The 136948-nt window shown below is 38.0% G+C and overlaps 12 protein-coding genes across 16 annotated transcripts; 7 read left to right on the top strand and 5 right to left on the bottom strand.

Annotated features, from left to right (window-relative positions):
* Nucleotides 1-17358: 17358 nt before the first annotated feature.
* Nucleotides 17359-20026, bottom strand: gpr185a (G protein-coupled receptor 185 a). 2 transcript variants are annotated; one of them, XM_059542122.1, is made up of 3 exons: nt 19905-20026; nt 19700-19789; nt 17359-19046 (listed from the first exon to the last, which is right to left on the bottom strand). In XM_059542122.1, the coding sequence occupies exon 3, from the start codon at nt 19018-19020 to the stop codon at nt 18040-18042; it is 981 nt and encodes a 326-aa protein (XP_059398105.1). In that variant the 5' UTR covers nt 19021-19046; nt 19700-19789; nt 19905-20026; the 3' UTR covers nt 17359-18039. The 2 variants fall into 2 exon arrangements, with proteins under 2 accessions (XP_059398105.1, XP_059398104.1); XM_059542121.1 differs by having other exon boundaries at nt 19700-19960.
* A 7967-nt stretch (nt 20027-27993) lies between these two features.
* Nucleotides 27994-32904, top strand: si:ch73-362m14.2 (NHS-like protein 2). Of its 2 annotated transcripts, XM_059542539.1 has the most exons (5): nt 27994-28161; nt 28587-28735; nt 30269-32149; nt 32264-32402; nt 32488-32904. In XM_059542539.1, the coding sequence occupies exons 3-5, from the start codon at nt 30340-30342 to the stop codon at nt 32753-32755; spliced, it is 2217 nt and encodes a 738-aa protein (XP_059398522.1). In that variant the 5' UTR covers nt 27994-28161; nt 28587-28735; nt 30269-30339; the 3' UTR covers nt 32756-32904. The 2 variants fall into 2 exon arrangements, with proteins under 2 accessions (XP_059398522.1, XP_059398523.1); XM_059542540.1 differs by lacking the exon at nt 27994-28161 and having other exon boundaries at nt 28734-28826.
* A 5952-nt stretch (nt 32905-38856) lies between these two features.
* LOC132130995 (insulin receptor substrate 2-B-like) lies at nt 38857-43805 on the top strand. Its single transcript, XM_059542937.1, has 2 exons — nt 38857-42314; nt 43496-43805. Exons 1-2 carry the CDS (start codon nt 39152-39154, stop codon nt 43498-43500), a joined length of 3168 nt encoding a protein of 1055 aa, XP_059398920.1. The 5' UTR covers nt 38857-39151; the 3' UTR covers nt 43501-43805.
* A 3660-nt stretch (nt 43806-47465) lies between these two features.
* On the bottom strand, nt 47466-56215 carry LOC132130039 (cysteine protease ATG4A-like). Its single transcript, XM_059541634.1, has 13 exons — nt 56127-56215; nt 55477-55587; nt 55290-55361; nt 55105-55203; nt 54283-54384; nt 54046-54118; nt 53683-53762; nt 51363-51568; nt 51187-51265; nt 50907-51052; nt 49289-49345; nt 49075-49186; nt 47466-48129 (listed from the first exon to the last, which is right to left on the bottom strand). The coding sequence occupies exons 1-13, from the start codon at nt 56134-56136 to the stop codon at nt 48065-48067; spliced, it is 1212 nt and encodes a 403-aa protein (XP_059397617.1). The 5' UTR covers nt 56137-56215; the 3' UTR covers nt 47466-48064.
* A 660-nt stretch (nt 56216-56875) lies between these two features.
* On the top strand, nt 56876-60804 carry LOC132130038 (ankyrin repeat domain-containing protein 46-like). The gene is made up of 3 exons (XM_059541633.1): nt 56876-57226; nt 59941-60099; nt 60204-60804. Exons 1-3 carry the CDS (start codon nt 56886-56888, stop codon nt 60418-60420), a joined length of 717 nt encoding a protein of 238 aa, XP_059397616.1. The 5' UTR covers nt 56876-56885; the 3' UTR covers nt 60421-60804.
* A 1009-nt stretch (nt 60805-61813) lies between these two features.
* Nucleotides 61814-71663, top strand: tmem185 (transmembrane protein 185). Of its 2 annotated transcripts, XM_059541926.1 has the most exons (8): nt 61874-61973; nt 62107-62188; nt 62258-62430; nt 63981-64188; nt 66496-66579; nt 66695-66871; nt 68948-69071; nt 70335-71663. In XM_059541926.1, the coding sequence occupies exons 3-8, from the start codon at nt 62372-62374 to the stop codon at nt 70577-70579; spliced, it is 897 nt and encodes a 298-aa protein (XP_059397909.1). In that variant the 5' UTR covers nt 61874-61973; nt 62107-62188; nt 62258-62371; the 3' UTR covers nt 70580-71663. The 2 variants fall into 2 exon arrangements, with proteins under 2 accessions (XP_059397908.1, XP_059397909.1); XM_059541925.1 differs by lacking the exon at nt 62107-62188 and having other exon boundaries at nt 61814-61973; nt 62254-62430.
* A 1674-nt stretch (nt 71664-73337) lies between these two features.
* Nucleotides 73338-96838, top strand: stk26 (serine/threonine protein kinase 26). The gene is made up of 11 exons (XM_059542228.1): nt 73338-73769; nt 82337-82567; nt 87010-87066; nt 87161-87269; nt 90986-91143; nt 93192-93377; nt 93787-93932; nt 94942-95035; nt 95121-95183; nt 95330-95466; nt 96646-96838. The coding sequence occupies exons 1-11, from the start codon at nt 73728-73730 to the stop codon at nt 96659-96661; spliced, it is 1239 nt and encodes a 412-aa protein (XP_059398211.1). The 5' UTR covers nt 73338-73727; the 3' UTR covers nt 96662-96838.
* Nucleotides 96839-98523: 1685 nt separating this feature from the next.
* Nucleotides 98524-102649, bottom strand: LOC132130378 (FERM domain-containing protein 7-like). The gene is made up of 5 exons (XM_059542079.1): nt 102554-102649; nt 102263-102426; nt 100350-100418; nt 100184-100259; nt 98524-99558 (listed from the first exon to the last, which is right to left on the bottom strand). Exons 2-5 carry the CDS (start codon nt 102394-102396, stop codon nt 98611-98613), a joined length of 1227 nt encoding a protein of 408 aa, XP_059398062.1. The 5' UTR covers nt 102397-102426; nt 102554-102649; the 3' UTR covers nt 98524-98610.
* On the bottom strand, nt 102612-106344 carry LOC132130379 (FERM domain-containing protein 7-like). Its single transcript, XM_059542080.1, has 8 exons — nt 106064-106344; nt 105463-105616; nt 104941-105045; nt 104798-104840; nt 104053-104131; nt 103869-103966; nt 103681-103795; nt 102612-102879 (listed from the first exon to the last, which is right to left on the bottom strand). The coding sequence occupies exons 2-8, from the start codon at nt 105592-105594 to the stop codon at nt 102696-102698; spliced, it is 756 nt and encodes a 251-aa protein (XP_059398063.1). The 5' UTR covers nt 105595-105616; nt 106064-106344; the 3' UTR covers nt 102612-102695.
* A 1561-nt stretch (nt 106345-107905) lies between these two features.
* Nucleotides 107906-108520, top strand: ccni2 (cyclin I family, member 2). The gene is made up of 3 exons (XM_059542822.1): nt 107906-108068; nt 108187-108321; nt 108399-108520. Exons 1-3 carry the CDS (start codon nt 107955-107957, stop codon nt 108492-108494), a joined length of 345 nt encoding a protein of 114 aa, XP_059398805.1. The 5' UTR covers nt 107906-107954; the 3' UTR covers nt 108495-108520.
* A 1739-nt stretch (nt 108521-110259) lies between these two features.
* On the bottom strand, nt 110260-133202 carry LOC132130939 (septin-8-A-like). 2 transcript variants are annotated; one of them, XM_059542820.1, is made up of 10 exons: nt 132950-133202; nt 125875-125989; nt 125597-125792; nt 124077-124263; nt 122508-122669; nt 118365-118461; nt 117050-117218; nt 116575-116707; nt 115968-116137; nt 110260-110707 (listed from the first exon to the last, which is right to left on the bottom strand). In XM_059542820.1, the coding sequence occupies exons 1-10, from the start codon at nt 132977-132979 to the stop codon at nt 110542-110544; spliced, it is 1425 nt and encodes a 474-aa protein (XP_059398803.1). In that variant the 5' UTR covers nt 132980-133202; the 3' UTR covers nt 110260-110541. The 2 variants fall into 2 exon arrangements, with proteins under 2 accessions (XP_059398803.1, XP_059398804.1); XM_059542821.1 differs by lacking the exon at nt 110260-110707 and adding an exon at nt 114417-114883 and having other exon boundaries at nt 132950-133194.
* Nucleotides 133203-133821: 619 nt separating this feature from the next.
* On the top strand, nt 133822-136099 carry LOC132130945 (ankyrin repeat domain-containing protein SOWAHA-like). The gene has a single exon (XM_059542826.1). The coding sequence runs from the start codon at nt 133897-133899 to the stop codon at nt 135238-135240; it is 1344 nt and encodes a 447-aa protein (XP_059398809.1). The 5' UTR covers nt 133822-133896; the 3' UTR covers nt 135241-136099.
* Nucleotides 136100-136948: the final 849 nt, after the last annotated feature.

Below are 136948 nucleotides of genomic sequence, written 5' to 3' on the forward strand. Positions count from 1 at the left end.
CCTGATATGCATGTATGAATAATAAATTAAATTAAAATAAATCTACTTAAATTTTTCATTTATTGAATTTTGCATTTTGCAACCATTTTTTATGATTTTTGATGCATTCAGTCAGAATTTGCTAAATTTGTCTTTACTCTTGTTGACAAAAATTCTGGTCAAAATTCTGTTGTCCCTCTCAATCCTTAAGCTCTACAAAAAAAATATTTTTTTCACCATTTTAAATTTTCTGGAAAACCTGCTTGTTCAAACTTCTCTTAAAAGGTTAGTTCATTTCACACAAAACTTGGTATCTGGAGACAAAAAAATAGCAAAATAATTTTCATACATCAAAACATTTGCAAAGATGTAAACCTATTAATTGGTCAAATTGACCTAAAGTATATCTGCCAAACACAATATTCAAACTTAAAGGATTAGTTCACTTCCAGAATAAAAATGTCCTGATTATTTATTCACAAATAAAAAATATAAAAATGGGACCAAAAATTATTTGACCTGACAATGTTTTGCCTAAATGTTTCTTATTTAATTGCTAATGCAACCTTTGGTAACACTTTAGAATAGGTAACACCTATTAGTTGCTTACTAGCATGCATATCACTAGATTATTAGCTATGTATTAGAAAAAACATATTAAAAACATATTAATGCATTACTCTACTTGACCTTATTCTACATCCCTAATCTTACCCAATACCTAAACCTAACTACTACCTTACTATTAATAAGCAGCAAATTAAGAATTTATTGAAAAAAATTTGTTAACAAGTGTTACCTATTCTAAAGTGTTACCCAACCTTTTTATACCACAGACTGAACAAAATGAAGCATTGCTTGGTAATTGTTCAACACAGTATTGAGAGTTGTATAAATATTGTCATACTAAAAGTCATCTGAATTTTTTTGTGTCTGAATACATTTTGTTTTGACTATATATCCTAACCTTTTCCATATTTGGAGTTTTTCCCATTAGTGTATTCCCATTTTTTCAGGGTTCTTTGATTCGGAAATCAACAATATACACTAAAGTTCAAAAGTTTTGGGTCAGTATATTACTTTAATGCGTTTATTCAACAAGGAGGTGTTAAACTAAAAATAAAAAGTGATAATAAAGACTTTTACTGTTAGAAAAGAGTTCTATTTTAAATAAACACTATTTAAATAAATACCACTATGCCCCAAGTGGTATTTAAACCAATGTCAATCCTAAAGATTTTGATTTAAACTGTGCAGGAGTTTGAGGGCCAGAATTCTCCACTGATGATTTGTATGCACCTCAGCATGTGTATGGACCATATAAAGACTTAATCAATAGTTTTACAGTTTGATCTATATCTGACAGCTGCATATGCCTGTTGTGATCTATGTTAGGAAAAGGATCTTTAATGTCAAGAGAACACAAAAGAAAACACTCTTCTCTCTGCTAAAAATGCTTGCTTCTTTAAACACACGGTGAGCAGAAATCTGAATTGTTTTTCTAAAGTAATATTTTGCTCCCATGGTAGCCAAGACACCACAGCTATGCAGCCATCTGGTGCCTCACAGCATGATGTCAGCTGTGCTTTAATAAAGCTAATTTTCATGTGATGAATCATTCCCTCTTTAATCAAGCCGCTCCTATAACACATGTTTAGGCAAATTTATAGATTGCACAACTACTAGCATTTGGTCTGACAGGTCTTGACATCATGAAATCTTCCACTTACATCATGCCACGGATCGTCCCAGATGTGCATAACTTTGCTTTCAGGACAGACAACGTTGAATGCCTTGTCTTTGAAGTGACCCCATGTATTCAGCAGTATGCAATCAGATTGGGTGGGACAGGTAGGGTTTTGTTTATATCTACAGCTTCCCTCCTAGGCTATGACGTCACTGTGTCTTTCCATCAGCGAGGCTCCATCTGTCCCTTATATCTCCGCCAGCTCTCCAGTGACTCACTGCGCAGCAGAGTGGATGCTGAGAGGAGACCCCTAACAAACAACAGATGCACTCTACCTGTTTACCCCACATCAGTGAGTCACATAGGGCCCATTCACTCTCTGGCGCATTTATATGTACCTTTTGTACAGCACTGATGTTTCCATTTAGGTACAGTATCTGTGCTGAAGCTAGAAAAATAACTTCCACAATAATTTTTTATGTGACTAATGAAATGGAAGCAGTATCCAATTTGACTCAGTTTGTGATTGGACAAACATACAGTGTAACAAGATAATGTGATCCTTGTAGCATACAAGTGTTGTATAATGTGTACTGTTTTTATATACTTAAAAAAAAAGAAAAAGTAAACAGTATCCCAGATAGCACATGTACGTCTGCAAGCTCCATCTGGAAAGCATCTGCTGTGAACAAACATCTGATCTTTAAGATGTCAGTTTTACAGAAATTCTACAGTATGTAAACTCTATGTCTGGTCACCTTTATTTGTATAGCTGTAGCGTATCAGACCCGAACCAGACAAATTAAAGAGTCGATCAGGTCCGTGGTTCCCAATTCCTCAGAAAGGCAACAGGATGTTGTAAATCAGTGCCACAAGTCAGAAGCAAGATAACCGACCAACCAACTCTTTCACAGAACAGCTTTCAACATTAACACCATTAGAACAATTATTGACAATTTCAATTCGGAGAAGAGATTGTCAAATTTGGGGCAAGTAATCAAAGAGATGGACAGTCTGACCATCACATGTAAACCATGAGAGTAAACAAGATCCTTGGATTGACCCCCCCCCCTCCACCTAGCAGAACCAGACTGAGATTCCTAAGGGGGCCTTTTAACCTCTGGTCCCTACAGAACATCTTTATGTCAGATAATGGCACAGGAACTGTCTTTTCTAGATGTAGATGCCTCAAAATGACTTATAAATCAATATAAGTCCATCGCTTCACTCCATATTCATTTATATGTAACCCACACATTTGACTATCATGTTATAATCACTTATTGTGTATGTCTTTTAATAACTATTGGATAGCTTAAGGATTCATATCCATGTTTAGTATGTTTGTGCTTCAATCTGCTTGCTTGAAACAGTCATGACCATCAGTGATTTGTCAAATGTATCATATTCTTGTTATAGGAATCATGTCCAAAGTTATACCCTGCAAGAGCGGGAAAATTCGGACCACGTGCTTGATAAGATTACATATGATTTATGATACCCTGAGCAAAGACGATATCTATTTCATTTTATTGGTCAAGACAACATTTGAGGTGTGGCCAAAAGGCCAGTTTAAATACTCAGGACACCATCAAAATTGGATTTTAGCGTTTGCTTTTCAGCTGCTGCTTTTAGTCATGACTTTTAGCATTTTTTGAGCGCGGTTCCAGCTTGCTTCGGCTTGCACGCCTGCTGCTACTTAAACACGATGAGAAGAAACACCACCTAGTCTCGTCAAACTTTACTTCTGTTCTTTTACTTTCTTTTCTTTTCCGTTTGAGAGTTTCGTGTTCTGAGTTAAGTTTTGTCTCCGATTCTGACCTCGAGTGCACATTTAACTTCAGCCAGTCCACACAACTCCGCATCGTCAGCCAACGCCCAACCAGGGCTTCCCAAGACGTCACTTCAGCGACTACTGAACTTCCAGCCAATCAGCGACATCGGGAAACCCCCTTTCAAGGACAACAAAGGGAACCCTATGGAGTGAATTTAACGCCGTATATATACACAAAAAAAATACGTTTTGCAAAAGAAAATAAAGTTTCGCAAATGAAAATTAAAGTATTGAGGAAAATAAATTTGCTTTTTGCAAACAAAAATTAAGAATTGTAAAACATAAATGAAACAGTGCGAAAGCAATGATTTTGCAATACATATTTTCCATGGTCATATCTATTAATTTATTTGCAACGCTGCTTTTATTTTGGTGTCAGTCTAGTTTGAGCTTGCGATACCATTTTTCCTTTGCGCTGCACTTTTCTACACGTCTCTCTTTGTGGCACTGTTTTGACGTGGGGGCGGAGTCAAGGGACGGGGGCGTGTACAACATGCCTCCCTGGAAGTGACATCATCGGCCCGAGATGCAGCTCACTGATCCAGGTTCTGTCATGATGAGCAGAGACTCTCGAGTGGATCATTTCTTTTTATTCAATAATATAGCATTAAAACATGTTTTCATTTTATTTACTTTATTAACAAATGTATATGTGTATTAGCAGCGTTTGCTCAAGTTAAAGAAGTTGTTAACATGAACATCTGCTGTTTAATTCTCTCAATGTGCATTTGGTTAACTGCAAGTGTTTTTTTTTTAATCTCTTAACTTGTGGGAGGACACCAGCGCACAGAAGCGTTCTTTGCTCACATTAGTTCAGAGTTATTTCTAGTTTTAATGTAAAATAATGCAATTCACTTCATAAACTATAACTTACATCATTAAAGAGGTCTACGACTCAAGTTTCATATCGATCGCAAATTCATTTTTCATTTACATAACTAGTGGCATAAATTAATAAATGATATTCATTGTAAGATAAAAAAAATTTTTTTAACTCGAGTCTTTTTGGTTTAGTTTTGTCGTGGCCACAAGATATATTTTTTTATCCATCCCACAGTCCGTTGATCGTGTCTTTTTATGTAATATATGTTCATATAAGGCTATTATTATTTTTATCATTACCGTATTTTTCGGACTATAAGTCGCACCTGAGTATAAGGCGCATCAGTCCAAAAATATGTCATGATGAGGAAAAAAACATAAGTCGCACTGGACTAGAAGTCACATTTATTTAGAACCAAGAACCAAGAGAAAACATTACCGTCTACAGCCGCGAGAGGGCGCTCTGTTTTCAGTAGTAGACTACAGGAGAACTGAGCAGCATAGAGCACCCTCTCGTGGCTGTAGACGGTAATGTTTTCTGTTAGTTCATTTCTCTTGATTCATGTCAATTTAATTTTGACAAATAAGTCGCACCTGACTGTGACGAGTGGGGCGGGGCCGAGGGACATGGGAGCGAGGCCGGTGGAGTGATTGGAGATGAGCTACACCTGTTCGACCCGCCGGTCTCGAGGCCCATGGAGGAGATGGAAGGATATAAAACTGGAGCGACGACAGTGAAGGACGAGAGAGGACCAGGCCTGGGCTTTTAGTTGTGTTTTGGTTTTTATTTGCGCGCACCAGTCGTCCGTGAGGGGCTGGTGCGCTGTTTTGTGTTTATTTTGTTATTAAAGTTTTATTGTGATTGTCCGCCGGTTCCCGCCTCCTTCTTCCCGATGATTAGCAAGGTTTTTATCGTTACAGTGGTGCTGAAACCCGGGAGAAGGAGGGACGCGCTGCTGAAGATCCCTCGCCGCTGTGGTGAATCTGCGGTGCCAACGAACAGGCGAGGAGTGTGCCGCCATGGACGCTCGAGGCGGTGGGCTGGAGCGAGTTGCCGGGGACGGGCGAGCTTGCTGCCGGCCGCCCGCGATATGGAGGGACGGCTGCCGTCCGTGAGGGAGTGGAGTCGGCGCCGTTCGCCAGGGGGCCGGAGCCTGCTGCCTCCGTGAAGGAATCCGGAGGAGCAGGGAACGGGGGACTCCTGCCGGCTGCCCAAAACCGGAGGAGCTGTCGCCGTCCACCAGGCGGCGGAGGAGTGTCGTGCCGTCGTCTCGAGGCCCACGGAGGAGATGGAAGGATATAAAACTGGAGCGACGACAGTGAAGGACGAGAGAGGACCAGGCCTGGGCTTTTAGTTGTGTTTTGGTTTTTATTTCACGGACGACTGGTGCGCTGTTTTGTGTTTATTTTGTATTATTAAAATGTTATTTGAGTGTCAACCGGTTCCCGCCTCCTTCTTGCCGATGACTAGGAAGTTTTAAATCATTACACTCACTAATCAGGCAAGAAACATGCCTTTAACATGGTTTTAAAGTGGTTTTGGCCACTGTCATGCTTGCCTTATGTGGTCTTAGCTGGTTTTCTTTACTGAATAAACTGGTTTTAGCTGGTTTAGTACAGAAAAATGTTAATAACATGCTAGTTACTTGTTAATCAGACTAGAAACATACTTCTAACATGGTTTAAAGTGGTTTTGGCCACTGTCACGCTGGCCTTATGTGGTCTTAGCTGGTTTTCTTTACTGAATCAACTGGTTTTAGCTGGTTTAGTATAGAAAAATGAAAACAACATGCTAGTTACTCACTAATCAGGCTAGAAACATGCTTTTAACATGGTTTTAATGTGGTTTTGGCCACTGTCACCCTGGCCTTAGGTGGTCTTAGCTGGTTTTAGCTGGTTTTCTTTACTGAATCAACTGGTTTTAGCTGGATTTGAATAGAAAAATTTTAACAACATGCTAGTAACTGGCTAATCAGACTATAAACATATTTCTAACATGGTTTAAAGTGGTTTTGGCCACTGTCACGCTGGCCTTAGCTGGTCTTAGCTGGTATTCTTTACTGAATCAACTGGTTTTAGCTAGATTATCATAGAAACATGTTAACAACATGTTAGTAACTTGATAATCAGGTTAGAAACATGCTTTAAACATGGTTTTAAAGTAGTTTTGGCCACTGTCACGCTGGTCTTAGCTGGTTTCTAACTGAATCAACTGTTTTTACCTGGATTAGCATTGAAACATGCTAGTCACTTGCTAGTCATGCTAGCAACATGCTAGTCACTTGCTAGTCATGCTAGAAACATGCTAGTCACTTCCTAATCATGCTAACAAAATACTAGTCACTTTGCTAATCATGCTAACAAAATGCTAGTCACTTTGTTAATCATGCTAAAAACATGCTAGAAACATGCTACAGACATGCTAGTCATGCTAGCAACATGCTAGCGACACGCTAGTCATGCTAACAGCATGCTAATCACTTGCTATTTATGCTAGCTACATGCTACAGACATGCTAATCATGCTAGAAACATGTTAGCAATATGCTTATCATGCTAGCAACATGCTAGTGACAATGCTAGCAACATGCTAATCATGCTAGAAACATGCTAGCAACATGCTAATCATGCTAGGAACATGCTAGCAACATACTAATCATGCTAGAAACATGCTATCAACATGTTAATCATGCTAGGAACATGCTAGTAATATGCTAGCGACAATGCTAATCATGCTACAAACATGCTAGCGACCAGTGTTGGGGGTAACGAGTTACAAAGTAACGGATTACAGTAACTATATTACTTTTTGGGGTAACGAAGTAAAGTAACACATTACACTAATAATATTGGTAACTACACTACTTTACTAGACTATAGGAACGCGCTTTCCTGCGTTACACATGCTGTGTTTGCCTGTGTGTAAAGTTCTGGCTGGGGTTTCCCGATAACGATTGATCTTAGCGCTTAACCCTTAAAGACTCATTATGGATATTCAGAGGCGCCGTAGTGTATGTGATTACGTCATCGCATTTTGACAACATTGATTCGTCAGAAGAAACCAATGCTTTCGTTCCTCTGAGCCAAACAGAAATGATTGTTGATGCTTAGTCCCACCCCCGTGCGCAGATTGGTTCAAACTCTCCCATATTAAACCAATAAGTAGTCTTTTGAACTACTACTTAACATAGCCTATTGCTTTGGAAAATGAACGAAAACAAAGTGAAAGTAAAGTCTGTCGTGAGTGCATGAATACAAACACACAATAACACATTTGCATGAGAAAACTCTCAGAAAAAGCACAAAAAACACTTGACAGAGTACTTTGACATAAAACAAAACAAAAACAAGGATGAAACACATCTGATAAAGCACTGGGATTTATGTCTTGGGTCGTTAGGCGATGTCCCAGTAAAATCGATTCTGACACAGATTACAGCAAACGAATCGATCGTATACTAAGTAAATCATTATATAATTATACAGTTCAGAAAGATAGTTGCACTATTTTTTTCTGTTGCACTCTGAATATTTCTCACTCATTTTGTGTGTAGTTTGTGAATCATTTGCACTGTTATTGCACTGTATTGTTGAAGACAATTTGTGCAATTGTTTTTACTATATGCTGCATAGTTTGTGTTTATTGTTCATACTCAGATTGAAAAAATATTTCTCAGAAGAAGAAAAAAGAAATGCAATTTATCTTTCAAATAAAATCTAAATTTGTTTTGTTTTATGCCTTCATTTGATAACCAGAAAAATGTAAATACACAACAGAATTTCTGAGGGGAAAAAAACATTTCATAAGGATATTTTTATGCTTTTAAATAATTACACATGCTAAAAAAAATAAAAAAAAACATATGGTGAAGAAAAAATAAAACATTTCATAGGGCCCTGAACATTTATTATTATTTTTGTTAAACTTTTAATAAATTGCTGTGAAAATGTATGTGTTATGAATTAAATGAATTAGACATGCTTTTTGATGAATACAATTAAATGTAATCATTAAAAAGGAGTTGAAAAAAATAAAAGGTAAAGTAATAAGTAGTGAAGTTACTTTTCAAATGCAGTAACTATTTATATCTCATTACAATTTACAGAAGTAACTAGTAACTAGTAACTAATTAAATTTTTTGAGTAACTAGAGACATGTTTTGTGCTTACATATTTACAACTAATTAATTTTTTTGAGTAACTACCCCAACACTGCTAGCGACATGCTAGTAACTTGCTAATCATGCTAGAAAAATGCTAGAAACATGCTAGCAACATGCTAATCATGATGCGCTAAACATGCTAAGAACATGCTAGTAAAATGATAACGACATGCTAGTCACTTGCTAATCATGCTACAAACATGCTAGCGACATGCTAGTCACTTGCTAATAATGCTAAAAAAATGCTAGAAACATGCTAGCAACATGCTAATCATGCTAGAGGCATGCTAGCCACATGCTAATCATGATAGAAACATGCTAGCAACATGTTTATCATGCTAGGAACATGCTAGTAACATGTTAGCAACATACTAGAAACATGCTAGCAACTTGCTAATCATGCTAGAGACATGCTAGCCGTATGCTAATCATTATAGAAACATGGTAGTGACATGCTAATCATGCTAGAAACATGTTAGCAAAATGCTAATCATGCTAGCGACATGTTAGTCACTTGCTAATCATGCTACAAACATGCTAGTAACATACTAGTCACTTGCTAATAATGCTAGCAACATGCTAGCAACTTTGCTAATCATGCTAATGACATGGTAGTCACTTGCTTTTAATGCTAGCAATATGTTAATCACTTTCTTTTTTAAACTTCTTAACTTTTCAAACTTTTAAATCTTTTTAAACTTTTCAAACTTTCTGGCCAGGCTTTTCAAGCCAACTTAAAGTTTGACCACAAACTTTACTATCTAGTTGATAATAATATTAAATTAATTAGGGCTATATTTCTATATTTATTGTTATGCTTATTTTCCCCTTTCAATTCGTGTATTGCTTACCTAATTAACCATTTAGAAATAAACAGCAGATGTTCATTTTAAATTCTTTAATTTGAGCAAACGCTGCTAATACACATTTGTTAATAAAGTAAATAAAACGAAAACATGAATGTTTTAATGCTATTGAATAAAAAGTTACAATCCACTCGAAAGTCTCTGCTCATCATGACAGAAGGTGTTTCTCAATGTCAAGGAAGGATCCTCGGAAGCCAGTATTCCGAGGATGCTACATCATCGACATCCGTCGAAGGACTGTTCCAATGTCAAGGATCCTCGGAATTTCAACCAAGGACTGAGTCCTTCGTTCGAAGAATATCCCATACACAGGAAAGGATGCATATGTGTATCCTTCGTGCTCTTCGCGCTCTCAAATCACCCACAATCCTATGCGCGCAGCTTTGCTATCTTGTTCAAAAATTTAAAAATTCATTAACGCTTTTTATTTACGTTACCAAACATTTGTTATAACTGTAGTAAATATAAGTAAAGTTTAACGTTTAAATGCCAGTACAAATTACTACCATATTTATATTGTAAATTATACAAATACAAATGGTTAACTGAACCGGACCTGTCATTTAACAATTGGTTGCGTCATCGGCATTTCTTTTATAAATAACTAGTTAAGTTGTCCAAAGTAATTTAACGATACAGCGTTATTCAAACGGATCTTTTCACTGACCTAATGACGCAATTACGTGCACTTGCTCGCCTGTTCCATTTATGTGTTCTCCGAATGCTTAAGAGGAGTCTCGCCTAGCCTCTGAAGGAAGTGACTTGGAAGGACACGTCCTGCCAAGGAAGGATCCTTGACATTGAGAAACACCTAGAACCTGGCTCAGTGAGCTGCTTCTCGGGCCGATGACGTCACGTCCTGGGTGGCATGTTGTACACGCCCCCGTCCCTTGACTCCGCCCCCATGTCAAAACAGTGCCACAAAGAGAGACGTCCAGAAAAATGAAGCGCAAAAGAAAAATGGTATCGCAAGCTCAAACTAGACTGACACGCAAAATAAAAGCAGCGTTGCAAATAAATGAATAGATATGACCATGGAAAATATGTATTGCAAAATCATTGTTTCATTTATGTTTTGCAATTCTTAATTTTTGTTTGCAAAAAGCTAATTTATTTTCCTCAATACTTTAATTTTCGTTTGCAAAACTTTATTTTCTTTTGCAAAACGTAATTTTTTTGAGTATATATACGCCGTTAAATTGACTCCATAGAACCCCTTTACACAGGAGACTCAAGTAACTCCTCCAGACATTTGTGCTGGTGTATCTAAAATAATTTTAACCTCACTGAGGAACTCAATGCAAAGGTTAATTAAGTGATTGATGGTTGTTCATGTTTATGCAATTTCACGTATTGCTGTAAACTTGGGATTCCACATTTTCATTCTCTTAAACTCATTCTTCCCTAACTTTCTATCTTCCTGCAACTTCTATTAATGTGTGAGTGTGTGTGCTTATGTGTTAGATTAGTTTATATGTCTTAGATTTATCTAATAAAGCCTTATTCATATTAAAAAGAGGAGTATCTTGTGTTTTGTGCTTACAAGTTAATGTCTTAAACTGCCGATCTTGTTACTGTGCTAAATGATAGTGTTTTCACTATAGTTTGGATATTAATATCCAGTGCAGATTTGATGTTAAACGGCTCGTTCAGTGAATCGCAGGGCGTCTCAGTGATCAGCCGTGAAACAGTGATTCTGTTCAAATTTCCTTTAAAATCTTAAATGATTCCCTTTTGAGCTAAATTTACTTGTTACTTTATAAAATACTGGTTGTGTCAAAGCATCTTTACGGAGTCAGATAGGAAAATAGTTTGTCAATGATGCAATAGGACAATAACAGACTTATTTTTTAGTTGATGTCAGTTTATTGATGATTCAGTGATGTCATCATCCAGTTCAGTTTTCTTCCAATAGTGTCTGTGCAATCTGTCAAGCGTACACAATCAAGCAAGCCAAAGGAAGCAAACCTCCATCGGTGACAGAAATGGAGAAAAAAACGCTTTAGGAGAAACCAGGCTCACTCGGGGGTCCAGTTCTCCTCTGGACAGGTGAAACCAGCATGGCGTGGTTTAACTCCAGGCTGCAGCACTGGTCAGCACTGGTCAGAACTCGTCTGGTTCTGATGGTCATCGAGGTGATGAGGTCTTAACAAGGGATCTGTCTCTGGGGCGCATCTAGCTGTCCTGGTCTCCGCTGACATTCGGGGATGTAGAGGTCTTCCCTTGGTGCTGATCCTCCATCTGGACTGGATACATTCTGGATCCGTATGGCTGCATTGACCTCGAAATAAGATTGAAAGAAACTAATATTAGCGTAGATGAAATTCTTTACATGATATAACGAGTGCATCTGGTGTTATGGGAAGTGTTCCCAGTTCCAGTTGACCTAATAAATGCGGCCTAACAATCCTTTAACGGATTTGAATTATAGAAATGTGTAACTATGTTGTGTAAACCAGGTTAAAGAGATGGGTCTTTAATCTAGATTTAAACTGACAGAGTGTGTCTGCCTCCCGTACAACGCTAGGTAGATTGTTCCAGTTAATGTCCAGTAAGGGAGCACAGTGAGTATCAGTGCTTAGGAAAGAAACATTCACCTTATTAGAAGTCAGTGTATCATCAACATAATTTTGAAACTGATATTTCAAGTTGCTTTACTTAAAATTCTAAAACACATACAACATTACACTGATATTTGTTTTTATATAAAGATTTATTTTTGCCATTTTATGCCTTTATTTAGATAGGACAGGAAGTGGACAGGAAGCAAAGGTCTGCAAGCCACACTGACATCATTTTTAAATGCATTTATTATCATTTCAACTGAAGTATTAGAGATACACATCAGCTTAGTTAAAAGGGCCTTTGAACAATCTCTTGGACAAAAAGGTTCTCTTGAAGTCAAAAAGGTTGAGAACCACTAGAACATTGTGCAGTACGCAGAAGGCTTCCAAACATGAAAAATACAGCCATGTTTCTGGAGTGAATGCTGACAGAGATCAGTGACACTGGGCCCCGTCTCAACACACTGCTCAACACACAAGGAGTGCAACTTTCTAAGCAAGTACAAAAATATACTTCTATATAAATGTTACACAGAAAATAATTGTAATGTGACATTGGCATGTAAAAAGACCAACATTTTAAGGTTAAATTGTTTTACAAAATTAAAGTCTGACACAATCACAGCTGCTCAAATAAAACTTTTCTAAACACACAGTACATTCAGACATGTAGACATTTTAGACTGGCTGTAATATTTCAAATAATACAGTAGTTTCATTCAAGTTCAGTAAATACAACGTGTCAAATTTGGTTCTTTGGCTGCCTCTACTAGCAGATTTTGTCTCAGGTGAACTGATGAAATTGAACAGACATCCCATCAAACCCAGAACTACAGAGTATGAAACATTTTTATTAGATGATACTGGTGTTTTCATAACGGGCCCCACATCCAGCTGAAGACGACTGTGAAGACAAACACAACTCTTCCCTATTTTCTGTTGCATTTACAAATATAAAATGATAGTGAAACAGTTTGCAACACATTAAAGCAAGTGCAGATAAGGCATACTGAATCACACAACACCGTTAAGGTCGATTAAATTCGATTGATGTCAGCATCAATGAAATTCAAAAGCAATCAATAGTGTATACTACAGATAACGATTAGTCTGTTCATACAGTAGGTAAGTAGTGTTGTGACAATACACTTGGAAGTTCACATCAACATATATCAGCATATTAGTGTAACGATCGTGCACCAGAGAGACACAGGGAGAGAGAGAGATCCAATCGCAGATGTTTATTGGGGTAATCCAAATTGAGGTCAAAAACAGCCAAGGTCAAAACCAAACAATCAGTACAAAACAAATAAACAAATAAACAAAAGAGAGAACAGGAAAGGGAACGGAAAGAGAACTCGGAGGACGAGAAGACAAGGAAGAATCTAGGGAGACGAGAAGGCTGGATACACGAAGGGTAAGGACTCCATACAAACAACAGGAAAAGACTGGTATTTAAAGGGAGGCTAATGACAATAAAGTGACTGCACCTGGTGCAATTAACAGGAGTGCAATTACTGTGATGACAGGACAAGACTAGAGGAATTCTAGTGCCTACGGTGAAGTGAGCCCACTAGTGGACACCCAGGGAAACAGAGACTAGGCAGTGTTACATTACCCCCTCCTCCACGGAGCAGCTGCCAGATGCTCCACCCAAACCCAAGGGAAGACCAAAAACACAAAGAGACCAGGAGGGAGGTGGAGCGGCGGAGGACCAGGGGGAGGGACGGAGGGCCAGGTAAAATGGGGAAACAGAGACAAGACGACCAGGTAATATGGGAAAACAGAGACAAGAGAAGTGCAACACAAAACAAGTCCAGGAGTCCAGGAGGGTGGTGGACCAGCGGAGGATCAGGGGGAGGGACGGAGGGCCAGGTCCTTGGAGGCAAACAGAACAAAAGACACAGACAAGAAACCCAGGAGGGAGGTGGACCGGCGGAGGATCAGGGGGAGGGACAGAGGGACAGGTCCATAGGAGGAAAACAGACAGAAGAACAAAAAAATAAATAAACACAAGTCCAAGAAGGACATCACGTGATGCCCACCAGGGCGGAGCAGCAGACCACCACATCCGTGCGGCCGAAGCAGACGCCCCCCCCCCAGGGCGGAGCAGAAGACCACCACATCCGTGCAGTCGAGGTAGAAGGCCCCCAGGGCAGAGCAGAAGACCACCACATCCGTGTGGTCGAGACCGGAGTCCCCCAGGGCGAAGCAGAACACCACCACAACCGTGTGGTCGGGACGGAAGACCCCCAGGGCGGTGCAGAAGACCACCACATCCGTGCGGCCGGACAAACAGGAGGACAATCTGATTGGGCAAGTCTGAAACAAAAAACATGTACAAGTTAAGGGTAGCCTCCGTGGCCACAGCAGGATCAGTCGGGTGCTCAGAGAGTTCAACTGAGACGTGACGAGGGTCTGGAAGTTCCGCAGAAGCGAGGAGAGACTGGTAGATCATCAGATACGTGGAGAGACTCTGGTAGTTCCACAGGGAAATGATGAGGCTCTGGTACTCTCATGGTGTTTCCTTGTTCATGAAGATCAATGGTGACTTGCCTTTGTTCATGACGATCACTGGTGACTTGACTCAGTCCTTGAAGATCACCGGTGACTGAGCACCTGACTCGACTCTGGAGGGTCCACGAGCATCTGACTCGACTCTGGAGGGTCAACTGGAAACTGACTCAACTCTGGAAATTCAACGGGCACCTGACTCGACTCTGGAAGGTCAACAGGAACTAGCCCTGACTCTGGAAGGTCAACGGTGACTAACCCTGACTCTGGAAGGTCAACGGTGACTAACCCTGACTCTGGAGGGTCTATGAGCACCTGACTCGACTCTGGAGGGTCCATGAGCACCTGACTCGACTCTGGAGGGTCCACGAGCACCTGACTTGACTTCGGAGGGTCAACCGGAACCTGACTCAACTCTGCAAAGTCAACGGGCACCTGACTCGACTCTGGAGGGTCAACTTGAACCTGACTCAACTCTGGAGGGTCAACGGGAACATGACTCGACTCTGGAGGGTCAACCGGAACCTGACTCAGCTCTGGAGGGTCAACGGGAACCTGACTCAACTCTGGAGGGTCAACGGGAATATGACTAGACTCTGGAAGGTCAACCGGAACCTGACTCAACTCTGGAGAGTCAACGGGAACTTGACTCAACTCAAGAAAGCCCACTGTAGCTGCCATCCTCTGCAGTGGCTCCAGGCTGGCGGTCACCTTGTGCAGTGGCGCTGGGTTGGTGGCCATTTTGTACTGTGGTGCTGGCTCAGCAGACGTGACGTGAACAGTCTCTGGATCAGCAGACGTGACGTGAACACTCCTGGGAATCTCTAGGATCTTTGACAGCATGGAGAAATAATCCAAAAAGTCTCAGCGGCCATCTAGGGCGTTGGCGCTGAGCTGGCGGCCATCTTGCACCGTGGCGCTGGGCTGGTGACCACTTTGTGCTGTGGCGCTGTGCTGGTGTCCATCTTGCCTCGTGGCACTGGGCTGACGGCCATCTTGTGCAGTATCGCTGGGCCTGCGGCCATCATGGGCAGTGGTGCTGGGCCGTCGACCATTCTGCGCAGTGGCTCTAGGCTGGCAGCCATCTTGTGCTGTTGCGCTGGGCTGGCGTCCATCTTGCCTCGTGGCGCTGAGCTGGTGGCCACCTTGTGCTGTGGTGTTGGGCTGGCTTCCATCTTGCCTCGTGGTGCTGGATTGGCGGCCATCCTGTGCAATGGTGCTGGAGAGGTGCCAAGATGGCCGCCAGCCTAGCGCCGCTGCGCAGAATGGCCGTCGACCATCTTGGGCAGCGGCACTGGGCTGGCGGCCATCTTGTGCATGGGCACTGTCTCGGCAGACTTGCGCCTCCTTTCCCCTCACCGTCCACAATGGTGAGACGGCGGCTCCCATCCGTTTCTACCGAACCCAGGGTCGACGGGGGGCCATAGTGGAGAGTGATGCCAGACCTCCTCTCGACCACTCACTCCTGAGCGACCTCCCCAGGTCCCACGAAAAACGACGAGGCGAGTACCCTCGAAACCATTCCTCTTCCGCTCGGTGACTGGGGAGGAAATATGAACAGACATACCGCTGGATCTCTTGGATGGATTCCTTCTGTGACGATCGTGCACCAGAGAGACACAGGGAGAGAGAGAGATCCAATCGCAGATGTTTTTTGGGGTAATCCAAATCGAGGTCAAAAACAGCCAAGGTCAAAACCAAACAATCAGTCCAAAACAAATAAACAAAAGAGAGAACAGGAAAAGGGAACGGAACGGAACGGAACAGGAACTCGGAGGAAGAGAAGACAAGGAAGAATCTCGGGATACGAGAAGGCTGGATACACGAAGGGTAAGGACTCCATACAAACAACAGGAAAAGACTGGTATTTAAAGGGAGGCTAATGACAATAAAGTGACTGCACCTGGTGCAATTAACAGGAGTGCAATTACTGTGATGACAGGACAAGACTAGAGGAATTCTAGTGCCTATGGTGAAGTGCCTAAGGGGAAGTGAGCCCACTAGTGGACACCCAGGGAAACAGAGACTAGGCAGCGTGACAATTAGAAAGTTAGTTTGATGGCAAAAAATGTGTATTGACCAGATGTGGAAATATTCAATTAAATTCAAGTTTTTTTCATAAATAAATACAGTTTTTGGAATAACTGAGAAACCTGTCAACATTTTAAGGGAAACATTTAAAGAATACAAGCAAACCACAGTGCTTACATACATCAGTTCAATGTGTATGCTACATTTGGATAATTATAGGTCTATATATACTCTTTTGATGATGATGTTATTTGTTTTTGGACACTAAATCACTATTTGATTATTTGTGTTGAAATGCTGTCTAAATGCATACAGAAACATCCATTTATATCAATTCCTCCAAACATCACTGCAGAAATTGCAGGTCAATCTTTAGATTACAGGGTTCGTGTTAACTGTGTGCTCACATTCTGAGTGCAATGGTGTTTTTCTGTGGAAATGGGTTGGAAATGGAAATTTGTGTGGCTTTTCTGTGAATTAATAAGGTATTTCAGTAGTTTGACTGGATATCATTGTTTTGGAAATCACTTTTGTTTCCTGGATGTTATTATAATATTTAGCTGAAAATATTGTATTATTTATCCAAAATATTTAATAATTATTATTATTATTAACCAGCAGCAGATTGTAGTTATGTTGTGGCTATGCTTACTGTGGTTCATTTTACAATGCTGTAGGCATCCTGTATATCTGCCACACAAGCAACAATCAATTAATTGTACATTCATCCTTCCATTTCTGTTTTTGCTTTATTCTATGTATGGTCACAAGGAAGTGCTGGAACATATGCCACATCTCGACTCAGTTAGGAAACAGCAAGGACAGCTGTTAATTATTTGCCTAGTACAGTAAGCCATTGTACAGTATGTATTAAACCATTAGATAGTTTTTTACAGTACAATTGTACAATGAAGCAACTTGCAGGTTATTTGTTGCCAGTCAGTAAGGAACCCCTAAAGGGAAAAATATGAGATTGGAGGAAATATTATATTTGATCCTTTTGTGTACAATTTTGTGTAAACCATCGCTTTCCACCCGAGAAATCTTGCATTCTCACATTTGCATTCTCTCGTGAAACTATTTCATTTCCGTGAGAAACTTCTCATTCACTCTCAAGAGCACCGAAATGCAGTTTTTCCTTCCAAATCATATTGTTTCTAACATAATCATTTCACGAGGGAAAGCAACACAAAAGTTTTGAGTGAATGCAAAATTTCAAATATATTCAAATATAGCTTTTCCTCCGACCTTATATTATTCCTGATAGAAAAGTTTTGCGAGCAAACAAAGTTGAGTGAATGCAAAAGCACCAAAATCTCTCTCTCTTTTTTTTTTTACTCATCACCAACTATGTCTTTTACCATAAGGAAGTTAAAGTATTATTCTGATTACCTGTTAATTATAGTAATGTGTCTAACTGTCTGTGTAACATGGACACAATGATATGAAGTGCTAGGCTATTATATCTGCCAAAAAAAATAAAAATAAAAAAAATCCCTCACTCCACTGGATTACAATATGTGGATTATATGTGCTTTACAGACAGGCCACTGCCAACATTGTGCTTTAAACTGAAGATGCTACACATCGCTGGGGGTCCTGGGTCGCATGATGAAACTGTAAGGCATGCACCAGCAACAAGCAATCCTCAAAGATCGGAGAATTTCAGGGTTCCTGAACGCATATATCATGGGGTTAATGATGGAGTGGCAGATGGCTGGAAGAGCCGTGGCGTAGGTGTAGATCACAGGGGTTCGAGTGTCGGCCACCAGCGAGTACATGGCGAGGGGGACCCAACAGAAGGCGAAAGTGCCCAGGATGGTGGTGAGGGTGGAGACCCCTTTCGTGGTGGAAGATGAGTGCGAGGTAGTCATAAACTGCCGCTGAACGGCGATTTGCTGAGCGTGCCGGAGAGCGATTTTACAGATCTGGAGGTACAGCTGCAGAATGAGAGCGAAGACCAGGAGGAAGGACACGGCGAGAGCTGCGGCGTTGTTTTTGTTCACCGGTCGACAGATGCTACAGGTGCTCTCGTCCTCCAAGCAGTTCCAGCCCAGGATGGGGAGCGAACCGAGCGTGGTGCTGATGACCCACATCAGGATGAGTGTGATGTAAGTGAACATCACCGCGCCCTCGGTGTGGTACGTCAACGCGTTGTACAGCGACAGGTAACGGTCTACAGTTATCGCAAAAATGTTGAGCACAGACGCCGAGAAGGCTGTGATGACGAGCCCCGTCGACAGCAGCGTGACAAATCCCGAATCGATTATGTAAGTTACGATGAAATTGAGGATCAGGCCCAGGCCAGCCAGGAGGTCGGCGAACGCTAGACTCCCAATGAGGACGAACATAGGTGCTCTCAATGTGGGCGTGTAGGCGATGAGAGCGATCACCACTGCGTTCTCGCAGGACATGAGCGTTCCCGTCACGCACAGCAGCACGTCCCACGGGTTAACGATCACGGGCAACAGCTCCAGCTCCCAGGACGGTGCAGACGACGTGTTTCTTCCCTCTAATGCATCCCAATTCAAGAGAGAAGTGTTTGGGAGCAAGTTACTCATCGCTTCTGCAGCAGGAGGGTGAATCACTGGAAATGAGTCAAACAGGAGAGTCAGAGACACAAGAGTGCGTGCATAGACAGACTAGAACAAATGATTGATTCATTGTCACAACTGATTCCCTCAGGTGGGGTTTAAAAGACACTTAATATTCAGTAATGTTATCCATTTAACTGCACTGTCATATAAGACTCTGAACAAAAATGCATTTGAATTTAGATTAATAACACTAACTTTGCAACTGAATCAAATCAACATTGAACTGACTTGCTGAATATTAACACTATTGTCCGCTGTTTAATAGCTGAAATCGAATTAGTTTCATAATCGATTAATTTCACAACCCTAACACTGCTATTTATCTGTTTGTTAATGTGAAAAAAATCGATATTGTATAAAGTGCTACAAATAAATTCGACTTCAATATCTCCAGGAATATGTCAGGCTACACAACAAATGCAAAGAGGATTTCATCATCCTTCACAGATATCTGTTAACATATATCAAACCATATTCAAAAAAAGAAGAGGGAGCTATTTTTAGACAAATGCCATTTTTAGCCTCTGTTGCTTTGGGGCTATACTTATATATCAGACATTTCAACTACTTATGAGGTGATAATCAAGCCTCTTAACTAAAGTAAAACAAATCTCACTGCTGTGAATCAAAGAGCAGTACGAACCACAGAACGAGCTCGGTTCTCCATCCCTCTTCCATCAAGTGAAGCTGAAGAATAGATGAGGCTCTGGAAAGCATGCCATGCCAAGCGCATCTTTTTAGGATGAAAATTAAAACGTGGGTGGAAAAGAATATATCGACTTGCGTCTGTTGTTGTTTTTATTTATTTGCCCTTTTTTTCTCCGTTTATTGGCATCAAGGTTTCCTACCTGGGCAGCGTTCAGCCTTGGCTTGTCTTTCCGCTCATAACGCGTTGGCAGTTCACAGACAGCGGCGCCTGCTTGCTCGCATCTGATTGGTTCTTGAAATGACTCGCGCAGTTGACGTCAAGAGCCCGGTCTGCGCCGGTACAACCTACACTGGAGCAAAAAAATAAATAAAAATAAAATAAATAAATAAAAAAAAAAAAAAAAAAACCTGCACTGGAGCAAAAATAAATAAATAAATGAATAAAACCCTGCACTGGAGCCCCGCGAACCCCAGCCACTGCCCTTGTTATTACATTGCTTTTACACTGAGGACGTTTTTATGTCAACCATACGACTAACTAGTTTTCATAGGGACTCTCTCTTGACACATGCATTTGCGGCTCAAATAACATCAGTATTTGCTTCAAATATATAGCTATATACACTAAAAGTTTGGGATCAGAACGATTTTTTATGTTTTTACAGGAGTTTCTTATGCTCATCAAAGCTGCATTTATTTAATCAAAAATATAGGGGGAAAATAATATTGTGAAATATTTTTATGATGTAAAATAACTTTTTTCTGTTTTAATATACATTATAATGTAATTTATTCCTGTGATGTGCAGCTGTATTTTCAGCATCATTACTCCAGTCTTCAGTGTCACATGATTCCTCAGAAATCATATAATATGATGATTATTATCAGTGCTGGAAACTGTTGTGCCGATTCATAAATATATATATGGAACCTGTCTTACTTTTTACAGAAGTTCAAAAGAAGAGCATTTATTTAAAATATAAATATTTTCTAACAGTATACACTACTTTTCAAAAGTGTGGGGTTAGTCAATTTTTATTCTATCTTTTTGAAAGATATTAAAACTTTTATTCAACAAGGATGTGTAAAATTGTTAAAAAGTGATAACAAATATTTATATTGTAAGAAAATATTTATATTTTGAATAATTGAGGTTCTTTTTTTTTACTTATTATTCACCAGAGAATCATGAAAATAATTTCAGTTTCCAAAAAATATATATATATTCTAATAATAATCAGTATATTGGAATGATTTCAGAAGGATCATGTGACACTTCATACTGGAGTAATTGCTGAGGGAAATTCAGCTGTACATCACAGAAATAAATTATATTTTAAAAGTATCTTAAAATAGAAACCATTATTTCATATTGTTTTAACATTTAGCAAGATTTCTGTTTTTTGTCTGTATTTATGATCAAATAAATGCAGCCCTGATGAGCAGAAGAGACTTCTTTAAAACATTACCTCGGATTACCTCGACTATTTCAACGACAATCAGAGACCACCACCAAGACCAGAAAGAAGGTTGCTGAAAGACAGGAGCAACCCACTAAATGATTTTGATGATTTACATTTTCTTGACCGTTTCCGTATGTCAAAGGAAAGTGCAACAGAAATAATTGGTTTGCTGCAGCCCAAGCTTTCAGGTGACTTAGTCTGGGGCACCCCTATTTCTCCTTCCTTACAAATATTAATTACCTTAAGGTTTTTGGCATGTGGAACCTTCCATCGTGAAACTGGGGATTTGTGTGGTGTAAGTGAATCAACAGTGTGCAAAATAGTACACAAAGTCTGCAGTGCTATATGTGAACTGAAAAAGGATTTCATCAAATTCCCAAAAGCTGCTGAACCTACAAGGTAGATTTCTATGAATATGGGAACTTCCCTGGAGTCATTGGTTGTATCCATGGCTGCCACATTCCCATCAAGTGTCCCTCTACAGCAGATGCTGAGGAATTCAGAAATCGTAAAAACTGGTTTTGAGTAAATGTACAAGGAGTGTGCACTCCCACTATGCAGTTCTCCAATATTGTTGCACCGAAAGTGTCTCCGAATTACACTGCGGTTTGAACCCAGGAGGTGCTTCATTGTTATTATTGCAACAGCAGTGCTTCATAATTTTCCTAAACAGTGTGGCTGCCCAGACCCTGATATTGAAGATGATGACCAACATGTCCCTATCGCTGAGCTAGCCAATGACAGAAATGGACTTGCTTACAGAGATGCTTTTTTTTTTTAAATTCAGGAAATTATTTATTTAACTGAGATTTTGTTCCAAAGACAATTGACACTGCTGTTGCTTCTTGTCTCTCCCTTTCATAGACAACTCAAGATAAGGAATTTTCATTTTGACTTCATGTTCTTCTTTTAAATATTGTAATTTACGTTCATGGAACTCTTTGGCAAGTTTCTCATGAATGGTCAGCCTTTTCCCTCTTGACCTGCTGCCTGGATTAGAGACTGCTGGATGCTGACTAATGCTACTGCAGGAGACTGGATGCTGCTGCATGTTGGTGCTGGCTGCTGCTGGATTCATTTGAGCATCTTGACTGTTCCCTGCGCCCACCAAGTCCTGTGTCAAGATCCGGTCATCTTTGTATGGAAAAAAAAATGTAGCATTACATTTGACTTCAACAATGTCAATGTCAATGTCAATGTATATAATATTGTTTTCTTTTTACATTTAATTAATGAAAACATTTATAATTGACTGATTTGTAAGAATGGGGCAACAATAAATCTTACCTGAACTTGTTGGAGTGTCCGTTTGGTTACTTTTTCATTTTGAGTTGAATTCATTCAATATGGAATCCATGCCTTCTTCTTCTTGTTTTCTGTACCTGAATGCTGTTTGTTTTCAATTACAGGATAGTTTGATACAATTTGTTTTAAAACGGTCTTCTCAAATTCACTGAAGTTTTTTGAGAGTTTTCTTCGGCTTTTATCCATTTTTTGGTTAAGTGTAGTGACTCCTGTTCCACACACTCCTTAAGACTAATGAATTACAAGTATTCCATACCAGGTTTTTATAGCAACCTCTCCTTAGCCACATGACAGGGGCGGATCTACCGGGGTGGCCACCCTAAAAGAAAGTCTTGCCACCCCAGTTGGCAGCAACAAATTAAAAGTTATGGCCAATTTGAAAATTTACGAGCGCGAATCTCCTATGTCCGACTGCAGTGAACGCATCAGCACGAGAAGACGCCAGCGGCAAGAGACAGTATGCAAGAGACTGATTTGTTTGGAAAACTTTCTCAGTGCGCGCGAAGCGAGGGAACCATGAGACACAGGAGGAAAGAAGTAAAAATGGATGATCTACACTTCAAGTTTTCGGCTGAATGTTCATAATTGACGGATGAACATCTATGTCCGGGTAAAGGACATTAGCAATCCGGCGCAGAGAAAAGAAAACCACAGAAAGTAAAAAAAATAAATAAAACCGGCATAAAGTTGGCTTGACGTTGGACGTTCGAGAGTCTCAAATTTAGGGACCGTCTCTAAAGTTACATGCGATATTGGTATACATTTTCTAACGTCAGTAGCATTTGAAGAGAATGACTTACAGTCATAAAAACAACAGTAATTGTTCATTTGGGTGTCAGCTATAATGCCCAATTGAATTGAATGTTTGATATTTATTAAAATAAACTGTAAATCATATGTAAATTATGTTACTTTCTCACATGGGCTCAAACGCAAATTTGAAGCTCAATAGCATTTGAGGAGAAAGACTTGCAGTCATAAAAACAACTGTAATGTGTTCATTTAGGTGTCAGCTACAATGCACACCTTATACATTTTTAATATATATTAAAATAAATTATAAATCATTTAGGTAAAAACAAGGTCCGTTTATCACTTTCAGGCACATTCCTGTGAAAGTTTTTATTTTTCAGGTTCCCTTATGAAAATTACCGATGGTTTTAACAATAACACCACAAATCATCCTTAATATTTTTTTGTTGTTGTTGTTGCTATAAAAACAGACCTAAGCCATCAATAGCTTTTAAAATGACTTAAAATGCATTATATAAAAAATAAACCATGGTTTTATCATAGTAAAACTGCTTAATTTCCTTTTGCATGATTTCTTTATGCTTGAGACTGTCAAATAAATTAGAGTCATAATAAAGTTATAGCCATAGGTAAATGTCGAGAGCTACAATTGTAATTTGTAAATAATATTCAAAATAAAATTCAAACAGAAATATAGTACTATTGCACAGAAGAGTATGACATACTTCAAGTAGGCCTAATAGCTAATAATAATAATAGTTTATTAAAAAACACAAACTCTGTCTACAACCCACCAAAATAAAAGTTTGGTCTAACTCAAAGAAATTATGTAAGAAATTGCACAGTAAAATATATTTAAAAAAAGATATACTAAAACGTTATTTTAAAGGAATATCACACAAGTTTTCATAGATGTTTTAATTTAAACTTGCCAAAATAATGACACCACATTTTTCAAAAACAATTTCTAAAAGTACATTTGTATTTGTGCCTATAATGTTTATTTGTTATATTGTCAGCTAATAAAACCTATGCTTCAGGGACCATATTACATCTAAGGCTAAATGTAGCTCTTGACTGGTTGAGTTAGATGGTGATTAACACTAAACAGTAGAAAATCAGTTGAGTCTCCCCAGCTGTAAATGTCATTGGCTGTTAAAGTCTTGTGTTTCTTAAAATAAATTGACATATTGATAACACTGAATCTTATATAATGCTCTTAATTACATGTTGATGCATACTGCATGCATTAGTGAGTGTGGTGGTGCTTATGGGGAATGGTCACTTATTCCTTATATGAACTGTTTCAAATGCAATACATTGATTGCATGAGATTAAGTTTGTAAATGATAGCCTGTGCCCTTTTGTAGTGTGCACACATACTATTTATCATCAAACTGTGATAACTGTGACTAAATTCAGTATATATACGTCTGCCGTATGTTGCCACCCCTCACAAATTCCTGCCCCCTTCTCGCCACCCCATCAATATTTTTCTAGATCCGCACATGTGCATGCCATTAATCTAATCGGGTTTCCAAAAGATGATCTTACTGGTCCTTGATTACCTTAATCTGAGACTCTGTAGTCTAGAACTAGTTAATCCAAATTTAAGCAACATCTCAGAAAGTCAGTTGTTTAGTGTGGATTAATTTAAGTAGAATTAGCCTAGTACTGGTTTATTTTAAGCCCTTAACGGGAAACTGGGCCCTTCAAGTCTTACTGATCCCAAACTTTTGAACATATATATATATATATAAATGGACAACAATTTACAACCTGCTCAGCATAAAGCAGGACGATAAGTAATATTTATTAATCCTGAAATTATATTTAAAATAATAGATGTTTTATCAAAAGCGTTCAGGTGCTGGTGCTGGCCATGGTGCTGATTGTAGTTGATGGAGTTGATACTAGATGGCAGCAAACTCACTTTCAACAATAACAAGACCTCCCTGATGATGCAAATGTGATCCTAGTGGCTTCTTTTTATTTTTCAGCGACATTTAGAATAAATTCATCTACTCTAATTTATAATATATCGGCAAGATCAATTAATTACAATACGAAAGAGTTCCTGCAGACCAAACAGTAGATAATGGCACAATCAACACACTTTTTGAAGAAGATATGACTTTGATTACCATGGAAGGCATGAACATGTACACCTTCAAGGCAAAGGCGCTTCACACTTTAAACATTAGAAAGAAGGCACTTCTTCTGCTACAAAGGGTTAAAAAGCCATTTTGGCTGGTCACATATAAGACATTAAAATTGTTTAAAAATATATCAGACCAGCCAGGATGTAGCAGTGGATGGGTGCCGTCAGAATGAGAGTCCAAAAAGCTGATAAAAACATCACAATAATCCACAAGTGATCAACACCACCAAACCAAAAGTTGTGTTTGTAAGAAACAAATCCGTCATAAAGTTGTTTTTAACTTTAAACTGTTACTTCCAATCCAATATATCTAACATTGCTTTCTCCGAAAAGTCATCTTGTCTGAATCAGGAGAGGAATGTGCATAGAACAAACACTATTTACAAGTGAAAACAGTCCAAAAACATATATGTGGGTGGATTTTGATGTGAGAGGACAACAGTTTAAATTTACAATGGTGGATTTGTTTCTTACAAACACACAGCTTTTGTCTTCTCCAGATGTTAACTGACGGACTGGAGAGCTGTGGCTTATTGTGATGTTTTTATCAGCTGTTTGGACTCTCATTCTGACGGCACCCATTCACTGCAGAGCATCGTAATGCTACATTTCTCCAAATCTGTTCCCATGAAGAAACAAAACTACATTTTTGATGGCCTAAGGGTCAGGAAATTTTCAGCACATATTAATTTTTGTGTGAAAATATTCCTTTTAGTTTGGTTACATTAAATAATGACCGTCTGAAAGCAGGCTCATCCGTGACCGGCTATCTGTTCCAGATTTATCACAAAACAAGTAGATACCAAATGTGTCCCAGTTACAGTTTCACATCTAAAGCTGGAATTTTAATGAATATTACAATTAAAACAGACTTGTGAAGTGTTTATAAGCAAACAACTACAACTACAAAAACTTGCGATCAAAACCATCATCAAGTGTGTCCTAGCGTAGGAGAACAGAATGTCTCGGAGGCTGACATTTGACTTTGACTAGTAAGCAAACACTTCTAACATCATAACAAACACATTAATAACACTTTGGTGTCATGGCCACAAATAAATAAAGGAACAAAAACACTGTAAAGATGTAGAAAAGTAATTCAGTTTAGGGCACGTCACATCCCTGGATGATGATTATATATTTTCTAACAATCTTCTTCAGAAATATCATGTTTTATACATTAAGGGACAGCATATTATAATCTCATACAAATTGTTACTTTTCTTCAGTTTCCTTAAAGTTGCTCTGATGTCCCTTTGAAGTGAATTGGTCTTGAGACCAAAATAATAATATTATCTATATTAAATTAAATTTTTAATTAAAAATGTGTCAGAAATTATTGTTACTATGTAATTTAAGAAAATATTTTATTTTGCTCACATCCACAAAAGTTCTGTCAACTATGTTACTGTCCAAACAAATAGAAAATAGTTTTCTCACAACATCATGCACCATTTTATCTGCAATAACCCATTGTCATGATCTTCAGCTATGTTGGGTAAATACTTATGGTTTACGATATTTTTATGATTTTAATTGAATTCCTTTAGTGTAAGCTAAAAAATCTAATTCTGAATAATGGAGTTGCTTGCTGTTTTTGTGTGTAGTGCTTGTATTGTGTGGTTTCACATCCTCCCCGGGTGCTTTCTTGACTTTGGTCATTAGTTTAACTCAATCTTGCGCAATCTAGAAACCAAGCTTTGTGTTTCCAGTCACCGTCTGCTTAAGCATATGTGCTTCCTCTATGTGAAGGGAGTGTCTCTTGTTTTGTTTGTGGCTTTGGTGACAGTTTTTAGAAAAGTGATGTCAACTATAGGACATCACCCATGACTGAGGACATGTACTGAAACTGAACCGCTGGGAAAAACAAAACAAACAAACAAAAACAATTCTTTCAGCCTGAAGCGCGTTCATTTCACTTTTTGATGTGAAAGGGCGTTTACACACACATGTATGCCACAAATATAACTTTTTTATATTATAAACGAACAAGCCCAGCCCAGATGAGAAAATGGAGTTATGCATTACTTCCCATTAACAATAAATGTTTCCGTGATGGACTTCACTAACTGCTGCCTCTTCCAGCCAGACAGCTATAGAGACGCCTACACCTCAGCCTTATGACGGACTTCTCCATCAGCCACAAACCGGCTTCATCTCAGTCTTAGGATGGACTGCACAGAGAAGAAACAGTATTTGGCTACAGCATTCGCAAGAATTGAAACAAAACACACTGGATATTACGTGCACCACATCACTTAAGAACTAACCTTGCAGTTCAATCGGCTGCATCTGAATTATTTTCTAGGATCTCCTTGCATAATTATATAAATCAAAACTGGATGAGGCATCTGTTATTACAGCTATGGTTACCCTCTATGATTCTCCATCACCCCGTTTGACCCTCCGTACTAATAGTAAAACATCCTCAAGACTCGTGGTCTGAGTTCGCTCATGCTGTAAAGTGCAAAGCTACACTGAGTTTTACCACATGAAGGTTTACGATCAAACGGGCTTGTTATGCAACTGAGTTGTGTAATACAGAATCATTATATGTTTCACACCTCTTCAAACATGCTCTCACACCACCTCTGTTGTTGAAATGTGGAATATGCAGAACAATGGTAAATGCCTGTTTGGCATTGGGTGGATCTGACTTCAAATCTCACTCGACTCAGCTGTGAGAACTACTCCTGCAGTGATATGCATTAGAAGCTTCATTGTGACTGCAATCTTTTTTAGTTGTTTTCATACCATACTGCAATGCTGCACAAAGTAAGGACAATCTGTTTTATTGAAACAATTGGTGCACTGATCCTATTCATCTGCTTAGACTCAATGTTTCATAACATTATTCTTAATATCAACTATGAGATCACTGTTTCTATGTTAATGCACCCCATCTATAGTAATTGCTTATCCATACTGGCATTGCTAACATACAGTGTGATCAGTGATATATGGGTTACAGGTTTATTGTAATTTCATTTTGGATGAGAATCTGCTTGCATTGTGGATTCTGACTTATGGCTGGGTATATAGCTGTTTTTTGACAAGAAGCACAGTGAATTTTCCAGAGTCTCTGAGGATTTGGTGTTTATATAATATGTCTCTCTCTCTCTCTCTCTCTCTCTCTCTCTCTCTCTCTCTCTCTCTCTCTCTCTCTCTCTCTCTCCCTCTCTCTCTCGCTCCTCACTCAGCATTCAACGAACTTGAACTCGGAGAGGAAGCAAGCAGCCCACTTCCTGTCGTCATGGTAACAGCATGTGAATTTGTGAGCTAGAGAGAGACAGCAATAGAGTGGGAACATCATCACACAGCACGGCTCGGTCTCCAGAGCGAATCAAAGGTAAGACAAAGGGGACAAAATGGGATATTTTAAGTACGATTGGGTTTGACATCTTCAGATCACTGGGAAATGTCCTTTACTGCATTTACAGGTTTGTTGATTTGATGCCTTTGTCTGTGACGTTTGTCCTTTGCAGCAATATTGAGTATTTTGGCAAAGTGACCTCTGACTTTGGCTGTGGCAAGTTTTTAAAACGGGTTGATTTGGCCTCGTATTTTGCATATTCATTCTAACCTGTCATGGGTGTCATGCACCTCAATATGGTTACAAAACATAGATATTTCTGTCCGTAAGCAGCAACGTCACAACGCACACGCAGGAGCATGTGAGTAGCAAGATGTGTGCATCTTCAGTGTTTTGTTGATCTGAAAGATTCCTTTGGTAATAGCACTCATGACAACTTAGATGTCGACCGCTAGTCAGTGATACGGCTTATTATAAACATTGAGCGACAGGTTGTCGAGGTCTGAGCAACAGAAAAGCAGGTGTAAACATTTTGGTATCATTTTCAGAGCGAGCATCATTTAGGATGATGGTGTCCTTCTCAGCTAGAAGCTTGGGACACTCTACAGGTCTCATTTAATTGCAAAACCATCATAAATATAGGGTGGAATAGCAATATTCTTCAATTTTAGAATTTCCTATTTCTTACAGATACTTCTCTTAGATATACTGTACCTGAGATTTTAAAGTCCTTGCATGTTTAAATATAGTTATTATTATCCTGCCACTGTTTAAAGTGAATATAACGATTGCATTCACATAATACTTGCATGTTGGTTTATGGTGCGTTTGGCTATCTGTGACACAATCTAAGGATTTTTTACATAGATAAATGGGCTTCGGTTTTGAATAATCATGTCATTTTATTTTGAAAGGTATGAGCAGAGTGCAAATATTCTGTGTGATCATTCTGTTTTAGTTTTTTCTCCATCAAAGAGGTGTAGCTTGACATCATCTCTTAATTCATATTATATTAATAATGAGTACGTTCTTTTTGTCCAAGGCTCTTGGGCTGCACAAGATTGAGGGGAAGATATAAAACAAATGGATTTCACAAAATCACATAACTTCAAATGCCCATTTTTTTTCAGCCTGTTTCTGATCACTCTAAAGACGTTTTGGCCTTGTAACCCTCCTCTGAGCATGAATGGTCCCTACTGTTCAATAAAATAACATGGTGTATCCCTATAAGTTTGCAGTATATAGTAACTTCATCAAAGCAATCATGCTTCTCATTTTGAATAGCGTTCTGTTGCCCATTGTCACTTGTGATAAACGCATGTGGAAATACAGTTGAGAGTCTGTTTCTGTCTCTATATGGATTAACAGGTAACTGTTGCCATGGCAAACACCCACTCATGTGCCAAACAAAGACCAAGATGGGCAGATTTTCTACTCCACAATTTTTAGTCCACTCTTTTTAAAGCATTTGGCTGGTGATGTCACCCACGAGTGGAAAAGATATTGAGTATTTGCCTTTATGTTGTAACATCACAGCCCTGCAATGAATTATTCTTTCTGTTGCCACAGGAACAGCTTGAAGGAGCTAATGGAATATCACTGCAACAGATTCATGGGAAAGGGCTGAACTAAAATCAGTGATGGAAAACACAACCTTGGTTTGTTCTGCCCAAGGCTGGTGTGGCCCGAATGTTTCCACGTTTTCATCTGAGTGGGACGATAACGTCAACTCCTTTCTGATAGCACCTGACGTGATAAAACCCCCTCCACAGTTCCAGGATCCAGAGGAGACGAGCCAGGCATCACCCACTAACTCTGCTGCCATGATAAGACGAGATAGAGATTGCGTGAGCTCCATGAAGAAAGAGCGTAGGAGTAGACCAACCAGTAACATAGAGCTCCACAGACGCTCCTTGTCACTTTCCACCACTGTCAATACCAACCCAGGTGTGGCCCGGCGCCGGTGCGAAAGCTATGCGCTTTCATATCCCAGCAGCAGCTCCGAGGACAGCGGCAGCGACAGCACGTCCGCCAGGAGGGGAGATCAACTCCCGGATGCCGTGCCGCGATCTAGATCTCGAAGCATCATCCTCAAGAAGGCCAAAAGGAAACCGGCTCCACCCGTGCGAACAGTGTCACTGCAAAGGCTCGCGGCGGAGAAGTATCCAGAACACAAATTACAGGGGCTTCATCTGAAAAAAGACACCCAAAGCATCATGATACTGCCAGATCTCATTCCGTCCTCGAAGCAAGAAGTTGCTAAGTGCAAGAAACCAACTCCCACAGCTGAAGCACCTGGCAAGACGTCTGTCTCTAGTCACCGAGCACTAAATGAGCTTCGATCCAGCGAACCGTGCAAGTCGGGCTTGGGCACCTCAGTGGCAACTCCGATAAACGAAGGTAGTTCTGAAATAAACACATCCCCGTCTTCTTCCCACTCCTCACCCTGCCAACCTTCCATCTCTTCTCCTTCCAAACGCTTTGGGACAAACTCTCCATCGAGTGGCTATGCAAGCCAATGCGAAACATCCACTCAATCAGGATCTTCTCAACTGGGCGGCAGAATGCGCCATAAGCCTTCCAGTGTTATTCCTGGCCAAAGGGCAAGAAACCGCAATGCAAGGCTATCTCTTCAGCTTCCTGAACTTCAGCAGCACACTCCTGATCCAGAACCGGTTCAGCCGAAAGCAAACCGCCGCTACTCGGACAGCACCGAAGCCACCAGACCCAAGCAAAGGATGAGTAACAGTTTGTTGGTCATGCCCGTGGTTACTCAGGAGGATCTGAACAACGTGCATTTGCGCTCGGTCAGCAACTCCGATCTTGAAAATGCACAGGAAATTACAACGGACGTTATTGAGGAGGAGTGCCCTACTAACAACCAAAAAGTCAAACCTCCAGTGGCTCCCAAGCCCCAGAGAAATAAATGGCCACCCAATGCCATTGTTCAGCCACGTTTTGGAATGGCTTCTGATCCAGAACCGCCAACGGTCACAGCCAGTGAGAGACCAGAAGACATTTACGCAATGATTAACAAATCAAAACCAACAGGGACCGTACCATCACATCTGAAGCAGCAGAAGGACTGCTACTTTTTGGAAGGACATTCTCCACAGTTGATGACCGAGACCCGTCAGCCACAACCCCCATGCACTTTTGAAGCGCAGAATCCAAATGCGTTCCCCTTCAACACGACCACCTGTTCAAACCAATATGAACTTCATAAGAAGAGAAGAACCCCACCACCGCCTCTGACAAAGACACCAGCTGTGGACAATTCAATTTATTATAACTCCGCAGCTCAGAAAAGCCCAGACGATGCCCAGTCTCCAGACAAACTCTGCAAGTCTCCGAAGTCTCCAATCTCTGCAAGTCAATATCATGTTACCCTTTATGGTGTCATTCCATCTTACCCTATGGTCATTGAGCAACAGCACTCAAATGCACCAAGTAAGAGAACTGTAATAGGCTGAATTTTATCTTTTGGTCTGTGAAACTGCTATAGACCATAACCAATGGCTGCTTTCTCCAAGGCTCATAATATCCCATTCTTAATGTCAACAGATCATTCAACTTATGATGTAGAGAAGAGGGACCGAACGCCCGACCTTGGACCTCTACAACTGGTAGGAGAGGAAGATGATGTGTTTCTTTACAAGTCCAAATCTCAAACGACAGAGGACCTATTCACCATAATTCACAGGTAAATACTGTACTTTCCAGTCCAGCTCCAGTCTTGTTTTAGAGTTGGCTTCTGTTCTTTCTCATATTCCTTCCCTATTTTGCAGGTCTAAAAGAAAGCTCCTGGGTCGTAAAGACTCCTTCGAAAATAAGCAGGGTGACCCTGGCACTCAGGCGCTCGGCAGTGGAGCTTCCCAAATCAGTTCTCAAAATGACAACTTCATGGCTTTTCTGAGAAGGACGAGAAGTGCCAAGGCTAGTTGCAGTGAACGAATCTCAGCCACAGAGCTCCTCAGAAGCTCCAAGCCCACGGCTAACATCGCAGAAAACATGACTCACTGCAAAAACAGCTGTGAAAAGACACACAGTCCATAAAGCATCTTTATGTTCAAAGTCACGTTTTATATCTAAACTACTTTGTGACAAATGCCATGTTAAAGTTCTGAAATAATATCAATGTATCAAGAAACTGGCTTGTAAATATTCGCTTTCTTGTTTTGAATGAGATCTAAAGTAGAGCTTTAAGAAGTACGTTTGTTGTTTTGAAATATAACAGAATGATTCACATTTGTAAATTCAAATATAGCTTTATATGTTAATGTAAATATAAATGTTTTAAGAGTTGAGATGCTATCCTGAGAAAATATCACAGTTGTAGTCACAATGTTCCTAAATATTAAAACATAAATAACTGGTTGTGTTTGGACTTCCTGCCTTCGATAAAAATAGCAGACTATTGTATTTCAATGACTGTTTTAAAGATGTTCTGCTGTAGATTTGCACATGTTCAGTATATTAAATTACTTTTCGGAAGTGACTCTTGATAATTTTGTGTTTCTCAGATTATTCTACAGTATATTCACCCTTTGCATGCATTTCATTTGTTTTATTGTCACAGAAAGGCATTTTTTATTGTTTATGCATATAGTTTATCATGTCTCTCTTTATATCAAAATATCATTAGGTACGTTGGATGTGTGAGGAAGAGCTAGCAGACAAAACAATGAATTTGTGAGAAAAAAAAACATGAACTTTCTCTTGTTATTATCATAAATAGATTGCTGCTTGAAAATTTGACTTTTTCTGCATTTTGGAGAAGCAATGCAGTTTAAACATTTCTCCAATCAAAACATTCACATTCGATATATGGTAAGTTTACTAAACTAGTAATAATATATAGCATGCAAACATTTGATATTGCATTATGAAGTTCTTCTCAAGCAATCAGTTCTGTTTTAACTCATAACGACGTTGTGTTGATTAATAGCATCCAAAATAAAAGTCTTTACATAATATATATATGTGTACTGTATATTTATATGTATTTATAAATACACAAACATACATGAAATATATACAATATATATATATGTATAACATAAATCATATATAAAATGAATATATAAATAGCCTACATGTAAATATGCTTGAGAAGAGCTTCATAATGCAATATCAAATGCTTGCATAACAATGTCACAAAATTAACCTCAGTATATAGACAGAAAGCTGAATGTATCAACTACATTAGTTAACATAAACTAAAGATATTAATTCTTCTAATCCATTTCTTAATGATGATTTCAACATTTACTATTGCATTATTATCGAAATGAAATGTAATCAAAAGTTTAAAGTATTAAATGGACCTAAGCTAAAATGAACTAACAATGAACAGTTGCATTTTAATTAACTAACATGAACAAACACAAAATAACATAAACAAAGAATAAAAGAATAAGGCACTGTTTTCCTGGGCTTGCATAAACCTTGTGCTAAAAAACACATGGCACATAGAAAAGTGTTCTAGAGCCTCCTCTGTTTTAGGGTTTATTTAGTAAAGCTCTGCTAATAGCAATAGTTGTAGGAGCAAGTTCCCTTGTGCTTAAGCAAAGTCAGTGTGTTTTGTTGTTGTTTTGTTTAAATGGGCAATTTCTTAGAGGGCAGTTAACATAAAAATTCACAAAAATAGTTTTTTTTTTGTTTAATTTTTTCCAGTGAAGAATATCATGATGTAAGAATTTAAACTTTTGGTTGTTGGTTATTTTCTGCAATAAAAAGCAGAGGGAACCAGAGTGATGCTAACTTCCAGATTGGTCTAAAAAAGCCTCATCCCTGTTAGTATGTGGGGTGTAGTTGCGTCATTTCTTCATAAACTTCATAATTAGTCCAAAGCAGACATGTTTTGACCATTGTTCATGCACATACCAGTGTTGTGCCAGATCCCCCCCCCCCTAGTTTTGGTGGGTTTAGGAGTCTGTGTGGGGTCAGGTTAGGATTGGGCAATCGGGTAGAGATTTGAATGAAGGAGGTAGTCATTTGGCAGGGGGTTAAATTTGTGCACAACAGTAATTTAGCGATAATGATAAACTTTTCAACCTGGCATATTGCCAAAAAACTCCCATGATATACCAATATTTTCTAAACTGATTCACACTGTAATTACAGTATGCGGCAAAAACAAAACAGGAAAACACCCATAATACCTGAGCAGCTGTTTTTTATATTTAAAATCTAAAATATTGCACATCATATTTGTGTCTATTTCTTCTTAACTGTTATGAAAATACCAATATTAAAATAGCTAAACTGCTGACAATTGTCAAACTAAAACCAACTTCTCAAACAGGTGTCTCCGCTTTTTTTGGCACCATCTACACGTCCATCATATTTATGGCAAGCGCTCTGCTGAATGTTCGAGAGTCTGCAGCCCGACTCTCAACACTGAAAATATGATATTCCAAGGATTCGGTCAGAGGATCCACACTAATGATTCTGGAGACAGCTTAACAGATTTTAATGTTCTGGTAACAGACAGTCACTCCTTGGAGATGTATTCTACTTATACTATGGATTTACATTGGACTAACATGGTCCAATACTTAGGCAGGCCGGTCCATTTCGCCGGGGAAATTTCATATGGTAGATATTAATTTCTCAAATTATGCATTGGTCATTGCATAGCATATAATTCCCATATTACAATACATTTAAAAAAAAATAAAGTGCTTTCAGCTGGTCAGACAGAGCTGGACTGAGAAGACAGATAAATGACACGATTTTGATGAAATCATTGAATAGGTTGAAATTAATTTTATTACTCTTTAGTCTGTCATGTGTTTTAATTGGCAGTAGCTGATTTATTTTTGTTTTGTATTCTGTGGTAATCATTTTTGTAATAAATGGAATAGCACTAATAAAAGTTATTTCTGTGTATATATTATTAAAAGTAGGGTGGGTGATTTCCAAGAGAATAGTACTTGCACGCTAGCTTTGAAATCATAAGATTTCACCCTCCCTGCAAATCACCCTCCAAAGCCACGCCTCCTCCAAAACACAGGCAGCAACACGGTGAGAGACGGCGTTGGTGGAGGGTTGAATGCTAAACTTTTCAGATTACCTCATGTTGCAAAACATTACTGTATAAAGTGCATAGTATTACAATAATAACGCCCTTCATTCTCGCTCGGTCTGCAATAGAGTAATGGAACCTGCTGATGACATATAAAAATACATACTGACAGGCATGTTGGAAAGCCGTTCATAGCCCTCAGACCGAAGAATATGTTTGGATGAACATTTTATGGTCCTACTGTAATGAAAAGGGCGTGACGAAGGGGAGAGGATCCAAGTGCAGGCTTTATTTAAAAGAGTGGTCAAAAAAGGCAGGGTCAATCAACAACAAACAGGTATAATCCAGAAAGAGACAAATCAGGCAAAGATCAGGGCAGGCAGCAAACAATCAGGAAACCAAATAAACAGTCCAGGGTCAAAAACCACAAAGGCACCACAAGGAAATAACAGATGACTAACAATATGAGCAATGAGTATGAGTAAAACCAGGCTTTAAATAGGGTGAGACTGATGAGGAAACAAGATACAAGTGAATGCATTCAGCAAAGGATTATGGGAAATGTAGTCTGAGGTAGAATAGCAAGAGTCAGAGGTGGAGTGACCTCAAGTGGAGTTCATGAGCACAGATGACATAAGATGACATAAATATATATAAATACATTTAGTGTTTGCTATCGGGATGTGAAGAGACTTTTGACCAGCACAACAAAAATGTACTTGAATCAAATCACCTTCCCTGCTTTTAATTTGTAGTCAAATGTCTCAGTATTAACATTTTCTTTTAAATATTTCAGATTAGGCTTAAATCTTAATTATTTTAATGTATTTAATATATCTATAGGCATAATAATTAAGGCCTAATTGATTCAATTCCAATGAAACCTAAATCTAAATTCTAAATATACTCTAACATTCATTAAGATTTTTTAAATGTTTTTGAAAGATGTTTCTTCTACTCACCATGGCTGCATTTATACAATACAAACTGTGAAATATTATGTTTTCTATGGTAATATATTTTAAATTGTAATTTTGTTATTTTTAGAAAAAGCTGAATTTTCAGCATCATTACTCGTCACATGTTTCAAGGTTTGTTATTTGTAGCTAGCGCCATATGTGCAGACAAAAAGAGGAATCGAAATACCATTTCTCTTCTCTCTCATCAAGTGTTTACAATGTCAATGCACTATATAAAAGTTTGTATAAAAATACAAATATCCACAGTCAGTGCAATATAAAGCAGATTTTTGTATGAAGGTAGCAGCAGTGTACTTGTACTGAATACACACACACACACATATATATATATATATATATACATATATATATGTGTGTGTGTGTGTGTGTGTGTGTGTGTGTGTTTGTGTGTGTGTGTGTGTGTGTGTGTGTGTGTGTGTGTGTGTGTGTGTGTGTGTGTGTGTGTGTGTGTGTGTGTGTGTGTGTGTAGAGAGAGAGAGAGAGAGATTTATAGATATTTATAGATTTATAGAATTTATAGATATCTTAGCTGTCACTTTGAAAAATTTAATGCATCCTTGCTGAATAGAAGTATTTTTTTTTATCTTCCCCCTAAAGTTTGCTGACATGCTAATTGTAAGACCCCTTTCTGGTGACAGCCACTGATGCATGAAGTGAACGCTGATCCTGAAAATACATTTGTAATGTTAATGCATTGTCAAATTTTGTCCAGCAGATACAATATCTCTTATAATATGTTAAAGCTTCATAATCGATTAAACCTAATCTGTTACATTACACATTTTTTTATTCCTTTTGAGGTTACTTCTGACCTAACTCGTTTATCACAGTGATTTGAACAGGGCAGCTCTGTACCATACTGATATAAAAATTCAAAGAAAAAGAAAATGTATTCCATTCTTTGTTATCAACAACATGAAGTGCATAAAACATGATCACATTACATCAGGGTTTGTGAAGGAACTTTCCTTTCATTAAAATTTTTCATTGAAAACTAAGACAGTGGCCCCCTTTTTCTTGTAAACAATCCATTCCTTAAAAATTTTATATTACTGTTTTTTGTTTGTTTGTTTGTTTGTTTTTTCAGGAGATTAAGAAATTAGACATTTTAGTAAGAGGATCACTGGATGTATTTGGCTCTGATGAAATCATTAGTCAATGCCCTTCCTTTTATTATATGCTTGATGTAGAGGTTGCATTTAGTTTAGTTTTGCATTATGAAACACATTTTCAGTACATTTGCTTATGCAGTGTGATACCCAATCTGAATGTGTAAACAGCATGAAAAACCATATTTATACAAATACTAAAAAATTATATCCTGCTAAGACATGCAAACTGAAGGACTTCGTATGTCTTTTTTATTTCTTTCCTAATGATATATACTCATGTAATTTGTGATTTATTTTTCTATTACTGTTTAATCTTATCTCTTGTGTGCTGTGTTGAGATAAGATAATGTCTCCATCTCAAGGTAAGTTTGTTGAAGCAGCAGTTCTCCAATCTTTTTGCTTTGTTATAATAACATATGATGCATTTATGCAGTGTTGATAAGAATGCAAATAAGATTATTCAATAAACCCAGCACATTTTTACACATTAATTCATCTCCTGCATCTTCCCCTGCTTCTAGGGGTGATAAAAGAATTATATTTTACAGTATTTTACACTATACACTATTTTGATTTGTTGATTGATATGCTCTAAAAGTGTGAAGCCATGTTTTATATTTATATTTTTTGTTTATCATGGCCACTACACGGTTTCTGTACTTCTATGCTATTTTCATACACTTTGCTTTCATTATAAAATTATTTGAATTGTGTTATAATAAGATAAACTATAAAAGAGTAGGAGTCACCAAATTTCTTACTGATAGATTATTGCGAGACACTATCATTAAAAGCCATTTCAATATTAAAAAGATGTAACACTATATTTTTATGTAAAATTAAGCATCCTTATTCTCGTTACAAAGATATTTACTACAGCACCAGAGTCTGCACACAGAGGCAGCAGACGGCAGATCTCCCCTCCAATCGACAGACGCCGTTGCTGGATTGACGGCTCTGATTGGTTTAGAGGACTGTCCATCACAGCTTTTTTTCGCAAGCGGACCAATGAGAGGCGTCTGGTGACCCCGTTCACACCGCGCAGTGCGCTGACGTGCTCGACACGTGATGTTTTCGCTGGGCTGTAGTGATGTGTAGCCACCATGAGTGAAGCGGGCAAATAAAGATTTATCATGGCAGCGAGCGATGATGGAGGCTCTGCGAAGATGCAATGTTTCGTTGCGCTGAATAATCACCAGGGGGATACGTCGGAAAGCAGCACGGATTACTCGAACGTGTAATTGTATCTGAGCTAGGAACGCGCAGCCAACAGAATGGGCCGTGCATCAGTGTAAAGCGGAGGTAGAGTGACCTTTCATCGCATTGTCCCATGGAAGATCGGCCGCGTTTACCGAATCACGGCGTCATGTTGACACTAGAGGCACAACCGCGTCGCGCTGTCATGAAAACATCCGACATCTCTTGTGCTGCTGGGGAGCCTCCATCCTCCTCCTCCTCCACCTCAATCAATAACAACGGCTCCCGTTTGCCCATGCACTTAACAGCCTCCTCTCATTCTCAGCCTCAGAGGAGGTACCATCTGCCTTACCACTTTAAAGTGCACCATCTGTTCCCGGATGAGAGCCCTCAGGATGCTGTATTGAGGAAGCACTTGCCACCGCTCCAGTATAAAGTGCACGACTCTGCCTTCTGCCGCGTCCTGAGCGCCGACACCACTGCTGCTGCCCTGGCCGCCGCCGCCGTCTGCTCCGCCAGTGTGGACCGGGACATATGGAAATGTGGCTATCTTCGAAAACAGAAGCACGGCCACAAGAGGTTCTTCGTCTTGAGGGGCCCCAGCAACCTCGGCCCCAGTCGGCTGGAGTATTATGACAGCGAGAAGAAATTTCGAAATGCCCTTAAAGCTGCTGCCTCTGGTGTTGCGTGCCCTGCCAAGAGGGTGATTTATCTGTCCCAGTGTTTTACGGTGAACAAGAGGGCTGATGCTAAGAACAAATACCTCATTGCCCTTTATACTAAAGATGAGTATTTCGCCGTGGTGGCGGAGAGTGAGCAGGAGCAAGAGGAGTGGTACCTAGCCCTCACCGAACTTATGACGGAGGGGAAAAAGGGGCAGCTAGACAACGACGAACTCGACGACGGTTATGGTACGATTTCGCCAGGTACTATTTTCAAGGAGGTGTGGCAGGTGAACGTCAAACCTAAAGGCTTGGGTCAGACTAGGAATCTAATGGGCGTGTACCGTCTGTGCCTTTCCACCAAGACCATTCACCTGGTGAAGCTGAACTCGGAGACGCCTGCCGTCAACCTGCCGCTAAAGAGCATCCGCCGCTGCGGCCACTCCGAGAGCTTCTTCTTCATTGAGGTGGGCCGCTCTTCTTCCATCGGTCCCGGTGAAATCTGGGTGCAAGTCGAGGACTCGGTGGTGGCGCAGAACATGCACGAGACCATTCTCGACACAATGAAGGCTTTAAAGGCCTTTCCTGACTTCAGGCCACGAAGCAAAAGCCAGTCCTCCGGCTCAAACCCCATGCCGTTCATCACTACTCGCCGACATCTCGGCAACCTTCCCCAGAGCCAAACCGGGCTGCAGTGCCCCTCCAGGACAGATTCAGTGATGGGCACGCCACCTACAGGGAAAAACAGAGGGCGGGGCCAGCGCTACCGGACCTCCAGTGAGGGTGAAGGCACTCAGGACCGCCCCCTCAGCTCTGGAACAGGCAGCCTGGTGCACCTAAATACTCCCGTTCTCAGCGTGGGCAGGGAAGAAAGCGGCAGCTGCTGTGCCCACGCCTCACCAGGTTCCAGCCAGCACACTCGGTCTGCTTCACTTCCTGTGTCTCACTTCCTGTCTGCCACCAGCCCCATTAGTGTGTCCAGCAGCAGTGGGCACGGCTCGGCCTCAGATACGCACACTCGCCCCTCAAGCTCCTCCATTTGTGGCTCCCCTAGTGATGGAGGCTTCAACTCGTCCGATGAGTTTTGCCCCAGCCCGTGTGACTTCAGGTACTTTCACACAACTTGCACCACGCCCGAATCCCACGGCAGCACTCCGCCCGTTAGGGAGGACTATCGGCTGACTGAATACATGACCATGGATTGGCACAGAGATGGGGCGAGGACTTTCGAAGAGGAGAGCAGTTACATGGAGAGGACTTTCCTCAAGCTAGCACATTCATCCAAGCCAAAGCTTGGCGGGGGATTGAGTATCACACAGCAGAAAGCTACACAAACCTCATCTTCTTTAGACGAATCAAGCCCGGTGGAGTCGAAACGACACCAGGTTTGCTCATGCCTGCTGAAGTCAGCCCATAAGTCTTACTCTGAATTACATCACCCAAACAAACCTGCCTTGCTCAGCTCTGAGTGTCAAAAGAAACTGCCAAAAAATTATGGCTACATGCCCATGATCTACAGCATTGCTCCGTCTCCAAATGCAGGTTACATCCCTATGCAACCCCGAGCAAACCACCCCGGCACCCTGGACATTCAACCCTGTTCCTCGCAGCAAGCAGACCGATACGGCTACATGATGATGCTCCCAGGCGACAGCCTCTCTGGTAGAGAGCAGGTGGAGTATGATGATTACATGGACATGTCAGAACTTAGCGTGGCCGAAGGCTTTTTGCAGGCCTCGCCTGAAGGTCCAAAGACCTCGTACTTCTCACTCCCACGCTCCTACAAAGCCCCGTCACGAGAAAAGTGTGAAAAGATGGAATACATTCCCATGTCCCCAGCTGAGCCCTTAAGCCCACCTAGTCCTGGAGAGTACATTCACATGGACTTTGGGTCCTGTCCCACTCACATCGCTGCTGCTTCTCCATCCTCCGTAAATTCGCCCTCCACTCCGCCGCCTTCTCAGCCCTGCTATCAACACTGTTGCTCCTCACCAGACCATGACTGTTTGGGCCTAAACATGGACAGCCTCCTGAAGGACCACCCTCCTCGACACTCGCTCGTAGCACCGTGGAACCCGCCCAACTACGCCCGTCCCTTAGGGTGCTCTTATGGGCAGGCATTGACTAATTTAGATCCTGAAAAGACGCACGTCGAATGCGGAGATGGTTTGTTGAGAACAATGCAGCACCTTTGTATCTCCGAGCGTCTGCCATTTGGTCATACGGAGCTTAAGGTCATCAGGGCGGACCCGCAGGGAAGAAGACGACACAGTTCAGAGACGTTCATCCCCTCGCCTGCTTCTTTTATTGGTGGTTGCGGAATCAGGCCCTCAGCCAATCAGAATCTACCCGAAGATAGCAGATGGCAAAACTCCAGCTCCTTCGATAGCATGTGTTCACACTCGGATGCTTCTCGTGACACGGCAGCCCTAGCGACGAGCTCTGCTAGCGGAGGGACGCCTCAGAACACCTCATCCAGCTACCTCAACTACATCGCTCTGGACCTGAGAGAAGTGCCCAGGGTCACACGTGACACACCCCCTCCACACCCAGATCAAAGTAACCTCCAAGAGAGCGATGCTTATGCTGGTATAGACTTCTCCGTTTCGGGAGGACGTGCCACTGCCTCAAAAGGTTGGTTGCATCTCTGTCTCCCCTTATGCAACAAAATCAGTGACAGCTAGTAGCCCTCTAAAAGCTGCATGCTGCATCAACATTAATTTCTCTGTTTGTCGTGTAAAAATGCAAATAGCTGAGACAGTTATTGAACCAATTATGTGATGTGATGTAAAGTAACCTAAACAGTCTATTTGTTAAGATGCAATTGTGAATTGCACCAGTTTTTTTTTTTTTTTTTTAAATCAAATGAGTCTTTCCCACGGTCCTGAGGAGAGACAACGGAGCAGAATTGTCCTGTCAACTTGATACCGGCATGTTGTTGATATAGTGAGAAGAGAAACTATGAAAAATTTTTCACACTGATTTTTTGAACTGATTGAACATGATTTGAAATTTGGTTTTGCACTTTGAATAGCACTGGGAAAAGAGCACTTCATGTGCACAGAGCAACTGTACTAACACAGAGATGTGATGTGCAAATATGATATTAAAGGAATCCACTTGCATGCTGCCTAAGAAACTTTGCTTTCACAGTTTTAACAGTCAAGTAAAACCTTTCACCAAGAAGATTTAAAATGCTTTTTCTTTTTCTGGTTTATCACAGATTCATTTTTGCTTTCGATGTCCTACATAAGTTTTTTTTTTTTTTGCAGTGACTAATAAAAGGTTAAAGGTTTTTTTCTCTTAAGATAATAGTTAAGAGATTATATATCATAAGAGATGAGTGGTATATATTTGCTGGAATCAAATAACTTACAAAAATCAATAATTTAAGAATTTAGGAACACTAATTTGTGAAGCAAAAAATCATATTACAATTTTCATAAAGAACATACTTTAAAAACAAAACACACACAAAAAATTGTCTGCACATTTCTAATTGATGGTTATATTTATTTTATAAAATCAGCATCTGCTGTAACAACCTCTAATGGGTTAAATATATATCTGGATCCACCATAAAGTGTTTTATCTTTTGGAACCATTTAATACTACTATAGTAAACTGCAACAAACTACTGATTTGTGTGGTTTCAATCTATAAATGAGCTCTCATTCATAAAGATAATGAAGTTGATTGATGTCCAAAGTGACTTCTATTCAAACCCATGACCTCTACTGTCTGAGATACAAGAATGCTAACATCGAACACATTAAGCGTTTCATAACATACACTCTATCTCTTCGCCCTTGCAGATTGAGTGACTCAAAAGCTGGTGCCCGGAGGGGAATCAGGATACGGAGAATCCACTGAACTCTGGAACGCCGAAAAGCAAGCCGCCTCCTCCTCCACCTCCTCCTCAGAACTCCAACAACAAAGACTGAGAAACTGCACAACCTCTTATGCTCTGTATTTTCCACATAACTGCCTCAACAACTGGTTTCATTTGTCTGTTTTTAAGGTGGTCCTCACTGCAGAACAAAAGATCCAGGGGGCGTGGTTAGATCTAGATCCAACTCCTCCCACCTTACATATACCTTAACTCCACCCCCTGATCCCTAAACCCAACCATCACCACCCCTAAATCCACCCATCTCCACCCCTAAACCCCACCTATCTCCACCCCTAAACCTACCAATCTCCACCCCTAAACCCACTTATCTCCACCCCTAAACCCCACCTATCTCCACCCCTAAACCCACCTATCACCACCTAAATCCACCCATCTCCACCCCTAAACCCCACCCATCTCCACCCCTAAACCCACCAATCTCCACCCCTAAACCCACCAATCTCCACCCCTAAACCCCACCCATCTCCACCCCTAAACCCACCAATCTCCACCCCTAAACCCCACCCATCTCCACCCCTAAACCCCACCTATCTCCACCCCTAAACCCACCTATCACCACCTAAATCCACCCATCTCCACCCCTAAACCCCACCCATCTCCACCCCTAAACCCACCAATCTCCACCCCTAAACCCCACCCATCTCCACCCCTAAACCCACCCATCTCCACCCCTAAACCCACCAATCTCCACCCCTAAACCCACCAATCTCCACCCCTAAACCCACCAATCTCCACCCCTAAACCCCACCCATCTCCACCCCTAAACCCACCCATCTCCACCCCTAAACCCCACCAATCTCCACCCTTAAACCCCACCCATCTCCACCCCTAAACCCATCAATCTCCACCCCTAAACTCCACCCATCTCCACCCCTAAACCCCACCCATCTCCACCCTTAAACCTACCAATCTTCATCCCCCTGGATCTTGTGTTCTGCAGTGAGGGGCTACTGCGTTTTTGTCTGAATGATGATGTTTGGTTTATTTATTTCTTGTCTTCGATCTTAGAGTGCGTTTGCTAAATTAGAACTGTGAGCTTCAGATATTTAGCATTTCTTTTTTTGTGTGCATGATATGAAACACATCATAGCTTTTTGGTTACAGGTTTATGTTTCTCCACGCAAAATCGGATGTAAATAGGAGAAGGTTGTATATCATTTTGTAAAAGCCGTGCTCATTACCCTGACACTGGAGATGGTCCTCATTGCAGAACACAAGATCCAGGGGGTGGGGTTAGCTCCAGAGCCAACTCCTCCCTCCTTACATATACCTAAACCTACTAGTCTCCACCCCCTTGATGTGGATCCAACCACGCCTCATGGATCTTGTGTTCTGCAGACACTCGCCGTACTTAGTTCCGCCCATTTTTATTTGTATAAAGAGTATTTTTTTTAGGGGTAACATTATAAAAGGGTTCAAGCTTATCATATGGACCACTAGTGTACAGTCGTGAAATCATCTCACCCCCTGCGAGAGTGTCTGAGAAATGAGACAAGATTGGGCGAATTCAAAAATACGACATGCTTCAAAACGAGAATGAGAGCACCTTTTAGCAGAGACAGTGTTTCTGAGTCAACTGGATTCTACCTCCTGTTCACACCGTTAGGAAAACACTCACAAAATCCTTTCAGCCTTGCCTGTATTAGTGTGATATCAAGTATTGCCGACTCGAGATGCAAAACACTATCATTTTTTCTGTCCTCGTTTAAAATAGCCTTGTTTACATTGACTGGGAGTGATTTTGAGCCTGGATGTAGCCACTGGTCACCAAACAACGATGTTTACTACTTCTTGTGGTTATGTGTGTGCATTTCACTACTAGTCTTACAAACTGCCACAGTACTGAAGGATAACGTCGTGCTACTTTGCATTCCCCATGTGGTACATCCTTGTTTGTTGTTTTTGTTAATTTATTGATTATTTATTGATCGTCTGTGTTTATTTATTGAATCCAGTGTAGTGACGTTCACCGTTTGCTGGTGAGCGCATTCGTACGAATATAGTATTACCTGCTGAGAGGCGGAGTTCAGTGTATATACAACTTCACACAACCTGTTTTCCCCTCATCTCTCAAGCCTTTTTTAACGAAGAGTTACTAGAGCCTCTTTTTTTGCCTGTACCTGGAAGCTTTATATGAAGAGATTTTGGGTTGAGGTTGTGGTTGTGGTTGAAAGCTGTGTAGTAAGATGTGTACGCTTTACAGTAGTAGTCCAGATTATGTTGGGACGAAACCATACGTCGGTGACTTTTTCCCATTGGTTTTGGTAGCGGCCCGCTTGCGTCCGCTCTCTTCTTTGACTAGCTTCTGTCATGCTATTGTGTCATGATATTGCGTTGCTTTAGTGTAAAATGTGAAATGAAAAAACAGTAGTATACCGTTTCTTGGGGATTTTTCTACACAATAACTACAGTGACAGACTGGAAAAATAATCTGACTTGTGTTTCTTTTTATACTAGGGGCTCTACTGAGGTTATATTTTGTTGATACTGATATTGTTTGGAATTGTGTCGAGTTGGTTGCCTTTTAAAATGACTGAAAGGAAGCTGGACTAAAAAAATATCTGAGATGGGCAAAGTCTGTGTCAACTCACTGTTCATTTGGTCTTTACTCACTTACGCTGAAAGCTTGTGATTGGGTTGAAACATCATGTTGATAATAACGACTGAAGCAGACCATTATCAGCGCCGTCTTCCTTTTGTACATATTGTAATTTTTGATATCCCTTCTCTCGCCAACACGCTACACAGCACCTCGCTTGGTTTCAAGGATGAGGGTGTTTGAGATTTTATTTGGTCACTTCTGCATTTTTATATATTTTTTTTTTTTTTTTTTGTGTATATTTATTAGATTGGGTTTTGCTTGTAATAGAGCTATTGCAATAAAAAAGTGCCAAGGTATCCCTGACTGAGTCATGTGCTTGTGATTTCTCATGTCTAGTGTGATGCAACATTGCTGTGGACATGTCAAGACCCCAGTTTTTCCCACGTACATGTCCTGTACCTCTGTTGATAGCTGCTCCACTCTTCTGGCCTAAAAGACTATATTTACAGTTAAGCTACAATTATCCACTGATGGGATATATACATCCCACCTATTCAAAAACTATGTCCATAAAAAATGAAGAGGGGAATTTTATAGATACATATTATATATAATCTATTAGTAAATCAAGTTACATTTCCTGAATTAGAAAAAAATAAAAAACCACAAAGATGCACTACCGTTCAAATGTTTGGGGTTGGTACGTTTTTTTTTATTTTTATGTTTCTTATGCTCATCAAAGCTTTTATTTAATCCAAAATACAGTATCTTTTTTTGTGAAATATTATTACAAAATAAAACAACTGTTTTATATTTGAAGATCTGTTAAAATATAATTTATTTCCGTGATCAAATCTGTATTTTCAGCAGCATTACTCCAGTCTTCAGTGTTACATGATCTTCAGAAATCATTCTGATATATTGAAAACATTTCTGATCATTTTCAATGTTGAAAATATTTTTGTGGAAACTGATACAATTTCATCAGGATTTTTCATTAAATAGAAACAGAATTTATAAGAAATTGACATTTTTTTGTTACCCAAATTATATATTTTTGTTCAAATTTAAAGCATACATGCTGAATAAATTGAAAAAAAATCTAAAGTCATACTGACACAAAAGTTATGTGTATAACAGTTTATAGGCAGTGTATATATATTTGTATTTCTTTGAATAAGTTACATATTAATATTACATTACATAATTTCAATTCACACATAAACCAAAGGAGAGTCGTGGTTAGATTTGTCATCTTTTATAACCATACCAAGACAGTGTGGACATGAAAGGGACAATATTGTCACCAATAAATGATAGGAACTTGTAATTAGTTAGCTATACAGTTTATTTATTTATTTTTTAAAAGTGACCAATCATAATTGCACTAAACTTATTTAAATATCATCATTTGAAGCCATATTTACAGATGTGCAGAGGTGGGTGAAATAATTAACCCACTGTAATAAGGAAAGGAAACATCCCCTTTACCAGTCAGAAACACATATATGTCAAAAAGAGAGGCACTTTTTTTTTTCCTTGAATAACACTGAATTAAAGATGTCTGCATACTATCCATCTCCCCCCATCAGGAGGTAAGTGTGTGTTGAGGTTGTAAAGATATAATCCTGATGAAAGCCTTCACCACTTCATGATACAGTACGATGAAGTTCATGCAAACTCAACGAGTTCTCGGTTTGTTTCCATAGTTAAAAGTCTCCTACACGACCTCTGAATGAGGCCAAGCGTCACACGAAGTATCTACGGGATCCTTGGCTTGTTATGTTCCTGTCCACCACAGAAGGAGCTCACTTCTGCTGTGCTTCTGGTGTTTTTGCGTATGGGAAGCGTGTGATTGGTGTTGATCGGAGGCACTTGTGCGGTGTGGAGCAGAGGAAGCCTACTGACATCTCATCATCCGTGGACTGATCACACATTTAGGATCTCAAACTCCTCTTCTGACTCAAAAAAGTTGTCTGGGGACTCGATGAACTCTAGAAGAAAGAGCAATGATATTAGGTTATTATCAGATTTCTATCAAGCCTGTATTTGTTATGCATACTTTATGTATTATAATGTACACACAATTTCTTAGAAAAACCCTTAATCCACACCACTCCAGTCGAAACAGTTAAGAAACAAACTGTATTTGTAAGAAATAAATGCATCAAGTGCATCAAGACATTTTAACTTAAAACGGTTGCTAAAATTGGAGTCCTCTCTCCATAATAACGCTTCCTCCAGTGAAAAAGTGGTGAGGTCTGAATCAGGAGTGAAATCTGCACAGATCGAGAACCGTTTATAAGCCAAAACAGTTCTAAACAAAATGTGTGTGTGATTTTGATTTGAGGATCACATGGACTTTTCCACTGGAGGAAATGTTATTATGGATTACAGACTCGTATTTTAGCAATGGTTTGAAGTTAAAAACATCTTAATGATGGATTTGTTTCAGCTTTTGTCTTCATAAGATGTTGACTGATTGACTGGAGTGGTGTGGATTACTTTGATGTTTTTTCAGCTGTTTGGCCTCTCATTCTGACGGCACCCATTCACTGCAGAGCAAGGGATGCAATGCTAAATTTCTCCAAATCTGATGAAGAAACAAATTCATCTACATCTTGAGGGTGAGCACATTTTCAGCAATTCTTCATTTTTGGTTGAAGTATTCCTTTAAAGTAAAAGTCAAAATAATATGACACTTCAAGATATGAGACTTGTATACATTATAACTATGGGAACTATTATCCATTGTAACATGTATAGAATGTGTTCATTGTTCTACTTTTATTGTAAAGTGTTATAACAGCCTTTACGATTATTCATAACACGTCATTAGGGTTTATTAAACAAAGTATTGTGCATGCATTAAGAATATCCTGATAATGCATTATAACTAAAATTCTAGCACACAATGCCACGGCTCTTATCCTCAGTACCTGCTCCTGTGGTCTGCACCTCTGGTTTGGTGGGAGGAACGAATGGAGGCCAATGAGACGGGTGTTTCTCCACCAGCTCGAACATCCGCAAATGTCTTTTCTTGAGGAGCTTCTAAAAGTCAGAGCGAAATAATGGCAGCAAGTTAAAACTGTAAGGAAAGCAAGCTGGTAAATCATGTTCTCGATTGGTTCTGCATGCATGTGAGAGTCTAACCTGCTGAACCAGATCACACCAGCTGTCAAAGTCCTCCTCACTCTTGCAAAAAAAGCCCTAGGGACAAACATTCACCTTTACTGATCCATGAAATTAAACCCTGAATGCATTCTATCATTCTATTTTCGTTGAGAAGTGAAATGGTCTAAAGTGATATGCCTTCACGAGAAGTAAAAAACAGAAAGCTGGGGTTTATTTTCGATGGATGAACATTTTGCAAGGTATTTTTATTTTTTTTAATCACTTGTCATCCTGGAATATGTCCATGGGTATGTCTTCTGACAAAGCATCAGTTAGTGGCCGTTCACACAGAATGCATCTTTGTGTCTAAATGCGAGACACAGCGTTCAGGAATGGTTCCTATGACAAGCTGCAGTCAAATAAGAAAGTTGCTACTGTGCTTGCCCCGCCTCTGGGCTCTTCTGATTGGTCCACTGTTTTGGAACTGACACTGTGTGTAAGGGGCCGTTTACACGACAACCTTTTCAGCCAAAAACGGGACATTTTTTATGTGTTTTGCCTGTTTGTTATTTATCGGGTGTGTACACTGATGTACATACTGATGAAAAAAATGTATATCCTGAATGCTAGTGTCTGCTAAATGCATAAATGTAAATTTTAAGTTTTTTCGCTGGTGAATGACACATGATGTAGCCCAGCGGTTCCTAATTTCTGTCCTCGTGCACATATTTTGCATCTCTCTCTTACGAGGACTAGAAGACTAGCAGAGCTTTTTGGCACCATTCACAACTTCTTACAGTGGAAAGGGAAATAATTGCGTACCGTACTGTACCGAACCGTACCGCTCAGTGGAAACAAGCCATAGCTTACACAGATGATTCAGATTACCCACTCGTTAGAAGTGAGCTTCGTGAATTAACTGTTTTCCGATCGACATGATCCCTACACAGTGTTCATTGCTATCCCTACTCCTTGAGCAGGGGTTTACTTCACTTCGGAACATGGACTGGAATTGGGAACCGCTGATGTAGCTGACTGTAGTAATGTTGTCTATGGTATTCTGAGGATGAGGATGCGTTCAGGGGGTGTGGCTTTGGGAGGGTGGGATGTTCACGTTCAGTGCTATCTGGCTAATGTTAACATTTTCCAAAGTCTACTATTGCACCTTTTAAAATCATGTGAGACGCTGCTAAAGACACGAGTCATACACATTCATCTAGTGTGTGTTTACACAGAAAAACTATGGAAAAGTAGTGCATTGGAATGGAAAAATACATTCTGTGTGAACGATCCCTTAGAGTTTCCAAACATACAACGTCATGAACATATCAATAACTGCAATAATGATAACAAAAGTACTAACATTTACATCCATGCATTTAACAGACACTTTTATCCAGAGCGACTTACAGTGCATTCAGGATATACATTTTTTTACCAGTATGTGTGTTCCTTGGGAATTGAACCCACAACCTTTTGTGCTGCTAACGCAATGCTCTACCACTGAGCCACAGGAACAATTATTTGCTTATTTAAATCCAGATGGTGACTTTTTTTGGCCAGGCAGTGTATATTCTAGTGCTGTCAAGTGATTTAAAATAGCGCGCCAGTGCCTAATAAACTTCTCTTTTGGCATTGACATGGTTTGAGCTCTCACCAGTGCAACAGACGGATCCAGGCTAGTGATTTTCATGCGGTGTGGGGTCCTCTGACAGTGATAGCTCTGGTCGTCCACAGCACTGCCTGATTCAGTGTCCACGGCCTGCTGCGTGGTGTGAGGGTCCAGATAGATCAACTCATCATCTGAAAAAGCAAAAAGATAAAGCATTGCTCCGATTCCTTCGATTTTCAATGAAGAGCATATTGGATCATGCATATGTATTGAGCATGCTATTTAGTATATTACAGCGCCAAACAATTAGAAAGAGAAGACTCACCGATATATCCAATAAAATAATAGGCAAGGTTGGGCTTTCCTCCCAAAACACCACATGACTGAGGCATCTTAAAACACTCCTAGTAAAAGAAGATTCAATGTGTGTGTGTGTGATAAATGAAAAACTACCCAAGAAAGAAAGATAATAGACTCTTCAGTCAAAGAAAAGTGTGGTACTTTGAAGGCCTGAATGTAGACGGGGTTGATGTTGTTGATGCCCATTCGAAGAGGGATGACCAGCAGCAGCGGCCTCCAGTCCAGGGGCATTTGGGACTGAAGGTGAAGTGCCTCTAAACAGCTCTGACTGGACACTGTCTCTTCTCCTCGGCCACAGGGACCGGCCCTGGACCTGCTTTCCCGGCCTGGCTGCTTACACTGTTTCTCTGGTCCAGAGGAAAGAGGTGAGAACATCAAGAAGGTTAGAAGTGAGAAATAAGAAGATTATTCATTTCTTCGACTGAATGAAGTCGGGCCAAAGGAGAACATGGGGAACTTTCTCCCAAGGCTTAAAGGGTTAGTTCACCCAGATAGCAAAATTATTTTATTAATAACTTACCCTCGTGTTGTTCCAAAACCCGTAAAACCTCCGTTCATCTTCTGAACACAGTTTAAGATATTTTAGATTTAGTCCGAGAGCTCTCAGTCCCTCCATTGAAGCTGTGTGTACGGTCTACTGTCCGGTTGCATCGGTTTTCGGGTCACCAGTAGTTCTTTCGGACAGTTCGTTTCAATAAACCGGTTGAAGAAAACGGTTCATTGGTTCTTTAGCGCTCGATGTAATGGCGTCATTTGCGATGATTGCCCTTGATTCAAGCCTTCGGTTTACCCGCGCTCATAACACTAGCACAGAATCAGTTCAGAATCAATCACCAAAAGAATCAGTTCGGTTCAGACGCTCTGTGTGTCGGTCTGCTTCACACTGAATCACACATGTGCAGTATCATCAGCCCCTCGGTTCACGAATCGGATGCGTCTGACAGAAACAGTTCTTGACTCGTGAACGAGTCATTATCTGGCTCGGCTCGGTGTTTATCTTCAGTTCTCTCTTCACAGCAGTTCAGTCAGTGTACTGTTTGAGTAAATGAATTACTCCGGGATATTGGTTTGTTTGAACTCAGAGGGAGTGTCAGCCACATTAAACAAGTTAACAGCTTAAGTCATTTGTGGATTAATGCGTATTAGAGATGCGAACCGTTTAAAACGATTCAGTTCGATTTGGTGAACTGGTTCAAAAAGATCCGGTTACATCGAATGATTAATTCGCGAACCAGATATCACAAACTGCTTTGTTTTGAACTCTCTCTCACAACAGACACGGAGGAGAAGACAATGCTGAATAAAGTCGTCGTTTTTGCTATTTTTGGACCAAAATGTATTTTCGATGCTTCAAAATATTCTAACTGACCCTCTGATGTCACATGGACTACTTTGATGATGTTTTTCTTGCCTTTCTGGACATGGACAGTAGACCGTACACACAGCTTCAATGGAGGGACTGAGAGCTCTCGGACTAAATCTAAAATATCTTAAACTGTGTTCTGAAGATGAACGGAGGTCTTACGGGTTTGGAACAACATAAGGGTAAGTTATTAATGACAATTTTGCTATCTGGGTGAACTAACCCTTTAAAAGACACTTAATGTTCAGTAATATCATTGACTTAATTGCTCTGACACTATCGGACAAGAACAAAAGTTGATGAGATGATTAATGACACTAGTGTAGAGCTGCTTTACACGGTTTCTGCAGACCATAAAAAGTCTTAATTCATTCTTCCACAAATTAAGGCCTAAGAAAGTCTTACATTCATAAAGACATGCTTCTAAATGCTGCATGCACTTAAAAAAAATGAATATCTTTCTAAGTATTTTTGTTTTGTTTTCCAATACAAATATCTAACATCCTTAAATCAAGATACATTTACTTCAGATGCAAATAGATGCTAAAAACAAGAACAAATATCTGTGAAGGCACAATGAAAACTTGTTTTCCCTTTGAATTAAGTCGATTTTTCTGAGCCCATTGAAAGAAATTTGTACTTATGCATTTTTCAAGTAAATGTATGTTGATTTATATATCTTTAGACATTTGCACTGAAAACAAAATAAAAACAATGGCGAAAAATCACCTTTTTACAGTGTAACCAGAAGTTATTTCCACATTTAGAGTAGAGCTATTTAAGTCTTTTAAAATTAATAAAAAAGTGAGGTTTGTTGGAAGTTGTATTTTGGAGTGTTTTGAAGCTGATACAAAACATTTATATTTTGAGACCATATTGACGTATTGTGTTCCACTCAATTTATTCCTCAAAATCTACTACATTTACCATCTAATTAACCTATTAAGAGCTCAACTGAAGCGGTTTCATAACTGAAGAATATTAACACTGTTATTTTCCTGTTTGTTATTGTGAATCTGCTTTGAAACAATGAGTATTGCATAAAGCACTATCTAAATAAATGTGACTTGAAATGACTAATCGAAAAAAGACACTTACTGATGTCTTCAATAACAACGGTGTTGTCCATTGACACATACACAGCTAAAGTATTCCAGTCATCAAACAGAGCAAGTTTCCTGAAAGAAAACGGACACTTCCTGTTAGTTCAACCAAAATGTTGAGTGTGAACTATTCCTTTAAAAAATAAAGCTGAAAGAAACTGCAGAAAATGTCATGTGTACTGTATACTCTGTATGCTGTATACTGTTAAGATTTGAAAAAGAAATGCTTTTATTTTATTTAATTATTTATTTTAAAGGCAGACCATCAGATTTGGTCACAAATTGGATTTGAGACAAATGTGTCCAACAACAAAATATTATTTTTAAGATATCATTCTTAAAGAAAAATGAGACTTGCTTTAGTACTTGTGCCACTGTGTTCGGTCCATACCATTCTCCGACAGACTTGCCCTCTCCAACGCCCATCTGAGCTACACACACACACACACACACTTTCAGACGGACAATGAAATGATGTGCACTTGTTGTGAACTAATGTTTAAAAAAAAACATTTGCATTGAACATTGAGAGGGCTGGGCCAATAATAACGATCACAGTACAATCACACACACGCATACACATTATATGCTTTACCCATCTGATGGATAGAGTAGCAGCTATCCTTCTTGTCTAAAAAGCAGTGCAAGATGCGATGATACTCTTTGGGCTGACGTTTCTCTGGATCCCATCTCCAGTCTACAACACACAGAGAAGCAGAGCACTTCAATACTGCAGTATGCAATAATGCTGGACACGCAAAAAGAGCGAGAGCAATTAAATATGCAAACTTAACATGTTTCCTAAATATTTGCAAACATATATTTAGCAAGAACTGCACTTGTAGACCCTGGCAAATAAAAGTCAACCTTCATGGCACGCAACATAATTTGGCTGTGCTATTTAAAGGGATAGTTCACCTTCAGTTGCTGGTCCCCTTTGACTTCCATAGTAGGGAAAAAAACACTATGCAAGGCAACGGGGGACCAGCACCTGAAGGTGAACGATCTCTTTAAAGAATGCCTGTTGCATGCCATCTGATTATCTTCTCAGTATATAAAACTTCTGAGAAAACCCTTCTTTAAAGAATGTTTTTGAAAAATGTTTTGTCGTTAATAAAGACGTCAATTCATTCCTTTCTGATATAGGTATACTGATGAGGTTCCAAATTCTAAAATAGCTCGGAATATAGACATATTTTTTCACATTTATTAAACAATATGTTGGCTCAAAAAAGTCATAGCAACATTCTTTCACTGGCCTCTAGTTTTCACCCTGCTTCTTGGTTTGGATTTAATTTCTATATCAACAATCACACTGGTTAGGTACATTAGTGATTTCAGTGTAGTATTGTATGAGCAGTATGGTAGCAGCTATTGCACACACTTGTTATCGATAAGAAGCGTTCACATTGTTTACCTCGACCGAGATGCCTGCAGACCAAAGCCTGCGCGAGGATCATCTGTCCACAGCGGAGCATGCAGCCCCATCCTGCGTCTGATGAAGGGCCTGTTCCTCCTGCAAACCACAGTCACCAAGCATCCTCCAATCAAGACTGAATCAGCTCCACTCCATTTAGTCAGACGGGTTTCCCTTTGACTTACCTATGGGAGAAAACTTCTTCCTATATGTGAACCACAGTCGTGAGTGCACATCCGAGAGCAGCTCTGGTTTCTCTGGAAGACGACGATCCAGATGCAATTATGCAAAATTCAATTTAATAAGAGCAAATGTGTTGATACAGTAAATTCATTCTGAAAGCAAAATGCCATGACATGTGGCCTGTCTTACTTGTTTTAAGATCATAACATGCTCCCAAGATCCACACTGGCTCATCTACATCCGGCAGGTCTTCCAGGAACTCAGAGAATACGTTGATTTGATTCTCATACTTGGCTAGAACTGGAGTAATTGGTGACACGTTAGTGTTGTGAGACAGTCACAGTCAAATCCTGATTAAACAACACAGAGCAGCACTTCAGAACTAGGAAGATTAGCTGAGGTACTTCTGACATAAACATTTCCCACAACAACACTGGGGTGGCCTCAGAAGCTAATACCATGGCTCTTGCATATAACAAAATGACATATTTATATTCCATGTATTTACTGTGTAACTTGAATTCCATGGTACATAACATAGTATAAGTCCACAAACATGGTAATTTCTTTATTGTGTTAGTGCCAGTGCCAACATACAGAGTATTAACAGAGTATTAACTCGTGAAGCAGACTAACGATGTGTCTTTATTTACAAGAGAGAGATGCACAGGCCACTGTAGAACAATGAGAAAACTTGAAACTCAGTTATGAAATTTATGAATCATTAGACTTTTTTTCACATCGACGCTTTTCTAACACAAATATCATCTGAACGTTGTCAGCCGAACGAATCGATAAATCGCTGATCAATTTCGTATTTTTAACCATAAAGTCCTTACCTGCCTCCATTCTCGGCCGTCATCGGAATACAAATACACCGCGGTGCATTGTGGGTAACGCAGTCCATCTCTGAGTCGCTCTAATAGTCAACAGCGCCAGAAAAACTACACTAACCAGACTTTGAAGCTGAGACGCGGAAGTCAAATTTTCTTTTTCATCACGGGCTCTGATAACATGCACTAAAGCTCGTAGTCTATTGACCCTCCATATTTGTACGTCATTTCATATTTATTTTTCCCACAATAGAGCCTGGGAAAGCAGCGGGTTTTATAAGATACTTTAAAGATATCACTCCAAGGTATTGATTAACCTTCTGCAGTATTATAAAGAAAGTTATTAGATGGTGTTATTGTTTACAGTCGTGTGTTTTGTTGATTGACCAAGCTAATCCGCTAGCTAGTAATCATTTGTTAAGTTTAGCTGTCATGTAAATGATATTCCAGCATAATAACCTTTATTTAATAAACGTTTACAGTTTTTGAAGCTTTAACCTATGGTTGGTGCATAAAGCATTTTTCATAAATACATACTAACAGAGATTTGAGGAGTACTTTAGATGCTGTAATAACAGTTTTTAAGCCTATTAAGCAGCTGTTTACAGTTAATGTGGTGTGGTGTGAAAAAATGAATTTGTAAAAATACAGATTTTCTATTAATCTGGGGGGGGGGGGTCATTATAACTGCATAATGATTCTAAAGATATTAGAGAAGTAGTTTTTTTAATATAGCATTCTGATGTGTCATGTCAGCTGTTCCAAATGTGGTTTTTATCGGATATCAGGTGCAGAATGTCCTACGTGTTCATCAGTGACTCCCTGCAGACCACGGTGCCTCTGCTGCAGGCCTGTATCGACGGGGATCTCGCTCACACCAAACGGCTCCTGGAGTCCGGATTCGACCCCAACACTCGGGACTGCCGCGGACGCACAGGACTGCATCTGGCTGCCGCTCGGGGAAACGTGGAGATCTGCTCTCTGCTGCATAAGTTCGGTGCTGATCTGTTGGCCACTGACTCGCAGGGCAACACGGCACTGCACATGTGTGGGCATGTAGACACCATCCAGTTCCTGGTGTCCAACGGCCTCAAGATTGACATCTGGTCAGTGTCTTCATGATCTCGTGATGGGTGCCATGGTACAGTGACTAGAAGTAATCAGTGTTGGGGAAGGTTACTTTAAAAGTAATGCGTTACGCCATAAAAAAGTAACTAATTCTGTTACTTGGTTACTTTTCATGGAAAGTAATGTGTTACAATATTGTGTTACGCCATAAAAAAGTAACTAATTCCATTACTTAGTTACTTTTCATGGAAAGTAATGCATTATAATATTGAGTTACGCCATAAAAAAGTAACTAATTCCATTACTTAGTTACTTTTCATGGAAAGTAATGTGTTACAATATTGCATTACGCCATAAAAAAGTAACTAATTCCATTACTTAGTTACTTTTCATGGAAAGTAGTGCATTATAATATTGCGTTACGCCATAAAAAAATAACTAATTCCATTACTTAGTTACTTTTCATGGAAAGTAATGCATTACAATATTGCATTACGTCATAAAAAAGTAACTAATTTCGTTACTTAGTTACTTTTCGTGGAAAGTAATGCGTTACTTTTCATGGAAAATAATGGGTTACAATATTGCGTTACACCATAAAAAAGTTACTAATTCCGTTACTTAGTTACTTTTCATGGAAAGAAGTGCATTATAATATTGCGTTACGCCATAAAAAAGTAACTAATTCCATTACTTAGTTACTTTTCATGGAAAGTAATGCTTTACAATATTGCATTACGTCATAAAAAAGTAACTAATTCCATTACTTAGTTACTTTTCATGGAAAGTAATGCATTACAATATTGCATTACACCATAAAAAAGTAACTAATTCCGTTACTTAGTTACTTTTCATGGAAAGTAGTGCATTATAATATTGCATTACACCATAAAAAAGTAACTAATTCCATTACTTAGTTACTTTTCATGGAAAGTAATGCATTACAATATTGCATTACACCATAAAAAAGTAACTAATTCCGTTACTTAGTTACTTTTCATGGAAAGTAATGCATTACAATATTGCATTACACCATAAAAAAGTAACTAATTCCATTACTTAGTTACTTTTCATGGAAAGTAATGCATTACAATATTGCATTACACCATAAAAAAGTAACTAATTCCGTTACTTAGTTACTTTTCATGGAAAGTAATGCGTTACATTACTTTTGCATTACTTTTTAAATCTGGAAAGGGTTTGCTTGTTTGTTTTTAAAAGAAAAAAGTTTTGGCAAATATAAAAGCCTTTTCACACCAAAAGTGAAATGAATACGCCTCAGGCTGAAGGGAAAGTAAATTTACGTCCGTACAGTAGAATGCAGAAGAAGAAATGTCAACACACTTCAGCAATAAAAAAGACACACAAATGTTTCTCTAAAGTAATTTTTGCTTATTAGTACAGTTGAACTGGATCATCGAAGGTCAGATGCAAAGACACTGGTTTATAGAATGGGATTAAAAACATAAAATATATTTGTGTTGTTTAATATTTAATCATTGCAGGTTTGCATCATATTCTGAGTGGCATTATTTTTATTCATTTTGAGGAATACTGAAACTGTGTTTGTTTTTTGTTTTGTTTTTTTTGTGAGTGAGATGAATTAATGCATATTTACATTTATTTTAGAATTACAGTTACAGATTTCTCTCAACATGGGGACAGGAGAGCTGTCAATCAATAAATTGCAAAAAAGTAACTGGCGTTACTTATTTGAAAAAGTAACTCAGATATTCTCTTGTACATTAAAAAGTAATAAGTTACTTTACTAGTAACTTGAAAAAGGTAATCTAATTACGTAACTCGTGTTACTTGTAATGCTTTGCCCCCAATACTGTAAATAATGATACTGAATTACCATACTCATAAACCATGGGATTCACACGCTATTCCAAGGTACAAGTAAAAAATTACGTATATTTAAGTTTGTTCACATTTTAGAAAAATCAAAACTATGAAATTACGGATGGATGTATGGGAATTTTCAGTGGCACAGACCCCAAAATACAATCATCACATAAAATATAAATGTAGATTGATATTTGAAAAACACTACCATTTTTTTTTAAGAAATTAATATTTCTTTTCAGCAGATTGGTCAAAAGGGACTGTGCAGACATTTATGATGTTACAAAAGATTTCATATAAATGCTGTTTCTTAACACAACTGTGTTTGACATTGATAATAATCAGAAATGTTTCTTGAGCAGTAAATCGGTATATCAGAATGATTTCTGAAGATCATGTGACACTAAAGACTGGAGGAATGATGCTGAAAAATCAGCGCTGCATCACAGAAATAAATTACAGTTTCATATGTATTTACATAGAAACAGTTATTTGAAATGTAATAATATTTCACAATATTTACTCTATTTTTGCTTAAATGTAAATTAGTCTTGGTGTCCATAAGAGTTTTTTTTTTTTTTTTTTTTACATTTAAAAAATAAAATAGAGGTTTGAATGTAAAAAATCATAACGTGAGTTGGAAAGTACTGATCTCAGGATTTCTGGCCAGTCCTTAAGCCTAATATCACATTCTATAAATGCTGAACATTTATTTATTGTATTTTAGTATTATTTTTGTACGTATTTCTTCTCACTTTCTTTACTCTTTCTTTTTCTGCTGACCTCTTAGCACCTCTTTGTGGTTTGAAGAGCCCTGACTAACATTACTCGTGTTACAGGGCCAGTATTACAGCTACCATAAAAAATCTGACCGCTTGATGTTACTGCTTTTTGATCTGAACAGTAATCACAATGGAGCCACTCCGCTGGTGCTGGCCAAGAGACGCGGTGTGAATAAGGACGCGCTCCATCTGCTGGAGGGGCTGGAGGAACAGGAAGTGAAGGGCTTCAACCGCAGCTCCCATTCCAGTCTGGAGAAGATGCACATGGCTGAGAATGAAAGGTGAGATGATTACCTATTTTATACAATTCCGACTTTTTTTCCCCCTTCCAGAGTTGTCTGTGAATTGTTCTTCATAAGTGTGTTTACTCATTATTCTCCTGCAGTGCCATGGAGAGCCACTCACTTCTCAACCCACACCTGCATCACAGCGATGGCATGTTGTCCAGCTTCCGCACTACATGGCAGGAGTTTGTGGAAGATCTTGGCTTCTGGCGAGTGCTCTTGCTGCTCCTCGTCATTGCTCTGCTCTCACTCTGCATAGCGTATTATGTCAGCGGAGTCTTACCTTTCGCATCTAATCAGCTGGAGCTAGTGCACTAATATAATAATATGAAAGCTCAATAAAAAATCCATTAGCTGATGATTGTTCTTACAGTTAATGATTGTGTGTAACCATGCTTTAAATTGTAACCATACATTCTGTGACTCAATTTAAAAAAATTTTTTGTGTATATTAATTTAAATAGACTTTTCATATGCTAAAAATGTTTTTCATCTTGCTTGTGTGTTTGAAAGGATCTTTTTATTGCCTATCCTGCACTCACTCATGTTACCGTTACTCATGTACCGCATTTATTATGTTATGTAAATTATTGGATTTACACATTAAAGTCTTGTGATTGCAAAAAGGTGTTTAATATGAGGTTTGACCCTTGCTCTTTAACAATGGTCTATGTGAAGTGGTTCAGGCTGATTCCTACACTTTGGTGGATTTTATGTCTCCATGAAAAAATACTGCAGATTTTACATACAATGTTAAATAACATAGATGATTTTATGATCCATCTTTTCAAACTGAGGACAATTGAGGGACTCAAATGTCAAAACATTTACTGATGCCCAAGAAGGAAACACAATGCATCAAGAGCAAAAGTAAATTTTGAACAGGGTGATGATGTGTACATTTTTCTTATTTTGACTAAAGATCAATTTTTTTTTCATTTAGTACTGCACTTCAGAAGTAAATACATACATGTTTCCCAGAAGACAATTTACCCCAATCATCCAATTCAAAAAGTTTTGAGCATCAGTAAATGTTTTGACCTTTTGTAATTGTTATGTATGATTCCCTTAATTGTCCTCAGTTTACAAAAAAGATGGATTCAGTTATTATTTTGTCTTGTAGAGTATATAAACATCTGTTATGTGAATTAGCTTATTCAAAATAAAATGCAATTTTCATGATCCCTCTTATTTTGTTTAAAATTATATTCTGCAACAGATATGTAAACTTATGTGCACAACGGTGTGTGTGTGTGTATATATATATATATATATATACATATATATAAACCAGTATAGATTTCATACACACATTCTTCCTAAATGTTGATCTTCTGCTTCTGCTTTCTATATAATGAGCTTCATTGTAACGATATAATAATATAGTAGACAGATGTAGTAGACTAGAGTCTGAATGTGAAATGTGAATTATTTGATCAAGATAGGTTCTGTACTGCCCTGAACTGTGTTTTTTGATTTTCACCTTCTGATGAGATTAAAAATAATTGCATTTTAATTTAAATTTCTTTAACAAACCTGTATAAACGTCTTTGTTACGCAACCTTATAATGCAATAATTGCATAATTATTATTTTTTTATTAGATTGCAGAAATTAATTTCTCCTAGAATTAACAAACAAAATTTGACCTAGAATTAATTAACTAACGTTTGTTTTCCCGATCAGCTCTAACGTAGACTGCGCCGTCCGGCGTGCATCTGACGTCACCGCGTCTGGTCGCGTCCGCCAGCTGTCCGCTAGCGAGCGCCAGTCAGTTAGCCATCCTTGAGCCTTCCCTTCTCACTTCATCTAACTATGGTCTGAAGAGGAAACCATGAATCTCCGAGGCGTTTTTCAAGATTTCAACCCTAGGTAAGAACTGTGTGTTTTTTAGCGAACGATGAAACCCAGCGCTTTGTTTTTAATGCGCTACCATTCACTCTGTTAGCTTAACGTTAGCTGATAATGTTCACCGCGCAGGCCTTTTGTTTTTGTTTTCACGCAGTTTAGCAGCATTAAACAGTGAAGCGAGCGGATTGTTGTTCTGTGTCTCAGTCAGGCCCGTCTCGTGATCCTGACAGAAATAGGTTTGACATATGTGTAAAGCTCGTGCTCTGACCGCATGTGTGTTGTTGTTGTTGTGGTCCTGCAGTAAGTTCCTGATCTACGCCTGTCTGCTGCTCTTCTCCGTGCTGCTGTCTCTGAGGCTGGATGGTGTCATCCAGTGGAGCTACTGGGCTGTGTTTGCGCCCATCTGGCTCTGGAAGCTCATGGTCATCATCGGGGCTTCTGTGGGCACCGGGGTTTGGGCACACAACCCACAGTACAGGTCAGACACAACTCTCTCCTGCTTATGATCACGGGTGTGTGGCTTGTAGGATTGAGTCTCTAATGAAGACGCTTATTATTACTGTATCATATCTGATGCATGGATTGCAGAGGCCTTTAGATGATCAGAACTGCTGAAAAACTTTGACTGAAACACCTTTAAGTGAAACACCTTTGGTAACAGTTTAGATTGGGGAACAGAATCACCTAGTTGCTTGTTAGTATGCATATTACTAGAATATTGGCTGTTATGTGCAAATTGACCCTAAATATTTAAATACATCAATGCATTTCTCAAATTGATAATATATATAGACTTTTTTTACTTACCAATCTGATATTTTTATGTAATTATTATTATTATAATAATTATTATTATTATTATTTTTGTCCTCAGTTTCTGAGATCATCATCCAAATATTGCCCTAACACCTGACTCCCAGTGTTTCTTTTGCTCTAGACAGAGAATGAATGTCCCCACAAGAACAGAAAAATGAAACCTGAAATGTTTGACATTGTGGAGACATTTAGTTGGTCCCCATGAGGAAAACAGCTTGGATTTTTGTGTGTGGGAATGTAAAAATGTAAAAAAAAAAAAAAATGCATGTCTATGGAAAGTCCTCATATAATAGGGAAACCCAACAACAATCATTTTTTGATAGATGCTTGTAAAAATATGTGTACAGTGTTGGTGAACACATTTTTGTAGATAATGGTATATGAAACTTTGTAAAGGACAAAAATTGGCCTTCATATGCTGTACGGCCAAGGCATAAATGATATTTACTCCTTCAATACTTTGTCTTGAGAGGCAATAGAGCCTCTCATGAGAGAGATTCATCAGGAAAAGGTAAAACACTATTTTAAAAAAATATTCTGCATATAATGTTGTTTTTTTTCACCAAAAAATAAAAAAGTGGTGGGGTCAAAATGTACACAGGCATTTTTAAAACTTTGTAACACAAGATGTGCATGTTTATGAATTTGTATGATGCATTTAGCAAAGGTCAGAAAGTATATAATTAATATATATAGAGAAGTCAGAGTTGCTCTGTTGTCAATCTGACCCTAGACATAACATGAGGGTTTATGCTTTATTCTGCATGAATAATCTCTCAATTATAGTATTGCATTGCATTGCATTTATATGTTTTGTACAGTAGACGACGGTAAATACAGTAAAGGTCCCTGATATGCTATGTGTACACCGAATCAAAATGTGTAATGATTTGTTTAACATTATCCAGCTATAGATGTAGTCTTTGTGAGAATGCCACATCATGATGCATTTATGACTTAAAGGGATAGTTCGCCCAAAAAATAAAATTCTGTCATCATTTACTAACTCTCATGTTGTTTCAAACCTGTAAGAGATTCCAAAGAGTAGATGGTAGCCATTGACTTCTTTTGTGTTCAGCCGAAGAAATAAACTCGTACCGGTTTGGAACAACATAAGGGTGAGTAAATAACAACAGGATTTTCATTTTGGGGTGAGCTATCTCTTTAAGGAAGTGTGATTTTGTGCTTCATGCAGTAAGTTGTTGTCTTTAGGGCTGAGGGTGAGACGTGTGTGGAGTTTAAGGCCATGCTGATCGCTGTGGGGATCCACCTGCTCCTGCTCACCTTCGAGGTGCTGGTGTGTGACCGTGTGCAGCGGGGCTCACACTTCTGGCTCCTGGTCTTCATGCCGCTCTTCTTCGTCTCGCCCGTGTCAGTGGCGGCGTGCGTGTGGGGGTTCAGACACGACCGATCGCTCGAGGTATCAGCTGTGATTACAAACACAGAGGAACATTTTTCTGGAACACACTAAGTCGACCAAATTATGTTGAACTTGAGGTTATATTTCATGCCAAAATAAAAATAAGAAATTATATCTCATGCATAGAAATTAAATTGCATTTACATAGGTTCATGAAAATGTAGTTATTCCCATCTGTCGCGGTTGTTTTCATTGCTATAGTATCACACGGATATTTTTAATCTGTTAATATAACTAAATAGTGTACATAGGGGTGGGCGAAATGGAAAAAATATCATTTCACGGTTTTATCACAATTCTTTGTCATGTTAGGGATTACAGCCAAACTAATTTCCCTATTATAAAGACAAAGCCTTTCAAGGTATCAAAAATAAAGATTGGCAGATATTTAGGTCAAAGAGGGCGAAAATAAAAATCTGTGTTATTTTTTTATAATAAAAGATAAAAGAATGACACATTACAACTATACATAATGTTCAAATAAAACAAGCAGTTCTTTATTTTCAGGTAAAATCTATGTTTTTAGCAGAGCATTCAAGAAATGTAATGACAAATATAAAAATAAAACACTTTATAAGCTGATTCCTAAAGCAACGGTATTAATGTTCTTCAGTGCGTGAGCAGTGAGTGATTTTTCTCTCTGTGTTTTGTTGTTTTATTAACGTTAAAGGAATAGCTCATCAAAAAATAAAAGAGAAAGTCAGCTGTCTGTCGATTCTGTCATAGTGTTTTATTTTTACACCACCATTTACTCACTCAAAAGTGGTTTTAAACCTGAAGGAGTTTCTTTCTTCTGAACATAAATGCTACATACATAGAAAGCATAAAGCATCTACTTTAATCTTTCAAATAACATTTGTGAAAATAAAATGTCAAAACATGGGTGAAATAATGTTCTGTCATCATTCAGTGTAACAGATATATTTATGTAAAAATGAAACACTTATTCTGAGCTGAACTTATTAAAATATATAAAAGAATAAGTGATCCTACTAAATTTTATTTTATCCTGACAAAGGGGTCAAATCTAGTGGTTTGAAGGATAGTAGCAAAGACTAGTAAATGACAATTCATTAACATTTTAAGGGCTGCACTGTGATCCTGAAATAGATCTAAAGATTCTGCTTCTAAATAATATTAATAATAATAATGTTTATTTTCTATAGCGCCTTTAAATGTAGATCTCAAAGCGCTGAACAAAAACAAATAATACACTGTATAAAATAATACAACAAGCAAAGATATGAAAAGAAATACAAATCAAAATGACAACAAATAAAAACAATTAAAAAATAAATAAATAGTACAAATGTTTAATTAAAAGCTACCCTAAAAAATTAGTTTTAATAAGACTAGATTGAATGAACATTTTTTTTGGTATGTAAACTTTTGTTACACTAAATGACATTTTAGTGGCTGTCTTCTGTAAATCATAGTAAAAATGCATTATAGTCATTATTTTTTTAAATGCTAAATTTAAACCTCTATTAATCTTTAGTTTTTATGCTTGAAAACCTTTTTATTAGTTTTTCACATTTATATAAAAGGTTTATATAAAACAAAAATGATGACTTTTTATTATAATTTTGTATTATAGTAAAGAAACAAAATATAAAATATTTTTTCCATTTTTTTTTCTTGCTTCTAAAACAATTATGGCTGCATAATATATCAAAATATATTACTAATGTATATATCGCAAGGCATGCAATATCTGAATCATCTCAGTAACAGTCTGCTTCTATGCAGTGCAGTCAGTCTTAAAGGGACAGCGCGCTGATAAATACGTGCTGCTGAATGTCACGAAAGTTAATCTAACAACAAAACACAGCTATTAATCTAAATTTAATTTCATACACTGAACACTATGCAGTGTTATTTTACACTTAATTATTACATTTCTGTACCTGAATACTACTCTTTATTTCATCTATTCTTGTTAATTGTGTATTTGTTCTTTTTTTTTCTTTTTACTGACTGTTCACTTGCCTTCACTTTCTTTTTTCCAAGAAAAAATGTGAAGCATAGATTGGTTATAAAATGTTATTTTTTGAAATACTTTAAAATATCATTTGAATTGATTTTACACACTTTAAGCAATATCGCATCGCATATCAAATATCACATATTTCTGCAATATCGCACAGCCTAATAAACAATGTTTTCTTATTTCTTTCTTTTCGTGTTTTATTTTTTATTTTGTATGACCCACAGTGTCATTCACCCACATGATACCAATCATATCTCTCTAAGCTAAGAAGTGAATCATACCTGATTGTAAACTCTTACTCTGTGTTGTTTCACCAGCTGGAGATTCTGTGCTCTGTAAATATTCTTCAGTTCATCTTCATCGCTTTGAGACTGGATAAGATCATCAGCTGGCCGTGGTTGGTAAGGACGCCAGCTACACTGATTCACTTCTGCCAAATCATCGTTCACCTGTAGCTCTGCTGTTATCATCTCTGTGCCTTGTTCTGAGAGTAAGAGCAGTGTGTGTGTGTTCCAGGTGGTGTGTGTGCCGCTGTGGATCCTCATGTCCTTCTTGTGTCTGGTGGTGCTGTATTACATTGTCTGGTCTGTGCTCTTCCTGCGGTCCATGGATGTCATCGCAGAGCAGCGGCGCACACACATCACGATGGCGATCAGCTGGATGACCATAGTGGTGCCCCTGCTTACTTTTGAGGTCTGATTCCAACAGCGTTCATTTTTTACTTGATTGTGTTTATGCACGAAGTAAGCTAAACCAGTCTAGAAACATATACAGAACTAGTTTTTAATAACTTTTTTATTCATGGATTTATTTATTTTTGCACATCAGTAACTAAATCATTATATATATATTTAATTTAAAACTTTGGGGTCAGTTTTGCTCACTGAGCTGGCATTTATTTAATTAAAAAAACAGTAAAAACAGTAATATTCTGAAAAAATATAACGGTTTAAAGTAACTGTTTTCTATTTGTATATATTTTAAGTTGTAATTTATTTCTGTGATGCGCAGCTGTATTTCCAGCATCATTCCTCCAGTCTTCAGTGTCACATGATCTTCAGAAATCATTTTAATATGATGATTTACTGCTCAAGAAACATTTCTGATTATTATCAGCATTGAAAATTGATTGTGATTGAAAATGAAAGCAGTTGTTCTGCTTATTTTTGTGGAAACCGTAATACATTTTTTGATTAATTAAAAATGCAAAAGAACACTTAAGATCATTTTAATGCATCCTTGATGAATGCATTAATTTCTTTAAAAAAAAAGTATCACCATAATCACAGTCCATCTGATCAGAACTATTATGAAAAATGTTTTACTTAGTTTTTATTAGATGACAGCTGCTAGCAACTTACGATTAACTGACATACTGCTATTTTCTAGTGTTTTTACCATGAGCAAAGTGTCTGCCGTAGGGACAGTATGCCAAACTTTGATAGATTACAAAGCAGAAAAAATTAGATTTCAAATTCAAATTTTGCAATAATGTTTAATGTAAGGTCATTAAATGACCTGTTAATGTCTAAAATGGCATTTGTATACCATATAACAATCTCTTGTTGTGCAACAGGAGCAGTAGTAGCTCCACTTCACTTAATGTATTTCCATTATTTAAATATGGCTATAACACTCCCGAAACAGAGATTGAGAATGCTGTGTCTGCACTAAAGTCACCAGTTTGGCTGCCCTGTAAAGTGCGAAAATAACCAGCTGACAAGACTTAGACTACCAAGATTGTTGCTTCTCGAGATATTCATCAGGTAGCATCTCATTAGAAAGCATGCCTTGACACCAAAGGTCTCCATATGTTTATGATGCTTTTGGAAAATGCCACCCAGAGCAGCTACTGAGATCACAAATACATGTGTCTAGTTTGAACTGTATCTTTATTATGCTATCCTGTAATTTATCAACAACAACAAAAAAACTTCTGGAACCAAGACAGCCAATTCAACCACCTGTTTCATGCTTAATTATTTTTGAGGAAACTCCCAGCTCTGAAGTAGTTCCAGATCTGTCAACCACATTACTGTTGCATCGCTCATCATTATAAATATTTTAGTTAAAGGTGCTGGATGTAGGATTGGCACCGAGTGGTTGAACTAGGTATTGCAGTCCTAATTAAAAATATTGGAGAGGGTTTTTTTCACCTTGCCCCTTCTCCTCAGACTTGATTTCCAGAGTGACGACACCAACAAGAACAAGCGCACTTGGCGATGACTGAAATGAAATACAATGTGTTTTCCGCAAACTGGCAAACCGGGATGCTGAAATACAATTGGGTAAACCGGCAATGGGCCGGTCTCACAAACCAAAACAGAGAGCGACATTCTGGGCTGGAACGCACATTTTCAAAGGAGAATAACTGACTGTAGCATTCGTTTTCATATTAACAAGTATGATGCCTTCGCATATTTCTTAAATATCTGCAAACATATGGTGTTTTTATGCTTAAGTAGAGTCAAAAACGTACATACAGCGCCTTTAAATATATTTGTATGCAATATGAGCTACATGCAATGTACCAGTTTACCGGATAAAGTTTACTAAGTAGTGTTTTTTTTTTTTTTAATTGGTTAATATGATCAATATAATGATTGTCCCGAATCACAGTCAGATGGATGTTAACCTTCATTTTTAATGTTTTGGGTGAGCTATTCTTTGAAGAATGTGGTCGTTCCTTTTATGCATCTGTTTTGTGAGCTCAGCGTTTATAAATACAGGGTTGACTTTCATCACTGTTTGTGTTCGTGTTGTTTTCAGGTTCTTCTCGTTCACAAGCTGGACGGTCATTACAACTCCAACTACGTCCCGGTGTTTGTTCCTCTCTGGGTTTCTCTGCTGACTCTGATGGTGACAACGTTTGGCCAGAAAGGAGGCAATCACTGTACGTGATGTGTGTTAACTACACTAACATTCAAAAGTATGAGATAAGATTTTGAATGTTTTTTTTTTAAAGAAGTCTCTCCTGTTCCTCAAGGCTGCTTTTGTACAGAAAAAAAATAGTTATAATGTGAAATATTATTGCAATTTAAAATAATTGTTTTCTATTTTCATATACTTTAAAATATAATTTATTTCTGTGATGCAGAGCTTAATTTTCATCTGGCATTACTCCAGTCTTCAGTGTCATATGATCTTCAGAAATCATTAATATGCTGATTTATTATCTATGTTAAAAAAATGCTGCTTAATATTTTTTTGGAACACGTTAAACTTTATTTTCAGGATTCATTTAGGAATAAAAAGGTAAAAAGAACAATTTGTTTAAAATATAAATCTTTTCTAACAAAATGCACTACCTTTTAAAAATTTGGGATCAGTAAAGGTTTTTTATTTCTTTTTTTTAAATAAATGAATCCTTTTACTCCACAAGGATTGCTTAAATTGATAAAAAGTGATCAAAGTAAAGACTTGTATTGTTAGAAAAGAATTCTATTTTGAAAAATATAATGCTGTTCTTTTTAACTTTTTAAACATCAAAGAGTCCTGAAGTATCACGGGTTCCAGAAATATATTAAACAGCACAACAGTCTCCATCACTGATAATAAATCAGCATATTATTATGATTTCTGAAGAATCATGTGACACTAAAGACCAGAGTAATGATGCTGAAAATACAGCTTTGATCACAGGAATAAATTATATTTAAAAGTAAACTAAAATAAAAAACTGTTATTTTTAATTGCAATCATATTTCATATTAGTTTTTTTTCTGTATTTTTGATCAAGTAAATGCAGCCTTGATGAGCACACCAGACTTCGTTAAAAAACTTCCCAAACTTTTGAACGACAACATATTGGTCTCCTTGCTACTCATTCATTATAATGGCTTGACGAGAATAATTCAGAATGGATAACCTCCCAGTATAGTCTATAATGATTCATAACGCTCAGCTTTCTAAGAAATACATGCAGTGTTTGCTGCACTACGATTTTTCTTATTTGTAGTGATTTACACAAACCCTATACCTTGAGTGTCAAATTTTGCTGTGTAAGTTATCCCACAGATTTTGTTTCCCTCTAATCAATGATTAGAACAAACCATTTTGTCATTCACTACAGCAAAACTAAATTTTTTGTTTTAAATGGGGAAAGAAATCATGCACAAAAAAAAGACTCAGTATTGTATTTTTCTCTCTGTATCAGGGTGGTTCGGCATTCGCAAAGACTTCTGCCAGTTTCTTCTTGAACTCTTCCCCTTCCTGAGGGAATATGGCAACATATCGTATGACCTGCACCACGAGGACTCAGAGGTGTCCGAGGAATTACCCATCCACGAGGTGCCTAAAATCCCTCCCATTTTTCGTAAGAAGACGGGTGTGGTGATCACCCAAAGTCCTGGCAAATACTTTGTGCCACCGCCCAAACTGTGCATCGACATGCCAGACTAACATTCAAAACTCTGTCCTCGTTCGGCTGTTCGTGAACAGTACAGCACTATGCTCTGGGCTCTGCTTCAGGACGAACCATTTAAGAAGAAAAACACAATCCTACTACACTGATGCTTCTTCTCAAAGAAGAACCGCTGTGTTTGAGCTTAGCTCCCAAACGTTTTTGTATACAATAGCCTTGTGTCTGTAAAATCCATAGATGGGACCTGTTGCCTTCTGGAGTGGAGCATTTGAACTTTCCTGACAACTCACTCAAAGGATTTGCAGAGAGACTGTCTAATCTGTAAATAAGCAAAGTGTTTTGTTTTGTACCAAGTGTGTGTTTTTCTGTATTTTAAATCCATGGCATTCAGTTACTCATTTGTCACTCTTAAGATATATCTAGCTTTGTTAACACTCGTTCTGAATCTGAAAGATATTTCTCTGTGGGAATACACGACAGTTCCTCATTTCCACTTTGATTTCAGGTATAAAAAGCTTTATTTACATGAAGCTGGAGTGGATTTATTAATTTCTTCATCTGATTGGCTGCTGCCGTATGTGACCGAGGCAAGCCAATGAAAACCATTCGAAGATTGATGATGTCAGTGCAGAGAACTCTCTGGACTTTCACAATTTCACTCGAGTGTGATCGCAAGAATGTCAAATATTCATTACAGTTACTAGGCAAGCTTTATTGAAAATACAACCACTATCTGTATATTCCCTGTGTGTTGAGTTCATTGAGTTGGCCTCTTACAGTAACAGTTCTCAGTGTTCTTTTAATCCCCTTTTAATTACTATTTAAGTGTTGACTAGTTGTAGTATGTAGCGTATCCTACACCCAAATCTGAAAACGTATTTTAATGTTGCATACTATCATCTGAGACGATATGAGATATTGTCCTCTTGTTCAATGGCTAGACAAATTCTTAATTCACTTTCTCAGCTGGTCTGAGTGTAAAGCTATAGAAATGTGGATGTGGACCAATGTTACGGTTTTACACAGTTGCCGCTCTCGACGTCCAGTGTGTCCATTCCTTTGTAAAGGCAAGACGTACCGTAGCTCTCGACAGTGCCTCACATTAAAATGTTATCATGCAAACGCTGTCTGAATCTTTTATTGTTTCAAATCCCTTTCTTTTCGGAGTTGTCCGTTATCTTATATTTAATACATATATTATTGTTTCCTCTTTGGGTGCTCGTAACTCATTCTGCCATCAGTCATGTGGCATTCAATTTGTCTGTCGTCGGTTATTTAATCATTTCATTTTTAAATATATAAATATTAACAAGAGCTGGGTAGACTACAATGTAATCAGACTACTTTTGCATTACTTTTAGGAAAGCTAATAATTAAATCATGAAAATTGTAAAACAATCATTTTAGAAAACCATCAATCAAAATAAAACACTAAAAATGTATCTCATGGGTAAATATATTCGGTGAAAATTTTGCTCACAAAAAAAAAAATGTTTGGGAATCCTCACATTAAATGTAAAGAAGAAATCACTTGAATTTGTGCATTTTAATATGTTTGAAAGACAAAAGTCTTCCAAAGATAGTGATGCTTAAACCAACTGAAAATGTTCATAATTAGATTACAGTTACTTTTTTTTTATTATATGCTTACATATTATTTACACAGTAGCAATAAATTATTCATAATTTATTGATTCTCCTTAATTTTAATCTTTGAAATATTCTTTCCAAAATAGCCTACCACTTATATACATTCAGAAAGTCTCCAGTTTCACAAAAAGTCAAGGATATAATTACACAGAAAGCTGAGAGGCCACACAGCATTTGACCGCTGGATTTACAAAAATCATTACAGTTTTTAGAAGTGTTTTCTCAATATTTCAACACTGCATCAACTACTGATGAAACACTTTTTGTTAGTGGGTTATTTAACCATGTATCATTATGCCTTTGGAAGGCTTTTTTCACATGCAGTGCACAAATTCACGTTTTTTCCACATGCAATGCAGGCATTCACAAATTATTTTGTCATCTGAACTTCTTTCACCTAATATATTCACTTTAAGTACCCCTGAGATTTAAAAATAACTATTGTAATTATTCAGTAACATATTTGCATGTTCATGGTTCTCTGATGTCAGTAAATGGTCACGTGACATGCAGGTAAACAAATAAAATACTTAATTTTTGTAGTATTTTGATTTATGTTTTTTTTAAGGATTTATCTTAATTTTATATTTTTTTTTATTATTAGCTTTTCATTAAACTTATGAATCCCCAGTTTGGGAAACCTTTATAATGTAATGCTAATATAATGTTTAATGTACTTCATGTTGTAAATCACAATGAATGTAACACATTTTCTATTTCTTTGCATTTTTATATCAATATGGTACAAAATTGTCCCATTTAAATCAATGTGACAAAGTTAGATCAAAAGTAATTAGATTAGTTACTTTATTAACGCATGCTTACATATTATTTACACCATAGCAATAAATTATTCAAAGTTTATTGATTATCCGTAATTTTAATCTTTGAAATATTCTTTTCTAAAAAAGAAATTTATCATTATGGTAGAAAATCGTCCCATTTAAATCAAAGTAGTCTGATTACATTACCTAAAATGTAGTGTGACGGATTACGTTACTAACTATAGTTTTCATCATGTAGTCTGTAATCAGTAACGGACTATAATTTGGCTCTGCATATAAATAAATATGAAAGCTTTAAGATGGAGAAGTGTGTGAGTGTGAGTGTGTGAGCGCGCGCGCGGTGAAACTCCTTGCGTCAGTGACGCAAGCGTATGCGCGCGACTCCACCCAACGGCACAAAACAACTTGGCGAGCGCAGCGCGAGTCATGGTGTCAAAGAGGGTCTCCTGAAGAACAAACTGCGCGAACTTTCACCAAAAGCGACTAAGAAGCTGCCGACGACCGTCTGGATCTCACATAAATTACAAAAAGTCCACTTTACGAAGGAACTATGCTTACCGACTGTCGACTTTAAAGCTAGCAGAGCGCAGCTAGCTCAAGAGTTTGGCGCCGCGAACTTCACGAACAGTGTGGATACAGTGTAAATATAGCCATTTATATAATTTAATACAAAGTAGTGTGAGGAAAAGAACTCTTTAAGGATCTCTCCGAGAGTTTATTCACTGTGTAGTTTGTCCGTGGACGGGAGGAGATGGCTCAGTCGCCGGTAGCTGTTCAAGTTCCTGGAATGCAGGTGAGTTAGAAAGGTAACGCCAGGCCATCACTGTTTTAATACAGTCTATGGGCCTTCATCATCATCATCATCATCATCATCCTCATCATCATCTAACCGCATTCAGCACGAGACACACAGATCAAACATATCCTCCTGAGAACCAACAAAAAAAGTTTTGTGAATGTTGTTGTCTTTTGACGTCATTATATTGGTTGGAGCTTAAAAAACAAGGGAGGGAAAAACATTATTAATTTATTCTGTGTTCTTTGAGTTAAGTTATTCTAAAAATAAATAAATTAAAAGGTATGTATTGGCAAAAAACATGTTTTATTTTCTCATTCACCAATCAGTTTTTAGGTTTCAGGATATTTTTAACCAAACAGCTGTGTAATGAAAGATAAAACAGTATAATTTGAAATACTACTAACTTTTTGCAATATGTGCGTGAAATGTCCTTAAACTGGTAGTGTATATAGACTATACATTGGATCTAATTTGCATATTAAAGTGTTCTTGAGGCAAACCATAATGAAAAAATAAGTAATAACTTGGCAACATTTTCATAAGAATGTCTCATATTTCATAGTAACATTGATCTATAATTTATTGTTAAATGCCTGATTAACAGCTATTTGTCCTCTACAGAAGACATTAGGACTGCACGATTATGACAGAAATCATAATTGTCGATTATTCCCTTGAAATTGTAATTGCGATTTATTAATTACGATTATCACAATTTACACTAAATTATGTTTATACCATTTTTGATGCAACTGCATGCCGTAAACAAGCTGAAAACTTTTAGAGCTTTTCTATAGTGTTAAACCGCAAATGTCAACTATACACCAGATTGGTTTCTTCTTTAAATTATAAAAAAGTAAAAATATGAATGGCATTATAATGTTATACTAAAATTAAAATAATGGGGAAAACCCTTAAGATAAAAACGAATCTTAAGTGTGCAGAACAATGTAAGTGGCTTTGAACGATTAATTGCCGCTTTGAACGATTACATAAATTTGGCATCTATAATTGTAATCACGATTAGTAATTTGATTAATTGTGCAGTCCTAGAAGATGTATGAAAATGATGCCCTGTTTCGTAACAAAAGTCATATTCCGATTTGAAACCCCATAACATTTTTCTGAGATGTTTATTAATGACAAATGATTAGAAAATTAGCCAGAATTAAATGATAATTACAAACCATGATCATATTTCCCTAAGAGTGCTAAATTTGAACATTCTGTCAATATCAGTTATATTTAAAGACCAAAGAGAAGGAGTGTTTGTGATCAAACCTACAAAAATTTGATGTGTCTGAAAAGCCCTGAATCCATCCAGACTTGACACTGAGGCATGAAGGGTCTCTGAGAAACTCACTAAAATATAATGTCCTCTACAGAAGACAAAAGTCTGTTTTGGTCCCAGGAGGATATTGCATCTGTACATTCACTTCTGTCTGATCTTTAACAATTTGTGTGTGTTTTAAATTAATCCTAATATAAACGCTAACAAAAAAAAGTACCATTTAGTTTTTTTTTTTCAAAGTTTTTGTGCATTTACCACTGTATTCTTTTCAATTCCTTAAAGTGCCATTGTACATGAATATGGTAATTATCTAGCACCATGGTTAATGTCATAGTACCGTGGCATTTTTTTACATTAATTGACATTAATATGCAGTTCACATTATACTGGACATTTGAATTTGAGCACATGAAATCTAATGTCATTCTGACAATGTGACAGGATTGCTAAATAAAACAACACCGGTCCTAATGTAGTTACTACTAGAATCCGAAGGATTTATTGTTTTGCCGATTTTATCAGCAGATATAAGCCTATCGCAGATATATTTGTATTGGCACATATGCCTTCCGATGTGTCACCAATATGAACATTTTTTTTTTTGCTTAACATAAAACACAGATAAAATGCTTGTAAATGGTGTAATTACATAGTTGTGCTCCATTGTTTGCTGTTGACAATCTGGAATTGAATTGGAAGTGTATGGAATTCCATTGAAAATTAGAATGGCTATAATTCCGTAACAAATTTGGTGGAGATCTGCCGCCGCATTCACGAGATAATGACACTAGCCAACCCTTTCACTTCAGTAAAAAGGTCTCCTGTTCAGGCAGAACTTCCCCGCTCTGCACATTTTGTATGTTTCTCTTATCTCTTCAGAGTTTGTATTAGGCCGCAGGTGCCCTGCAAAGTGGACTTCACAGGATATTCTGCCATGTTTCCAGTTCGAATGGAATGAACATGTTACATTCAAAGGCCATTAAAGCGCACAAGCTGTGAATTTAAATAGTATTTATTTACAGATGTAGGTTATATAATGTAACACTTCTCTAGTAAGTTTCGTTGTTTGGCATAGCGCAAATCTACGAATTAATGTTCTAAAGTGGAAAAACTTCAATGAATAAAGCTGAATGGAATTTAATTGAAATAAAGTTGAATAAACTTAAACTTTACTATTCAGTGCAATGATGTATTTGCCACATCATTATACGTGTTTCATCACCACTGCATTCTATATTTAGTACCAGTCAAAATTTTGGACATGCGTATGAGGAAGTGTCCAAACTTTTGACTGGTATTGTATACACACAAAGAATATCAGCTGATATATCGATATCAGTCATTTATTTTACTCCTTATTATCGGTATCGGCATCTGGCCTTAAAAAACCCTTATCAGTCGGGCTCTAGTTACTACTAGGGGTGTGCACGGATAGTCGAACATTCGAATATTCGGTCTGCTCTAATTATTCGATAAATAAAAATGATATTCGAATTTCACCCCAAAAAAAAAAGTTTACAATAAAACCTAATTTGGTCCGTTTCTGCGATTCTCCACGGCATATTTGAAGATATATGCAAGCAAAAAATAATTAATGAATGAATAAGGGGCCGTTCACATATTGCGCCTTAAAACGAGTGGAAAACGCTAGGTGCGCCGCTTTCTCCTTCTTTCCAAAGCGCTTGGGCAGAAGCGCTCCTGAGGCGTCTGCCAATGACGCGCTCTCTCCTTGAAGAGGCAGAAATTACAGCAAAGGATAAATGGATTTGCGATCAAAAAATCGCTTTCAGTAGCTCTGCTACTAAATTTATTTTAAAATGGCAATCCATATACAGATATGATCAGCTGTTCCTTCATCTTGGCTGAGCTTTCAACGCTGTTACGAGAAAGGATGAAGCTGAATGTTTAGTTCTTGTCACATGACCCGCGGTGCGCTTGCGGCATTCTGAAAAGTTGAGATGTTTTTAACTCGATGCGGTGCGGACGCGCCTGGAAATAACGGGCGCATCGCGACCGCATCGCTTCCATTATGAGCGCGCATACTGCTCACCTACATTGGAAATAACGAACTTGAGCGGTAAAGACACGATATGTGAACAGCCCCTTAGAACTGCGGTCTTCTACAGTATTTCAAATATGCCGTGGAGAGTCACAGAAAGTGACCGAATTCAAGAACATTGTTGCGGCATCTCTCAAGCAATGAATAAACACAGCTAACTTGGAGAGTGCAGTGAAAACTCCTCTTCTCGCGTCTGCACTAGACCCTTGGCACAAACATCTCAGGTTTCTCGATGAAAACATGAGAGAAGTAAGAAAAAAAAAAACTTTTTTGAACATTATCAGAACATTTTCCTTGATGCGAGTGGTGCGGATGCAACCGCTGTCTCCAACGATGAAGAGGATGCAATGCCCACTTGTCGGAAAAGGCTGAGCCAGTTCTTCAGCGATGATTACAGAATCCAGCCGAGATGAGTGGGAACAGTTCTTGCTGGAGCCATGTATTCCACCAGATGAGGATCCCATTCAGTGGTGAAACCAAAACACGAAGCGCTTCACAAAACTTATTCGCTTAGCACACCGTTATTTGTGAGTCGACGTCTGTGCCGTCAGAGCACGTTTTTTCCGCGGTTGGCCTTATTTTTAACAGACTAAGGAGCCGACTTTCCCCCGATCATGTTTACATGCCCGTATTTCTTAACAAGAACATGTAAAACAATAGGCAAAAAAGATTTGCTGACAGTTTAAAAAATTCAAAGTTAAGTGTAGGCTACGTTCTACAATAGCCTAATTGCTGCAGGATGCTTTACGTTTTTTCTTTGTTCACTTTTTTTTTTTTTTTGCTTTTAATCTGTACTTTTGTTTGTTTGCACACATTGTTAAAGGTTTTCAGCTACAAAACACGATGTGTAATGTTCAAGCTTATTGTGTGTAAGCTTGTTAAAAATGACGGAAACAATAAATGTTGCTGAAAAAATATGTCTGTCTCATTAAACTTAATTTGAATAAACGAATATTCGAATATTCGTTTTTTGTGAGCTCAAATATTCAAATGTGATATTTGCGGAAAAAACGCCCATCCCTAGTTACTACTACATAAAGAATATTAAAAGGATTGGTGACTCATGTTTAATAGCATTATGTTTTTATGTTAATTATGGGAACATTATATGCTTCAGAAATGAGTAATACCACTTAACAACATGCGTCTAATATGTAATTATTTGCCTGAGCAGTTTTTCTGGTATATTTGGAATGAGGATTAATTGAGTATTAATTAACATATTAATTGAGTATTTTTCATATCTATATATATGACTGAATGGATGGCTTGGCTTAGTCGCTATGAGTTGATTTTTGGTCCAGATCAGTCTATAATTGGTCATCTTTATACTCCTGGTCTGATCTAATAATGATGTTTTTGTATAAGGTGCCATCTGCTCCTAAAGTTGGGCTAGTGCTCTAGCACTCTTTTAATAAACGCATGAGTCTGCTTCTGCCGCCCGTGATCTAGGACAGTGGTGTACTCCTTGCGTTTTAAGCTGTTTTGTGTGACAGCCTTCCTTGCAGCACAGGAAGTGTGAATGTGGTTCCATGTTGTGGCCGCTGTCTCAACTTCACATTTAATAGACGCTTTGAATCAGAAGCTGTGTTTGGTTTGGCAGCGCATTAGAACTTCACCGCTCTTCCTTTTTTTGATCGCAGACGGAGGTCAGAAAGGTCACTGATCCAGACCGCCATAACTAAGCATGTGCTCCTTCCTGGAATAACACACACACACACACACACACACACACACGTATGTTGACTTCTCTGCTGTGACAACTGGATGGTATTGTTAATCATTAGGCACAGCAGATGGGTAACTTTGCTCATTAATGTAACACTTGTGACGCCTTTTTAATGTTTATTTTGTGAGTCTGTCTGGGGTTTAAAGTGCAGTCTCGACCTTCTAAATAGACGAAGCAATTGTCCATTCATAGAAGTATAGAAGTGACGTGTTATAGCTCCAGAAGCATGAAGGAGTGTCGTCTCAGGTGTAGTGTCTGGGTGTGGCCTGCAAGGAAGTGTTTCGCGCACTGGTTTACCGTAGTTAACACCTGAGACAGGTTCAGGGAAAGGGTAGCAGTCTGGAGGAACATGATGAAAGCTTGTTGTGTCATGTAGCTCGTGCCCACAGCCCCTGAGGAGTTCCTCTTTGTTGCCTGTTCATGTGTTTGTATAATGGAGGAAATGCATCCAGCTTTTCCAGCTGCATCCACGGCGGTTTATCAGAAGGAAGCAGACGGTGGAGCGGGGTATAGCTCATCACTGCTGCTCCACTGGATCTAGAGCACATCAGAGATGCCCAAAGACCAGATACTCTACTGTTTTTTTGTTTTTTCTTTCTCCAGTCTAATTGGAAATGAAATCTAACAATACGAGCCAAGTTCATTGTCTAAATTAAATGTATTTCCCCCAAAAAACTGTCACTGCCCATTACCTGAATTTGCAAAGCAAGCAAAAATGTAGCATGGAATTTCTTAAAATTTTGTTAGACAGCAAATAGGGGTGCAAATTTTGGCGAATTCTTTTAACCAGTTAACTAGTTAAAAAGGTTAACCGACAATGATCAAACATGGGGTAAATGCAGTATGTGGGGTGTGATATATAAGCAGAAGCCATGTTTTCATGTTCTTTAATATTGAATTGAAAAAAAATATCACAATATGCACGTTTTGCTGAAAACTTGATTAAAAAAATATATATATATATATGACAGACCTACTATATCACAAATTTTATAATTTCTAAGTAGTCTCGATCATTAAACGTTAAGTCATTTATTTATATTGTGCTTTATACAATACATATTGTCTCAGAGCAACTTCACATCGATAAACAGATATCACTACATCAGTTATGAAACAACTTCAAATTTAGCTGTAAAGTCATTTCAAAGAAGACAATTGTGCCATTATTTAGCTCAAGTTCATTCAGTATTGATTCAGTTCAAGGATGACTGTCACTGTTGCACTTCAGCTCAAGTTTTGTTCTCATCTAATAGCATCAATGCAGTTGAATCCATAATATTACTGAATATTAAAGGTCTTTTAAACCTAAATTGCAAATAAATCAGCTTTATACACAAGTAAATATTAAAAAGATTCATTAAGATCTTTCCACCTTGTGTTGGCCACACAAATGTTGGTGCTTGTTTTCTTTCTGTCTTATGGCTACAGGCGTTTCTTCTGGTCTCCGCTGGTAAAACATGTTAGTGAGTGTATCCAATGACTGATTTAACAGCATTAATTCTGATGCTTTATTATTTTTGTGCAGTGTTTTTTTTTTTTATCTATCATTTACATATTCAAATTTTTAAGCACATATGTGCAAAACACACTTTGATATCCAGCACAACCACACTATTATAATTACATCATTTCAATTCAATTGGCCTTTTTTTCAGCAGAAGAACAAAACAGGTGAAAGTGAGTATTTGCTCCATGGGTGCTAAATAGTAAAAATGTAAAAACTGTAAAACTTTGAAGGCTTACAAACAATAATCCATTATTGTATTCTTAATTGACACAAAAAAATATTTTAATGGGTGTCGGTGTGGACATTTTTGTTCCTGAGTGCATTTTTTTTTTTATTATTATTTTTTATTTATGAAATAAATGATGATAAAATATTTAAATTTAAATATTTTAAATTCCCAAAAAAAAGTATGCACAATGGTTAAAACTTTTTCATAGAAAACTAAGGGAAAGGTTTCCATCTTATGTAAGTGCACACCACATATTTATTTTAATATGCAAAATCTTAGGCTAACACCAAACAACAGAATGCATCTTTAAATGTAATATTTTGTCTATTTTTAATCTATATGTTTGCCATTGTTATTTCTGTACAAAAAATTTAGTTGTTTTTTAGATAAGTGTTGTAAAAGGGCTGTTAAAATCACTCTGGACCCCTCACATCCAGCACACTCCCTCTTTGAACTGTTGCCATCTGGTCGACGCTACAGAGCACTGAGCACCAGAACGACCAGACACAGGAACAGTTTCTTCCCTCAGGCAATCCATCTTATGAACAGCTGATAATAACTGTGGGACACACTACACTATTTATATTTATATACACTACACTTTTTATCCAACACACATACTTAGCGTACACTTAAATCTTTTGCACATAATATACATGTACATACATGGAACACACTATACTACTTATATTTATATTTATATACACATACACTTATTTATCCAAACACACATACTTAGCGTACAGTTAAAATTTTTCCACATAATATACATGTTCATACATTAATGCTCTTTTTAATATACCTGCCATACATTGTCAATTTGTATATTGTCAATCCTTACCCACCTATTTGTATTTTTTTGTATTTTTTATTCCTTATTGTGTTTTTTGTTCTGTCGCTGTTATGTTGCACTGCGGAGCTCTGTCACGAAAACAAATTCCTCGTATGTGTGAACATACCTGGCAATAAAGCTCATTCTCATTCTGATTCTGATTCTGATTCTGTAAGTTTTTCATCACAAGTTTGACATTTCAAGCCCTGTTTCTTGAAAGTGCCCTTGCACATATGTAGAAAAACAGCTCAGAATCATTGAAGAGAGAACTGTGATGCATTGGAGAATAGATCCCTCCCCAACTCTTGTAAATAACCATATTTTGATTTCATGCAGACTTTTCATATGGTCTTTAAAGCTAATAAACCGACTAAACTCAACAACAAAACTTTAAATGTTTTAAAAGACTAACTGTAGAACCGCTTTTGTGCCTCTTATATTTTAATCAGTATTGCACACAGTGAAATAACTATCTGCAATAGGTAACTGATACCAGTTAAACAGCTGCATATATTGATTCGCAGAGCTCTCCTCCCAAAGGTTTCTTGGAATTTTATTGATTAACCTGATATGGCATTGGTATTCTCTCTGCTATAAACACTTATGAACTGTTTGTCTTTGATCTTCAATGTTCCATTGAACCTTTTATAAAACTGGAGGAATATAACCAAGCAACTGCATATGTTTTTGGTGCACTGAAACACATGGTTTATAGAAGGAAAGCGAGAGGTCTTTTTTGAAATCTGTTTCTACAGAAAATCTACAGAGTGTTGAATATGAGAGATTCCATTCTGTAAACTTACATTCCAAATACGTCATTACAGCAAAATTACCAGAGCTACAGTATGTCGTTAACTAGTAAAACTATCCAATCTAGTCAACTCTAACTCTGTGTAACTTCTGTATTCCAGAACAGCCGAACAGACCCTGAAGAGTTGTTCACTAAACTAGAGCGGATCGGGAAGGGCTCGTTCGGTGAGGTGTTCAAAGGCATCGACCGCCGCACTCAGAACGTAGTGGCCATCAAGACCATCGATCTCGAAGAGGCAGAAGATGAGATCGAAGACATCCAACAGGAGATCACCGTACTCAGCCAGTGCGATAGTCCTCATGTCACCAAATACTATGGCTCTTACCTAAAGGTATGGATTGACATTGGCTGTTTCACACATTAGCTGTAGCACATGCTAGTAGTGTTGTCACAGTAGCAACATTTCAGCAGTAGATGCCAATACTAATAAAATTTGGTTCTCTCTGTATTGCAAAAACTACTGGAACTCTATCTGAGACTATTTATTATTTAAATTAATTTAGTGTGTTAATTATTAATGAGAAAGTCCATAAACCCACTGAAGGATACACTCACAGCGCTTTTCCCAGATGTCACACCAGAACAGTTTTCAGAACTGAAATTTAAGAATTTCACACATTTTTATATTGTTATAGGTAAGCACCGGTTCTCTGTTCCCAGTACTAGGTTTTTTGAGACATGACGTTATATTATCGTAGCACCATAGTGCTGTGCATTGTGTGTGCCTTTGGATTAAAATGACTACAAAAGATGGCTGAGGATATATTTTAATGGGGATTTCGGAAGCCGTTTTTAAAGATTGGATGCCATTGGTGACTCATGGCCAAACCCTCTGTGCTATGTCACTATACCTGTATTTCTGGAAGGCATCCAGACAGAATGTAATGTCTGGCCACTTTGTGTGTCTGTGTGCATTGATGGTCAGTGTTTGTTCCAACAAATGATGAAAAGGCTGCATCAAGTATATGGTTAAAAACAGAACAGGGGCGTTGTGTTATAAAGAAAATGTGCAGATTTCATACAAAAGTTGTGCATATGGACATAAAGTAGATTTAGATGTTGCATACACAGTCTTGAGGTTTATAATGTACGTTGGAACCTGCATGCAATTCCCTTTATAAATCCCAGTCAGTTAAAAAATGTGCATACTTTGTGCACAGGCTTTCCTCCCAATCTTGTTTCCTCCCCAAAATAACCATATTTGCACTTGCAATGCCAACTTTCAGTATGCAATACCTTATATGCATATGATTTCCATATGCGTAGTCCCATCCATGTGATTCTGCCACTTAAACAGAACAAGACACTGAAAATATGAGTTAACGAGCCCCTCAGTGTGTGTTATTATACTGTTTATGTTGTTAAGCCATTTTCAGTACTGGTGAACTTGCACTTGGTACATTTGTAAGAAATTCCCATTATGTGCGAGGAAATTTTGTGACGTTTGTGATGACCAGATTTTTTTTTTTTACTGGCTTTTACTTTTGACCATTGTAATAAAGTTGTTACAATACATACCAGTGTCTTAAGTCGCTGGGGTGTATTTGTAGCAATAGCCAAAAAACCATTGTATAGGTCAAAATGATTAATTTTTCTTTTATGCCAAAAATCATTAGGATATTGAGTAAAGATCATGTTCCATGAAGATATTTTGTAAATTTCCTTCCTTAAATATATAAAAACTTTATTTTTGATTAGTAATATACATTGCTAAGAATTCATTTGGACAACTTTAAAGGTGATTTTCTCAATATTTAGATTTTTTTGCTCCCTCAGATTCCAGATTTTCAAATAGTTGTATCTCAGACAAATATTGTCCTCCTTACAAACCACACATCAACGGAAAGATTATTTATTCAGCTTTCAGGTTATGTATAAAATCTAAATTTTGACAGAAATTGACACTTTAGGCTGGTTTTGTGGATATTTCAATAACTCAACAAAAACTACTAGCCTAACTAATATAAAGTTTAAAATAAAAATGTAAAAAAAAACAAGTAAACAGTCAGTAATAAGAACAAATAAATAAAGCACAAGCAATAGCACAAATACATACAACAGAACAAAAGATACAAAACATTTTGACTAGGCACCCAAACAATGGCCTGTCATATTGCAATGCATCAAAACGGCCAATACAGCACAGTTAAGAGGAGGCCGATGTTTACTAAACTGGGGACTAGCTTTGACCCTTGCTGCTGATTTGAATGGCAATGCATCCCGGTTAAGTGTCAGTTGATGGTAGTGTTGTCACAATATCAAAATTATTGTTTCGATACCGATACCTAGTCAAGAATTGTGATTTCTCGTTCACTGAAGTTCCTCCCTCCACAGCAGCACGCGAGCTCGGCGCTATTAGCAGCGCATGCGCAGCTCGTGAACAGCTCTGTGAACCGTTTCATCCTGTCAGAGTTACTCAAGATGTGACGGAGCATGTGGTTTTGTTGAATGTAGTGAACCCATATGCCCTTCACTGAATGAGATCGAGAGATCTTCTCATTCGTGAACGAGTTGAATGAACTGACACATCTCGTTTATGAACGAAATGAATGAGTATACAGGGTCAGTGAGCCAAGCATGTAAATCTCGATCAGCAATCAGCAGATACAAAGCACAGTTATAGGTGCTGTGCAGATACGCTCGTTTTCATATTTAGCATACAGAACATAACTCCACGTTTAATCCCCGATTAATGTGAATATTATATATGAACTGTCTGACCAAACAATTAAAATTTTAATTATGCAAGAAAACCTCGTGCTTTGTTCATCTGAACAACTTATTTAAACTATTTAATGCGATTATGCACACATTTTAGTAAAGCCAAATTACTGTTACGGTTGCACTCCATAACAATGTGTTAAAACACAGGCAACTAAACACAAAGAATTTACAACATTGTATTACAGTAGAGATCTCATGATAATGTTATGTGTATGACGCTGCACTTCTTTTTATAGCCATGATGAGCAACTAATTTAAGACATACTGTTTGCCAGAAATATGGGAAAAAAATAACACTGCTGGATTATTAATAATGTATCTGTTAAAAAAAAAAAAAAAAGGAACATTTAAATGAAATGTGATTGTTTCAAATAATCCAATCATAGGGCATTGCCCGTAATTGAATTGCTTTTGTAGTGGGTTAGTTACCTCAACCAGACTGCATCCTATATGAGATTAATCCGATACCTACACACCAAAAACAGTAATCTATTGTTACATTCTATACATTCAATTACAATAGTGTTCTCTATAGAATGTGATGTATGGGAAAGTAACCATCTGAAATTCTACCATGGCATTTTTCATCCTTTACTCGCCTGAAAAAAAAAATACAAAAGATAATCTGAAGAATGTTACAACCAGTGTTTGGAATAACGCCGTTTAAAAGAACGGCGTTAGGTAGCAACGTTATTTTTTCAGTAACGGGGTAATCTAACTAATTACTTTTCCCGTCGTTATAACGCCGTTAACATTACTGGACATTAAATGCGGTGCGTTACTATGCATTGATTTAATAAACTATTTAATCCGAACACACCCCTGGCTCACAGAGCGAGTGAGGAGGTGGGTTAATAATGAGATAAGCGATTATGATTGGCTAAGGCAGAGTCATGTGTTTCATGGTAGCCAATCAGAGCCAATGTTTTTACGCCAGCGGTACACACACACGCGAGATTCGCAGATGCAGCAGAGATGGCGAGTCAGGAGCAATCCGATGAAAAGTTGGCATTTTCAAGGTGGAGATATAAGCACAAATTCAAATTCATTGTGGTCAAAGGCAAGAACGTGCATGTAATGTGTACATGTAATATGTGACACACGCATCTACAAAGCTAGTGGCCAGAACCACTTTTCTTACAAAGATAATACTTGGAAGTGCAGGATAAAACTCTTGCTGTCTGTTGACGTGCAATAAATATTGAAAGTTATGTACGAACACCTGTCTGTTCTACTCATTTTAACTGACTTGTGAAAACTGCTCCAAAAAAATTAAAAATTCTTTGACGTATAGCAATTTTTTTTTTTACAGTAACACAAATAGTTACTTTCCCTGGTAATGAGTTACTTTTATTATAGAGTAATTCAGTTACTAACTCAGTTACTTTTTGCAACAAGTAGTGAGTAACTATAACTAATTGCTTTTTAATGTAACGTTCCCAACAGTGGTTATAACAGAAGTTTTGTACATAATTATGAAAGTCACTTCGACCTAGTACATTAAAGCCCTAAAAAGTACATAGTTTAAGTGAAAATCCTCTAAACTGGTATATTTTTAAGTATTGGGAATTCACTCTCAAATCAAATATGATCAAATATCAATATCATTTCTTGGCCAAGGGTCTCATCCAAATTGAAGGCTGTGAACAAAAACAAAAAAAGAAATGAAGAAGGCATAAATATAGGCTATGCTATACATTGTGCATGAGAAAGTTTTCAAATAAACATACATTATAATAAAGAAAATTTGAAACCAGGACAAATTAATAAAAAAAGAAAAGAAAAACAAAACAAAAGCACAAACTGAGTTAACTGCTTAATTGTTCTGCTGGTGCACTCTCATTCACTCCTCTGACGTGTCATAATCCCATTATAGTTACATATCTCATAAAAATGTGATTATTCATCAAGTATCATGCTAGCCAGTGTTTCCTGTTTCAACAATAAGTCAGACGCATCAGAGCTATTGCACAATTGGTCACAATTGATATTTTTCAGTGCTTTCCTACATCTGAGTTCATATATGAATGTCTTGTTTTTTTCCTCTAGGGTAGTAAACTCTGGATCATAATGGAGTATCTGGGCGGAGGTTCAGCTCTGGATCTGGTAAGTCCTTTGACTTATATGTGAGCCTCCACAGCTACAGAATGCGGCTGATCGTGTGCCCAACACCTTCAACCTGTTTTGTGTTCATGTGCAGCTGAGAGCCGGACCCTTTGATGAATACCAGATAGCCACCATGCTGAAGGAGATTTTGAAAGGTTTGGACTACCTGCACTGTGAGAAGAAAATCCACAGGGACATAAAAGGTGTGTACGCAGAGGAATATTTGTCTGCTTGGTTGAGTGGGTGTGACGTTTGTTTTTCCACTTGTGTGAACTATATGCAGGGTGAGGTAGATTTCCAGCTGGTTGGTCTGAAAATAGCTGCTCAGATTGGTGTTGTCTTCTATAGTTTTGTGTTCTTAATATTATTATTTATTTTATTTGTTTATTTTAAAAGGGGTGGGGCTCAACCCTAAACTTGTCATTTTTAATGTTTTGAACAGTAGTGTATATTCTTACAAAAGATTTCTACTTGTAAAACCCTGAATAAAGTGTCACATATAAAAAAAAAAAAAAATTAAGCATCACTGTTTCCAACATTGCTAATAAATCAGCATAGAATGATTTCTGAAGATCATGCGACGCTGAAGACTGGACTAATGATGCAAAATAATTCAGCTTTGCATCCCAGGAATAAACAGACCTGCCAACATGTATGCATTTTGCATAGCGGCTATCCATTTTGACTTCAAAGTACGCTGGTACAATTTGTCACTCTAAACTACAAAAACATCTAGTGACAAATCTGTCCACGCGCAGTATTCAAAACAAGATGAAGAGTTAATCAGCGTTATATTTCTCTCCTAGTAGCCTGTAGCTTATAGTTTCAGTTCAAACAGAAAGGCTGACAGAGACATGCTGTTTAATGTGTTTGAGATGTGCTGTTTTACTTAATGCATAACTTACATTTCACAGGTATATTCTCCATCTATAAATGTTAAAAAAGCCATGGAAATATTTCCATTTTGCTGTCAGATGTGCATGAGCTTCTGCTTTGCAATTCTTCGCTAAACTCCACAGAATTCACGCATGCGCGCCAAACAGACAATGAAATAGGAGCGCAATAACTCTGTCTAATAAATATATTATGCTGAAATATTTGTAGTTGGTCAATAAATGTGACATGTGGAATTTTAATGTAGAATTTTACACACACATTAAACATAATTAATGTGTGTGTAATATAGCACTAACTGTAAAGTGTAATGGGCTAATCAAAATAGCCTTTTTCTCAATTAGTCTGTGTTTTTTATTATTTTCATTTTTAGTTTAGTAACTTCAAGTTCTGCTTCAAAAGGATTATTTTTGTTTTAGATTGCTACAATATGTTACAATGTAACTATTTTAATTTAAACTGAAAATACTGAGATATAGGCTACAGTAGTGTTGTCACGGTACCAAACTTTCAGTATTCGGTACCGATACCAGTGAAAATCCACGGTTCTCGGTACCAATTTCGGTACCAAAGCAAAATACAAAAATATGCTAATTAAAAAAAAAAATTAGCACTAAAAATAAAACCAATGCCATTCTTTATACTTATTTACAATTGTGTTTAAAGTTTTTCTACAAGTTCTATAATTATGAAAAACAGTGAACAAGTTTCACCCGAATTTAATTTGTCTTTTAATTTATGAAATTTAAACACATTTTATTTTTGGTAAATAAATGTTTATGTTTATTGCATAAAAAACTAAATGGCAAAAAATTAACTAAACTGTTACGGTAAACAATAAAAACTTTAAACTGTTTACCCCCACTTTAACCCCAGTTATATAGCATACATGCATATATTCATCTTACTCATCTTAAACTTTTGAACGGCTTCAAAAGAATATCAGGTGCTGGTCATAGAATATCATCAAAAAGTTTATTTATTTCACTAATTCCATTCAAAAAGTGAAACTTGTATGTTATATTCATTCATTACACACAAACTGATATATTTCAAATATTTATTTTTTTAATTTTGATGTTTATAACATCAAATCCCAAAAATCCCAAATTCAGTATCTCAGAAAATTTTAATATTGTGAAAAGGTTCAATATTGAAGACACCTGGTGCCACACTCTAATCAGCTAATTAACTCAAAACACCTGCAAAGTCTTTAAATGGTCTCTCAGTATAGTTCTGTAGGCTACACAATCATGGGGAAGACTGCTGACTTGACAGTTGTCCAAAAGACGACCACTGACACCTTGCACAAGGAGGGCAAGACACAAAATGTCATTGCAAAAGAGGCTGGCTGTGGCCAAGCACATTAATAGAGAGGCGAAGGGAAGGAAAAGATGTGGTAGAAAAAAAGTGTACAAGCAATAGGGATAACCGCACCCTGGAGAGGATTGTGAAACAAAACCCATTCAAAAATGTGGGGGAGATTCACAAAGAGTGGACTGCAGTTGGAGTCAGTGCTTCAAGAACCACCACGCACAGATGTATGCAAGACATGGGTTTCAGCTGTCGCACTCCTTGTGTCAAGCCACTCTTGAACAACAGACAGCGTCAGAAGTGTCTCTCAGACAAAAAGGACTGGACTGCTGCTGAGTGGTCCAAAGTTATGTTCTCTGATAGTAAATTTTGCATTTCCTTTGGAAATCAGGGTCCCAGAGTCTGGAGGAAGAGAGGAGAGGTACACAATCCATGTTGCTTGAGGTCCAGTGTAAAGTTTCCACAGTCAGTGATGGTTTGGGGTGCCATGTCATCTGCTGGTGTTGGTCCACTGTGTTTTCTGAGGTCCAAGGTCAACACAGCCGTATACCAGGAAGTTTTAGAGCACTTCATGCTTCCTGCTGCTGACCAACTTTATGGAGATGCAGATTTCATTTTCCAACAGGACTTTGCACCTGCACACAGTGCCAAAGCTACCAGTACCTGGTTTAAGGACCATGGTATCCCTGTTCTTAATTGGCCAGCAAACTCGCCTGACCTTAACCCCATAGATTTTCTGAAGATTGTGAAGAGGAAGATGTGATATGTCAGACCCAAGAATGCAGAAGAGCTGAAGGCCACTATCAGAGCAACCTGGGCTCTCATAACACCTGAGCAGTGCCACAGACTGATCGACTCCATGCCACGCCGCATTGCTGCAGTAATTCAGCCAAACGGAGTCAAGTATTGAGTGCTGTACATGCTCATACTTTTCATTTTTATACTTTTTAGTTGGCCAAGATTTCTAAAAATCCTTTCTTTGTATCGGTCTTCAGTTTTATTCTAATTTTCTGAGATAATGAATTTGGGATGTTCCTTAGTTGTCCGTTATAATCATCAAAATTAAAAGTGATACACATTTGAAATATATCAGTCTGTGTGTAATGAATTAATATACAAGTTTCACTTTTTGAATGGAATTAGTGAAATAAATCAACTTTTTGATGATATTCTAATTATATGACAAGCACCTGTATATATTCAGGATTATCAAACACAATTATTTATTGCACTTTCACATAAACCCAAATCAAGAGATCATCAATTAAAGTTTTGCATGGCTTGCTCTCAGATTTATTATACTGAGCTGAATATCTTAAGAGATCATTGAACCCCAGCTTACTTGTTTGCCAGTGTTTTTAGCTCATCAGCGATTTCTTTGTAATGTAGATAGAGCAGTTTGAAATGAAGTAATATTGCAATATATAACAAAAATAGTAACAATATAATTTTATTTTCAAGACATGCAGCACTATATATAAGACTTAATAATTAAAGATTATATACAAGATGTGACTGACATCAGTGAATGTGTGAAAAAAAGACTTACTTCTAAGCAGAATATGCAAGATCTATTTAATGTTTTTCCTGTTCCCATTATGGAAACATTAAATACACTGTAAAAACGGAAATTCATCAGTTTTTGATTGAGTAAAATTAAAGCTGCCGTGTCTGTTGGTCTCCATCGTCTCTTATTTTTACACGGTTACAGCTGCCAACGTGTTGTTGTCTGAGTCTGGAGAGGTGAAGCTGGCAGACTTCGGTGTGGCGGGACAGCTGACAGACACACAGATCAAGAGAGAGACGTTTGTAGGTACACCGTTCTGGATGGCTCCCGAGGTCATCCAGCAGTCTGCCTACGACTCGAAGGTACGTCCCTCTGAATCCACTCACATCTCAGCATTATAAATGGAAATGTTTCCAGAATCACACTGTTGTTTTCTTTGTAGAGCAGGCTAAAGCTAGACTTCATTGTAATGCAAACTGTTGATTAGGAAGAAACAGCATGAACATGCTGCAGTTATTAAAGACTAAGCTGTTACGTGTAAACACATGTATCTCTGTATATAAACACATCAGTCACACTTTAGTTTGGGAACCTGTTCTCAACTATTAACTACAACTTTTGCCTCAGTAAACTCTTAATTTGCTGCTTATTTATAATAAATTAGTTGTTAAGTTTAGGTATGGGGTGGATTAAATGATCTAAAATATGTGCTGGAAAAATAAGTGGTAATGTACACAGGCTAATTTTGAATTACAGGCAAAAAAAAAAAGTGAAAAAGGTACATTTTGGTTGAATTTGAGGTTTTCACAATGATTAGTTCATTAAGCCCTCGTCTAATCCTCCAAGGAGCACAAAGAGATAACTAATAATATTTTGCCATTAATCATTATCCTGTAAAAGCTTCGTTCATGTTCGGAGCACAATTTAAGATATTTTGGATGAAAACCGGGAGCCTTATGACGGTCCCATTAACTGCCAAGTAACTTACATGGTTAAAGTCCAGAAAAAGTATTAAAGACATCGTCATAATCCATCTGCCATCAGTGATTCAACTGTAACATTATGAAGCAAGCAGCGTACGCTCTTCTGTGTCAGCCGCGCTGCACGGATGCGCTGTTTTCATTCAAATCAAAGTGTAAATACACATAGAAAACAAATCCTTGTGTCGCGTCTGACTCAGAAGAGCATATGCTGCCTGCATTCAGCTCATATTCTCCAAAATGGAAATAGAGGAGACGAATTGTTGAATAAAGTCGTTACTTTTGTTTTCTTTGTGTAAAAAAAAGTATTCTCATCACTTCATAACGTTATGTTTGAAGCACTGATGGCAGATGGACTATTCTGACGATGTCTTTCATACTTTTCTGTACCATGACAGTGTAAGCACAAGTTCGGTAGAGTTGTAAAACACAGCATCCAGCTTTGTGAAGATTCAAATAGAGATACATTCATATAAACCCCCAGTTCAGCGTTTTTATGATTTTCTTGCATTTTTTGCACATCATAGTTTGTCTGCTACAGTATTTTTCCTCTTGATGTCTGTCTTCAGCATATCTGGACTCTGTTAACAGCCTTTTACACACTTTGTAATATTTCAACACAAATTACATTCATGGAAAGTGATTGCAGTGTGTGTGCAAGTCTGGAGCCGAGATTGGTTGGAATAAAACAAAAAATGGCTAGTCGACCAGTGCATCTGTACTCAACTGTATACCGTATTTTCCGGACTATAAGTCGCACTTTTTTTCATAGTTTGGCTGGTCCTGCGACTTATAGTTAGGTGCGACTTATTTATCAAAATTAATTTGACATGAACCGAGAGAAATGAACTAACAGAAAACATTACCGTCTACAGCCGCGACAGGGCGCTCTATGCTGCTCAGTTCTCCTGTAGTCTACACTGAAGACATAGCATAGTCCGGAAAATACGGTATTTGTGTGTGCCGCGTTTAAAAGATCAGCCTGAATTTACACAGAATCAGCCAATCACCGATCACGAGATTAGATGAATATCAGCCAACAAAGATTAAAGGCCAATCGATTAGTGTCCCACTTCTTTGTTCTGTTAAACATAGAAGATATTTTGAGGAATGCCGGTAACTTTTTGGTCCCCATTTGACTTCCATAGTAATTTTTTCCATGCTATGGAAGTCAACGATTTGTTTACTAACATTCTTAACATTCTTCTTCTTGTAAGGGGAAAGAAAGTTACATAGGTTTGGGACAATTTAAGAGAGTGAGTAAATAACAGGATTTAAATTTTAGAGGGAACTATCCCTTTAAATGCTGTTTTTGATCCTTCAAAACTAAACAAATGTCTTGCTCCTTTTTTGGTTTATTCTCAAAATAATTGTATCATGGCAAGCTCAAAATGTGTTCAGCTTTGTGAAGTTGTTTGTTTTGCTCTCAGGCTGATATTTGGTCTCTTGGGATCACTGCCATTGAGTTGGCCAAAGGCGAGCCCCCAAACTCAGACATGCACCCCATGAGAGTGCTCTTCCACATCCCCAAGAACACACCGCCCACCCTCAACGGGGACTTCTCCAAGACTTTCAAAGAGTTTGTGGACTCCTGTCTCAACAAAGACCCTGGATTTGTAAGACCCACAGTTTGCAAGCATTCCTTACTCATATATGTGTGTTTCACTTAGACTGGAGTTGTCACAAAAGCTTTGATAAATGGGTACAAAAAGGCCCTGTATGAGCTCATTTATACAGTTATGCAGCAAGTGTGGAAATAAATTTAAAGTGGAAAATGTATGTTATAATGTGCATTAAGTGTAGTTTGCTTTCTCTGTGTGAATGGCACCTGCAGAGCTCAGTTGGTATAACACTGTCAGTGAGTGCCACATCTGAGTGACTTTCACATGTAAGAGTATTTAGTGCTGTGCTATTTTGAGGCATGAGTAACACAATACTACTGGTGCACCACTATACTGTGCAGCTCTAACTGATGTGTTTGTAAAGTCATAAAGGTAATAAAATTTCACTATTTAATTTTCTTAGAGACCAACAGCAAAGGAACTCCTGAAGCACAGATTTATCGTTAAACATGCCAAGAAGACATCCTACCTCACCGAGCTCATTGACCGGCTGAAGCGCTGGAAAGCCGAGGGTCACAGCGATGGAGAATCAAGTTCTGACTCTGACTCGTAAGCATGCGGCCAGCACACAAATGCATTTAACCTAAATTATCATTCACAGAGGCTTGGGTTGACAAATCAGTATACATTTCAGGAGAAACCTTTCCATTGCACCAGTTTGCTTTTCTGGAAACAAAACACACACTGCTTTCTAAAAAGTGTTCTGTCACTAACCATCTTGAGTTAACATTTATGGGGCTAATTCACAGCAATTTTACTGTGGAATACAAAAGGCAGATGTTGAAGAACGTTAATGCAGCTCTCTTTTCATACAGGGAAAGCATACAGTGAACGAGTTTCCAAGTCAGTGATGCCCATGTGACAGACTGAAATTGAAGTCTGTTAAGTCTGTTTTTGGCTGAAAATATTGTCCTCTGCAATTAACACTTCAGAAAATAAATAAGCCCCCCCCCCCACTTAAATTCTTTCAGTATTCAGCTTGTATTTGAATTCTAAAGAATATTTCAATTGGGGGAAAAATCACTGAACAGCAGTTTAAAAAACAAACAAAAAAACAACCGTCCACAAGAGGGCGCAATGAATAAATCTAATCCAGACAAGAACCATGTTATGTTGTTTATTTTTTAACAAAAAATGCATTTTGCTTTAAATCAAACTGCATATGCTTTCAGGAACATTCCAGTCATTTTAGACAGTTTTTTCACACTTGGTACCTTCACGCTTTTTAATAAATATATATTTTTCGTGATACTATGCAATATGTATTTAAAAAATTGAGCTTTGTTTTTTTTTTGGGGGGGGGGGATTTCCTGTCTGCCATTTTTTTACAGCGAAGGTACCAAGTGTTACTTTTTATTATTCGACCCTTTTACACCGAAATCTTGTCCAGAATTTTTCAATGAAGATAAAATCTGTAAAACATTTTTTTGGTGAAAAGTGACCAAGGAGAACCAGAGGGTTAAAAAGTCTCTCTTTCTCGTGTGCATTTTAAATTGCTCAAACTACACATAAACAGCAAGTTGAAAATCTCAATGCACTCTTCATGTGTGTCTAACAGGGAGCCCAGCAGTAAAGACAGTGACTCGTCTCCTGAGTGGTCCTTCACCACTGTCCGTAAGAAGAAGCCGGAAAAAAAGCAGCCCAATGGGATGGTGAGTTCTGAATGATGATTTGGATGCTCAGTGTTCGTACCTGATTATTGACAGCAAGTGTGTGTTTTTGATCTCCTCCCATCAGGTTGAAGAACTGCAGAAGAAGTCAAGCAGTTTAACCACCGTCATGGCTCCTGTTTTTTCAGAGGTAGGGGAGCTAGTCTTCTCACATGCTTCTGTTTGGGAAGCTGAACAGAAATTAAAATGCTATTCAGAATCATCATGTGACCTGAAATCAGTTTAGTTATGTAGTTGCAAAAACCAAAGTGGGGTTGACTGAGCTTTTTGTTATAGCTGAAATCACAGCACAGAGATGATGACAAGACGAGAGGAGTTCTGGAGCAGCTGGAGAAGAGCCTGCATGTGGCTGAGGACATCTGTCCTGGTGTCACCGACAGGATGATCAGCCAAATCCTGGAGAGGGTGCAGAGGTCAGACACATTTAAGACTGTCTGAATGCAGTTTACAAACCTGGAGATTGTGTAATTATCCTTACAATTTTCTAGAAGTAAACATTAAAAGTAGCAGTCGACTGATACATCCTTAAAGCCAATATTATCGGTTGATATTTGGGATTGTAATGGTGCAATAAAACATGCTTAACAGAAAGGTGTTCTTGAAACCTTTCTGTTAAGCATGTTTTATTGCACCATTAATGCAAGTAGATGATAGTTGTATTGAGAAAGATCTCTAAAAGAAATAGTTCACCTAAAATGTTTCTTCATCAAATTTAGAGAAATGTAGCATTGCATCACTTGTTCAGAAGTGGATCCTCTGCAGTGAATGGGTGCCGTCAGAGTCCAAACAGCTGATAAAAACATCACAATAATCCACAAGTAATCCACTCCATCAGTTAACATCTGAAGAAGACGAAAGAAACAAATCCATCGAGTTTTAACTTTTTACCATTGTTTCTTTCCAGAATGCGAGTCCTCTATCCATAATAATGCTTCCTTAATGACAAAAGTTCATGTCGTCTGAATCAGGAGAGAAATATGCACAGATCAAAAACACTTCTAAAAAACATGAGTGGATTTTGATGTGAGAGACAACAGGGGATTGACCTTTTCTCCGAAGGAAGTGTCATTGTGGATTATTTTGGCCAGAAGCAACTGTCTGAATTAAAAAATGTCTTAACGGATTTATTTCTTACAAACACGCATCTTTTGACTGCACAAGATGTTAACTGATGGACTGGAGTGGTTTGGATTATTATGTTTTTATCAACTGTTTGGACTCATTCTGACGGCACCCATTCACTGCAGAGGATCCATTGGCGAGCATGTGATTTGATCTCTTTTGTTGTTTGAAGAAACAAGAATTAGGCTGCTGTCACTTTAAGACTGAATGCACAGATCTAATAAACTGATACACGTGCATTTTCTTTCCCAACTGCTTTGTTCACTTGAGACAGAAACAATAATAAGGTGCCAATTCAGAGCTTAGTCCAGAGCTCACATGGTTTGTGAGACGCAGCTTTATCTGCACGAGTCTGGCCAGTAACGCCACCTGCTTGACCGATGAACCATGTTGATGATTTCAGCATCAGATATCTGTGTGGTTTATCAGTAATCCATGATCAGATCTTTCTCCTCATCTTCCCTCTGTAGGTTCTCTATGAGTTAGTGCTACATTGGGTCTCTGGGAACACGCCACCCTTCTGCTGTCAGCCCTGATGACTACACCTTAACACACTCACACATGTACAGAGACACACTATCTTATCATAACCAAAAGGAGTTCTTTTTTTTTTTTTGTCCCAAAGAATGGATATATATATATATATATATATATATATAGATATATATATATATATATATATATATATATATATATATATATAGTGATCAACTGTATTTTTGCAACATGCTTTTATATTAGTCTTCTGCTGGTGCCCAATAATGTGTGTTACTGTTATTTTATTCTACATTTTACTTTGAAAGTCAAAAAATATCCTTACCGGTTAAATACTTCTGCTCTAGAGAGCATTAGGTAAATCTTTTGATTCTCATAATTGATATGTATTTTGATATCCCAATCTATTACTTTATTTTAAAATATGATCAATAATATATATGTTTGTGAGATTAACAGTGTCTTTTTGTTCGTCTTGGTTTGATTTCTTTGTTTCTCTTGACACACTGTTAACTGTAGCATTGCAGAACTGCTGTATAGGATCACATGCATGTCATATCAGTCAAAATGAATAGAAATACCTCATTTAAGCAATCAAAAAAAGAAAAACAGCTGGTTAATGATGATCGATAAAATTTAAACTGCTAGGAAAATTGAGAGGAATTTTGCTGTGCAAAAGCTACCTTCAATTCTGGCCCATTACAACAGGGAATTTTAGTTTTATTCTTTTTAAAAAAAAATTTTAATTGGCAAAGTAATTAAATTTCTAGGCCTTTTTTTTTTTTATATAAACAGGAATGTAGTGAAATGTTTTGCCCTTGATTTCTCAGCAACGCCCTCTTTTTACAGTTTTGTCTTGTTTTTGAGCTAATATTTTTTTATGCAAGATTAGAATTATACTGTATTTTTAAAGGAAATATGCACTTGTGCACACTTTGTACAGGGTGGGCCTGTTTTGTGTTGTAATTTCAGAGCTCTCCTGCTCCAAAGACATTCCACTTACTTTGAGTAGATCTCAAGGCAGCCTGCTTCTGTAACCGATGGGGAATTTCTACACGCAAACTGATGCATTTAAGCTACGCGACATGACAGAATGTGATTCACGCTAAGTAGCAGTTTAGATTCAAGCTCAATGCAAACTTCCTGTGATGAGGGATTTCTTTTCTTTTTTGCCAAGAGGGTGCCATTGCTGGTGCAGTGGTCATATGTCATATTTGCTCCTGTTGGCTCGAGAGACTGTGCCAACGTTGCATCCCATTGTGCCTAAAGCTCACTTTTTATGTATATGATGTTATGGTCTTCTCAAACAGCTTTAAACGAAGTTTCACACATGTTGCCAGACTGCTGGAAGATTTTAGAGCAATAAAGGTGTTTAGTGGATTTGTATATTTCTTTATAGCAATGTAGATGCAGAAGCTAGGTTTTGTACATTTCTTCACCAGTGCTTTTGTAAATTTAAGACGCCAGACTGTATCATATAGATGCTGTTCTCTTCATTTTTGGACTTTAACTGTTACAGATACATTTTTGTTTGGTGTGGCAAATAAAGATTTAAGTTATATCATTCCATTGTGACTATTTTGTTGTTGTTTGTATGTGGGTGGGGGGGTGGCTTAAACCGCTTGATAACGGTCCAGACTTATTAAATGTTTCAGTGGCCGTTACGTATAATGGAACGTCAATGGAAAGATTATTTATTCAGCTTTCAGATGATGTATCAATCTCAATTTCGGAATTTACCCTTATGACTGGTTTTCTGGTCCAAGGTCACAAATATAATACTCAAATAGAAAAACACACACACACATGCAAAAATCGTAATATTTTCTTTGAGCACTGTATCTAAAGGATCAATCAACTTTTTTTTAAATACATATTAGATTTTTCTGACTGTTATTTCATATGCCGTTATGATGCTAAATGAGTTTACAGTTTTATTCTCAGGACTTGTGTTTGGCTTTAACAGCTGTCGCAGATGATGTTCCTTCATTACTAAACGAACGCTCGTCCTCTTCGTCCAGCTGTAAGCTTCCGGAGGAGATGCGCATGCGGGCCAGAGGCGTGGAGCGCACCAGTCTGCTGATCCAAGGACAGTAGAACGAACACACCACGTCTGGATCTGAGTCGCTGTGGCTCAGTTCTGACCTGCTGCCGTCTGTCGGCCGTGCTGAATGCAGCGGCAGGTAAGTCGGGCGCGTGAGGCCTTCCCGTCGAGACAGGTGAGGATAGTGACCCAGTGGGCGAAACTCTGCCGGCTGACACAACAGCTTGACATCGGACTGGCTGTATGACCTGCGAGGAAGTCCCGATTGGTAGCTGCAGTCATCACTGAAGTGGCCTAACTCTTCCTGATCTCGGTCTCCAAAGCTTCCCGCTGCGTAAAACCCAGATGCTGCTCCGAGCACCGGAGGCCATCCAATCCCGGCGTACCGTTGCCAATGTGTAAGCGCTGGAGAGGCATACACCGATCCAGAGAAGCTCGAAGAGCGCAAGGCATCGTCCAGGAAGCATGTCGTCGCCGGCAGCATCTCATGAGCCGTGTGGCTGCAGCACGGGACCAGGACCGGAGCGCAGGAGTGACCCAAAGGGAACACCGGGCACACGGGCAACAGAGGATGCAGGCAAGCGTGAGGCTGGTTTGGGTAAAGCAGCACCAGCTGGTGTCTGTTCAAACGGCCGCACTGTGAAGCACAGCATCTGCACCGGGCTCTCCGGTTGTTCCTGTGCTCCCGCTGTGCACTGGGCCCTGGGTCCACCTCAGAGCTGAAGGGCCGAAGAGAAGACGCCTGAGAATCCTCCAGCTCAGAGGAGACGAGAACCTCCACCGCCGACTGACTGCGCAGGCCACTTCCTGCGTGAGGAAACCCACATGACTGCTGCTCGTATGCCTGCAACACACACACACACGTTTGTTTTTGTGAAAAGTGTGTTCATCCCATAGGTGTAATGGTTTTTATACTGTACAAACTGTATATTCTATGGCCCTACACCAACCCTACACCCAACCCTAACCCTCACAGGAAACTTTGTGCATTTTTACTTTATCAAAAAAACTAATTCTGTATGATTTATAAGTGTTTTGAAAAATGGGGACATGGGTTACCCTCTCCTTGTAATACCTGTGTCATACCCATGTCATTATACAGAGTTGTGTCCTGATATGTCACAAAAACACACACACACACAGTCAAGTCAACGCAAACAATCTCTGTTCCGTCAGAATCTCCGTCATAAAAATTACCCTGCAACATATTGCTGCACTGACTATACACCAATTGATTCAAATCCAATCCCAAGATTACTTAAAACAGGTGCAGATTTTTAAGGGGCTGTTCACACAGAACACATCTTTGCATCTAAAACCACCAACCGGTCTCAAAAACAGTAATTTCTGATATCTTGGCATAATGATTGATCATCATTAGAAGCATGCTAAGCTATCACAGTATATAGTCGGCATGTCAGAAAGTATGTAACAGCCTCCAGCTTAAAAATATACAGTACTGTCTGTACCTGCTTGGAAACATCGGTCAGTAGGTCAGGCGAGGATCTGCATTGTCGTGTATCATAGTAGTCTCTACAGTAATTCCTGAAGGAAACAGAACAACTCAGTATTTAACATACGGTCATCTTTCACAGAAATATCAGCTCTTTTAAACTGTTTCTAGTCATTTCTCACCTCTGAAAAGGTAAGTTGTTCTTCTCAGATATCTTCGCTAATTCCAAAAGCTGCTTTTGAGTTCTTCCACTGTTGGTTGGTTGGTTGGTAGGTAGGTAGGTAGGTAGATAGATAGATAGATAGATATTTTTTTGCCATTTTAACTGATCAATGTGTTACAAGAACAACAGCTTAAAAATTCGTTTTTTAAAGGTGCAGTATTATGGAATTATATTTGCTTAAAAAATTAATGTAACTTTATAAAACTGAACGTAACTTTTTCAGAAACTATCAAAAATATGCCATTACAATAGAAGAAAAACACAATGAAAATGAAAAAAATGAACTCAGCCGCACAAATTTAACAGGCTCTTTAAATATGCTTTATTCTTTGTTAATGTTTTTCAAAGATTCGTTTTCGCTAATCGTGGATTCTGAATGCATTGCCACAGATTTCACTGTTTTCCGTTTGGTGTTTTGACACAAACTTCTCATGGGGGTGGGCTTAACAGTGATCTACTCTGATTGGATAGTAAGCTTTTGATGGACAGGTGTTCTCTGACCTGGAAGTACAGACATCACTCAGTGGCGCGCATATTGGAAAACTCTCGCGGTGATTTGTATCCAATACGTTATGCTTTGTATTACTAAATATGAAAATAATATTTGACCTTCGATCGTCTCAGTCTGTAAAGAGTCCCATAGACTCCCCATGTTAAAATACCCAACTTTATAGCAGAAAAAAACATGTTTACAGCCTGGTGCAAAACATTATTTTGGTCTATATAGCTAATTTTGCCCTTCATGACAACTGTGAGGGGGGTAAATTTTTTCATAACTAATCCGTTAATTATATTAAGCCTTAAAGTTCTGCATAATTAAGGGCGTGGCCACCTGAGTTACAGGTGGATTGCTGCTGCTGTCACCGCCGTCAAACTAGGTGGGCGTGGCTTCAGCAACCCCACGAGAGGTTTGTGTCAAAACACCAACCGAAAAACTGCAAAGCGTAAGCAAAATCTGTGGCAAAGCATTCATAATCCACGACTAGTGAAAACGAATCTTTTTCTGAAAAACATTAACAAAGAATGAAGCATATTTAAAGAGCCTGTTAAATTTGTGCGGCTGAGTTAATTTTTTTCATTTTCATTGTGTTTTTCTTCTTTTGTAATGGCATATTTTTGATAGTTTCTGAAAAAGTTACGTTCAGTTTTTTTTAAGCAAATATAATTCCATACAGTATGTAATGTTGACAGCTAGCGGTTGAAATTGGTACTGCAGTCCATATTCAAAATATTGGAGATTATTGTTTCTCTCTCCTCAAACTCATGTGGGGTGCCAGATTGAGGACAGGCAACAGGAACGACAAACCTTACACTGTAAGTTGATAAGTTGATTTATCTGTTTTAATATTCCTCTGGCCATCAAGCTTTTTAGATGGTTATCAAGGTTTTTTTTAGGTCAGGTAGAATCTGCGGTCTCTGATCCAGTTCATTTGCTGGCTTCCTTGGCTGTATTATGTTGTGTTTTCCCCCAACTGGCAACCTGGGGTCTCAAAATCCTATTGGTTAAATTGGCAGTGGGCGGAGTCAGACAGACCAAAACAAAACCCAACATTCCGACAGGGAACACACATTTCAAAGCAGAGTAAACGGCAAAGTTGGCATGTTTTCTTAATATCTGCAGGTATTTTATGCTTCAGTGCAGCCAAAATATTACATACATACAGCACCTCAAAGATCATGATCTTTACTGGGAACACAAAAGGTACAAAATACCTGCGATGACCCTTAAGAACTTCTTGTATGTTGTTGCACCATCTTTTACATCAATTCTGACATCAGTTTTCACTGAATTTTGCCTTTGCAGAGCAGCACACAAGAACAACATTAAATAGCAATATTCTGTAGTACTGTGTTGTTTTTTACAGTATCTACCTGTATCTAAAGCAAGATCCCTTGCTGTAGAGAAGTGATTTCTGCTTGCCCTTCGGTTCCTCAGAGAGACGGAAGAAGGCATGGTATTCCACACACATCTTCCAGAAGGCCTTGCAGACATCACGACTGGCCATGGCAAACTCGACCGTGTCCTTACCAGACTCCTGAACAGACACAATGAAGCAAAACCTTTTCTCAGATGTGTTCCGCATGTCACATAAACAAGGGCCATGGATATTTTTACATTTATTTCGAAATGCCATTCTTTGGAGGATGAGCAAAAATAATTACCGCAATTGTTGCATGAAGTTTGATCAAAAAGTGTTTTCTCTTGAAGCTGAGCTTACGAATATTGGCCCAGCTGAACGTGTTTATTTTAGTATTTAGTATTTAGTATAAAACACGAAAGACAGCAGTGTTACAGCTCTAATGCTTAGCCTGGCTTTATCATTAATGACACAGTCCCTACCTGAAAAACCAGCACTCCAGAGTGAGTGACGGCTAAATTGATTCTCATGTCTTCTCCGTCACTGGCGGCGTGAGGCTGGATGCCGTACATGTCCAGCTTACGGGCCACTTCAAGCAACTGACCGTCCGCTTCGGCTGGGGTTTGACCTCTACAGCACAGGAGGACACATCCGGGGTGTTTACTGAGTCTTTTTAAGAGATCCTTCAGAAATCATCAAAAACATATCATCTTATTGTCAGTGTTGACATCTGTGCTTGCTGCATAAAGAGACCAATTCTCACTATGAACAGTTGCTTATTAGCATGCATATTACTAGAATATTAGCCACTTATTAGTACTAATTAAGCACATATTAGAAATTAGAATATATATTAGAAATTATAAAAAATACTAAAATTTTAAATTTAAACTGAAAATGGAAATTCTAAAAATACAATCTATATTTTGTATGTAACCATAATGGTATCACAATGATTAAAATAAAAAAACACTGAACCAAACCATAAACATAACTGACAAATATTTATTAGTAACACTCATAATCATGACAAACTATATTTTAATTTTTTTCATAATATTGATAAAAAAAACTTGATTTGTAGCCTTTATATAAAAAGCGCTATAAAAGTATTTTAATGCATTAATCATTTCTTATAATGCACGTCACTTAATGATGTCATTAATAACTCTAACCACACTTATAATGCATTATAATTCTTATATATTCATTGTTGCACACAAAATATAATGCATTAAAACACATGATAAGCAACCAATTTCAGATGTAACGAAATATATTGCATTAGAATTTTTATGAAAATCTATTACGCATTACAGCGTACACTATGTGTACCTTACACTGCATCAAGTAAACTCTCTTTGAATTGTGTGCGTACGTGGCATTTGTAAGTCATTGAAGCACTATGACTGATTATTAATTTAACATTACCTGTGTCTCCTGTGGAAGCGCGTGATCTTTTTGTGGAGGCACTCTTGGTTTGGAATGTACCTCTTGTTGTCCAGATGCTGCTTGTCCAGCTCTTCTACATAGTCGCCAATCTCTGCTGCAGAAACACGCAGACAATACTTCAGTCACATTAGTTCAATCAAACACAAGTGGCATGGGAAAGCACATACCCTGCAGAAGAGAGGACACCAGCAGAGCGGCGCTGTTGTCGTTACACGTCAGACTGCCGTTAGACAGATCCTGTTTGATCTGCAGCGCAAACAGATACCTGTGAGAGACCAGGCCAGAGATGTTCATGTGCCGTTATGAGCTGCTGTTTATGTCTGATGTAGTGTGTGAGGGGCTGAGCTGCACCTGGTTAGCACTTTCTGCAGTTGTCCTGGGTCCGGAGGGAAGAACTTCACTATGAAGCGGAAAGTCAGATCATTCTTTCCTGTTTTAAGAGGAAGGGAATATCGTTTTTGGTTGTTTATCAACTTTTGCCTTCACACAATGTTAATCGTTGGAGCTGGAGTGCTGTGTATTATTGTGATGTTTTTATCAGCTGTTTGGCTCTCATTCTGACGGCACCCATTCACTGCAGAGCATCCATTGAAGAGACACTGATGCAATGCTACATGTCTACAAATCTGATGAAGACACAAACTCATCTATATTTCCGAGTACATTTTCAGCAAATGTTCATTTTTGGGGGAACTGTTCATTTAAGGGCGAATAAAAATTATATGCATGGACAAATCACAATAAACACTGCAACAGTTCATAAAAAATATATGAATTGTCTATTTTGATTTCATGGTGACTTTAACATAAGAACGAGGTGAAGATCAAAAACATCTGCATAACCGTGAATCCAATGGAAATTATCCATGCAAAAGTTTTTGGTGCATATAAGTACAAATAATCCACAAGATTATTAGTAAATGAGTTTTGGATTTCCTTTGAAATAAAGCACCAAATATGCCTAAATGAGATGGCAAACCAGGACTAAAATCTGAGTATAATATCATATAAATTAACATAAATATACTACTAGCAAAACATTATTGGAAACAACTATTATAATCCACTTTGAGTTATGATTTTAATGTTTACATACTTTTAATCTGTTTTGCAAGAGGCTTAAGCAGTTCTAACCAAACCTATGAAAAAAAAAATGAACAGGAATGACTTCAGCTCATAGAAAGATTAACATGTCATCAGTACTATATTAGAAATACATATTTAACAGATATAACTTACATAACTGCCACAATGATGTCGAAATTCAAGCCCAAAGTATTCACTTTCCACAAGTTTTAGGTGTCCACATACTACATTGAAGAAATCCTTTCCCAGTACCCTTTGCTATAAAAAAATCAAATGCTTTTCGAAAGTCAGATGTCAACTCATCCATGATATCAGTCAGTTAAATGAGAAGTTAGGGAAATAAAAGGTTTCTTCTTTAATATTAATAAAATAGGCAAGGCCTTTTGGTCAAAAGTTCAAGCGTGCACAGAAAAATTGGGATGCTGACATACATTTTCTCTTGCAATCCCTTAAGCCAAACTGTCCTGCTATTCTAGACCACTCACCAGACACACACACACACACTTGCATGACTTATTGTCCAACGTCCCACTCAAAAGATGCAATAAATGCCCCTCAGCACTTATGGCATAAAATAAGAAGTAATAATGCATGCTTTTTGAAAATGAAGTGAAGAAAATGACTTTAAATCACTCTCAGATGGTGCAAACTTTAATTAAAGCAGAATTATGTCACCTCCATTTCAAAAACATGCTCGCTATCATCCAGAAAGATGACTCGAAGAGCAAGCAAGCTGTCTTTCTGCGGCTGTCGTGTGTTTTCAGATTTGAAGAGATGGGGTGGCTTTCTTCTGCCGCTCATATTCATGTTGCCCTTCTGAATCAACACCCTAAAACATCAGCACACCAGACAACAATTAGTAAAACACACTTAAAGCCATCAACAAACATTTCATAAAGCTGCATATATTATACCTTATTAATAAACATGAATAAGATATTGCATGCATCTTAAGTATAAGTCATTAAACATAAGTGTTATTAATAAAAGTTATTAAAAGAATATGTTTTACACTGACACCTACAAATAAAATATCAGAAATTTGAATCGGATGTTATGCTGCTGTGAAAATAAAAAAATAAATCAGGGTTTTATTGTACAATGAAACAACAGAAATGTTTTTTTTTGGCATCTTCATGCATCATTCCATAAATGTAGAACTTGATGTGCAATCTTCGTACATGAAGGTCAGATATTGGTATCACTGCTGCACGATTAAATGCACGCTCAGTCTTTAATAAGCATATATTTTAAAAAGCAATGTATGTGTACTTACGTTTTTCTGACGCCATGATGACTTTGTGCCCCTCTCAAATCAAAGAAAGGATGTGAGCTCCAGCAGCATCACGTCTTCAACCAATCCAGAGCCGTCTGAGACAGACACACACTTCCAGCACACACATACACTTTCTCCATTCTAGCAGGTTTGTGCAACCAGTTCATCATGAAAGAAGGGACGCTGTGCTTTTTGTCCTTAATGGAAAATGTTTAAAAGTGGGACCAATATAATTTTTTATATTTTATTTTTAACACTTTTTTCACTTTATGGTGTTTTTTTTAAATGTGCATGTTTAATTTTTATGTTTTGTATGAAAAATATGTTTATTGTTATGTGATCTTTACTTTTTTTAAATATTGGTTTTTAATGTCTTTGTTTTTTATTTTTATTATTATTATTATTTTACAACAATTGCTGTGTATTGTTTGGGCATCTTTAAACCCTTAGCTCTTTTCCTTTGCATATGTATTTCCACTTTTATGTTCTCTATAAACACGTTTTTAACTATATGTATTATATATATATATATATATAAGACTAAATGATCCGAGGTCTTTGCATTTATCCAGTAGATGTCAGTAGAAACACTGAAATAGACAACAAGAGAACCTGAAATCTGGATTGAGCTTTTATTAAATAAACAAATAACTGTAATCTCTTGATAATAAGCAAAATATTACCTTTTAATACTCAGCCCCTAAAATACATGGTTATCCACAGCTGAAATAAACCGAATACATTATCTCATTTCATTCTTTGTATACAGACTTGATTTTATTATATGTTTTATATTTTAGAGTAATTCCTACATTGTTTTAGAAACAGTTTGTTTCTAAAACAATAATAGAAAAACACACACCCTCGTGTTTTATATCATAGCCTGTAATGTTCTAAATTACTACACCGTAACTCTACCCCTTAAAGACACACTTCAGCATTTTTATAACTGCACTCATTAGTCTCTGTATATTCTAAGTCATGATGTAATAAATTATGATAATAAACCGACCATTTCATATAAAAGAACCCGTATGTGCGACCCACTAACACAGTTCAGTACGTGGGTGACGAATGTGTGGGCGTGGGCGATTCAATCGTGACGTCAGATTTATGGGAGGTGCTAACAGCATGGGCTCAAATACGGGGCGGAGTCAAGCGGGTTCAAAAACAGATTGAGAGTCTGAACTGCTGACGCTTTGCGCGACTTTTCTTTTCTTACATCCTCCAAAGGTGAGTCGAATCGGGCATTCCGTGCTCCGGTGGATGTGTTTAACTTGTTCTACACCTCATAGTCTTTTTTGAGCTTCTTTTCTTTTTAAGTGAAACATTTTTTAAATGTGTTTCGTTGTTGTGTGAGTTAAGCAGTGCGCCTCTTTTTTCTCCAGACATGGGGGAATGATATTTATTGCACATTTGTGCAGTGTACGCCAACGACGGAAGCCGTGTTTCTTCTTCAAAGGTAATTTTTATGGGAAAACTTTACATGCCTTTGTTTACAAGTTGATGCAGATCGACCCGCCCATATCTCTCTCGCGCGCGTTTAGTCTCACTAATGATACTTTCTGCTTCCTGATGCAGTTCAAATATCACGCATCTCTTCATTTTAGTAAACACCAACACGAATTATGATTAAAAATGCAGACAGTGATTGTAAAAACTGTAATGTAGGCCTAATGTTGAGACCGTTTTGCATTGAATGCACCAAAGCATAAGGGTCTCAAAGAAAAGGAAATGCACTAGAAGCTTGGAGGATCATTCTTTATAAGAACACATTGATTAATGCACTGCAGAAAGACTCAAATTGGTCACTTTGGATAAAAGCACTAAACTGAATTTTTATTTTGTCAGGCAATACTTCCATTGGAAAGGAATAGTTTCCAAAACAGCCATGAAACCTCCAGGAGATGAAGAGAATCAGCGGCTGGGCACACTGCTGCTCAACACCCTTGCAAGAGAAATGCGTCTCTGGAGGGCCCCAGTCCTTAAGAACGGTTGCATTCAGGTGGGAACATAAAGCTTCTGAACCTCCTTAACCAACCAGATGTCCGTACTCGACCAGAAAGAGCATGCTGTGAACACAAACGTGAGCTCTGCATTTGCCATGTTTCATGTGCTCTCAGGGTTCAGACATCAGCCCGTCTCAGTACCACGAGACGATCGCGTGGCTGCATGAAATGAGCGGCCTTTTCCAGTTTTCCTCCGAGACGTTTGCTTTGGGAGTCTGTGTTCTGAACAGCCTGCTTGCAGCAGTCAAAGTAAGTGAAACCGCTACTACCTTTTACACCACTAGAAATGATGAAGGGCGCAGAATCGAAGTCCTCTCTTTTTGCAGACTCAGCTGAAATATCTCAAATGCATGGCCATCACCTCTCTGATCCTCGCTGCAAAGATCAACGAGGAAGACGAGGCAAGATATACCCAAGTGTAACAACAACAGAGACTCCCCACACAGTGTTTAACCATTCCAGCACGTTTATTCATCTGTGTTTGTTGGTGAACAGGTGATTGCATCGGTTAAAGACTTGCTGGAGCAAAGCAGATGCAAGTTCTCAACAGCTGAGATTCTTCGCATGGAGCGAGTCATACTGAGCAAGCTGCACTGGGACCTTTACATCGCCACACCAATGGACTTCATTCACATAGTGAGTCGCAACTGATGTGTCAGCAGAGCTTTTTTAGTGTTGCAGAAACTGACTTTCAGTTCTTGATGTAGTGCATGTGAAAAAATCTGTAGCCACCTTCTTTAGGATGATATGAGCTGCATGCGGTGTGTATTCGGCCAAGGCACTAATCTGGCTTGTACTTTAGCAGTAAAGCAGATAGATAACCCTGCAAAACATCTCCAATACAAATGTTCTCTCAGAAATGGGATTTATCTTCATGGTGGGGTTCAGTTCTTTGCACACGGTCGAGGGGTGCGTTTCCCAAAAGCATCGTTCGCTAACTGTGGTCACAAGTTCCACTGAATTCTGTTGGTAACTTGCAAGTTTATTGCTTTTGGAAAATGCTCCCCAGATTAATCAGAGCAACAGTTAACAAATGGAGAGCAATTGCTGTTTTGGCACACCACGGACAGTCATTAAATAGCCATTAGAAGTGTAAAGCATGTGAAGCGAGACCCTGTTAAATACGATCGTGAAGCTTAAAACTAAAATTCTCAAATTAAATTAATATATGGGAGAAACTCATGAAACATGGGTTATTTTTTTCACCCCAAATCAAACTGATAAATATATTTTGGATAAAGCAAACAAAGCCTGTTTTAGGACCGTTAATATATTTTAATGTATGGAAATATCTTTGAAGAATTTTAATATGATTAAAAAAAAAAAAAAAAGTTGCACAAAAAAAAAAAAAAAACTTGTATAAAAATATTTTAGAATTACACTTACATTTTTTTAGACACATTAGTACATGCTTTCCTTATCTCATTACTGTAATGCAAAAAAAATGGTATGTCTTCATTATCATTATGTGCAACAACAAAAAAATTATTACTTAAATTTATAAAGTACATTTACTAAATTAATTTTGTGCTGAATAATAACAATGGCACAATGTAAAAAGAACCTTAATGGTTCTAAAAAAGCTTTGTTTTCTTTATGCATGCATATGCATTATTTATTTTGGGATGATTCTGTGAGATCTACCCATATAGATCATATCATAGATATCTAGACGTCTGTAACACGTAGAATAATTAAATGTAATTGCTTGTCAAATGAAAAAATATGTAATAGCATAAAAAAATAAACCTCCCAAATAAATATCCACATTTAGAATACTTTAAATATATTACCAGACGAGGTCCATGTGACTGTTCAGTCATCAGGAGAAGTGCACGCTCACACACACAGCCATAGATACAAAGGAAAGCCACACTTCTACAGTAAACATTTAAAGAGAAAAGGCATTATATATCACTACCCTGAACTCGTGAAACGATCACATCATTCCTAATCAATCAACATGGCTTATTTCTTTTCCCAAACAGATAAAGCTAGAAAACACGTGCATCAATGTGAAATCAGAATTGGCCCTATTTTATTTCACAATGGTTTTATAAGTGCACATTATTGTAATCATCAATGATGATCAGTGTCATCTCCGTTGCCAATTTTGCTAACTTGTATTCAGGTCTGACTTGAATGGTGAATCAACCAGGGAATTGATTCCCCCCCAAAAATTCATCATTTTGTTGGGTTGTGCATGCCTTTGATTAGCCTGCACTGAAGAGAAACAAAACATCTGGATTAGGAATCCGAGCGAGAGACAACATGAACACAGCACATTTGTTTACAGCCGACTCTTGAGGGTCTTATACACACACCATTCCTCAGGAGGACAAATACAGACCCTGGCCTCTGTCAATGATTGGGTTTCTCGGTGGCTCTGATGGTTAAGTGATGTGTTGTTTTCCGTCAGTTCCACGGCCTGCTGATGTCCGGGCATCCTCAGCTGATGCTGGCCGGCTCTCAGAAGAGACGCTGCCTCCAGGCGTCGCTGTGGACCAGACAGCTGCAGCACTGCATGGCCTGCCACCAGCTCTGGCAGTTCAAGGGCTCCATGTTAGCTTTGGCCATCATCACTTTGGAGCTGGAGAGGATGACGCCTGATTGGTTCTTGGTGTTCACCGACCTGCTGAAGAAAGCACAGGTAGTCAAGAACACATCACATATATTCACTATATGATTTTGTGCTCTTTCCATTAGCCAACCACTGCATTTTACTCACGATCCAAACAAAGATGTTGCATGCATGCAACATGAGGAATTTCTGAATTAGATTAGATTGTATAATTTCAACATTTCCCCTGTTAACTGTCACGGGACGCCTACGTTTACTTCACTATATTACAATTAAACCCTAATCTAATCATGACAAACTATATATCGTTGGAAAGGTCGAAGACTCCTAAATTGATATTTTACCAATCTTTTTTTGTTAAAAATTATGTAGGACAAGTAATAGATTAATTTATGGCAAGAGTGCACCTCAAAAACCTACATCATATCAGGTGTTCTGACCTTTGTCAAAAAAAAAAACAAAGTCATCTTTGTTGTCTTTTTCTCTATCACACTTTAGAAATCATCAGAAATGATATATCAACTGAAAATGGAAAATCTCAAAATGCACCCTTTGAAACCCATTTTATATTCAAACATTACATTACCATGAAAATGGTACATCAAAGTCATTTTACAAAATGTTTTCAGTCATGAATGATAAAAAATGTAGGTTTGAATCATGCACTTTCAAGTCCATGTACAAAAACGTGAGTGTCCGTTAACAGGATAAAGCAAAAACTGGAAGGTCTGACTCTAGTTTTGTGAAACTATACTGCATAAGACATCTGAACGAAAAACAGCAGACAGCCTGACTTCAGTCGTCACATATTCTCATTGATTTTTCTACTGGCTCCAGGTGCATCATCACATCCCTGATAAATCAACCGTAAATATACAGACATTTCACTTAAACAAAAGCAAGTTTTATATCTAATATTTTTTAATATAGCAAATGGATGTTAATCCAGCACTAGTGTCCACTGTTGTTTATTTGTATCCAAGTTGTTTGCAAGAAATAGACACTGACAGTCAAAACAAAACATTAGAGGAGCACTATGGCAAGCCGTTTTAACATTTAATCATTTAAGCTTACTAGTATGTATTTTCATGCTACAGACATAGGCGTATATGGAAATATTTGATTAAATATTTGTTAATTATTCATGTTTTCAACTCAAAGTAAATATGCACGTAATTTAATAAAATCTAACTTCTCATTTGCGTGATGAATCTGCATTTTGGTGGAGAAAAGCCTATGGTATATACTGTTTGCCTTTTGCATGGATATTTAGCTTTTTTTTTTTTTTTTTTTACAACGTACAACAACTACAGAGAAATCTAGAGTGAACCAGAATAAAGTCAGATGAAGACGATGATGCTGTGCTTAATGACTCCGGACACGGAGACTCGTAAAGATGATCCGCAGGACGCTGCGGTGTAGTGGCTCTACATTCAGGTCAGGAAGAGGACCATTTATATCCAAATGTTATTTGGCTTACAGAAAACAAAACCTAGACTCAGACTGTTATCATATAAATCGCCCATTTTCAGTAAACTCGACCAAATATTTAGTGTTTGTGCCAGCTTTTGTGCGTTTAACTTGAATAATGTAAAACAGTAATTTGTTTGTCGTTGTAAGTAGTGGGTAATTCAGCCCTTTATTTGCATAATAAAAGTCTACTTTGCGATTCAATTGACAAACATGTTTATAGTGCGTTATATTCAGCTAGTACAGCAAAAATAGGCCGTGCATTTAAATGGTACACAGAGTGTGAATTTGTAGTTGACTAGAAATGCTTAAAAGTGTGACTGACCAATTTCAGGCACTATATTTCAGCCAAAATCTTTTTTTTTTTTTTGATCAAATATTGTTGGTTTCTGAAATATTGGTTGATCTATTTTTTGTTTTAGTTTTTTTTGAGTATGAATGAATAGGATAATTGTCTAAAACTAAACCATTTGCACACCATGATGTTGTTTAATATGCAGAAAACCGGTCTCTCTTTGAAAACTTAAGTGTTTGTCTCCTACACAAAGCTGTTGCACGTCTTCTGAAGACTTTAGCATCATATGGTCCACTTTTATGGTGCTGTTTTTAGACAACAACAACTCCGACTTTGTCCATGCCATTTGAGTCTTGGCATAATTTCCTTACACAGATGTTTGGGTCCGTTCTAGATGGAGAGCACCGAGTTCATCTGCTGTAAGGAGACGGTGGATGAGTACCTCACCGGTCTCCAGCTCTCCTTACACACCAACGCCGTCTACATCTGGGACACCTCCAGCATGCTGGCGTTCAGAGGACAAGACATGCAGGAGGAGGATGGAGATGGGAACAGAAAGATGGCCGTCCGGGCCAGACATGCACCAAATGGGGACCAATACATGGACGACTTCTACGACGGTTTCTGGTGCCTTTATGATGAGGACATGTCAATGAAAACTGGAAACCACACACTGCAGGACGGGCACGAGCAGATCTCTCCTTGTCCTCCGTTACGACCCTCTTCTAGTTAATAAGGGAACGTGTGGTTTGGAGAAAGTTGGAAGCAGATAAATGATGGCCAAGGCACTTTCTATTTCTCTATTTCTATGAAAAATGTATGCAGCACTTTGACCATATTTGAGATTCCTTTGTTTGAGCTTTTTTTTATTACGTTTATTTTTATACTTTTACGTTTTGTATTTTCATATCCGTTCTTCACGCTGTAAGTGTGCTTTAATGATTGTGGTGCTTGGAAATCAGTTTGTTGGCCAGTTGATGAATTCCTGAATTGAGTTATGCTTTATAGTGTTTTGACATTTCATATCTTCAGAATAATGTCTTGATTTGTAGTATTACTGTGAAGAGGAAATTACATTTCAACTCTAATATTTGAGTTTCCCCCCTAATGTTTTAAGCACAAACACCTCGTCCCGACCCTTTCTGAAGGCAGCTTGTACGAGATCAGATCCCTGCTGCTCTGACATCACATTTCATTTTCTATAATGAACGGTTTGTTTTATTTGGTGAAAACAGCAGATTCTTGTTTGTGTGTCCTTCTGTGGAATAAAAGCTGATTTGACACTACACACATTCTTCCTAGTTTTCTTGTGTGAGGGCAAATGTGAACTATAGCACCTCAGAGGAAAATATAGTTTAACTACACATTTCTACCACTATTTACTCACCTTGTTCCAGTCTCTTAAAAAAATAAATATAGGTTTTGAATGACAAGGAAAATAAATGATAAATGAGTAAACTATACCTTTTAAGTAATAATTTGTAATACAACACTTTTTTATTTTTATTTTTAAGAAATACTTCTATTCAGCAAGAATGCATTAAATTGATTAAAAAGTTACATTGAAGACCTTTATAAGGATTCAAAAGAGTTCCATTTTAAATAAATGCTGTTCTTTATTATAGAAACGTAATTTGCTGTAAAGTTGCTTTGCAATGATTTGTATCGTAAAAAGCGCTAAACAAACTTCAATTAAATGTTCAACTTCCTATTCATCAAAGAATCCTGAAACAATAAAAAGCCTTTACGGTTTCCCCAAAAATGTTAAATAACACAATTGTTTTCTCCATCAAAATAATAATCAGAAATGTTTCTTGACCCCTAAATCAGTATATCAGAATGATTTCTGAAGGAATAATCAAGCAACACAAAGCAGATCCCAAAAGGAAATCAGGGGAGTGTTTATTTCTATCATCATTGCCCCTTATGTCTGTAGGAAGATACCTTAGTTCAGATGGCCTTTACAGTATAACCTGAATACAATGCAGCCTTAAATGCTCTACAATACAAAAAAATATAATTTGCATATCTGTTGTCATGTACTTTTAAAAACAGCACCAATAATAACGAAGACTGTGGAGAAAGCCATGCAGGCTTATATAATAATAAAATCATACACGTGTGTGTATTAGTATTATTGCTGGCTCAGATCTTAAATACTACTGTACACTGGCAAGGGAAACATGTACTTCTCAATACGAGGCCTGACTGGAGACAAATGGACAGATGGTTAGTATCAAAACAAAAACAAACCGTCCCAAAAATAAAAGCGGGTTGATGAGGCAAGGGCATTAAAAATTAGCCCCTAAAATAAAAAAAGTGACAACACAAGAAGAAATTCATCTCTCGTTCTTCTCATCGGGGTCTTTGGTCCTTATACACAATGTCATGAGGAGCATGCCAAAACAAAAGCTGACGTTAATAGAGGAAAGTCCACGGTGGCCTGCGATGTGCTCATAAATTAACTGAAAGAAAACAAACACAAAACAAGAAAATGAATCAGAAAATTAAATTCAACTGAAGATGATGTAGAATGGAAACATGCAAATAAACTCAAGCACATCAAGAAACTCACACACACACACACACACACATGTTGTGATACGGGGAGTAAATAAACCTATAATACGTGCAAAACGTGCAGAATTAAAATTAAATAATAAATAATTGGTCCCACTTTAGTTTAGGGAACAATTATCACTATTAACTCTGACTTCTGCCTAATAAACAGCCAATATGCTAGTAATATGCATGCTAATAAACAACTAGTTAATAGTAACAATTTATTTTAAGGACCAGTTCTTATATTGAATACCCTTGAATTATTAATGCCACAATAATTTGTTTAATACTGTATGTATTTTAAGGTTAAAAATGCCTTTATTTGCCTGACCCGTTCTTCACCTAATTCTAAATGCATTGACCAGTTTTTCTGGTTAAAAGTTGCACGAGACTATATTAAAAAGCAGATATCAATGTGTGGATCCAAGTCAGGTACAAACCACAAAATGGATGCTCTGGAAATGTTACACACACATACCATCAATAAACACAAGATGGTGCTACACAAGCTTCATTTGAGCTGCAAGAGGTCAGAACATTTAACTCTTATGCATTTGACAAAGTTGAAAAGCAATGGTTCTTGGCAAAGCTGCAGTGCGGCGGTAAATTAAACCATATTTTACCAGCAGTCTGAAATGAATGTGACGAGACAGACAAAGTACTGCAACATAACAGACAACAGCTTTCTTTTGGATCGTCTTCACTAGCAGCATTAAACAAATGCGTTTGAGATGCCATGCTACTATTCGACTCTATTTCAGCAGTATGCATGCACTGAAAGTAATATCAGCCGTGGCTTGTAATATTAATATTTCAGGATGCCTTTGTGGACACCAAGTTTGCCAAAAATTTGCGCGCCTGTCAGATCCTGGATTTGAGCCATTTATATATGCTTATATGAGTTCACGATGTGGATTTCATTTCACTCCAGATGTAAGAACAGCTAAATCTCTGCACTTGGAGAAAAAAAAAAAAGATGAAACTCACTTCTTCTTGTCTTTGTCCTTCTTGAGGGGCTGTGAGAGCGAGAGGGTCTCGGCGGCCATCTTCCTCCGGTTGAAGGCGTTCATCTCCTCCTCCAGCTCCCGTCTCTTCTCCTCCACCTTCCTCTTCTCCTCCTGGTGCATGCGCTTCAGCTGCTCGAACTGCTCATGTAACTGAGGAGACACACAAGTGAGGGCTGTTTCTGAAAGTGATGCCAGAAGCTTCGTTTGAACCTGCACTACATTCACGCTGACTGGCATCTTGTCAAGCAGGTCTCCATCGGGTTTATTTCAAGGTCCACTGAAATGCATTGAAGCGCACAATGTGTTGATGTAATTTCAACTGAAATGGGAAGAAGACAAGATGGGACGTTTTATGGCCTGTGCCGTCTTGTGCATATGAGCCAATGGAAAGCGGATTTACAGCGTCTGGATCGTTCCTTATCCACTATAGAGTGCACTATGTGCCATTCACCATAAAAAAAATACCAATTCTGTGAACGAGTGTCCAATTTCAACCTCAGCTTCAGCATCTATTTACAGTATCGGGGTCTTGATGTCTTGATGTATTAAAGAAGAAGAAGAAGAAACCATAATGCTGTGGGACTAACCTCTCTCTCCTTCTCCTTCAGCTCGGACTCCGTCTCCTTCACTTTGTTCACAAACATCTGCCGCATCCCCTCTTCCTTCCTCTGCAGGTCTCCGAGAAACTCCTTCCTTTTGGCTTCATATGTCTCCTGTAGACTGTAAAAAAACTTATATATACAATATCATATATATCTCATATGAGACTAGTGTAGTCCACACCACAGCTTTAAAGATAACGACAAAGAGGAAAGTTTATGAGCCGCAGCACACATTTATAAACAACTGAAGGTTATCACCAATTGGTGAAGGCACTAATATAGTCATAGTACCATTATAGTTTCTATGTGAACAGGAATGCTTTGTCACTTTAAAAAGGGAACAGCAGCCCAAAACTATGCTTTAATTGGCACACTATTGCATTAACATTAATGTCATTGACAAAGTAACACCAAATGGAGTTTTCATTGGTAATAATGTGCAGCTCACTGGGTAACGCACCTGAAAGGCTGGCAGTCTGGGTCGGTGTCTTTGAAGCCCATCTCTTCTAGTTTGCAGCGTCTGTAGAGCTCGTAGTGTCTGGCGTGAGTCTGCTCTCGCAGGTCCTCCATGTTCACTCGGATCAACATCTCCCGCAGCTTTACGAAATCACAGTGACTCTCGTTCTCCACTGTAACACACACGATCACCATCAATACAGATGCACAACACTGATGAACTCAGATGAATAATAATACCAGAACTTAACCATCGGTCATTGCTTTTAGTAGTACGCTGTTAATTACCAAAAAAGTGCTGCCCATAAGAGATTAATTATGCATGATGTCATTAAATTTTGTGATATTTTTAAGTTATTTTCCGTGTGTTCTGAAGACTAGGATTACGCAACAGCAAACACACACACCATCTTTAATTTCACTGATGAGTTAACTCATCAATACATTGGAAAAATAGAATATCGAAATACATTCAAGAGTTTAGAGTCACTAAGAAGAAGTCATCAGGAAGGTCACATTACATTAATCAAAAGTGACAAGACATTTGTTTCCTTTGAACTTTCTATTTGTCAAAGAATTCAAAAAATATACATTAGACAGCAACAGTTTTCAACACTAATAAAAATACAGCAAATATGCAATAGAATGTATTCTGAAAGATCAAGTGGCAAAAAGAAACAATTGCAATAAAATGATAATTGCAATAATAATAATAATTCACAAATTTTTATAAAATAAATGCAGCATTGGTGAGCATAGTAGAACACAGCACATTGGAACAGTGTGTATAATTGATAGTAACATTTCAGAACATTTGAGATATTAAGTCATTTTAAATCAACTGACAGCCCTAAACATTCTTATGAGTATCCTTTAGCTGTACTGAGTACAGCACTGCAAGTATAGGCTGAGAACTGAAAAACTGCACAAGTTTTCATTTCTATTTGACTACATTTTATATCATGCGGAAAAACACTACAGCTGTGCTACATTGAGCATCTCTTTCACGCAGCACGAGTCTCTACTTAAACTAGAGGACAAATTCAATTGAAAAACATGACTAATGACGTGACCTTATCTGTGGCAGAGCTCTCTCTCTCTCTCTCATCTGAGAAAACACAGTAATTAGCTCCCATCTAGAGTGGCATTTAATCGCCGCTTTGATTGATGGGATTGTTTTAGCAGGAAAAGCATCCGCAGGGTTCAAATTAAAGTCCCAGTGTGGCCCATCGAGCATGATACTCTCCAGAGTCCTGCTCATCTCTTACAGCCAACACAAGAGACCAAACCACACGAACGTCTTTGAGAATGACACTTACCTTGAACGACTCCCCAGGGATACTGCCTGGCCCTCACCATCTTATTCCCCACCTTCACCTCCTCCACGCTGCCCACCACAGCAAAGGGAAGATGAGCCTAGAACAAAGACAACCAAAGGATGCATGATAAAAACATCAGTCAAGTACTAGTCGACTTGGAAAACACTACTCACAGCTGATTTCTATGGAAGCACATGGGTAGCGATATTCAATTTGGAATGTAATATGCAAAATGACATGCAATATGTAAAATGACAATGCATTTCTGTATTTACATTTTCATTTTCCAATACATTTGTGCAACGTTTGGTGCAAAATGAAAATGAAATGACATAATTTTCATTTGCCATTTCATACACCAGTTTTAATATGTAAAATGAAAACTAATTTTAACGCTTTATAAGTTGCAAAATTAAAATGAAAATGTATTACAGAAATGATTAGATATGTATAACATGTTCAAGCTAAAACTGTGGCAAAATTATCATTTAAATGCTATTTTTCTTAAATGCATTAACACTCACAGTCAAGACACTTCGATTGCATTTTCATTCAGTGTCCCGCAATGAATGTAGCAAAATTCAATGTGCACATTGAAAATGCATTCCGAGCCGATCACGTGTCCGCCCCCTCGCGCCATGTCAATCACTGCGTGAACAAGGCGGGGCTTGCAGAAGGTCAAGAGACTCAAATCTCAAGAAGAGCATTCAAGTGAGAGAACATGGACAAGACCGTTGGTCCGTGTACGTTTTGATCATTTCGGTTTATGGCTTCAATATTTCGTTCGCACTTGTGGGCGGAGCTGAAACGCTGCTTTCATCTGATTGGTCGAATCGCTCCAGCTCGGTCTTTTCATTCTTTCAGACAGAATAAGAAGCACCGCTCACTGTTAATTAGCATAATATTTGAATCAGATGTAGCTGGGCACATAATTCGTGCTGCTGAGACCTGCAAATTATTTCTAGGTTGTAGTATTGTATGAATATTGTCCCACTGATAAATACAGTGCAAATAGTTCTGTCTCTTTGGATAAAAGTGACGTGGAAATAAAAATCAATAATAGACTGAACAGTTCCATGTCTGTAACATTTACCACTCTCATATTTTAAGTCATAAGGCACTAGGTATGTGTGTGTGACATTAATAAATAATTGTAAAAATTAATATGGTTACATTTCTGAAATAAAAATAGTAAAATCAGCTCTATGCTGCTCAGTGCTCCTGTAGCCTACCCCAGAGCACCCTCTCGCGGCTGTAGACGGTAATGTTTTCTCTTAGTTCTGAATAAATGCGACTTACATATGTTTTTTTCATCTTCATGATGTATTTTTGGACTGATGCAACTTATACCGAAAAATATGGGTAACATTATTATTATTATTTATTATGAGAGTAACTGACACAGACTAGAACTTTAATGTTTCACCAAATTCAGCTCAGATCTTCAGACTCGTCTGACTCATGTTGCTGTATAACTGGCCAGACTTACCTTCCCAAGAAATCCTATTTAATTTTATTTCATAAATTTAACTATATTTATTTCCACTTCACTGTTATCCAAGGAGACAGAACTATTTGCACTGTTTTTATCAGTGGGACAATATTTATACAATACTATAACCTAGAAATAATTTAACGGGGTCTCTTGCAGGTCGCAGCAGCACGAATTATGTGGCCAGCATCATCGGATTCAAATATTATGCTAATTAACAGTGAGCGGTGGTTTCAGACATTACAGTGCTTCACTCGCACTGACTCTTATTCTGCCTGAAATAGTGATGTGTCGTTCGTGAACGAATAGTTCTTTTTGAACGAATCTTTTAGGTGAACGAATCGTTCTCGTTCATGTAATCCACTGACTCATATTTCTCGTTCAGTGAAGTTCCTCCCTCCACAGCAGCGCGGCGCTATTAGCAGCGCATGCGCAGCTCAGTGAAATATTGAAGCCATAAACCGAAATGATCAAAACGTACACGGACCAACGGTCTTGTCCATGTTCTCTCACTTGAATCCTCTTCTTGAGATTTGAGTCTGTGACCTTCTGCAAGCCCCGCCTTGTTCACGCAGTGATTGACATGGCGCGAGGGGGCGGACACGTGATCGGCTCGGAATGCATTTTCAATGTGCACATTGAATTTTGCTACATTCATTGCGGAACACTGAATCAAAATGCAATCGAAGTGTCTTGACTGTGAGTGTTAATGCATTTAAGAAAAATAGCATTTAAATGATAATTTTGCCACAGTTTTTGCTTGAACATGTTAGACATATCTAATCATTTCTGTAATACATTTTCATTTTAATTTTGCAACTTATAAAGCGTTAAAATTTGTATTCATTTTACATATTAAAACTGGTGTATGAAATGCCAAATGAAAATTATGTAATTTAATTTTCATTTTCATTTTGCACCAAACATTGCACAAATGTATTGGAAAATGTAAATGTAAATTCAGAAATGCATTGTCATTTTACATATTGCATTGTCATTTTGCATATTACATTGCAAATTGAATATCGCTACCCATGTGCTTCCATAGATTTCCTTTGCAATAATATGCATGTGAAAATAAAATGTCCTTTCTCACTGAATCCCAACATTTCAAATGAATGCATAGCGTGTCAATGTGGATACACGACACTGAGGTGAATATTAGCAAAAGTAATTGCAAAGTGCTACAAGCAACCCTCTTTGCATACCTTGCCATTGTCTAGTCATTTCTTTTGTCTACTCAACAGATTACATAAACAGTGCTGAAATTGCGATGATTGACAGTGATAACTGCAGCAACAGAGAAAACATGACAAACCTATGTTAAAACAGACTTGTGCATTAGTGTAGTAGTGTAAATGCAGACTAGTAGAGCTGCAACAGGAATAGAAAAGAATAAAACCAAGTCTGTGCTAGCCCAACACATTTCACAAAGATTTAAAAGATGAACTCTTGTTATCATCTGTCCTTTTTATTTTTAATTAAATCTAAAAATGTAATTATTCCTAATACTAATAATTAACTTAGTTCTGTATATACAAGTAAGTAAAATAGTTGAATAATTAACGCTTCTAAGCTGCTGGAGTCTGCGCTTCATATAAATGGCACGAGACTGACTCTTCCTGCTCTTGCTATTCTTCATTCTTCAGTACAATAAAGCGTTTGTTATAATGGTAATTTTATAATCCACAACACGTGTCAAAAGAACTATATTAAGGAGTGGAAATGGAAAATGAACTAGCAATAATTGGTCATCTGCAGCCAGTTTATTTTAAAAGTCTTTGTTTTCCACCAGATGACAGAAATCATCATGTTACTCCATGAATGAAAATTAGAAATCCAGATCCTTTTTTTTTATATATATATATATAAATAATAATAAAATAATACATGGGTAAAATATAAAAAAATCTTACCATACAATTATTTTATTACTTTATTCTAAAGCCTTGGCTTCAGGCTTCAGGCTTCAGAACAAAAGGTGCAGCACATTTCAGACGATTAAAAATAAATCTATTTTTTTCTGGAAAATGTGGTCAAAGTATGAGTAAAGGCTGGAATACACTACAGGATTTCCCCAGACCTTTGCATTGATTTACAGTCTGGAGAAGTTGAGGCTACACGGAAATCGTGTAGTGTATGATGGTCACATTTTCCAATGTTTTAGCGTCAGACTATGAATCTATCCAGTAAGAGGATATCAAACATGTTTGATATTTTCAGCCAATTGTAGAACGAATTGTTTTCATTCATCATGCATCTCATAGAGACAAGACACAAGTTTCTGTGGGAGTTTGTTGAGATCGGAGTGATTGTAAAGTCTGGTAGAGTGTGATCCTCAGTCGTTTAGTTTTTCCTCTGTGACTATTTACAAAGTCGGTAAGTGTATGATGTCTAGCATTTTAAAATCCGTACAGATTTTGTGTAGCGTATTCAAGCCTTAAGTGCAAATGTTTTTTTATTGCCGATTTTAAAAGACCAAAAATAAATCTTACAAAAATGACATATTTGTGCATATCACTTATATTAGCAATAAAAGTAATTTTTATTACATAAAAAAACAACAACTATGAAATACACATTTACTTCTGGAACCGAATTCAACTTGTACTTTGTGTCTTTATGTGGTTTATGTCTCTGATGAGACTCACGTTCATAGAGGAGTTGATTTCTGTCACAGCTTCGTCGTCTGTGGGAAACTGGTAGATCTGAACACCGTTGCTGACCAGCTCACTCATGATCTTGATCTTGAACTTGTGTAGCTCGCTCTTGGAAATCGTGTCAGCTTTAGCAATAATGGGGATGATGTTCACCTAAAAACAACAAAACAAAAAAAGCTACATTTCACACAATATGTCTACATTCTAGCTCCACGTCTGCTTGTGCTTAGATTATAGATGAGCCGGGCTGGATTGAAACATGCAATTAAAGATCTCGTGCTAAATATGACACCAGTAATAAATCGGGCTACATGTGTTTAACTGAGATTCTTAAAGTGTGAGACAATCTGATGACTATTCTGAAGAAACATCTGTCATTTACTCATCCTCATGTCACTCTAAATCAGTGTGATTTTTCTTTTTGACTGTACACTTGAAGTCATTGGTTGAGGGGCTGAGGTGGGTCAGAGCTGGCTTTCATGCAGCATGACCTCTTTACACAGACTTTGAGCAGGCACAGAGCAGCATTAACTCAGCTGTGTAAATATGTCTTAAGTGACTTCAGTGTCTTACTGTGAGCAAAACTCAAAGTTTAACAAATCAACATTAATTTGCACTACAAATACCTAACAAATCACAAACACACATGCTTTCTATAGAACGCTTGATCATGTGACAGAAAAACGAAGACTTTCCCAAGCTTAATGTGTATTTGTGTTCATAGGGCCACATCATTACCAACCATCTGTGCATCTCCTAAAAAAACAGCAACCTTAAGCTCTACTCTTCGTTTGCGTATTACTCTCTGATCAAATGAAGAATTGATCGGCTCTTTTTCCACTGGACAGAGAGAAGCCCCTGCCCACTGTCCTACATTTCCACATATGTAAGGATTATCAATACATCAGTGTAGTTTTACTGACATCCTTTATATACACACTAGAACGATCGCTAAAAAGATGCTCATTCGTGGCTTTAGCAGCAAAAGAATTCTGAATGTAACAGTCAAACACAATTTCTAAATATAAAAATATTTGATGTATTTTTAATACAAATATTTTAATGTTTATTACTAGCCAAGACTTGGCCATTCAAATGTACAATCTTATAAATGTACAACTTTGTAATTTTTAAAATGTTATATCAATATCTAGGAAAATAATCAATCATTTGATGATGTTGTACTATCTTGAGCAGTTTTATAATATTGTGCAATATACTGTTTTTTGTTTTTTTTAATGATTCAGCATTTTGATTATTTGATATTACACCATTGTGAGCACTGGCGGAAAACCACACAAACTCAGAGTAAATAATGTGCAATAATAAATGTTCATTTTATGTCAGCAATTCATATGCGTATAATTTTCATAATAATATCATTATTTTATAATCAGCCAGTTAGATGCAGCTGCAGCCTAGTGGTTTACTCACACGCTACTGGAAGATGCCTGCAATGAAGTAAAACAAATCTTCATCATAAAACTTTTTTAAACTAATTTGCCAGCAGAGAGAGTGTCATGCAGATCATTTACTAGTTGACCAGTGATGTGCACGCACCTTGCTGTCCAGCTTCTTCATGGTGACTAAGTCCAAGGACTTGAGCGAGTGTCCCGTTGGAGAGATGAAGTAGAGGCAGATGTGGATTCTGGTGTCGTGGTAATTGAATAGAGAACGCTTTATTTTCAGCTCTTCCTGCAGGTAGTTTTCAAACTGTGTGTCGATATAGTCCACAATGGGTTTATAGCTGAAGAAAACACATTGCAAGAAATCAGGGATTGTGATATGCATTAACGTCTCGCATGAATATTCGAGAGGATTTTATACATGTTATCATTTCTAATGAAATCGAGACATTTTGTGAGAATGAGAGTCTTGTGTAAAGTCTTGAGCGGATCATGTTTACACTGCCTGACCTTGTCTCTTGACTTCTTGGGTAGTTTTCCCTGCATGCATTGCTTGTAAGCTTTCAGAGCCATTTTCCCAAAAGATGCAATGTCTGGCATGGTTCCTGACTACATCAAACAGACAGTAAGTCTCTGCCTGTCTGTGCATCTTTTCAGCCAACATTCAGAGGGTTAGAAGGCACATACTAGCAGGCAGTGTAGATTTTTTCCCTCTCACCAAACTGTCAATTAAACAAGGCACTTTTTCTAGAAATTCTTGGTCAAAGAGAGGGTCAAACTGAATTTTAGAAGAAATGTTTAATTTTTTCCTAATGGTTTTAAATGAGATTTGCAACCCTGTAACATTTGGGACATGCCTAAAAATCGATTTTGTTATTTAAAACATTCAAATTAAATGAATTAAACCCTACAGCAGAATGTAAATGCATGTAAAACAAATTGCTAACAGAGTCTAAATTACGCTGCCACTCTGTGTTCCTTCATAGATAGTGATAAACGTATAACTCCCTGTACAATAAATGTATAAAACTTTGTTCAATTTTATTATAATTTTGGCAACAAGGTTGAAAGGTAGAGCTTGATGAATGCAGTCAACATTACTTTTCATGTTAGATTAATAGTTTATGCAACAATATCAAACAGTTCTCTTCACAATATGGGATTTGTGCCTCTAATGCTTTAATGCTTTTCTGCGACTGAAGAAAGAAAGAGATGAACATCTTTATTTAATCAATAGTAATTTAATCAATCTTAATCAATCCAGAACTATAAAATTTACAGCACCCACTCTTAGGGGGAAAATAAGGTGGATACATTAATGAAAAGATACCTTGGTTGTATGATATGCCTTAAAAATGTTATTATTATTATTATTATTTTTAGCCTTTTAGCCACAAGCACTGACTGGCTGTTGGCTCATTTATTTTTGCTGTTAGATTAATCTATATGGAGTACAAATGTCCAGAGCTTTTCATCGTTATCAACCATTGCAACTCAACATGATATTGTTTTATCGCCGAGCTCTAATTATAGCAGATGTTTTTATTAACAGGTCAAGTAACTAACCAAAGCATGTAGGTCCATCGAACAGATTTATTTGTGTCTAATCATTGGTTTCTCAGTGCAACCTTCCAAAACAACGATGCAGGTCTGAGCAGTAGGCAGTTTCTGTACCTTTCTTCTTTGTTGATCTGGTCCCCGAAGCCCATCGTGTCGACGATAGTCAGTTTCAGGTGGACGTTGCTCTCTTGCAAGTCGTATGTTCTGGGCCGCAGGTAAACACCGTTTTGGTAATGGCTGGCCTCCTCGTTTTCAAACATGGTGTTAAAAAGGGTGTTCATTAATGTGGACTTGCCGATGCCCGTCTCACCTGATGTTAAGAGAATGACTGATTAGCATTTCTACTACAAGATCAGACGTTGAGATGCTTTAGAGTTTAAACGGTTGCTTACCCACACAGAGGATGTTGAAGCAGAAACCCTGAGTCACTGATTTACTGACCAGCTGATCGGGCAGACTGTCAAAGCCAACATGACCGCCAAGACTGAGGTTACGCTTTTCTTCATTCTGTGGAGGAATCAGAGGTTAAGTCCTTGAGGTTGACATGGACTGAAATAAGGCTCACATAAAAGACAAGGCAACAATAAGCAATGCAACTGTGGCTAATGAGCGGTCAAGCCAATAAATCAGCAACGATTGGGCCATTTTGATTGGGCTTGCTTGGACAAAAAAAAATTATAAAGTGTTATCACTCCTATGTCATTCCCAATATCCTTGCCAATGAATAATGCACATTTTGTCTTATGTTATTATTCAGATTTTTTAATGATGTCATGCATGTACATATTCAATAACTAGAACAAAATAGTTTTAGCTGATGTCACATACAAAGGCTTTATTTTAGCTACCATCCCCATTTTTTAGATATTAGACATTTCTAGATATTTTTAATCAAAAGCAGTCACCAAAAACTCACACCGTTGAGGGCTTAGGTTATAATTTATAGCATTTTGTGTCATTATAGGTATTTGGTTGATTAAGCTGATATTTGTGTGCAGAATATGAGATTTTTTTTTTTCATGTGGATCAAACATACAAATCTTAAATTTACTTAATTAGGTTTTTTTTTTTTTTACTTAAAGCATGCCGTTTCATTTATTGTCATGGCATTTTTTGTTTAAAAAAGCAGTATATGTTTTTATTATCAGCGATAACATGTTCATCACCATAACTGAACATACACAAATGCCTCATGCCTCAACATACAAACTTGACTCCAACATGCATCTACAGTACTTTATACTTCACAATGTTCGTAACAACAGACGGTAATCAAAGTGTTAAAGCTGCAATGTAACAGATGTAACAATGTTGCAATGTAACACAGTATTGTGAAGCAGATTGTTGAAAAGAAACAATTGCGGAGCGAAACTTATGCATCAGTTCTATGGATCGGTTGTTGACTGGATGGATGGATACATGGTGCAATTGATAGTTTTCACATGACATCACACCTTACAGGAACGTCCATATGAAGGTCGAAACAAGGCTTTCCTCCATGCACTGACTGCCACTTGGTACTAGGTTTGCATTAAAGGAGCATTGCGTAGGTTCTGACATTTCTAACCGTTACTGACACCAGTGGCCGTTAGAGGAACTGCAGCCAGTCTCATGCTCGTTCTCAGTGTGCACGCTCTTTTTTTTTTTTTTTTTTTTTTTTTTTTTTTACTTACGAGGAGTGTCCGTGGGTGTCTGAATTGTGCTGGAGGCTGGTCGCTTCTTTCCATCCGCAGAGTCCATTTGAAAACACTATTGCCGCTAGGGCTGGGCGATATATAAAAAAAAAATGATATCTCGATATTGTCAATTTTTACGATATTCGATATATATCTCGATATGTTTGCATTTGCATTTAAATTATAAAAAATAAAACATGATTTTCTTTTGCCCATTAAAAAAAAACTATTTAGATTAAACGGCTAATTTAAGCAGTTAAAAAATCTAGACCAAGAGATCACTTACTGCTTTTTATTAAATGAATACATGTAGGCCTATATGTAACTGAAGCAGTGCAAATTAAGTAACAGTTACAGAAAGTGCATTCTGTCAACTTTTTAGTGCATGCAATTCACAATTTAAACTATGCAACTGGGATAAGTATTTTATTTTTTTAACAAGTTTTTAAGCTAAGAACACAAGTCTGTCAACTGTCTGCGGTTTTAAGAGAAGCTCTGTGGCATGAAACTATGTTCCTACTGACACTAAAAACCCTCTTAGATGGGGAGCTAGTTGCTGAAGCACATAGCTATTTCTTATATATAAATATATATAAATGAATACCAAAGACTTTTGCATTCTCTCTGTCTATATTATGGAAACTGGTAAACATATCAGTGAAATTCCCCAATAGTAATTGCAAATGGCCATAGCCTATGTTTCTCTATTGAAACATCAGCGTTCGAGTAAGTGCATTTATTTTGCGATCACAAATGCAAACAATACAGTTGAGATCTCACGACAGAACACATTAGATCGCTCAATTCCAGCTTGTTAGTGTTTTCAGATTATCGTCGGCGTCTCTTCCGTAATGAGGAGTGAGCACGTGAGCATGGTTGCCAGATTGCTTAAAATAAGCAAACACCGGGCAGAAAAAGTATCGTCGTCAAAATTATTCTGATATTATCGCTAATATCCGATATATCGCCCAACCCTAATTGCCGCTGCTTACTTTAATGGCTGGCGTGCCGTACGGTTGTAAGCCTAAGTAGACGAGAATGCGCATGACGTCACATTTTGTGAATTTTCGCGCCAATTCGGGCCCGACTTCTCCACACACAATTGAGCCTACAGGCTGATAGAGGCAACCGTGGTGGACAGTCGAGGTGTCATTCTTTTTTTTACATCATGGTTGGCTCATACATGTACAAATGAAAACTATCTTAAAGATTTTTTTAAGTAAAAACCTCCACATAGCTCCCTTAAGTAGTAATGTAGTAAGACAGTAAGACAAGATATTTTTGGATTGGAACAGATAGAAAATTGAAAGGCTCGACAGGCTTGTGCAGCAGTTCTATGGATGTTTTGGCCATCAGGTCTTTGAGCCATTTCACGCCGACTTTAAACCTGCACAATCACTCATTCAAACTAAGCATTTCTCAAATTAAAATCCTATAATTCAGCACCAAACAAATCTAAGAACCTACTGTATTTTTCGGACTATAAGTCGCACCTGAGTATAAGTCGCATCAGTCCAAAAATACGTCATGACGAGGAAAAAAAACATATATAAGTCGCACCGGACTATAAGTCGCATTTATTTAGAACCAAGAACCAAGAGAAAACATTACCGTCTACAGCCGCGAGAGGGCGCTCTGTGTCTTCAGTGTAGACTACAGGAGCACTGAGCAGCATCTCTGGCAGTATAGAGCACCCTCTCGCGGCTGGAGACAGCAATGTTTTCTGTTAGTTCATTTCTCTCGGTTCTTGTCAAATTAATTTTGATAAATAAGTCGCACCTGACTATGAGTCGCAGGACCAGCCAAACTATGAAAAAAAGTGCGACTTATAGTCCGGAAAATACGGTACTAAAAGGCTTTCATCACACTAATGAGTTCCCTTAAACTGTGAAAACAATGCGCTCCTCCCTTGTCAGGCTTAGTGTTCTTCCTCAGTGCAGGCACATATTTGGTGAATGATGTCACGGAGACGATCACAGAGCGCACTACTGAGGGAAGCAGCAGTTCTGCTGGCATCAAGCATCAAGCACAAAAGGAATTCTGGCTGAAAAAAAAAACGGCACCGACCTCAGTGTCATTTCAAAGCTGAGGCACTAAAGCGGTGATCCCAGTATTAGGAGGTGAAGGGGAAATGGCTGAAAGTGTTTTTGGGAAACGGGCAGTCTGGAGGGAGGAGGAAAACAACACTTGGGAAGGCTTGAACAATGCCCATATAGGGGCTGATAGCAAATGCCCCCGCCACAGGGAAATATTTCCCCTCAGAGGGCAGCAGATCAAGAGGAAATAGAGCAGCGTTTGTTTGGGCCACACAACAATATTTTCTCAACCCGCCCTCACAGTGACAGGCCCAACTCATGCACGCTGACAAAACACTGAGCAAACCGAGGAACATTCCATGCATTACTTTGTGAAAGAATAACCTCACCCAAAAAATCACTGATTTACATTCTTCTTTAAGAGAGATATTTTTGAATAATCTAGCCTACAGTTTGCAATTTTCCATTTTTAAGCTTCAAAACGGTTCATAAAACTACTAATGACCATGGCTTTATCAATATCACACTACTAGATTTGGAAAATGATGAGGGATCCTTTGGGTGAACACTTTCTCAAGACAAATTAGATTTGAATTTCCATCATTTAGTCCAGCAGCTAATAAGATGATGATGTAAAACTACAAATCTGCAGGGAAAAGTGATGCCATCCATAGACAATCTATAATGGACAACACAGATTGTTCAGGCCAGATGGGTGCTCAGAATGACAGTGGAGAAGAGCCAAATTGGGACGGCTCCATTCTCACCCTCTACATACACCTGAACACGTGCATGCAAACTGACACGACAACCCTCATCCGAAATTTCACTGGCATCCCATCTGATATAAAAGAGGAGGGGCCGACGAAGAAGAATGCAGATGGTCTAGGCTTGTTTTGTATGGCATCAGCCCTTAACAAAAAGCAGATTGGGTTTTTTCTGCTTTTTCTAGAAGAGATCTCAAGCAACTAAATTTAAAATTAAATAAATTCAAATTGCAACTGCATGCACAAATACAGCTGACTAAAATCTGAAATATGACAAGTGTAAAGTTTTGTATTTAATTCTCATAAATTACAGTACAAACGCATGACACCCTTAAGGCCTTTATGTTCTGGCCAAATAGGGTCTTCAACATCACATCATTCCAATCATGTGATGTTGGTGTTTATTAATGTCAGTGGCATCTAAGCATGAACAGGATGTTGACTCATCTCAAAACATGTAGCTTTATATAACTACATCAGCCCTGCCCTGAAACTAGAGTATGATACAATAAATGAAATTAACGTTAAACAGGACTGTCTTGTTCCATTACTTAGCATCCTTCAGTAAGAAGACTGTAAATATATTTGAGATTAGAAGGGATAGTTCCAGAAATTTAAACTATTGTACATTTTTATTTAATGTAAAATGGAAATGATTGACTAAGATCTTAGAGCTACAGTGCTTGACAGCCCAGTCACTTACACTATAGGTCATCAGAACATTATGAGGGCGTGTAAATGATGACAGAATTGTTATTTTTGGGTGAACTGTCCCTTAAAGCTTTTTTTGCCCATTATGTAATTAGAATTAAAACTGACCCTCCACGGCTCAATGCAGATGATCAATATGGTGCCTAAAACCACACAAACCTCTAATCAAAAGGCATTGACTGTGAGAGCACACATTTCATTCAGCCAATAGCTCAATGTATTGTTAAAAAATGCTTGCATTCAATGTTTAGAGTCTTGAACAGAGACTTTTACAGCAATGCACCATGTTTCACTTCCACGGCACATTCATAAGACAACAAACCCTTCTTGAACCCAAACAATCAAGAGGGCTTCCTCCCAGACAATCAGTACTCATAGCACATCTACGTTAACATCACTCAAAACACAAAGTTTATAAACCTGCTTACAGGATTAGTTCACTTCCAGAATAAACATTTCCTGATAATTTACTCACACCCATGTCATCCAAAATGTCCATGTCTGTCTATCTTCAGTCGCAAAGACATTAAGGTTTTTGTGGAAAACATCCCAGGATTTTTCTCCATATAATGGTCTTAAATGGGGACCAATGGACTGAAGGTTTGAACTGAACCACTGACCCAATGTTTACAAATCAAACGTGCAAAGAAAGTCAAACGGCCTTTACACAAAAAAAAAGGTAAACCAACGATGTTGGATGATTTTAAGGTAGGAGGAGATAGTTTTGTCTTACTATTCCTTTCTGAACCAGAGCACACAGCTGATTACATTATGCATGAATTTGCAGACGTGCATCATGGAGCTAGTGCAAGATGAGCATTTGTGGTTAAAAAGTATATATATATATATTAGGGATGGGACGATAACCGGTTTTATTGATAACCGTGATAAAATGTGCTGAAGGTTAGTAATATCGTTTAAAAATGAATTATCATTAAAACCGTGTTTGATTATCGCGGTTTTAATAACTCACTATTAAATCATGTCCAGCCAGCAACAGTCTGACGCAAGCGCAGCGCGCAATGTTTGTTTTGGTTTTTTTCGAGAAGGAATGGCGAAAGTCAGTGACTTTTCTATGCTTTTCTATGCTTCTACACTTTTCATTGTAAGGAAGGAAATGCCACAGAATTTAATCTTTCTTTAAATTAAGTGCATAGAGTTGCTTGTTTTATTAGTTGTTTGTTGATTATTAAATATAAAACTTGCTGAAATGTTTTCAGTGTGAGCATCAACTATTTTTGAACACTTTCATCTCGTTTCAACAAAACCGTGATAATATTGATAATCGTGATAATTTTAGTCACTATAATCGTGATATTAAATTTTCATACCGTCCCATCCCTAATATATATATATATTTGTTTGTTTTTGAAAAGGACTGATCGTTTTGCTGGGATCAAGCTCTTTGAAGCTGCACTGAAACTGCCCACTGGTCCTCACTGAAGTGCATTATATGGAGAAAAATCCTGGGATGTTTTCCCCAAAAACCTTAATTACTTTTATTACTTAATTACGACTGAAGACAGACAGACATGAACATCTTGGATGACATGAGTAAATTATCAGAAACTGAACTAATCCTTTAAACTCCTAAAGGTAGGATGGACTGCCACGGTTTTTCCAGTGAAGCTTGTTGACCTAGCAAGTCTTGTTTAAGGACATCAAGAAAGATCAAGAAAGTTAAGAAGCCTGCAGCATCCAAAACAAAGGTCTTTTCAGCAAGGTGGCTTATCAGCAGCATCATGCTTCTTGTTTGCTTGTCATGCTTCCTTCAACTAGATTCTCAACCAACTTTACTAACTGTTGTAGTGATGTTTCAATTGGGATTTTGGAGCAGTAAAACACTAAAGATGTCAACAAAGTGGTAAATGAGTGAACATGTTGCCTACAAAAGCAATCATGTGCTGCAATCTTGTATTCCACTGAAATACTCCAATAGTAAACCGAGATTTGTTCTGTAGGTTGTATCAGCCTGCAGCTTTAAATAAAGAGATGATCGCAAGTAACATTCAGTACGTTCTTCGTTCACAAACAATGTAGAAATACCCTATATGGCTAGAATAAGCCAATTAAGACAGATAATACACGTGTAGTAAACATACACACACGATAAAGCAGTAAATAAACAACGTTAGACTGCACTACTAGTCAAGTAGACAGAGTCCGTTGGGCTAAGCTAGAGTAGCGCTCGTGCTAGTCCCAATTAATTACAGAAAAACTGTACAGACAGTGAAAACGGGTTTCTGGAAGTAAGAGCTGACTGGAAAGGGTACTTACAGAAAATATGTCTACATCCGTGGCCGTCATGATGAGGAATGTATGTGTTTAAATAAGGCGAATGGGAGCTGCCTGCCTGCCTTCGTCTCACTTACCGTCCGCTGACACACACACACACACACACACACACACACACACACACACACACACACACACACACACACACACACACACACTGTGGTCGGGATGGAGAATTTACGAACTTTACTATGGTGAAGGTCGTGCTTAGGAATTTAAATGACGCAATGAGACGTTGTGCGCTGATTTGCTGAAAGGCAGAACCAAGGCATCTTACCGTTTGGTTTCCAAAGGCTCTTGAATATTAATTAGGTGACGTGACTGGACGTCTTTCTCAACGGCTCTGAGGATGATTATGCAGAAGATTGATGCGACTTCATTAATATTCATGAGGCAATATTTCACCATACTAGGAATCGTAATTTCACAAAAAGCTTTAGCTCAATATGGCTTCTTCCTGGAAACTCCCACTGACTTCAGGAATGTCTTTTCTTAAGACATGGCAAGGTAGAGGTTGTAGCTAAATAAAGAAATATGCAAGTAATGATCAGTTCGTGACGACAAACCGTTTGATGACATGAATAATATTCGTTCAAACACTAGCATTGGGAGAGTACGTGCAATTTAACGTTCAGATTGTAGATTCTTATCATTTTAGAATTATTATTTATTATTTAAATTATTCAACACAGTAACTAGCTAAGCTGGATACCTCTATCCTTTACAAATAATGCTAAAATAAACAAAATATTTAATTTAGGTTTCCGTTTTTAAACTTTTGCACAGCCCCGCCCCCACCCAAATCTTTATTATGTACATGACGTGTCACAGCATTAATTCCGGAAGACAGGTAAGGGCGTGGCGACAGCCCAGGTGTGCTCGACAGACGTCGTGCTACAGTATGTTTATATTCCGGACGTATTAAAGAAATGGCTTTGACTCAAGAGGCGATTTTAAACGCTTTATTAGAAGGCAGAGGAAAGTTGAAAAACTCCGAGCTGCTGGGCAAGTTCAGAGAGCTGCTAAACTGCAGTGATCCGACGGAGAAGAAACAGAACCGAGATCTCTTTAAAAGCTTCGTGAACAACGTTGCTGTCGTGAAAGACTTAGAGGACACCAAGTATATAGTGCTAAAGAAAGGGTACAATCATTTATTAAAAGCCTCAAACGATGAAAACGCACCAAGAGAAGACTTAAAAGATGGATCACAGGCAAAAGATAAGAAAGAAAAATCTAATGCAGAAGGTAAGAAGTCTGAACAGAAAGCTCTGAGCAGATCTCCGTCAGAGGCTTCAGACGACACCACGCCACACTCTCCCATAGAGTTTGCTTTGGAAAGATGCAAGAATGTGGACTTTACACCTGTAAAGTCTTTACATTTCACCGTCCCACTAAAGCCTGACCCCGATTTCTCGGGAGCCGCAAAGAAAGAAGTAAACACATACAAACCCTATGCTCTACCTTTACGAGGGCCGCAAATAGACTTGGGTCGTCATAACAAGAAGCCTTCCACTGAGAGCTTGGGAGAAAAGCTTCAACCTTCGCCTCAGTGTAAGAGGAAAACAGACAGCGTGGTCAGCGCTGGAGCTTCGCCGCAGTCACAGAGACACGTCAAGACCCCTAAACAAGCGGATGAGCCCAAAGACTCGCACCATTTCTCACTTGATCCCGTGGAGCACGAGTGGCTGGTGAAGTCTGCGGCAGGACAGTGGACTCAAGTGCATGGCTTGCTGTTAAAAGACGCCCAGCTTGCAGAGAAGAAGGACTTCATGTCAGGGTTCACGGCTCTACACTGGGCCATCAAGTGTGGAAACCTTGACATGGTGTGTACGATTATTGAGGTGTCTAGGAAGAGCGATCATGGGGTGGACATCAATGGCAAGTCCAATGGGGGCTACACACCGCTTCACATCGCTGCCATCCATGATCAGCGCTTTCTGATTGAGCTCCTGGTCCGTAAGTACAGTGCCAATGGGAACATAAGAGACAACTGCGGTAAGAAACCCTACCACTACCTGCGCAAAGATGTCCCAGGAAAGCTAAGGGAGCTTCTCGGAGACCCGAAAGCCGTCCACCAGGAGGTCAATCGTCAGGTCAAGGAAGAGTATGACCCGCGGAAATACTCTTTAGGGCCCCTCATCCTACCTCATGGGGTGGGGCTCAAGAAAAAGAACAAGAGCAGAAACCAGTTCATCTCTTTGAATGACGACGTCAGAGAAAGGGATGAGCCGGTGTTACGTAAACTGAGGCCGGAGTCAAATATCTTTCCATAATGAGTCTAAATATGGAATATGAGTTTGATTCGCAGACAGTATTTGTGATCTGAATTAATCTGGGTTTATCCGGGAATCTGTTCATTGAGATTTTATTTGTAATATGAATCACAATATACCATAGCTTTTTAAATAAATTAATACTTTTATTCAGCAAGAACACTTTAAATTGATCAAAAGTGATGATGTTACAAAATATCTATTTCATATAGATGCTGCTGGACTTTCTATTAATCAAAGAATCTTAAAAAAAGTTTTTATTACAGTTTGCACAACAAAACAAGACTGGAGTAAATGTTGCTGAAAATTAATTTCCACAGGAATAAATTACATTTTTAAATATATTCATATTTCACAATATTACTGTATTTCTTTGGGCAGAAAAGCCTTCAAAAACATGAAAAATCTTACCAACACTAAGCTTTTGAATGGTCAGTTACTTATGTGTATTATATTGCATTGTATTTTAATATAATAAAATGTTTTCCTTTTTCCCACAGATTTAAATGCATCAATTACAGATTGTAAATCATGAGGTACTACTTGTCTTAGTGTAGGGAGCATAACTCACTGGAAGTGGCCAAAACCTCTCTAATTGTTCTTTTCTGGCTTTTTATGCATCGCATGTTTGCACATGTTCACTTAGGTGATGTGACAAGCTGAGCAAAATTTAGAGAATATTTTTTTTTATTACTGTAGATGTAAAAAAATAATATCTGAACACATTCAGGTCATGCTTTTTACTGATTAACATTTATTTAGTCATGCATATTCCTGTATTCTGGTGGTCTTGGAAAACCTGTAACTGTGGGAGCTTATATTGCCACCCCAAATCAATAAATACATTTTATTCAAAAATGTCACACAAAGATATTTTTATTTTGATTGTGTATATTTCTGATATTTTTTCTTGATCCAGTGATGAATAACTCATGTGAGCTGGTTCACACTCAGCTGACTAGATGTGGTTAGTCTTGCTGACAGTGTGTGTTTGCTTTTGTTTTTCTAAAAAGCCACAATTAAAGATTGAGTAAAGGAGTCCAGTTCTGGGAATTTATGCAGACGTGGGCCCTCATGGGTTGACAAGATAGAAAGTGAACAGTTTTGCCTACAGCTGCATCTCTTGTTGTTTCCACGATGCAGTGCATGAAAAAAATTTGGGAGTTGGAGACCTTCTGCCCTTGAGATGGGTCATGTGTTCCTCCCGCTGCATTCAGTAGAAGAGAAACAAAATGCCTTGAGTGTGGATTATTTGACATGCATGACAGGCCTTTACTCTCTCTAGCTTAACATTATTGTATTACTGTAATGCATCAATCGAGAGCTTAGAAAATGTAGAAAAGATGCATGCATTTGACCTTTGAGAAGTCACATCCTTTAACCCCCTTTCTCAAAAAATTTCAATTAAGCTAAACATAAAAAAAAAAATAATAATAATAAATGTATTTGTATTCTTATGAAACACTTAAGATACACGGCAAGGCAATGTCATTTACATACTTTATTCACAATAAAACAAAGGTTATCGGATTTATGCATTCCACATAACAATAAGATGAGAACTGACAAGATAATAAACAATAAAAAAAAACCACTATACTTAGAGAACCACAAGATGGCAACAAGACAAAACAGCCCACTGATGAACTAACATTCATTTACACACAGCCTCAGTTCATTCAAAGCACAATCTGACCGCTCGGTGTCA

Source organism: Carassius carassius, chromosome 47 (genome assembly GCF_963082965.1).
Source record: "Carassius carassius chromosome 47, fCarCar2.1, whole genome shotgun sequence".
In the NCBI taxonomy this organism is placed as follows: domain Eukaryota; kingdom Metazoa; phylum Chordata; class Actinopteri; order Cypriniformes; family Cyprinidae; genus Carassius; species Carassius carassius.

Coding starts and splice junctions, on each gene's coding strand:
- gpr185a (XM_059542122.1), bottom strand. CDS start 19,020: ATGAGTAACTTGCTCCCAAACACTTCTCTCTTGAATTGGGATGCATTA.
- si:ch73-362m14.2 (XM_059542539.1), top strand. CDS start 30,340: ATGGAAAACACAACCTTGGTTTGTTCTGCCCAAGGCTGGTGTGGCCCG. Junction 32,150..32,263: donor ACAGCACTCAAATGCACCAA/GTAAGAGAACTG, acceptor TAATGTCAACAG/ATCATTCAACTTATGATGTA. Junction 32,403..32,487: donor CTATTCACCATAATTCACAG/GTAAATACTGTA, acceptor CCTATTTTGCAG/GTCTAAAAGAAAGCTCCTGG.
- LOC132130995 (XM_059542937.1), top strand. CDS start 39,152: ATGGAAGATCGGCCGCGTTTACCGAATCACGGCGTCATGTTGACACTA.
- LOC132130039 (XM_059541634.1), bottom strand. Junction 53,763..54,045: donor ACAGTGGCACAAGTACTAAA/GCAAGTCTCATT, acceptor GTTTTCTTTCAG/GAAACTTGCTCTGTTTGATG. Junction 49,346..50,906: donor TGGATCCGTCTGTTGCACTG/GTGAGAGCTCAA, acceptor GTTTGTCCCTAG/GGCTTTTTTTGCAAGAGTGA.
- LOC132130038 (XM_059541633.1), top strand. CDS start 56,886: ATGTGGTTTTTATCGGATATCAGGTGCAGAATGTCCTACGTGTTCATC. Junction 57,227..59,940: donor GGCCTCAAGATTGACATCTG/GTCAGTGTCTTC, acceptor TGATCTGAACAG/TAATCACAATGGAGCCACTC. Junction 60,100..60,203: donor CACATGGCTGAGAATGAAAG/GTGAGATGATTA, acceptor ATTCTCCTGCAG/TGCCATGGAGAGCCACTCAC.
- tmem185 (XM_059541925.1), top strand. CDS start 61,936: ATGAATCTCCGAGGCGTTTTTCAAGATTTCAACCCTAG. Junction 66,580..66,694: donor TCATCAGCTGGCCGTGGTTG/GTAAGGACGCCA, acceptor TGTGTGTTCCAG/GTGGTGTGTGTGCCGCTGTG. Junction 69,072..70,334: donor CCAGAAAGGAGGCAATCACT/GTACGTGATGTG, acceptor TCTCTGTATCAG/GGTGGTTCGGCATTCGCAAA.
- stk26 (XM_059542228.1), top strand. CDS start 73,728: ATGGCTCAGTCGCCGGTAGCTGTTCAAGTTCCTGGAATGCAG. Junction 82,568..87,009: donor ACTATGGCTCTTACCTAAAG/GTATGGATTGAC, acceptor TTTTTCCTCTAG/GGTAGTAAACTCTGGATCAT. Junction 87,270..90,985: donor AATCCACAGGGACATAAAAG/GTGTGTACGCAG, acceptor ACACGGTTACAG/CTGCCAACGTGTTGTTGTCT.
- LOC132130378 (XM_059542079.1), bottom strand. CDS start 102,396: ATGGCCAGTCGTGATGTCTGCAAGGCCTTCTGGAAGATGTGTGTGGAA. Junction 100,260..100,349: donor AACAACTTACCTTTTCAGAG/GTGAGAAATGAC, acceptor TGTTTCCTTCAG/GAATTACTGTAGAGACTACT. Junction 99,559..100,183: donor TGACCGATGTTTCCAAGCAG/GTACAGACAGTA, acceptor TGTGTGTTGCAG/GCATACGAGCAGCAGTCATG.
- LOC132130379 (XM_059542080.1), bottom strand. CDS start 105,594: ATGAATATGAGCGGCAGAAGAAAGCCACCCCATCTCTTCAAATCTGAA. Junction 104,132..104,797: donor TCTTGCAAAACAGATTAAAA/GTATGTAAACAT, acceptor CTCTTAAAACAG/GAAAGAATGATCTGACTTTC. Junction 103,967..104,052: donor CTGCAGAAAGTGCTAACCAG/GTGCAGCTCAGC, acceptor GGTCTCTCACAG/GTATCTGTTTGCGCTGCAGA.
- ccni2 (XM_059542822.1), top strand. CDS start 107,955: ATGAAACCTCCAGGAGATGAAGAGAATCAGCGGCTGGGCACACTGCTG. Junction 108,069..108,186: donor TTAAGAACGGTTGCATTCAG/GTGGGAACATAA, acceptor ATGTGCTCTCAG/GGTTCAGACATCAGCCCGTC. Junction 108,322..108,398: donor GCCTGCTTGCAGCAGTCAAA/GTAAGTGAAACC, acceptor CTCTTTTTGCAG/ACTCAGCTGAAATATCTCAA.
- LOC132130939 (XM_059542820.1), bottom strand. CDS start 132,979: ATGACGGCCACGGATGTAGACATATTTTCT. Junction 125,793..125,874: donor CTTCAACATCCTCTGTGTGG/GTAAGCAACCGT, acceptor TCTTAACATCAG/GTGAGACGGGCATCGGCAAG. Junction 117,219..118,364: donor TCCCTGGGGAGTCGTTCAAG/GTAAGTGTCATT, acceptor TGTGTGTTACAG/TGGAGAACGAGAGTCACTGT.
- LOC132130945 (XM_059542826.1), top strand. CDS start 133,897: ATGGCTTTGACTCAAGAGGCGATTTTAAACGCTTTATTAGAAGGCAGA.